We start from the raw sequence: 134,342 nt of genomic DNA, 5'->3' as shown, positions 1-134,342 counted from the left end.
TACCTTGTAAGAATAATCAAAGTCTGCAAATTAGTTCTATGCTCACTTATCTGCATAATATATCACCACCGAATAATTACTTTAGTGCCTGATATTGAGACTTAGTAAGAAATAAACCTTCCATTATTCTTAACTGACATCACCTGTGCCTGCTTGATGTGTCCTTTCACATACTAATGTAGGCCTACCTGTCATAATAAATGGCTTATGTAATCAAGTACTTTATCCTCTTAAAGAAACTCTTTAGATGTAACGAATCAGTAATTACTGCTATTTAATTTTAGGTGTCATCAATTGTCACTAAACTAAAGTACCGATTTTGAATGAAATCAGTTGAGTTTTGTACAGTGGTGTTTGAAATGTTGAGAATATAGGTTCAATACACAGGACACAGCCCGGATAGTCATGCAGCTGTGTGTGAAATAGGATAGACTACAGTATAAAACTAGTCTACATCAGTCCCGGGATTTGATCGATTTTTCTATGTTCAAGATTTTTTATAATCCCCTTTTTTAATTTTTCAGGAGTCCAAAGAGATGAAAGAAAAAAGAAAAAACACCCCCTTTTTAAAGAAATCTCCGCGTGAAAAGTCAAATACACCCCTTTTTTTTAGAATTCTTGGGGCCGGACTTTGTCGCACGAAAAGTACCCCTTTACCGGACATTTTGGTAACACGCATGGTATCCCTCCGTTCTCGGAGTGTGGGGGGGGCGCGCATTTCCCTCTTTCCTGTTCCCCAGTTTTAGACCTAAAACTAAAATATGGCACTGTGTAAAGTTATTGTTCGTTAAAAAAAACATGTTAACTTAAAGAGGCATGTTCCCCGTATTCCAGAGGGCGTTCAAAATACGTACCCGCTGGCGGACGGTGCTAGCTGCCTATTGACACCAACAGAATACGGCTCTTACGCAGATGGCATGTTCCGAATGCCCGGACAATACCGATTATCGCATACATGTGCCGAAGTAATGCCAATCGCAGTTCGGCTCTAAGATTCGGCTGCTGTTTCCGCCCACTTTCGTGACGTCGCGATCGTCAGCGATCAGCTGGCTTGGCGAAGGCAGGCCAGGCCGCGCGTACTTTGATTGACAGCTGTATGCAAATTAGAAGTCGATCTTCGGAACCAAGATGGCGATGACTAGAGCAGCGATAACTACACTGGCGGGAACGTGCCACTTTAATATTTTTTTATCTCCACGGGAGAGCTGCGGTATATAGTTTTGTGCATGATATTGATAATGGAATATGAAGGATTTTTTTCTTTCTTTTTTCATTTTAAAAAATCACTCTATGTTACACTGGAAAACTTTATCTTTCTTTGGTTGGATTATCTTTTTTTTATTAAAAGGAAAAAAAATAACAGTAATATAAATAACAGTGGGACCTCGTTATTTCAAAGCATTGTTTTATAAACTTTTACTTCAGCTAGACACTCCAAATGATTTATTCCTCAATAATATATACCGTTATGGGTTTTTTTTTGTCAGCCCTGGCACAAAGAAATTGTATTATAGCGATCAATTTTTCCATAGTCCCATGAAGTTCTTACGAAGTTACACTGTATATTTCTGAACATAAAGACCACTGATTTTTTTTTTTTTTTAATGTAAATCCATGGATATTGGTCGGACAAGTATACGATCCAGACTGTGTCATCGTTCAGGCGGCCAAAACGGCTGCAGAAGGCCGCCGAGTAGCAGGATGATTCAGATAAAACCGAATCGGGAAGAGCACCACTTTCAAGGCCGAGTGGTTGACCAGATATATTACACGGGTTCACTGTTGAAATTAAAGTCAAGAAATAATACGAACATATTACAGAGGCATAGAAGTGCAAATAAAACACGAGAGTAAAAATTATATTTCACACCATACACAAAAAACAAGAACTCCCTGTTTCGAGTAAAACCCTTAACAAACTCATATAGTCGGGTAAAGTGCAGTTCGAAAATATGATTTTTACACCTAAACTGGAGTACATGACCAAGCATCACATTTGTTACCGCCTTGATGAGTTTCATTTTACTCGATGATATATAAACAAAAATCACTTGAACGAGTATTCTCAACTGGTGTAGAAAAAAAGTGAGTAAACATTCTCAGTTCTCGATGAAGATTATGTTAAAGGTACTTAAACATTGTGATGGTTGATTTCACAAATCTGTTGAATCAGGATGCAAAACACGTAAAATTATGTTTGTATGTATGGATTATCCAACTTACGATGCCCCAAATCCGAAATTAATTCACGCAATATGAAGACTTTTAACAAAGTTCAACGGGTTTTCGAACGGGCGTCGATGTGCGGCGCTTCTGAATCTAAATTCTCCCAACCATCTTTGAATTTTCCCAACCGTTTTTCCATGAAAAAAGACATAAAAACAGGCTATAAAAAATCTGTCAACACTTAAATGTCTGGAATGGAATATAGAGCCATTTTATTGCTTTGTGAGATTTCCATTTACGTAAAATGTAATTAAATTGTAATAATATAGTTGGGAGAATTAAGGAATCGATCGAATCAGTTTTTCCCAATTTCAGATTATCTTTAATTGTACATCTAGCATTAAAGTCATTTCCTTAGCACCACTATCTCTCATCTAAAAATTTTACAAAGTCCCTTTAAATTAGTAAATCTACTGCCTAGTCAGTAAACCAAGTCATTAACGCATCACTGAGTTTTCATTAAACTGTGGGATATTTACTCATTGACTCGTTCTTCGAAAACTTCCAATTTGTGAAAATGACAGGTGGAGAGGGCTTGGGTTTACAATGTATAGTATAAAAATACACACTGTCTATATAAACAAAGGCGAGCCCCCCCCCCCCCCCCCCCCCCCCCCCCCTCTTCCCCACTCCCGCCTCGAAGCATTCAGAACACTGAAACCACACATCAGCTTAATTATTAGTGCTTTGGGGGAAATCCCGGAATCTATCTCTACTACACTTTCTCATGTGGGAAATGTGAGAAATAGAGCGAGAGAGAGAGAGAGAGAGTGGGCGCGCGTGTGTGTGTGTGTGGGTGCGTGTGTGTGATGGTGTTGATTATTACCCGTAATGTCATGTCATTTCTGTTTTAATGGGTGGAATAAACCTGAAGCTAACTTGAAACTAACAATAAATATTAACGATGGCCTTTTTATGATTGAATAACATTATAATAATGATAATAACAACAAACAAAAAATAGATCAATATAAACAGCGCAAGTATATCTTCTACTGTGCTGTGAGCGAAAAAAAACTCCTGATAGTGCTCCTTTATGGATACACAATCATTAAATACTCAAAGGCTTTTGAAAACAAGTGCGTCTCCAACAAAACATTGAAGACGGCATCAGATAATAATAATAATAATACGTATCATTAGGTAAAAAAAAGTAAATGTATTAATATTATGTGATTTGCCGCGCAGGCACGAATGAATAATCTTTACAACAACAAAAGCAAATCTACAGAAATCTGTAATAACAAACTCAGCCCCCCCCCCCCCAAAAAAAAAAAAATAATAATAATAATAATAATAATAATAAATAAATAAATAAATAAATAAAAAATAAAAAATCTGAAAAGTGACAGGAAAAAACCCAATACTTATGAAATGTACTGGAAATATCCATTGTTGTGCTGCGTTTCTCGTCGTCGTTGTTGTTGTTGTTTTTTTGTTGACGGTATTTGTTGTGGTTGTTTTACTTGTTTGTTAGTTTCTTTCTGTTTGACTGCTTGGCAGTCACTATCCCTGGGCCATTATTAGAATCATTATTAGACATTACAATGAATCGTAACTTCAGTATTCAAAAACCAATAAAAAATGCTCCTTCAGTACAAATCATTTATTAAACAAATGACATTTTACATATTAACCTTAGTTTCAAAGGTTTAGTATTTTTCTAATCAAAGTTTTAACACATTTATCTGAGGCTAGCCGAAAACTCGCAAAAACAGATTTAGCCATAAATAACAAGATACAAGATACAAAATACAAAATATTTTTATTTGATATTTGCAAACAAGTCACATAGAAATTTGGTTTCAACTGGCGTTACAGTAATATTCAAGAAAATACATAATTACAAGAAATAAATACATCACGTTTATAGAAATAGATGAAATAAGGAACAAATACATGCAAAAGATAATGAAGTGCCTTTTTAAAATAAGAGACGAATAATTCACTGTTGAATGATTATTTGATAGAAAGAAACTCCTACTTTTTCTAAATCATGAACACATTCATTTCGACATTTGCACTCAATTGGCTTTGTCATACTACAATTTTGAATTTTGTTATCCGTTGATTTTAAAAAAATTGAGAATGTATCTTTTTTGTTTAGATTATAATTTTGACTTACTGGACTTATGTGCATAGAATGGGGTGTCCCCTTGCTCCCCTACGAGAAATCATGCTCCAGTCTGATCTCTCCTGGGCTCGTTGCTCTGCCTCTTGTGTGGGTAATCCCACTTCGCATTGAACCTGGTCCTTCCATCTCTGTGGAGGGCGTCCCCGTGGTTTGCGTCCTTTAAAGTCATTCCGGAATATTTGGTATAGTAGGCGGTGATGCGGCATGCGTTAAACATGGCCAAACCATTTCAAGCGACGTTTGATTATTTCCTCGCATATGGTGCTTGGGACGTTTAGGCTCTGCCTGGACTCATCGTTCCTTATCTTGTCCACTAGTTGAACTCCAAGGATGGTCACCTCATTTCAAATACCCCAAGCTTATTTCTATCAGACTTTCGGAGAATCCAGAATTCTGCTCCATCTGTGGCAATAGGGAGGATAAATGCTCTGTAGATCCTGACTCTGAATCTCCTAGAAATGTCTTTGTTGGACCAGATGGTACTTTTCAGTCTTCCGAATGCCCAAGCAGCCAGCTCTTGTACGTCTCTTCACGTCCTCTTCTATAGAAGGAACTGTGCTGCCAAGAAAGACAAATTTTTCCACTTTCTCAATGTTGGTGTTGTTAAGTGAAATATCTTGTTGATCCTCTGTCATGACTTTGCATTTTGTTGCATTGATTTTCATACCCCATCTAATTCTACATGCCTTCTCCAGTTCATTTGTTGAGCTTTTGAGGTTTTCAAATACGAGTTCCATGAGGGTGGTGTCATCTGCATAATTATCCGATGTTGTTGATACGCATGTCACCCATCTGTATTCCACCATCTAGTTGTTGGATGTCCTTTATCACATATACACCGATTCGGTTTGGGGGTTTTATGTACCTGCCCGCCGGTGGCGGCGCTATAACTGGGGGGGGGCTTCTCCGATCCAGCTGACAGTACAGAGAGCTCGAGAGCGGTTACTAGCTAGCGGAGCAGCGACCCTGGCCGGCCTGGGCGAGGTTCGGTATAGGTATAGCATACCCGTTGCAATGTAAGCTAGCTAGCTGCAGTCAGACGCCCCCCAGTTATGGCGTCACCTTATGAGGGCGCACTTCCACCAGAAGTCGCCCGAATCGGTGTATTCCAGGAATAGGTTGAAGAGACTTGGAGAGAGGAGGCAGCCTTGTCTTACCCCAATTATGACATCAAACCATTCAGTTATCTTTCCATTCACCATCACAGAGCATTTGGTTTGTTTGTACATGCTCTCTATGAGATAAAATAAGGACTTGTTCACTCCTATGGAACGCAGACATTTCCAGAGAGATTCTCGCCATATGGTATTAAATGCTGCTTTAAAGTCAACAAAGTTCAAGTGGATTGGTATCCTTCTTTCTCTGGCCTTTTCGATGATCTGTCTAACGAAAAACACAGCATCTGTGGTGCCCCTACAACTTCTGAATCCACATTGTTCCTCAGTCAGATGATTCTCGATGGTTACCTGTATTCTCATAAGGACCATTGTACAGAAAACTTTCCCGGGTATGGAGAGTAGAGTAATAGCTCTCTGTAGTTGGATGGATCCAGCGTGTCTCCTTTCTTAAACACTGGAGTGATAAGACCCTTGCTCCAGTCTTCCGGGGTTTCACCTCCTGACCATGCTGCATTTATTATTTTGAGCAGGAGTTGTATTATTGGTTGTCCACCAGCCTTTAGAGTTTCGGCAGCTATATTGTCCCACCCGCAGGCCTTGTTGTTCTTTAATAGTTTTATTGCCGTCTCTACTTCTTCAATTGTGAAAGGTTCACTTGGGTTATCTGTAGGTTGTGGGTCAGGTATGGTCAGAAGAGCATTTTCGTCCCTTGGAAATTGGGTGTTAAGGTGAACGCTAAAATGTACTTCCCATCATTTCAACACATCTGCGAGAGCAGTTTTTAAGATGCCGTCCTTGTTCTTCACGGCAGGTTGCATTTTGTCTCTCTCACCAGATAGTTTCTTCACCTTCTCAAAGAGCTCGTGGCTGTTGTTTTTGCGTGAGCTAATTCCATCTCTTCCACCTCTGTGTCAAGAATTTTCTTCTTCCACTTCTTCACTTCATACTTAACCCCTTTATTGAGTTTTGTGTAGCTTCTCTTGTTGGGGGCCGAGGGATTATTCATCATGAGGATTCTGGCTTTCCTCCTTTGTTCACAGGCCTAACAAACCTCCTCTGGAAGACCTTAAACTTGTCTCGAACTTTTGAAGTCTACATTTTCCTCTGAGATATTATAAGTTGTATCACTGAATTTCTTCCACAGCTCATCCACATCAGTGTCCGGGAGCTGAAGTAGTGCATGGTTAAAAGGCACCTCCAATCCTGACTTTGAATGCTTCTACAGTGTTAGAGTCATTAAATTTGCCCACATCATAGCTTTTCGAGAGGCTCTTCATTCGCTTGGTCTTTGTGGGTAAGAACTTCAAATTAGCCAGTACTAGATTGTGGTTTGACCCAATGTCAGCTGAGCAGTGCGATCTGCAGTTCTGGAACGTCTTTATATTTTCTAATTTAGTAATAATGAAGTCTATCTGGTTTCTGTAATGTCCACATGGGGATGTCCATGTTGCCCTTCTACATTCTTTGTGATTATAATCAATACTATATAAATGAATTTAATTGAATTGGATCGAGCATGTTCAATCGAATGATTATGTTCTGTTGAAATATCTACAACTTATATTTGATAGAGCAAAACCCCTATCTTTTCTAAATCATGAAGACATTTTTAAGTCCGACCTGGATAAACTGAACCATAAATATGTACCAAAGTGCACGATTTTAAACATCAAAATGCAAAATTATATTTTTTTTAAATTTTGTTTTAATCAATAAAATGAACATAAATATTTATCACAAGAAGGAAAATCATGGATCTTATCACTGTGTTTAAATGATATGCGTCATAATGTAATTTTTGTAACAACTAGTAGATATTCACGAAATCTTCGTTGACCTGACATACGTATAACTATTTTGTTTACGTCCGTTAACCACTATCCTGGCAACTATACCTTCTCCAGATATTTATGGTCGAGGTGCTTTGGGAAGATCAACTAGTTCTGCTTGGTTCATTATGTCCACTTCAGCAAACACCCACCGTAATTTTTCCATGTAGTATATAAGTAAACATTTTGCCGAGGTAAGCAAAAACATGAATATTCATGACACACCATGGACTATTCGATTTTTTTACAGAGGGGTGCAATTGTGCACCACATTAAACTCCCATACTTTCAGTCAAGTATTTCATTGTATTATGTAGTTTGGTAGGTTTATTTTACTAACTGTTTAATTATCAGATATCAATGAAAGTTTAAAGATATGGAAAAGGTTCTTGTAGTTTATATTTAATAATAATAATAATAATAATAATAATAATAATAATAATAATAGCCTAATAGTCCACTCCAAATTTTATTAAACCGAAACGGAAATTCTTTTTGCCCAATTCATCGTGAGCCCGGCAGCCACTGAGCAGCGCCAGATCGACGTTGCTCGATCTATCCCTTATTGTTGAACGCCAAACAAGGTTAGCAACAACTCCCATCTTTTAACGTCTTTTGGTATGACGCGGGGCCGGGGTTCGAACCCACGACCTCCCGGTTGTGAGGCGGACGCTCTACTGACTCAGCCAACACTCCGGCAATCTCACATACAAAATCACTATCAAGTGTCGTCTGCTCCGCCGATTGCCGTCTGCTATATACGTTGAAGGCACATATTTATCTGTGGACTGTGATGTAGACAGTTTACTCGTCATTGTAGATTTATGATTAGCCATCTGACACACATACAATTACCGTATATTCTCATCCTTCATTACTCATAAATTGACTCACAGATTACATCAATATCAAACTTTATGGGAAAGCCTGCCAGACCGACCAAGCCAGCTTTTATTCGAATTGTATCTTCTTGAACAATCTTGGACAATATTATTATTTAATTTTGAACATCAAAATGATTTCAGTTTTTAAGCTCATTCTTGATTTTAAAAATATCAAATGTAAATATTCTTAACATTGCATAATTTCAATCTCAATCGTCAACATTTACACCTAGGTATATACTGACGTTGTATAGAACATTGCAAAATATTAAATTTGATCTGCTTTGATCCGTAACCTGCATGGGGCTTTGCCTTTTTGCCCCACGCCCGGACACGTATTTTTTTTTATACGGCAGCGAGGGGAATTTCAATATTAAAATTTTCAATTAAAATTTGTGTCGTGTATCTAGTGTCTGACAAAGCTAGAATGGCAACCACACCCATTTCCCTTTCTTATTATGCCTTTCTGAACATTCCTTTCCCTCTCAATACAATAACTTTCACCTGCCTAAGTTATTCAAACCATCCCGCCTTGCGGGATCGTGGCGTCTCGCCACTCCTATTACGTAATCATTAAACGGATCCGCATATTCAACATTTTCCTACTATACGTTGTACCGCAGGAAAATACAAATACACACGAACACTCTCACTTCCCCTCCCCAACACAGCATTTCCCGCACACCCGGTTCACATATACCCAATGGCACACCCTGTAAGATAGTGGAAAATTCTACGAAATTGACAATTTCCCTGCAAAATAGACCCCTTGAATCATGTAAGACGTATTTTACCCTATTCTGATGACAGGAATGCATGCCAAGATAACAATGACTGCATTTCCATACAGAAATAAAACTAGTTTGCGATTAGAAATAGTCAATTTTTCGATAATTTCACAAAATATATTTGCCGCCTCGTACAATATGACGTCATTGATAGCTGATTGGCTAGTTTGGTAGTGACGTCGAACTAGCTACCGTGCTGGCTTTGGTCCAACGAGCGATAATGTTACAACCGGAGCAATATGTTAAGTGCCCATTATAACAAATGGAGGTCCTCTGTAACTGTTTTAATTATTCAGCTAATTTTGTATCAACGTATTAAATTGGCAATAGGCAATTGACGTAAACCAAAGGTGAAGTAAAGGGAAACGAAGAGAAACAAAAAGGGTTAAAGTGAAATGAGGAGCCCGAAGAGAAGATATATATGTATCCTCTCACACATCCGTCTCCGCATGGATAGGTTCATTAATTTGCGTTCTACTCATCTAATAACTCCATTTCTTCACGCTCTGATAGCAGCGGCCCACTCAGTTATTGGAGCCTGGCTATACGCCACTGGTTACATGCACTCATTGAGTGACACGCAGGGGCGGCGATTTCTTTTCATGACCGGGGGAACGAAATGCGAGGAAAAATTTGTAGTCCGTTGGTATCACCAGTGGCGTAATGAGCAAAAACTTCTCCCTTTTTTTGGAGGGGGGGGGCACACATAAAAATCCGCGTCACCACCATTCTTACGCGTTACATGCAGGCCCCGCGGAACGTTTTTTCAAACTGCGGGGGGGGGGGCTAAAGTATTTACGATCAGGTAGAATGTAGCGTAAATTGGCGTGGGCTCTAGGGGCAAAGCCCCGGCGGAGGGGTCAAGGGCGGAGCCCCCGGAAGCTAAGGCATTTAATAACGTTCAGATGAACATTCAGGGGCCCACCCTGAGCCCCCAGAATCTGGGGGTTTCGGGCAGTTATTTACAGTCAGATGAACATATTTTGATACCTTATTTGTGACACTGGAAGGACAATAATTGGCGTGGGGTCCAGGGGATGGAGCTCCTAAAATTTCAAGGGTTTAGGAATTAAATTACGATCAGTGAGCATCCTGGGGCCCGTCATTTGGCCCTGGAGGGGTCCGGAGACATGGCCTCCGCAAGCTCAGATGTTTTAGGCCTTTAATTAAGGTCGGATGAGCATACTTTGATTCCTTATTTGTGACTGTCAAGCCACTATTCCTTCTTTATTTCTTTCTTTCTATTTATCTTTGACATACTTTTTCAAAAAAAGGGGGGCTCGAGCCCCCGAGCCATGCCGTTCCGTTGACCCTGACATGTAGGCTTCTTAATAAGCGAATAATCGAATAATCAAGTAATTTCAGCAATATTTGTACATCACGGGTATCGAATTAGAAATAAAACAAGTTTGAGTTTTATTTGGGGGAGGCACATGCCCCCCCCCCCCCCCATGAGTATGCTAGTGGGTCACGGTGATACCAACGGAATACGGATTTTTTACAATATTTACTTGTACATTCTAAAGGATATTATGCGAGGGGGCGTAGCGACCTAGCTAGAAGATTTTTGCATTTTTATTAGTCTAAACGCTGCACTCTTGGGCCCTCCATAGCCTAAAAGTGTGTTGCAGTCTTTAGTCAGTATTTGCTATACATTGTTCTTTATGCACTTTTTTCAAATTTCAGGGGGGACGTGTCCCCCCCCCCCCCCCCCGTCCTTCCGGGAACGCCGCCCATTCATATCGTCAGGTTTATCGTAGTCATGGCAACGAGTTGTTGTTTCCTAAATCCAATTCATGATATTCAACTTCAAGATACTCTTCTCTCGGAGCATAAAGTTTGGCATCACACTCGAAACGGATGCATCTCAGAGAGCATCTGAACAAATTAGGATGTGCACTTCGACTGTGCTTTGTGTGAGGGAAAGCACTTCTGATTGCTTAGTCTTGTCATACTGATGATTTCTTTACACCACACCATTGTCATTTAGATTCGATTCTATAGTCGGGCACTTCGTCTAAGATCCACACGTAGCCTTGCGGAAATTATTGAAATCGGTGGATAGCTCCAACAAACCTAACAACAACAACAAGAACAACAACGAGCTGCATTAGAGAACAAGAAGTAGTCATGTTGGAAGATAAAGAAGCATGTTATGTTGCTATGTTCATCATTTCACTAATAGAACTTGCGATTGCCTTCATACTGATCACGTCAACTTTACTTGTCATTCTCTCTCATCCACGGTTTCGTAAACAACACCATATATTTCCGTTCAACCTCGCTCTTGCTGATTTAGCAGGAGTATTTGTGTTCGCAATCTACGAGACAATTCAATTCAAGAAAGAGGTATGCTTAATTTTCAAAAAAATATATATATTAATTGGAGTAGTTTTTATGTTATTTTTCCTATGTCCTAAAATCGTACATTTATTTATCTGTTATCGTGATGTGATGACCTGTATCCAACAGACAACGTTACTGAAGAAACGAATGTATACAATAAGTACATAACACAGAAAGTATATAATTATATAGAAGTATTTTGAGGAACTTATGTGCTTCTTTTCGAAGCGTAGTACACATTCAATCTGTTTCTTTGACAATTCAAATGAATGACACTGCCATTGAAGTTATGCCTGTGCAATGTGGGTTCAATATCAAAATCATTCATAACTTCCTACTTTGCCTTTATATTTGGTTATTGTTCTAATGAGTATACCGTGTTTATGAGCTCTGTATAGCTTAAGAACTACTTTCCATTTCTTCTTGGAGTTTATGATAATACCCAAGTGACCAAGTCACACACACACATTTCAAACCAACCAATAACCGACAAAGTCGTGGCCCCTCAGGGTGACGTCATTTTGTGTTCGGTCCATTGTTGGTCTTGCCGTTTTGACTAAAGGTAAAACAAACTATACTAGATTGTTTTTGTTATACAATCAGTACAAAATTGTTTTGTTGACGATGGGGATATGACAAAGTATTATGCTCTGTAAAAGAAGATCTCAACAAAAGCTAGCCGAAAACTTTGTACTGAGTGTACAAAATATCTTTCCCCGAAATGTATTATTTATGTGTTTTTAGACAATATTCGATGACACGTATTTTTTTTTATGTTCTAATTTATATTTATAGGATCTTACGATCATATATTTCGTCGGTGTAGTAGGTGAAGTGCTCTTCACGACTCTACTCGTGTCCAACTTGAGCATCTTACAGGTAGCTATTTATCAGCTTATCACCATCACGATTGACCCTTTCGGCGTGAAGAACATCATCACTACCACTCGATGTGTCATCACCTGTATCGTAACATGGATCGTTTCGGGAGGGTGCGTAGTCATTATCAAATTTACTTTCGAGGGTTATAATTTTGTAATTATGTGCCTAATCACGATCTCCCTAGCAACAACATCAATCTGTTACCTCTTCATCTATCGCTCCGTTGCTAAGGTAGAATACAACGGTAACGGCCAGCTGGAAGAGCGCAAGAAGGAAAACCAACGTGTCCTGCGGACATTCTGCATAATATTAGGGACTACTGTCTTCTTTATGCTGTACCCCATAGGTTATGGGTGTTACTCGGATAATACAGGTGATGCTATTAGTGCTTGCCTTCATTATGCACAAGAGATGATGATAATTACCAATTACATAGTTAATAGCATCATTTACTGGTGGAGGCTCAAGGAGTTTCGATCCTTGATATCTACTTGCAGAAAGCGATGTAACACCGTTAATCCACAGGTCATTGAGTTCTGATCAGTGGTGTGTCTTAGAAGGGGGTAGGATATTTAGGGGGCCATGCCACACGGGCGGCACTTGTAGAAGCTCAACCTCCCCCCCCCCCCCCCCCCTTTTTTTTTTTTTTTTTTAGGATTTGAATTTTGAAATTATGCGAAACTTTAAAAGCTCGGTCTTTTTACTCTCGCATAATTATGAAGAGCTTGATTCCAAAAGGAGCTAAGACCATATTTTATCAAAACTGAGTTTTTTGTCTTAAAGTGATGATTTCCTACATGGGGACAAAATGCACTATATCACATTCTAAAATTTCATCAGGAAGTATGAAGATTTTTTGGTACAATATCATGTTTCATTCCAAAAGGAGCTAAATCTAAATCGGTTTCATTCCAAAACTTGAGGAGCTAAATCTATTTTGGGTACTTCTGAGTAAATCACCCTTTTTTTTATTTCTCCACTTTCCCTTTAGCCATGTACCTTCATGTCGTTATATATGTTAAAGGTGTCGCCCTGGACCAATAATATATGATAAGAAAAAAATCTACCATTTTTTTTTTATTTTTATCAAATTTTGTAATTTTGGATATCATGATGACAATAACAATAATAATATGTCTGGTTTACCCAGTGCCGCCTCATCAGTATCAATACTGTTCTCCCTGAGGGGTCTGCAATCATATCATTACCCCAATCATAGCCTATAAAAAGTATTTTTAAAGGGTTTAAAATGAAAAGAAATGGTATTTCTTGTTTCTCTGCTCTCTACTATGCAGGGTGTATAAAAAATGCAACGAGAGTTTGAAAAGTGCTTGATTATCCTGTTAGAAGACAGCGCGTTGATACCATCAGCATGCATTAAATGCATACCAGTCATTTTAAAGCCACTTTAAAGTGTTGGGAGCTCCAAAGTTGCCAAAAATTTGATGGAAAAATTTCACTTAAATTATATCGTAATGTGAAAGCGGATGTCATTTAAGATACACTTCTGCACAGATTCCACCCCCCCCCCCTCCCCCAAAATGTATTCGAAGACAAATATTAAGAAAAGAATACATACTTTGCGCTTTCTGTTATACGCATTTTGTATTCTTTCATCAATATTCGACTTCAAACACATTTGTTTTGAGTTTTGCAGAAAATTGTCTCAAATGACATCCTCTTTCACATTACGATACATTTTAAGTGAGATTTTGCTATCAATTTTGGGGCGAATTTTGAGCTCCTTTTTAAGGGGGTCTACACTTTGTTACAAGCTCTCTAACTGAATTTATTTCTTGTTACAAAGGGGAGGTTGAGAATGAAGATTAATGTAATTTACTCAGATGTTAAGATTACTCAATGTCTTTAGTATCGTATTAGAGGCATGGTGGCCAATTTCAAATAAAATCAAACTAAGTATGGACATCATAAAATCAATGCTCGGTGTTTGTTGCCTAAAGTTCTGCAAAGAGATGTTTGATGAATTTCTAAGTAACACAGTTCTTGTCTCCTTTTTTATAAAATGGTTGGATGTTTCCAATAGTACACTGCTCATGTCGAAATGATTACAAAGATATGAATGAGTTAAAGAAGGAAGTCATCGGTTAAATAAAAAGCATCTTGGAATATTTATAAATAAAAAAAACGATGATTTTATCTCTTTCTACATCTCATCAAGACAAATTGATAAAAAGTTCATTAATAAGATGATTTGTTTTCATATTATCTACTGATTATTCTACTACAACATTAGAACGATTTGTATATTCATCACTTTAAGATGCAATTGCTTATATGCATGTACATGAACATTGTATTATGAAACTTAATAGGTATTGTATATACATCAATATTTTGTTTTAGAAATCAAGAGTGGAAAAAAATATTTGTCTTATTGTGATCAACGTGAATTCATATTGTGTTACTATTGATGCTTAGTATTTGATACAAGTGCAAAATATGGCAAATTACATTGTAAAAATTGTAAAGGGGAATATCAATCAACTTATTTTGAAATAAGGTTGAGTGTTTGTGTTCAGTAGAGTAGCTTTGTGATCGTAATGAGGCTGTTGTTAAATAACACCGCACCATATTACGTTTATATACTTTTATACCAGGCTTCAACTTAATTTATTTCAATCATATTGTAAAAAGTGCATGATATTTCTGACAATATTCAAACTCTGACTTTTGAGGCATAATTTAAAATCTCATAGTAGTGGGTTTTCGTGGGGGAATTTGAAGCACCGAAAGGTATTATGTCCCATTTGCAGGCCAAAAAATGTAAAGGTTAAATTCCAATGGTATTTGAAAGAAAATATTAATTTAGAACTTCCCTAAAAAAAAGGGGGGCTTAAAAATGTCTTTAAGTGGGAAAATAACGACTATTAGTTGTCAAATCGACTAGCTGTTTAGCTCCTAAGTAATAGTCTAATTTTTCAGACCATTGTACCAAATGGTCGTAAGTTTTATGCTGTGCAAAGATTCAATCAGTTTAATTTTGGCCATTACAAGAAGTGGGTTATTGATGTAGACAAAATGCGCATGTACCCTTTACAGCTCATTTTATGTATGTTATTACCAAAGATGAAAAAAGTCAGTCAGTCACTCAATAGTGTCTGACAGTGAAGTCTAGCAAGTAAACGGGTTTCCTTGCATAATTTGAATATTAGGACACTGCTATCGTTTAAATTTCACAGATGGGACATACATGACATGTTTATAATTCCTGCAAAGTTCTACAGAATTCGATGTTGGCTGCAAAAGGGACATAGTATCTTTAAAATAAAAGGTGTTGTCAATCAGAGTGGATTTAATTTTTTGACGACTGACAGGTCTTATGTCATGCATTCTGCCCTAAACCTAACGTCATAAGGAATTCTCATCATAATACAAATTTCCCTCACCCTCGAGATATAAAGGCAAGCTGGTGTATTTTATTACAACGAGTTTCTTAATGAATCTATTTAGGAAATTAAAGAGCATAACATCATCTGGTTTATTATTTGTCAATAAATACCTTGTATGTACAGACCATACAACATTTAATAACAGCCTCACCGGGCATTTACAAACTTGTGTAAACTGTTATATAAACTATTATATGCAACCAGACCTCTATTCTTGAAACTGAATATTCTCCAAATATCATTATAACATGATTTTCAACTCTGTGTTTTTATGTATTCATATTATCATAACCTATTACCAGAATTTCGTTGTAATATATTTCAGAGCAATAACGATAATCATAGATATAATACGAGGACTTCAGCAGGCACTCGTGTAATATATGAGCATTCGTCATTTTCAAATAGTATCTTGTTATGCCAAGGACCCACTATTCGGAACAAAGTACCCCCTTAACTTAAACAGTGTGCATCTTTAAACAATTTTAAGCATAATCTAAAAAACTTCACCTGATGCAGAAAATTTGAATTTAATAAACGCAATTATGTGTGTGTGTAATTATCATTGTATTAGTGTATTTTCTTTGTCCCTTTTTGTTTTTTGTGTGTACATTTTTAGGATCATCTACCTATTAGTTTTTGTAACTTTTTAGATTATCCAACCACTCCGTAATTACCTTTAGTGTATTTTCCATTTCATTAGTGTATCTATGTTTGCAAGAAATTATTGTATTATTTGCCTTTGTTTGTTTTTATGGAAGTGGTGAATAAATTCAATTCTATTCAATTCAACTCAATTCAATGAATGACGTGTAAATAGGGCAACTTATCAAGAAATAAAATTGAATGTTCAGAATTAAGCGTGATGTTGCAGTTTTAAGGTTAATTACATGGTAGTATATATATATATATATATATATATATATATATATATACAGGGGCGTACGCAGGGGGGGGGTTTGGGGGTTCAAACCCCCCCCCCCCCCCCCCCTTTGGTTTTTCTTTTTTCTTTTTTTTTTCTTTTTTTGTATTATTAAAAAAAAAAAAAGTGTCCGCTTACATATTGGCAAATTATTATTCAATAAAATCTGAGACTGTATACTATTATCTAGATCTAGTATTTTTAAATTATTTTTAAAATGATTCCATAAATTGGGATAAAAAAAAATATTCCACCGTTATGAGCAACAGTGTATAAATCTATTCTTGGAGTGTCGTAGTCGAGTGGTTTAATGCGCTTGACTAGAGATCCCGACACGGCACTAATATCATTTGGCAAGATATTAACCTGCACTTGCTACTCTCCACCCAGGTGTTAAATGGGTACCCGGTAGGATGCCACCGTCATTGTTGGTCAAACAGTTTTTGAGCGTCCAGTAACGCCTGGCTGGAATGCTCCCAAAGGAGTGGAGATTGTGCACAGAATGTGTGCGGGCAACCACAGAATCCAATAACCGGGGTAATACTAATAGTATATTTGCAAAGCGCTTAGAGACATTCGTATTAAGCGCTTTATAAAAGCTAGATATTATTATTATTATTATCTATCTCTCTCGGCAAAAGGTCGGCAAAACGTCTACATGTGGAACCAAGGACCGTGGGTTCGAATCCAACCCGTCCAGACGTATGACTGAAGCGTGCGTTGTGTGCTAACGTGTCCCTCTCCTGATACAGTCTATGATACAGTCGAAAACACTCTGTCCCTCGGATAGCACGTTCAATGGGGACCCCGTTAAGAACCCACTACACCATTTATATAAAAGTGGGGGATCCGGAAGCCCTGTGTAGTGGTCCACTTGCATACCCCCAGGCAGATATACCCAGGGTTACACTGCTAAGACGACTACTTCTACAATGTACTTACAGTGATTCCGTTCTCATGTAAAAACTGAATATTCCAAGCAAATTAAGGTGCAGGATGCCAAGAAAGGAAACAATATCCGCGGTCGATGTGTTGTTATGTGATTGTTATACCCAGGGGTCTTAGTTAAATGTAAATACGGTAAGCATGCGTGACCAAGAAAACGCGTATAAAGGTGGGTGGTTATACTACGGACGCGGCCCGCCCGCCCGATCCCGCATTATTTTAGGGGTTCAAAAACGTCTATTTTGGGCCATTTTCAAGAAAAGGGAGTACTTTTTCAAAATGATTCAAAATCCTACTGTACGTACGCGCCGGTATACGCGTTTAAGTTGTTCTTCTAGCCCTTATGGCCAGACCGGGGAGGGGTAATAATTCATCGTGTTTGCTTCCGTCGTGTTTGTTCATAGTCGGCAGCGAGAGGTAGCTTATCTAGAGCGCGTTGGATTGAAACGATCTTAAGATCTTCAGTAGATCGAGATGGGTGCCCACGATATCGACGCACACGGCCAGACCTACCAAGTCTCACGTCGCATAGCTGGTCCCCATAAAAGCCGGAAGTGTGGGGGCAGGGGGGGTACTTGCCCCCCCCCCCCCCCTCCAACCAAAAAAGTGGGGAGGGGCAAAACACAGAAAGAACATACTATAATAAAACCCGAATTGAATAACATACACAATGTAATGTCATTATATTCCATTCAAAGAAAGGGAAAGTTAACAGGAATTAAATTTACTATACATTCCGCATGCCCTAATATCAATAAATGTTTTTATAGCGATACGCGCATATCGTAGAAATATTGTGAGAGGATAGGAAAGCGTGTGTGTGTTTTTATTATAGAGGTAAGAACAGTTCTGTTGAGCCCCTGAACGCTGGCGTACTGATGGGGGGTATTTCTAATTTGATACCAGTGATTTACGAATGTTACTGGAATGACATGATTTTTTGGTAAATTGTACATTGTGTATGCGTTTTAGGAAAATTACAAATTCCCAAATTTACAGTCGGGCGAAAAAATATGCTCATATAGAAGCCTTCATGTAAGGGCCTGCAGAACGTCGGGGCTCTGGGGCTCTACCCCCCCCCCCCCCCCCCCCCCAATCATCACGATTTTGAAAAAGTATATTAAAGAGAAAAAGAATAAAAGAGAGATGAAAAATGAGGTACCCGCCAATGTCACAAATTAGGAGGTATCAAAATGCCAATCTGGCCGTAAATTAATGCCTAAAACCCATGAGTTCATGGGGGCTCTGCCCCCTCGACCCCATCAAGGTCCCTAAGGCGGGCCCCTGGATGCTTATCTGACCGTTATTTAATACCTTAAACCTCTGAGCTTCCGAGGTCCTGCCCCCTGGACCCCCGCTAATTAGTGAAGTCACAAATAAGGTATTTAAATATGCTTATCTGATCGTAAATTAATGCCTAAAAACCCTGAGCTTCCGGAGGCAAAGGCCCTGGACCCCACACAAATTTACGCTCGCTGCACTCTACCTGATCGTACTCCATTTTGAAAAACGTTCCGCGGGGCCTGCATGTAACATGTAAGAGTTGTGGTGATGCAGTTTTTTCTTCTACCCCCCCCCCCCCCCCCCCCCAAAAAAAAAAAAAATTAAAAAAAAGTTTTTGCTCATTATTTTAATACGCCACTGGAAGGTGAGCCCGGCCTTGAATGTTTGCCCACCAATCCCAAACTGCTTCCGGCGCGCCTGCTGGTCCCTTAGTGTGTCTTGCATAATAGATTAGTACCTGTTCACTGTACATTGTGTACTTTTTGTAAACACATTGGCGCAAGTCGATTTTTGCACTTTCCCAAACAATGCCTCCCGTTCATCCAATTAGCATGAACACATACCCTATACAGAAATGATACCAAATTATTTGGGATGAAACGCTCTTTCGTAAGATGTATAATAATTTACTGTTCATAGATGATTTTTAAAATAACTGATTAGCAATTGTCAAGGTGTAAACTTTTTTTTGACTCACACGGTATAGGAGTGTGCTTTGTTGATTAATGCTATGAGTTTTCAGTGTAGTGATGTGTGGGTGTGCGGGGGGAGGGGTGAGAGAAGTTTGTTAGAAGAACGTGTATGAGAATGTGTAAGATCTCAAAGGGACTGCTTGCTCATCCTTTGACCTACTCTTGTGTCACCTCACAGGCTCACAACATATAACTCTATCTCCGTTGTCCCTTTTCTCTGTCTAATTTGTCTGTTATTGCCTTAGTCATGTTGGTCATAAATTTTGTAATATAATATACTTTGTGCAAACAGCATCTTGATCTTATCAAAGTTGATCCGTTTTTCATACCACATTTGTATGTATTATTGCCAATGTATGTTGTACATAATTCAGCCATTTGGTTGCAAAGTGCAATCATAATAAAAACCTTTTCAATTAATCAATCGATCAATCATTTAAAATATATCAAATTTGAAATGTAACTATTTTATTCCAAGAAAGGACTGATGATGACCATTTGGAAGTGTATATATGCATACAGGTTGATTTCATTGCTTCTCTATTGAAATAAATGTTTACATTGTGAATTTTACATCAGAAGCGCAATTCGATTTTTATTTTACATTGTCAACAACTTAGATGGTAATCCCTATCACACTTCAAAATGCTCAAGGGGTTACAATTTTACAACAGTTGTTTAGGAGCCAGTACACTTTTTTGAAATACCCTTTAGTATGGGAAAGTATGTTAAAGATAAATACAAAGAAATAAAGAAAGAAAAGTGACCTGCCAGTGTCACAAAATAATGAGGTATCAAAATATACTGATCTGACCGTAATTAACGGCCAAACCCCTGAGCTAGCTTCCGGGGGCTCCGCTCCTTGACCCCCACCGGGGCTTTACCCCTGGACCCCACGTCAAATGCTTCGTACATGTTTATCGAATGATATAATTGTACATGATTTTTCATTTAATTACTTTTGTAAACATTGTATTCATTGTATTTGTTATTGTTCGAAATTTTGTACTTTGACTTTGAATTTGTATATTTTTGAACGCAGAAATAAAATCAATCAAACAAACAAATAACGCTCCACTCGCAACGCTCTTCCTGATCGCAAATACTTTACCCCCTCGCCTCCCCCCCCCCCCCCCCCCCCCCAATTGAAACGCTCCGCGGCGTCTTAATTTATACATGTACTATTAATATATTTTGGTTGTATATTATGTGATAGAAATACGACTATATGCGAAATTAGTAGATCATTGATTGTGTTTTACCTTTATCAATCTCGATGTCGGGATCATCTAAATTTGGTAATCATAAAACATATGTATATTGTTTTACTGTCATGTTGTATATATGTTTATATTTTGTTTTATTCTTGTTATTTGAATAAGTATTATGAGTAATATAATTTCTTTTCATCCCTGTATTGTATTTCAGGTGAGACATATGCAGTAGTATGTTAATTTGTGTCACTCCTGGTTATTGTTATTTTTACTCAGACCTTCAGACCATCAGACCATCCAAGGTGGACATGAAAGACTGGGCGAAATATCTTCAATTTGTAAGAAGGGTATTGAATTAAGTGAAAGTTTGACAAAATCTAGTGATGATCCGAAAATTATAGTTGACGGTCGAAAATATAAGTTCCCTTGTGGGAACTGTGATAAGCCAGTCAAATGTAATCAACACGGCCTTCTGTGTTCTTATTGTAAAAAATGGTTTCACACTAATTGTCAAGCTATCAGTTTTTCAGAGTACCGCAGGTTATATTATGAATGCCCTGATGAGAAGTGGAATTGTTTAACATGTTGTCTGCCATCTTTTTGTGACTCATTATTTAACGACGATTGTTTAGAGAAAGAAAGCCAAAACGAGGATAGACTAAAAGAAAACTATTTTAAGATAACGCGCGTTACACCTGAAAAGCAAGCGATAGCAAGAGTAATTCAGCCAAACCTCAGAGATGAAAACACTTCTCTTTATCAAGAATTTGAAGAAAAGTTTAAAGTTAAAGGTCTTCATTTTTTACACCTTAATGTGAGGTCTATTCTAAACAAGATATCGGAACTTAGAATTCTTTTTAAAAGAAAAAGGCTGTCTATTATTGCTTTCACTGAAACATGGTTAAACAATTCCATAAATGATGAAGAAATTGAAATAGACGGATATAAAATCATACGCCATGATCGATCCTCTGGCTCTGGAGGTGGTGTATGTTTCTATATCAGAAATGATATTGCATTTAATATTATGGATGCTATAAGTACTGGAGATACGGAATCCCTGTGGATAAATTTGCTTATACCAAGATCAAAACCAATTGTTGTTGGTGTTCTGTATCGACCTCCGAAAAACAATTTGTTTATCGAGAAATTGTCCAATATTCTTGATACATTAAAGAAGGATGACGAAATAATTCTTTTAGGAGACATGAATATTTGTCTTCTTCGCAAATCGCCACTGGCTAAAAAATATATTGACTTGTTGAGTCTTCATGGGTTTAGTCAACTCATTAAAGAGGCAACACGCGTTACACCTACATGTTCTTCTCTATTGGATCATGTTGGTTGTACCAAAGAAAATAAAATAAGTCAAAGTGGTGTCATTGATCTAGGTATTAGCGACCATTATTTTACTTTCTGTACACGGAAAAATGTTAGACTGGCTATAGGTCATCACAGGACTAATGATATCAGATCCATGAAAAATATACAGAAGAGTCTTTCAATCTTCAACTATCTGTTGTTGATTGGTCACGAATAACTGACTGTACAGATGTAAATGAGGCATGGTCAATATTTCAACATGTTTTTATCTCAAATTTGAATATGATAGCGCCACTGAAACGGATAAGAATAAAACAAAGATCAGAAACTTGGGTGACTAAAGATATTCTTTCCCTAATTCAAGAGAGAAATATAGTATACAAAAAATGGAGGAAAAGAGCAAAAGATGAGAAGCTCTATAAAAGATACAGAGTATTAAGAAATATGGTCCAAAGAGAGGTGAAAAAGGCTAAACTCGATTACTTACAAAACAAGATAGAAGAAAATAAACAAGATTCGAAAAACTTTGGCAGAATCTAAAAAGCTTAGGATTGAAAAATAAGAAGCGAAAAGAACAAGAATCTGTCATTAAAATTGATGGGGAATTATGTCATGATAAGATGGCCATCGCTGATGAATTCAATTCTCATTTCACAAATGTGGCTGCCAAATTAGTAGACAAACTCCCCCCTTCCAAAGACTTTTTCAGCGCAGACAATGATTGTATTCGTGACTTTTACGAAAGAAAAGGTGTACGTGAAAACAGCTTCGAGTTATTACCAATCAGTGAACAATTTGTTTTCAAAGAGTTACGTAAGTTGAATGTATCAAAAAGTACTGGGTTAGACTTGATTCCAGCTAAATTTCTAAAAGATGGTGCGAAGGTTTTATTTAAGCCTCTAAGTTACTTAATGAACCTATCTATCTTGACGAGTACTTTTCCAGAAGATATGAAAATAGCAAAAGTGACTCCACTTTATAAAAAGAAAGATAAAACTGATGTTAGCAACTATAGACCTATTAGTGTTTTAAGCGTAGCATCAAAGATTCTAGAAAAATCGGTCTGTGTTCAAATTGAAAGATACTTCAAAGAAAATGATATAATTTATGAATTTCAATCTGGTTTTCGACATGATTATTCGACTGAAACATGTCTAATTCATTTGACTGATTATTTGAGGAGAGAAACTTCCCAAGGACGCTTTGTTGGTATGGTGCTCCTTGATCTGCAAAAAGCTTTTGATACAGTTAATCATTGCGTCTTATTGAAGAAGTTACAACTAATGGGTTTTGATAAGGCAAGTTTAGATTGGTTCAGATCCTACTTATCTAATCGGCACCAAGTAGTGGCCATTCATGATATTCGTTCCAAACTAATGCCTATAACATGCGGTGTTCCTCAGGGAAGTATTTTAGGCCCAATTCTATTTTCAAGTTATATAAATGATATGTGTATTTGTATAAAAGACTTCAAACTATTATTGTACGCAGATGACAGCGTACTACTCTATTCAAATCCCGATCCTAAATATATTGAGGAAAAGCTCAGTGAACAGCTGTCTACGTGTGTCGATTGGATGACTGATAATAAGCTTTCTTTACACTTGGGAAAAACAGAAAGCATTTTATTTTGTTCTAAAAGTAGTTCTAAAAAGTCATTTGAATTCAAAGTGACACACAATAATCAAGCAATCAAGAGAAAAGAGTCTGTGAAGTATTTAGGCATTGAGTTGGCTAGCGCAATTTCATTTTCATCTTTAGTAGAATCAGTTGTAAAAAAGGCAAATTCTCGTCTGAAATTTTTGTACAGATATCAAAGTTGTATGGATTTAAAAGCAAGACGTACACTCTGTTTTGCTCTTATTCAATGTTTATTTGACTATGCTAACCCTGCATGGTACAGTAACATAAACAAGTCAGATCAAAAGAAGTTGAAGATTATACAGAACAAAATGGTGAGATTTATCAACTGTTCTGGTCCAAGAACTCATGTTGGCTATAGCGAACTTTCTAAAGCTGGTTTTCTTGAAGTCGACCAAAGATCAAAACAACTCGCATTGCATCACGTGCATAAAATATATCATACTAGGGCGAATCATTATATTCGATCCAACTTCGATCTTGTTACTGACGTACATGATTATAATACAAGAAATAGACGATTCAACTTTAACTTACCAGAAAGAGTAGGTAGTATTGGAAATTCGTTTTATTACAATGCCATAAAACATTGGAATTCCCTTCCCAATGGTGTAAAAGAAATAGGAAACTATGATCATTTTAAGAGGAAATTAAAGGAATACCTAATACTTGACAGTCAGAGAAGAGAAGTGAATGACATGTTATATGATTGAAATTGTTATTCTTCTGTCGGTTCATACTTTTTCATGTTGTATATACTTATGTTTTCGTACGTTATAGAAATTCTACAAATTCATCATTATTTTCCTCTTCTTCCTTCTCCTCTTTTTCTTCTTCTCCTTCTTCTTTTTCTTCTTGTACTTAATATCATTTCTATCATCAGTTTAATGTTGTTATTATTATCTTTAATAAGTAGTTCTTTTAATTTTCTTATCTGTCTGTAAATATTACTATTTTAATTTATTAATTGTATACATGTCTGTAAGGGACCCCACTGGAAATAAGCTCTCGAGCTTTCGTGGGTTATCCTGTTCAAGCTGACTTATTTTTGATCTGTTATTATTGTATATTGTTGTATATTGGAAGCTTGTCGAATAAAATCAATCAATCAATCAATCTACTCAATTATCTACTTTATTCATTATTTGTTACAGAAACGAGCCGTGCGTATTATTACTAAATCTGATTATTTAGCCCCATCACGGCCACTTTTTGTTAAAACACAGTCCCAATTTTTGAATTGGTTCAATTTAATACTCGCATATTTTTGTTTAAATTTCAAAATCGCCTATTGCCAGAAATTCCTAATATAAACCTTGTTATTAATAGTGATATTCACTCGTATTCTACTCGTCAGAAAAATGATTTACATTTATTTAAAGTTCGTACGGCAAATGCACAAAATTCTTTCTATTTAAATGGCATTAAGGAATGGAATAATTTAAGTAATGATATTAAGGAAAATACAACTCTTTTTCGATTTAAAGTACGATGTACACAGTTATTATTTATTGATTTATGTAAACAAGTTTGAGCTAAGGAGGATATTTTGAATGTAATGTGTATGTGTGAGCGTGCATGTGTGTTTGTACCATAGAGATATATACTACTAACCTTATTAAGTATATATCTCTATGGTTTGTACGTATCATGTTATTTTAAAGTTTTTAAACTGTATAATTTATGTGAAGTTTGTTTTTCTTTTTAAGGCCCCACCAAAAGCAATTTGTTTCTAAGGGTGTCCTTTACCGTATTATGTTTACTATGTTACTCAATTGTATGTACATGTTTCATTTTTATGGTTAAAATAAACTAAACTGATATACACTAGAATACTTTGAAATTTGTTATCCAATGTACAAAAATTGAGAATGATCCTATCTGTTTGGATTGAAATCAATAAAGTTTGTATTTGAATTTGAATTTGTAACATGTAACAGTAGTGGTGATGCAGATTTTTTTCTGCCCCCCCCCCCCCCCCCCCCCGAAGAAAAAACATTACTCCACTGGTTACTGCCATTTATTATATAGAGATTTAAACATCTCCAAAAAAGAAGGGGGAGAAGTCTGTAAAGATTTGTCTTCTCTACTACACCGTACAGGTTGCATAGAAGTCCTGTGCAATCTCACGCACTAGACGCTGGAATGGTCAAATTTGACTAATAGCCATTATAATACCAAACGAACAACAAAACAACATACATGCAGCATGCTGTACGTACCAATCATAACGGTACCACTGTATGAGATTAGTGTTGTGTACATTAAACACGACTGCTACGCTTCAGCTCAGCTAGGCCAAACACGGAACATAAGGAAGTTGTAATATTGTTTCTTTGGTAAGATACTATCCAGTTATGAAATGTCTTGTGTCTATAAAGCTAAAGGAATATGCCACATGCATTATGATCAATTGTAAGGCTAATACTTAGCATGACTAGTCTAGTCTTAGACCGAAAGAAAGTTTCAGTCTCTGAGTCTGATATCGACCATGTCGACGGTGGTTCCAATTCCGCTGAGATTGCATCTGGCTCCACTGACCGCCTCTAGATCAAGCCTCTAGCCTCTATGGCTATGGGGAATGCCAATAAATGTCAGTTTTATTAAAGAAATGACCCATATCAGACGGTTATTTCTGTCTAGACTAGTCTAAGCTAAGTGTAAGACTAAAAGAAATCATCGGTGAAGTTTTCTAAATCAAAGTTCAAACTGTTGTTGTTGTTAAAGTTGATACTCTAAGACAATCCCAAATACTGAGATAATTACATAAATAGAAAGCTTTTAACCCCCATAATAACACCAAATGGTGTCCACCCGACAAAACAAGTTTAGAATAATGAATTTATTTGAGTAAACTCTACCAAAATATCTAAGTCTGAAACCCGGAAGTGCACGTAGAGTCAGGCCTCTATCCGCGACGTCACGAACGGGAGTCATGGGCTCAGTGAGAGTGAATGGCAGTGATATCCCTACGTAAATGCTATCCTGTCAGAGCTTAGATTTGTTGTTGTTAAGGAGTATATTTGATGGATTTTCTGTTTTCATTTGAATGAAGAATAACAAAGCAACATTTTCCAGTCGCTGATTTCTTTTTATATCCTCATATTCACCTATTTGGTAGAGATTTAAGACGAGTTTACTGCTTAGGAATTAAAGTTAAATCGTGCACTTATGAATAGGCGGATGCATTGTATTGTCATCAGATGTACATGAGCAGTTTTGTAAAACGAATAGGTCTAGAACTATGATAGTACTTATCATAGATGTGTGTGACTGCCTCAAAAAAGGATACAGTACCAGTTAAACATTTTATGTTGTAAAATATCAAACTTGAACGAAATCATACAAGCGCGCTTCCTCTATAATATTTTGGCGAGTGATGCGGCTCTTGCATGAACGTTCGTGGAGCGAGCAGAATCGGGAGGTAAGACCAAGCCGCTGCTCTAGGCGCTGCTTGCTTGTGATGGAACGTACGTGCGCTAGTTATATGTTTATCGGCAATTGCAAGAGAATGAAAGCGACGTTGCCAGCTAAGAAAAACAACTAACAAAGACTTGCTCCTGACTACCGGTGTCAGAATTGGTAGATGAAGGATGTTCAGGGCCAAGGAAGGCGAAAGACATGGGAAAAAGGAAGAAGAAACCATCGGGAGATTGCTGTAGTGTATGGTAATGAACTGTGCATGGGTAGACAGCTACTGTTCACTCCGTGCCTGGGCCGATTTCAACACCAAAACAAAAATTACATCGACTAATAGCACATCATTGGCATGTATATGTCATAATTTTTAAAAGGGGAATTGATATTAATACTATGAAGTACTAGGGGAAGGTAAAGAATTGTACATAGAATTATGATTTATTAGACTTTTCAGCCTTTGAAACAAAAATATGCAGAAAATCGTATCACTCTGCACATGTTTGCTATGGAACATCCGGGTACGTGAATATACTCTCTCCCGGACGTGAGGTCATAAATAGTAGACCAGCGTCGTGACTGATTTTCTATGCAAAGAGAGGCGGATATTTTAGACATTTCAATTGAGGATTTCGAGTAGACAGAATTTTTTTGTGATATACTAAGTAATTGAAAAACTTAAAAATAACATATACTTGCCGTAGGTAACAAATTAAGGGACATTTATTTGCTTAGAGTATCAACTTTAATGTTAGACAGAGTTGGACCACTCGCATACAAATCTAACTTTTACAATTACAAATACAATACCAATAATGCTATCAGTATCAGACGTGATGTAGCATCACCAGGAAAAGAAACATGGAGGCATTGTATGAAAGAATGCAATTTTGTTTTTAAAGAGCATGTGATGATGTGCTGAGCTGGGGGTAGAATCTAGAGTCTAACTTTTAGACCGAATTAAGTTTCTGTCTCTTTCGTTTGTTGCCTGTGATCTGGGTAGGGTCACTCCAGAGTCAAGCAAAGCATAGAGAGTCAATGCTAATGCGTATTGACCTCTAGCACTGCACTACGTGTTAATAGGCAGCATTTTAAATACATGAATAGTCTACTACTAGTCAATACACTCACAACACACAGATGCACACAATTATGCCGATGGGGTTGATCGGTAAGTTTGACAGTAGACTCACAATTTGGATTTTTAAATTATTCTTTCTAACATCGGAAGTTGAAAAAATTGTATTTTACTGCTATTTAGGTGTCATCAATTGTCACTAAAGTACTGATTTTAAGTGAAATCAGTTGAGTTTTTAAAACGTTGAGTAGATCTATCAATAGAAGAGGTTTTGATACACACAGCCAGGATAGTATGTGTGGGGTGTTAAAATTGAACATTCTTTTTTTTCAGACATTTCTAAAACTAGTGGATGAATCTTGAGTAAGATGGCTGCACCTCCAGACTTAGCAACATCAGCTGTCATGGTCCAGAGCTCTGAGATGCCAAAGGATTCTGTAAAGGTCAAAGGTTATGATTTCAACGAGGGTATTGATTATCACAAGCTACTCCAGTCATTCAAGACATGTGGATTCCAAGCAACAAATCTAGGACTGGCTATTGAGGAAATTCAAAAAATGGTATAATATGTAGTAATTATATATTTGATTTTGTTTTTTCTTCTTCGTAACACGTACAGTATATGTGCGTGTCACAACTTTCTCTCTCAATATGCTATGGTCTACACTATTGGGTATGGTTGAGTAGATAAAGATATGTTTGCTTAAAGCATATTTGCACTAGTTAAGCCAGGAGGGATTAGACCTCCCTGCATGGTCACTGGCAGGTGGTTATCTCATCAAATCAGCTCTCAATTAACATAAGAGGGACCATGGGCATGGGGGACCAACAGTCACCAATTAGGTATTGTTTGTTATATAGAGGGTGCAAGCAGCTATAAGTAGTGCAGTGGGGCTTTAAGCTACTGAACTTCAAATAATAACAGTAAAAGTCTAAAAATGCAATTTGAATATGAGATAAATTAACTTCTTACCTCAGCCATTTACTTGGTAAATTTCTTACTTATTCTAAGTATTGAATTGAATACTGGCCCAGAACTTCAAATAATAACTGACTAGTTTAATCAAACATTCAAGATTATCTGGTGGTTTAGGTGCTAGTAACTCTGATTTATAGGTCTCTAGCTTGATGTCTTTTCTCGTAGGTAATGACACCAAGTTCAATTCACAAATGATTCATTTCAGATATCCAAGAAAGAAGAAGGATACGATGAAGAGGAAGCTAAGAAGGGAGCTGAGCTGAATCCTTGCGGGCGACTCAAGTCAAATTGTACCATCTTCCTGGGGTACACCTCCAACCTTATCTCATCAGGTCTCCGAGAAAATTTTAGATTCCTAGCCCAACACAATTTGGTGAGAAGCTAAGGTCTAGCTGTGTATGAGTTCAAATATATGTACAGATCATAGATTTGCTCTGACTCTGAGTGCATTTTCAATTGTCCGAAGCCCAAAACGCAGTGGAAAGGGCTTTTGACCATTTCAAAGTTATCTAAAAAACTAAGAGCCATGTGATATTTTTGTATAATAATGGATGTGTGTGCCATGGTTTATGACAAAATAGCAAATACAGTCAAACCTGCTTTAGTGACCACCTGTCTACAAAGACCAAACACATTTTTTGTTTCCCTTGAAAATGGTTTCTCATTGAATCATGTACTAAAGGATCCTGTCTACAAAGACTACCTGTCTACAACAAGCACATTTTTTGTTTCCCTTGGGGGGTTGCTGTAGACAGGTTTGACTGTATTAGGAATCTAAACTGATTTAAGAACAAACTTGTTTTTAGCTGAAAGAGTTTTGGCAAGTTCATTATCTCTATCCCTTTTATTTCATTTTCATCTCTATACATCTTTATCTCCATCTCCTTTAAACTTTGTCTTCTTTTCTTTTCTTCCGTTACATGTAGGTCGATTGCATAGTTTCTAGTGCAGGAGGAATTGAAGAAGACTTCATCAAATGTTTAGGAGACACATATATTGGTGATTTCAGCCTGAGAGGTCGTGACCTGAGACCCAAAGGCATTAATCGGATTGGCAACCTGTTGGTTCCAAACGAGAATTACTGCAAGTTTGAGGACTGGCTGATGCCGATCTTGGATCAGATGTTGATAGAACAGAACACAGAGGTGGGTTTTGATGAGACACCGATGAGCCTGACACGCTTTACCAACTGAGCCAACTCGCGGAGACGGCGAGTTGGTTCAGTTAAAAGCGTCTGCCTGTCGACCAAAGATTGTGGGTTCGAATCCAACCCAGGCGGATGGCTGAAGCCTGCATTGTGTTTTTAACGAGCCGCTCCCCTGATTCATAGACGTAGGCGTTGTTACAATGGAAATCACTTTGTCCCTGGGATAGGACATTAAATGGAGACCCCGTGTAGAGGAGAGTCGCAACCTTTGCGCGTTAAGAGCCCACAGCACTATTTGTATAAGAGTAGGGGGAAACCCCAGTGTAGTGGTTCACCTGCATGCCCCTAATCAGTTATACCGGGAGGAGAGACCTTAGGGTCACAGTGAATCAGTTTGCTTTTCCCCTCCTAGGAACGGGTGATGCCAAATACGTAATAATGATAATAATTATTACACCAGTTTGACATAGATTTAACCCAAAATATGATATTGCTCCAAAGGGCATGATATATAATTATATACAACCAATTATTAGTTGTTGTTTTGTTTTTTAATCATGATAATCATATTGGCAGTTTCCATGCTCTTCAATGGATTTCATTCATCATCATAACGATTATGTGTTTATGTTACAGGGTATCAACTGGACACCATCCAAGATGATCGCTAGGTTAGGCAAAGAAATCGATGATCCAAATTCTGTCTACTACTGGGCATATAAGGTACATGTCATTCATTCTCTCTATGCCTTCTTTCATTCATTCAGTATCTCATTAGAGGTGTCGTAGTCACGTGGGTTAAAGGCATCGTTTAACAGTGTTAAATCTGAGATGCACGGCCCTACGTGTTATCAGTGTCTGTGATATGGCGTAACATTGAAGCCCTAAAAAAGTTGCGCTTCAAAATGATCATGAAGTGCCCAAAAAAGTAAAAAATCTTTGAGTGACTGGTATTACCATATTCTATTTCCCCAATAGACTGTAGTGTTATAAAAAAAAACGTTAAAGTTGATTTCGGTTTTCTAATCATAATATCTTGATTAATCAGACAGGCGATCGGCTTGCAGCATGAGCTAAATCCAGGATTTTGTTTCAGAATCTGAGACAGAGTTACCCAATCCCTTTAAGCACTTGACTTGAAATGCAAAAGTTGTGGTTTTGATCACCGACACAGCACCCACGTCCTTTGGCAAGTCGTTAATCTACATTTGCCACTCCATACCCAGGAGAGGAATGGGGATCCGGTAGGATGAAGAACGCCTTTGTGTTAGTAATTTCCATAATGCCCTCACGATGACCATATGGTAAGAATACTCCCCAGGGAGTGGAGATGGTGCACAGTGTGCGTGAATGAATCCAATGACTGGTGTAATAATATCTGTAAAGGGCTTAGAGATGGTTTATCATATTAAGTTCTAAATAAATCCAGATTAAGTATGAAGCTGAATGATTTTCTCCTTCATTTTTCAGAATAATATTCCAGTGTTTAGTCCTGCCCTAACGGACGGTTCATTGGGTGATATCCTCTACTTCCATTCCTACAAGAATCCTGGTCTAAGACTAGATATCGTAGAAGGTGAGTAAACCAGGAGGGTGTTTCACAAAACTTGTCATCAGTGACAAATGACAGCTTGTGTTGTAAGCTACTGAAATCCTTGCTTCTGATTGGTTATCAGCAGATTTGTCACTGATTTTTGCCATTTGTCATTGAAAAAAGCCTTTGTGAAATGGGTCCCAGTACCCCTATTCTCTTTATCTTGCTATCAATTCACCCTTGACATTTAAAGGGGAAGTCCACCCTTGACATTTAAAGGGGAAGTCCACCCTGATATGTAGTTGGTTTTCATAGATGCAGATAATGAGAGAAACACATCAGTGAAAATGTGATTAAAATCCGATGAAAAATAAGGAAGTTATGAATTATTGAAGTTTCAAGTAATCAAATTTAGAAACTCTGTGTTTCTTACGAGGTTCCCTTTGTACTATGCACTAATTTCCGACATAAAGTCATATTTTGATAATGATAGATAGAAAGTTGTTTGATAATTATTGTTATTATTTTTTTGTTTACACAGATGTCCGGAGAATGAACAGTCAGGCAGTGTATGCAGCACACACAGGAATGATCATCTTAGGTGGTGGGCTGGTCAAACATCATATATGCAATGCAAACCTTATGGTATGTAACTCATAAATAGCATGTACTGCAAGCAGCAACAATTATTATGATAATAATAATAATAATAATTAATGATGATGATGGTAATATTAAAAATGGGTTCTTGTATAGCACTCAATTCTGTCAGACTTGAAACTGCTGGCGCTCCACAATGCAAAACTTATGGTATGTAAGTCACTTAGCCAATACCACAGGTACACTTAATCAACTGTAATTAAAACCTGAAATAAGTATGAAACAAAAGTTTGCACAATCTACTTTTCAAGAGGGTTTTATTATTCACAAGTAAGGTATATGACACTACTCTGAGCAACATTTTTTAGTCAAGTTGTATTTCTATATTCAAAATAGATTTTTCCTTTTCGATAACTCAAAACAATAAAATTAGTTTTGTGCTTGTAATTGTTCTGAAGACATTGACCCTGCTTTCCCATGGCCCCTGCCATTCCACATCTTCTATAGAGGGCAGCATCATGATTTTGGAGTGACACTGGGTAGCAAAGTGCCGATGGTGTAATGGCAGGGGTTCCCTTAGTGTAGTTACTGTCTTGCAATTTCTCGCTACCACAACTATGGTATTTGGCCATTGAGGGCAGCATTGGCCATGGGTATATTCGGCAAAGGCACTTCCGGTCTCCATACAAATACATTGGGTCAAGAACTGGAAATTCCAATAGAAAGTATAGTTTTGGAGTCAATAAAGTATAACTAACAGATTACGGTGGTGCCTACATAGATCTCATCAAATCATCAGGGGAGTGCATTAAAAACCTGAACAATAGTTTAGTAAAGTAAGGAATTAGTTGACACCACTGTACATTCTCTATGGAAGCTGGAAGAAACCTTGTCTTATCGTCTTCCCCGGTATCTTATCTGCGCTTGTGCTGACCTGCGCAGTGTGGGAGGAAAGGGTCAATGGTTACTAGATAACGTAGGTAAATTTATTTTTTTTCTATTTTATACAGGTTGAAAAAAAATACTCATGATTTGTTGTAATAAAATAAACGAAGAAAAAAAAAACGTTTTTTTTTTTTTTTTTAATTCTTGATATTTTGTAGAGGAATGGAGCTGACTTCTGTGTATTTCTGAACACAGCTCAAGAGTTTGATGGGTGCGATGCTGGAGCCAGACCAGATGAAGCTATCTCGTGGGGTAAAATCAAAATGACCGCTTCTCCGGTCAAGGTGAGAACACAATATTCAATGTATGGGACTGAGGATAATTTTTTCAGCTCATGTGTTCTATGTACGGTAGGTAGAGAGTGTGGTCTTTTCAAAAGTGAACAATGAAAACGATACTGTTTGTGGATTTTTATTACTGAATCCCCCGAGGATGTCGCACAAGCTACATTCAAGGCTTGACGGACCACTCCAAGGTGATGTATGAAGACTACATCGAACACTTCCAGATGGACCCCTTTAGTGAGGAGACACTGGAATCTGGAGAAAATCTGACCAAGGAAATTGGTGAATCTAGAAGGAGGAAGTGGCAGGAATTCATTCAATCCACTGACATGACACATAGCAGCAGGAAGGCATGGAAAACGATCCGGATACTGGGCAATGACTATACAAAGGCCCAACCAAGATCTGAAGTCACTGCTGACCAAGTTGCCCATCAACTCCTATTGAATGGTCGGGGAAACCCTGACCATCACCCCAGAAGAGCCAGACTCCCTAAGGTCCCAGACGCTCTAAGCTCTCAAGATGACCCAGGCTTCACTAGACCGTTCACCATGGACGACCTGCTTGCTGCCATCAAAGCAATGAAAAACAACAAAGCTGCTGGACTTGATGACATCCTCTGCGAGCAGATCAAACAGCTTAGACCAGGCGCCCTCAACTGGCTTCTCAAAATGTTCAACGAATGTTTGGGCACCAACAACATCCCAAAGCTCTGGAGGAAATCCAAAGTTATTGCCCTATTGAAGCCTGGTAAAGACGCAGCCAGTCCAAAGAGCTACAGGCCTATCTCCCTACTGTGCCATACATATAAGCTGTTCGAGCGGCTTATCCTTAACCGCATCGCCCCATTCGTGGATGAACATCTCATTCCAGAACAAGCAGGGTTTAGGCCAGGAAAATCATGCACTGGCCAACTCCTAAACCTCACTCAGTTCATCGAGGACGGGTATGAGAGTAAGCTAATCACCGGAGCTGCTTTCGTTGATCTCTCTGCTGCCTACGACACCGTGAACCACAGAATCCTTACCAGGAAGATCTTTGAGCTGACAAAGGACGTGAGACTGACTGGACTCATCCAGACGTTGCTGTCCAATCGGCGATATTTTGTGGTTCTCAATGGGAATCGCAGCAGATGGCGCAGACAGAAAAATGGCCTACCACAAGGAAGTGTGCTCGCACCGTTACTCTTTAACGTGTACACGAATGACCAACCGATCCACCCAAACACCAGGAGCTTCCTCTACGCCGATGATCTCTGCATCGCCACCCAGAACCAGTCTTTTGTGAAGTTGGAGGAGTCCCTCAGTGATGCCCTGGCCGGTCTCATCCCATACTATGCGACCAACCACCTGAGAGCTAACCCTGATAAAACTCAGATAAGCGCATTCCACCTCAAGAACAGGGATGCCAACCATCAACTAAGGATCAGCTGGTATGGGAAAAGGCTGAAGCACACTCCCAACCCAGTCTACTTAGGCGTCACACTCGATCGCTCCCTTACCTACAAGAACCACATTGCCAACACAAAGGCAAAAGTTGGAGCCCGCAACAGCATCCTCAAGAAGCTAGCCAACACCAACTGGGGGACTGATGCCAGAACAATCCGGACGACAGCCCTCGCGCTTTGCTTCTCTGCTGCGGAGTATGCATCACCAGTATGGAGTAGGTCGGCCCATGCACCCAAGATTGACCCAGCTCTAAATTCATCTTGCAGAGCGATCACTGGATGCCTAAGGCCAACTAAAGTAGAAGACATCTACCTGCTCTGCGGTATTGCCCCTCCACACGTCAGAAGGTTGGTCTTGTCCCAGAAAGAAAAGGACAAACAAGAAAACAATCCACTCCACCCACTCTTCGAACAACAGCCAGTGGGCAAGCGGCTCAAATCCAGACACAGCTTTCTGCACTCGGTAGAGCCTCTTAATACTAGCCCTCACAACCAAAGGATGACTTTGTGGTCTAACCACCTTCAGACCACTCCACATAAACTCTCCCTCAGCCCGAAGGAATCCCTCGCAACCGGCTCCAGTGAGACTTGGCCTACCTGGCTTAGCCTCAACCGCCTAAGAACTGGCTACGGTCGATGCAGAGTCCTAATGCAGAGGTGGGGTCTAGGAGACGAACAAACGGCATGTGAATGCGGCCAGGAACAGACAATGGAACACCTGCTAGTCTGCCCACTCCTGCCAGAGCCATGCACCCAAGATGACCTGGAAGCCGTTAATTGCCGTGCTAAAGCCTGTGTGGACCACTGGACGGGACTTGTGTAGTGACTCGATAAGAAGAAGACTGAAACCTTATGAGGTAAAATCAAGATGACTGCTTCTCAGTCAAGATGAGAACACAATAGTTAGCATATGGGACTGAGGATAATTTTGTTCAGCTCATGTGTTTTAGCTATGAAGAGAATGTCTTTTCAAAAGTAAATGATGGAAACGATAATATTTGTGGATTTTTATTACTGAAATCTCACAAGAAACAATCAAGAAGACTGCTTCTCGTGTCAAGGTGAGAACACAATACTCAATATATGGGAATGAGGCTATTTTTTTCAGCTCATGTGTTTTAGGTAGGCAGAGAATATGGTCTATGGTATTCAAAAGTATAGATTGGAAATGATAATATTTGTAGCTTTTTTTTCCCTTGTTGTCATACAGTGCAAATAGTGCTTCATTTAATAAGTAGTTCTGATAGGGCCCTGAATTTTTTCTGTGCAATCTTGAAATCCATGTTTTAGTAAGATTTTGTTCTTAATTTTTGTTATAAAGTTGAAGTTTTGTGATAATAAATGATGATAAGTTTAATTTATATAGCGCAGCTAGAATATAAATATACTCTACTGCACTGTTTTTATACTCGGTGACTTGTTCATGTCTCTTAATGCAGGTGTACGGTGAAGCTACCATGCTGTTCCCTCTGATTGTAGCCGAGACATTCGCACGCTTTGTTCACTCGAAAGGGCACGAGAAAGAAGATCAGCCGCTGAGCAAGAAATCGAGAAACTCAGACTCTCACATTGCAACATAAAACCGAGTGCCTGGGACTGACTTACATCCCATGAAGACAGTGTGTGATAAAGACTAAGCATGCACTGGGATGGAAAACTAAAACTAATGTAACATCTTAGGAAGTGGAATGTGGTACATGGTGAGCATATGCTGTCGAAGACTTCAGACTTGTTGGAACATGGAATTCAACAAATGGGACTGAAGCCAAAAAATTGCCTTGTGGTGGCTACTTGTGCGAGCAGTATCAGACACATGGAGAGGTGTCATGGTCTAGTGCATACGTTGCTTGATTGTGGACTACATGGTACGCAGTTCGAGTCCCACTGCGGCACTAATGTCCTTTGGCAAGATATAAATCTACATTTGCCACTCTCCACCCAGGTGAGGTAAATGGGTACCTGGTAGGGAGAAATTCCTTGGATGCTTGAGCGCCTTATCATGGAACCCGGGGTAATGATATGGGAAAACTCCAATACTCATGAGGTTACCCTGGGTTAACGACATATTATTATTATCATTATTATTACATCTCAAAGACTGGGTTCGATTTATAAGAGACAGGTTGGGCGATATTATGAGGAACAAATATTCATGATGGTTTGATTAATATTTTGGGCCAATCTGAAGGCAAAAGAGGCTCTGTGTCGCGAAACCCAACCCCCATCATACAATGTGCCAAGTGATATGAAGTAATGGCCTTTGGGCGGAGTCAGGGGGTGACAGACCAACTATTTGGTCTGTTCAGAAACCCTTCATGCTATAGTCATAATGATAAAAATCATTGTGTATCCATACAGTCCAATTTCTCATGACTATTATAATTCTTTTGTATTCTGGTGGTGGTAACTAAAGTTTTCTTTAAATGCAAGAAGCTATAAATGAATAGGGTGTTCCTCAAAATGCCATGAAAAATGATGTACAAAGAACACTTGTGACACCATGACTACAATAAATTCCAGACCTGCCAACCAGTACGATTTAGTCGTATTTAGTACGATTTTTAGAAACAAATACGACAGTACGATTTTCCTTAATAAAATATGATTTTCAATTTTTTTTATTTTTTTATTTTTATTTTTTTATTTTTTTTAATATTTGTTTAATTAATATTTTGTGTGTGCGTCCGCCATTTTCAATGGCAAAATGTCCATGCTGTCCTGTAAAGTATCCTACAAGCATCTCACATTGGCAATTTGGGGATGTTTATTGGTTCATCGAACACACCAGTCATGACGAAATAATGCATATTCAACCAATGATCAATAAAAAAAAATTCTTCCTGTAGGTAGAAACTGTACGAGGCATTGATTCGCGTAACAATCCGTGTTTATTTTCAAGAATATAACTTTTGTCAGTAAAATACAACTTTGACACTAAAGAATACAGTTTTTGAACTCCAGAGGTTGGCAGGTCTGAAATTCAGTATTTGTATAACAGTGATGGTACTTTCTATCACAGGCAAATTCTCAGCTTGTTTTCATGATCAGTTAAAGGTACAATGTCCCTTTTGCAGCCATCCTCAAATGCTGTAGAACTTTGCAGGAATTATGAATATGCCATGTATGTCCTATCTGTGAAATTTAAACGTTAGCAGTGTCCTCATATTCAAATTTATGCAAGGAAACCCGTTTACTTGCTAGACTTCATTGTCAGACACTATTGAGTGACTGACTGGCTTTTTTTCTTCTTTGGTAATAACATACATGAAAATAGTTGTAAAGGGTACATGAGCATTTGTCTACATCAATAACCCACTTCTTGTGATGGCCAAGATTAAACTGATTGAATCTTTGCGCAGCATAAAACGTATGACCATTCGGTACAATTGTCTGAAAATCAAGACTATTACTTTTGGGCTCTATAGCCCTAAAGTCGATTTGACAACTAATAGTCGTTATTTTCCCACTTTTCATTTTTTTGGCCTGCAAATGATAATTTGGAAAAATGTGTTAGGTTTCATTACCTGATTTCTCTGTCACTGTATTTATGGTTTATTAAATAAATGCACAAACAAGATTCACATATTTTATCAGTGTATTTCATAAGTACACTTTTATTTTCTCTTTTAATTAGTACTACCGTATACATGCATTCCCAGTTATACAGCAAAATATCAAATCTATATAAAATATAAAGCCCTATAAAAAGAAGTACATCTTGCATTATTGTAATTTCTTTTAAGTTGTGTGACAATAGCTTTGTTTACAATACCCATAATGACACAGTTCATGAAAGACATATCTATGATAATGATAATACAAAAAACAAATATAATATGACATTAAATCTCTGATGATTCTTGCTATGATTATATCATACATGTATATTCCTTTAACCCAAGTAAATTTACTGGTAGATGATTAATATAATTGTGATTTTTTGATACAATTATGATACATAATTATAATATATTCATATTATTCTTTGTTACCTGGAAAAGTGTATAGAGTATACAGATTTGCAAACTTTGACAAATTAGGAATTGTAAACTTGTACAGTCGTAATCAATAAATGCTGGAATGTTCATTGGTCTCTCAAATGAATTATTCAAGCTGTTGTTAATGCCTGCCTGCATTACAATATTTTTCATATGAGTCGTACATTAATTGACACTTCAGAAATTATTCTCCCATAAATTGACCGTGTCATGAATCCAAATATTGACTACGGCGAGCCAGATGGGCTTGACCTCTCGACCTTCAGAATTATGAGTTAATGCCCTTCTGGCCCTCAGAGGGCAGTACAGCAATTCGAGGGTTCAGTGACACAAAGACGTAACTCCATATTTTGCCAAAATTAGTATTTGATATCAGAATGTTCAGAAAAATGTGGGCTTTCCAGGAAACGCAAAGACTTACTCCACCCAACATCCCATTGAAGTCAATGGCTAGTGAAACATAGACTTCAGGCCCAAGTGCTGAGTGACACAAACCACTTTTTCTTAAGATGGAGTTACACCTTTGTGTCACTGACCCCTCGAATTAAACATCACCTTTTTTTTTCTCAAAAGATTGGTGTGTATTTACATGCAACATACAAGACATTTTTACCCAAATACCTGCAGGCATGCTTTGGACAAACAATAATTGGTATACAAAATAACGAACATTAGAAAGCTTAAACTTAAAGGTAATACAAAGTTTTGGCATGGGGTCATGAATTTGGTTCAAATGAACATATTGGAAGCATATGCGATCCTACAATATTCAGTGATCGTTGTCGCGGTTAAAATCGAGTCTACAGTTATGAAATTGTAAATACCGTAGTTAACTCTTTATGTTGTATAGCTCCCCCTCAAGGTCAGGAAATTAATTAAGCTATAAAACAATGTTTCTTGACAAAAATCAACCTATTGGCTATTCTCGTTTGGAAATTATATATCACAACTACATATTCTGAGATTTTCATAGTTGCAGCTACCATGGTACGGTCGTAGGCGCTATTTGAAATTCATCAAAATTTACCGGGAGCACCGGGAAATGTTTTAAGGGCTAAATTTTCTAGTGCTTATAAAACATCCACAGGGGCATCTAAATATATCAAAATTGTAAAGATTCACTATCCACCCAATTTTCAAAATTTCCTTAAACTTTGTATTACTTTTAAGTACAAGTAGAAAAATTGTTTCTTCTTATCCATATCCTTCTAAAATATACTTTAAACACACACTATTGATTGTTCTTAACATAAGATAAGTTCTACTTCTAGTAAAGCATGTTTATGATGATTTTTGGAAAGTTTCAATGTCTAGTTTTACAAATAAACAATAAACCTCTTTCGGTAGTTTGAGCTTAAAGTACAGTTATTAACAGGTATTCTGGCTTGCCTTCAGAAGAAATGAATGAAATCATCACACTTTTACACGCTATCAACTATATTTGCAGTTAGTGCTTCTCAATTCCTGACATTTGATTCATGATCTACATTTATCAAACGACATGTATTCATCAATAATAATTTATCAGGCAGTTTAAATAATAATTTATCAGGCAGTTTAAATAATAATTTATCAGGCAGTTTAAATAATAATTTATCAGACAGTTTAAATAATAATTTATCTTGCAGTTTAAATAATAATTTATCAGGCAGTTTAAATAATAATTTATCAGGCAGTTTAAATAATAATTTATCAGGCAGTTTAAATAATAATTTATCAGGCAGTTTAAATAATAATTTATCAGGCAGTTTAAATGGCAGTTTAAATAGCAATTTATCATATGCTCAATGATTGTACACAGTGGTCATTTGCAAAAGAGCAACTAGTTGCTAACTTTGTATTACAGTACGCCCACCTTACTATCTTTCCCTGTTAGAATTAATCAACATTCATGTTCTTTATTGAAAAGCACATGAAAGGTTCAGAAATTGAAAAAAAATATATATATGTTATACAGTAGGCTTCCGGTTGCACCATGTGAGAGAGAGGGAGGATTGAGGAGTCCTGGAAAGGACTCTCAGTAATCTTTCTCGAGTGTGTGTAGTCCTGAAAAGGACCGTTGGTGTAGTCTTGAAAAAGACTGTTGGTTATCTTTCTTAGCTTATAGTTCTAAGGAGAACTATAGCGCCGGTTGGAGAGGATGGGTGGTAGGAGTGGCTCAACGTTTCGAACAGGTTGACTATCCGTCGTCAGGAGTCTGTATACCCTGTATATGTTTTAATGAGGTATATTTACTGGTCATAATGTAAAATGAGGTCAACAGACTGCAAAATTGCGTAACAAACAAAAAAGAAAAAGTACTCGTTGGAATGTGTGTCTCCACACCCATTCCGAAGACGGTACAAAGCATTGATCAGGGTTACAACCTAGTCACACCGACCACACCGAAAAAAACAGACCAAGCAACAAAAATAAATTACCCTGAAATTCCTGAATGGACTGTTCTTCAAATCATCATGACATTCATTATTTTCATTGCATTGCTACATTGTTAAAGCTTATCTGCCATAGTTTACAGGAGGGATTAGAGCGCCCTGCAAGGTCACTGGACCGGTGGTTATCTCATCAACTCAGCTCTCAGTTAACATAAGAAAAAGAGGATGATGGGGGACCAATGGTCACCAATTATGCGCAAGTAGCTACAAGTAGTGCAGTGGGCCTTTAAGATAAAAATGTAATGTCTCTGACAGCAATAATGATAGGGGAACATGTTGTCAGGAACTTGAAAAACTTACCAAATTTAATTGAAAAACAATGATTTTGAATCTCTCAACATGTTGCCAAATTAAACATTTTAGAGCTTATTTTCAGTTTTTCAATTCCTGTTTCTCTTCGCAAGCATCTGCCATATTTTGTAGGACTATGAATCAAAAGTTATTGAGCCGAACCACAAAATGTGGAATGATTGTTGCGAGAGGGTTATTCACTGGTGCCACAAAGTAGCCGACTCTGAATAATCAATCAAAGGGAACCCTGATTTCTAGTGGCGATGGATAATGATTCTCACAGAATCAAATAAAACATGCATGTAGGTTCAAGACTACAAATATATATTGTCTGTAAAATAATTTCTAAAGAAAATGTGGAATACCACGATAAAGAGAAAAGATAGGTAATTTAGCTAGTAGTACTGTACTCAAGCATACACGAAGCCTGCAGTCTAATAACAGTTGTGCTTTTCAGTAAATGTGATTTTTCACTCAGTTTTACTTACTTTTTATATATTTTTGCTGATCAAACAGCACATCTACATGTAGTACATATAACACAGCTTAAGAATTACATTAAGTCACTACCTCTCCAAATACAATGCATTACCACAACCAATCATTGTCTTTTAACCCATACTGCCCCAATGAGGCATTTTTTTCACAGACAGTACACATAAATTCCATAGAACAGTATTTTGTCTGGCATACAAGGAGTTAATAACTCCCTAAACCATTCTAATCCACCAAACGGGCAAGCTTCATCTGATTGGTGATGAAAAAGTGGGATATTGTTCTGTTTTAACAATCAGTACCCCCCCCCCCCCCTAAAAAAAATAAAAATAATAATAATAATTTTTAAAGATTTCAAAAAAATTGGTTTGGTAAGCTATCACTTGCCATGCTGCAAGCTTCTTGAGACCTATGTCCTAGCTGGCGCCATTGCTGAATCCGTTGCTGATGACTATATGGTAGAGACCGAAGAAGAGACAACATCAAGCACCATGTTCATCAGGGAGTCGTTTCAAGAAACCGTCATAAGTACAAGTTCACCGACATTGTTTAAAACGCTGGTCAATTGTAATACGAACTGGAACTAATGACCGTTTCGTGAAACGATGCCCAGATGGATAAGGTAGGCTGAACATGAACGCTCGGAATGCGGTACATCCATGAACAGAGATTAATGCCAATATACTCTTTCTCCAATGTACAATCTCTTTCTACCATATCAGCGTTCTGCATAAGCAACAGCCCCAGCTACGACAGAGATCTTAAAGGCCATCTGTACTAATTTACAAGACGGATAAGACCATCCTGCAAGGTCACTGACAGGTGGTTATTAAATCAGCTCTCACTTAACATAAGAAAAAGAGGATCATGGGGGACCAATGGTCACCAAATAGGCATTGTTTTCTATATAGTAGTACAGTGGGCTTTAAGATGGTTGCAGGGTAGCAGGAAAAAGCTTACCAAAACAGGTAATATTTGACCGATTGTGAAAAAAAACATGATTTCGGAACATTTTGTTTTAATCCACCTTGGAATCTTCTTGTCTCACATCATCAGCTAGAAGAGGACTGGAATCGGGAACGTCCAGCGCTTCCTTGCGACGGATATCTCTCTTCACAACAAGTATACAGATAGCAAATATGGCAGCTCTGAAAAGTCAAAACATCAATTAACAACAAGATATATTTAAATTTGTTTAAACATACTTGTGGCTTACACCCAGTAAATAAAGATCGATTGATTGATCTGTAATTGAAAACAAGTCAGAAAAAATCTTGGAAACTGTGGGATTTGAACTGCATCTACTGCTTGCCTGGCAGTGACCCTACCACCAGGCTATCATTAGTCCATGGCACAGTCATGATGAGCTACAAACAAATACCTAAGCTCTCCTGATTCATTCTTTTATTTACGTTTTAAAATCAAAGGCAAGAAATTAAGCAGCTCTGCTCAGAGAGATCTTTCACAAGAAAATCATCTTCACCACAAACTTTGAGATTGCTAATATGGCAGCTCAGAAGAAGAGGAAAAAACAAGATCGATATTCACATTACAAACTCGCAGTGTCTGTAAATACCATCATGTAAGTAACTTACCAACATCAGTGTAATTAACATCATGAAGCAATTTTTAAATCAAATTCTTCAATTTAAAGTTTGATTATGATTTATGAGTGTATGAAAAAAGAAAGATTGAAAGAACTAATCAAATCAGCTCTCCCTCATTAAATTTATTTCACCCAATAAAATAATCTTTTATATTTTCATTCATTTTGTACTGCCATTCGATTCCAGTCTGTCCGTGTTTTGTTGTGAGTGTTATAGGTAAGAGTCCAACCCTCTCTCGTTCCTTATCTCCCTTCTTTCCCTGTCCCTTTCACTCCTTTTATGTTATGTCTACCCGGTTATGTGTTTGTGCGTTCCCTTATTATTGATATACTCTTTTTGCAACTATAAGTTATAGGGGGCTGCAATCTACAAGCCCAGCTTTTCAGCAGTCCCCTCCATGACCAACCTGTTTTATATGCCTGTTGTACACTGTGGACTAATAATTACAAATATATTGCTAAGTTTCATTGTTTTACTTTGTACAATGCAATCCCATGTAATTTATTTTATTTTATTTTGTTGGAAATGGAAATAAACGAAATGAAATGAAATAAAAATGCTTCCATATACTTATAATTATGAATATATTGTTAAGTTTCATTTTTTTACTATGTACAATGCAATCCCATGTACTTTATTTTATTTTATTGGAAATGGAAGTAAACGAAATGAAATGAAATGAAAATGCTTCCATATACTTACCCCAATAAGTAGCATCCGGGATAGAGAATGTAAAGAGCACCACGGAGGCCGAGAGCTTGCTCGATAGGGGGTACAAGAAGAGGCATGTTGCCCCCAATGTTGCTGATGATGAAGAAGTAGTAAGCGATGGCCGTTGTTCTGATGTTCGACGGGACCAGCTCTATCACCACAGCTAAGGTTACACTGACCCACATTTCCCCTGCACAGAGGTAAAAGACGGTCATCATCATTTCACACATGAAAAACATTTTGAAGGACTTTCATATCACATAAAACTTACAGAATAAAACATTTTGAAGTTAAGAATAATAAAATATCTAACAGATGTCATTAAAGATTGATAATAAATACAAATTATCCATTGCAAAATTTCATCTTAAGTATCCAATATGTCCACTGGTTAATTTTATCTCATAAAGTTTTCTTTATTTTGACAAAAAAGTAATTGATACATTGCCTTTTCTATAAAACTATAACAACTTGTGGAAGTCTCAAAATTTTGAAAGCCCAGAAATACTACTTTATGTGATAAACTTGAGATGCTTCTGACACAGCCAGGCATGGACCGACAGAGCTAGACTTTTTTATGGAATTGTGTTTAAGTGTTAAATTAGAGTCTGTACATGCAGACTATGTGGGAGCTGAAACACACAGAGCATACTTGCCTATGATATAGGTAGGGATCTGGAACACAAAAGCCCACGGTGGCTTGAAGAACAGAGTCCCAGCAGCGAAAGGAGCTGCTAATGTCTGGTCACATGATTAAAACAAGACAAAAGAAGGCTAATTAAATTCAAATCTAAGCTTAGCCTACATTGATAATGAGCATTTATATAAAGGATACACCAACCATTATTATGAAACCATAATTTTAAATGCTTATGTTAAAGCCCCTCTAAAGTGTTGGGAGCCCCAAATTCCCCTCAAATTTGATGGCGAAATTTCTCTTAGATTGTATCATAATGTGAAAGAAGATGTAATTTAAGACACACTTCTGCAAAGATTCCCTTCCCCCCTCCCCCCCCCCCCCAAAAAAAAAAATGTGTTTGAAGACAAATATTGATAAAAGAATACATAATTTAGGTTTTCGGTTGTACACAGAAAACCTAAATTTTGTATAACTTCATCAATATTCAACTTCAAACATTTGTTTTGGAAATCCTTTCAGAAATGTGTCTTAAATGACATCCTCTTTCACATTATGATTAAATTTAAGTGAAATTTTTCCATCAAAATTTTGGCCGGGGGCTCCCAACACTTTAGAGGGGCTTTAAGAACATGGGTTTTGAAGAAGAACAAATGAAATAACAACTTTTCAAGATTTATAATTATAAGGAGAAATATTTATGCAATATAATATCTGAACTGTGTTTAGTTTTTCTTGACAGATCAACTGCATCACCAAAATGACTAATTATGTTACCTAAAGATTTGGAATGAAACAGTTCCCTTCCATAACTACCTAGCCATCCAAATTTAAATGTAATCCAATCAATGACGCTAAAATCACTTTGCTTCATGCAAGTAAACTTACCAGACTTGCAATCAGCACCCATATCCTGGCGTACGGTCCCCATTTGACCAATCTATCGGAGATAAATCCTCCGAATACTACTGCAATGCTGCCCCCTACCAATGGAATCCAGGACAGCCACTGTCCAGTGCTGACCTCCGGGTAGTATGTTGTGAAGTACAGCTGGGTGTTATAACCCCACACATAGCCAGCTGAAAGAAATAACAAAAGTAACAGTTTCTTAGGAAACATAAGATCTACCAAATAGGGAGGCTCTTGCCCCTTCCTAGAAAATATATAAAAGCTCTGGGCCCCGTCTTATAAGCCGTTGGGATTAATCACATCTTATTTGCAATTTAAATCATTTGCATCTATGTACTTAAAGGAATAGACCAGTTTTGGAAACGCCCTCCTCTCAAAAAATGACATGGAAGCTCTTATTACCAATCATGTGAAAGAATATGTTTTGACTAATAGGTGATGATACAAATTTTGCTGGGAAATCACCTACTAATTGATATATTTGGTAAAATATTATATCTATCCGGACCGGTTAGATATCGTGCACGTGTCGCGTAGTCCCATATACATCTTTCTGTGTACAGTGCTTGTAACTTTACCATGACTGGGCCAAATTTCTTATCATTTTGATGATACCAGAACCTTGCAGTACACACCAATACTTAATATGCTAGATGATCAACCTTTTCTGACCGATTCCACAACGTTTCTTTCACAATGCAATCGGATGAACAGAACTGGTCTTTACCTTTAAGAGATAGGAGACTGTAAACTTGCCATTGATTTGAGGACTTGCAATTTGTTTGGCTCAATCGCAACATAGAGGGCCCTGATCTTATAACAAGCTAATTTTGCTGATGTACAAACTCTTAGACTCTTTTGTTTTTTGTATCGATGCACAACATGATTGTTGATATATCAAGGTAATTCTCATGGTCCTAGGGTCCTTGTTATGACTGCCCATTATATATCAGATGATAAGGTAAATCCTATATCAACAAAATATACAGACATCAAAGGTCAGAAAGCTAATGTTAATCTAATTGTATATCATTTTAAACTTCTTCTAATATATTTGTTTAGTTTTATCGAAAAGTTATCTCTTAATGTCATTATGTTTTAAAGAGAAGTTTCAGTTCTGGGAAGAGGTGAAAAATAATTTGTGAGTTATATCATCAATATTATGCAAGTGTGGAAGAACATCAGATAAAAAATGTTCCCTGAAAAGCATGGCTCTTCAAATGCCTTAATATTCTAAATTTGACATGTACGTAAAAGCATAAAAATTGGCACAGATTTTTATGCCACATGTTAATGAATTTCTGTAAAAAAACATTTCTGTATACAGACAGTACAGTGCTTGTAACTTTACCAAGCGAAGTTCACAATATTCATTTTAATACTTATAGTAATTTTAGTAAGCCATAAATTTATAGACACTGCACTACTGACCTCCATTTCTGATAGATCCAGCAAGACACAGAATCAGTAGGGAGGGACTACAGAAGCAAGCCATCACCATCTTTAGCTTCTGCAGACCGCTGGTCTCGTAGGACTCGGATCTCTCCTGTAGCGATGCGTTCCTTGTTCTTACCGGCTCTTTCACAGTGAAGGCTATGAGGGCAGCGACTAGGAAACCTGGTACACCTGCAATCCAGAAGACCCAACGCCATCCCTGAACATTAAAAAAGAGAGACCATTGTAATATTACAAGTTTACAACACTCAATGTCAGCCTTGCAGATCATAAAGAGAGAATTTATTAACCCTTTAGCAACTAAACTGCCCCTTCTTTTACTCACTAACCCACTCGAAACTGCTTATTTGTTTTTGTCCATTTTCAATGCGCTGCAGTATCCGTTCTATGATCTACCGTTATAATGTTGTACATGCGTAATCCGATGTCTACAGTAGGATTCTGCATAGAAAAATAGCGCATGTTTCATATTGTTCAGAACAATGTCAAATGAGAGCAATATTGCAACAACTTCCAGTGAGTAATAGGCTATTTTACAAAATCTCTCGTTGCTAATGGGTTAATGCAAAGACTCTGAGGAGTTCATACAGACCTCGCTTGGTTTCAGAATTTTAAAAAATATTAAAAAGATATTGAAGGACAATATTGTGATGGCAAACATCTTTGATTTTGAAGATTTACCTACAATAGCAACCTGTGATCAGACACTAATTATCCTAAAGTCTGATCGTTTCATCTCCCTAGCATAGATTACGATGTAGATGTACCAAGTTTGGATTTCAAATTTCAAATGACTCTTGAGACTTTCATGCACCAACATTAGAGGGGAGGCCAATGGGCGTAGACATGTACATTGGTATTGATAAGGAGGAGGGGATTGGTCATTCACGCTTCCCCCATTAAAAGAGAAGGTCGAGTTCTTGGAAGAGCTGAAAAATACTTTGTGAGCGTTGTCATTGTTATTATGCAAGTCTGGAAGAACATCAGATTAAAAATGTTCCCTGAAAAGCATGGCTCTTCAAATGCCTTAATATTCTAAATATGGCATGTAACAGCATGAAAATCGGGACAGATTTTTATGCCACATGTTTGTGTAGTCCCATATACATATTTCTGTGTACAGTGATTGTAACTAGCTTCACCAAGACTGGGCCAAATTTCTTATCAGTGACACACCAATACTTCTATGCTAGATGATCAACCTTTTCTGATCGATCCCACACCGTTTCTTTCACAACGCAATCGCATGACCAGAACTCAACTTTATCTTTAACAATAGATAATTATGCATGTAAATGCAACTAGCACAGGTACTGAAACACCAAGTTACATGTATATCATCGTATGGTCCATACCTGGCCATTAATGTTAGCTGCTGTTATAAAATCCCCCAGAGCATAGGACAAGCTGTAGCCTGCATAGATGCCAATGTTATAGCCTCCCAGGGCTATCCCACGAACATTCGCAGCAAAATAATCAGCGATGAGACTAGAAGCAAACGGTGTGCAACCTGCCTCTCTGGATAAAAGAAATAAAAAAGAAAATGGTGACAGATTTCTAATGACCTGTATGACATAGCATACTGCTGCAGTTTAAGAATGCATTATTCAATAGTTCTATACAGTGAGGCCATAATGTTAGGGGGCGCTGTGATCTGAATCAAACATAAATTCTGTTTTCTTTTTTTCACACATTATAGGAAGGCATTTTAGATGAGTTAACAAAATGACTTTTCTTTTCCTGTATTTTTATTCTGATAAACAATGGTCAAAACTTCCTTAAAACCAATTTCATATTTCCTTCTATTGTTTTATCACTTAATGGCTATTTGCCATTGTACACTTCTTTGTAATGAAAAAGAAAAAGGGAGAATTTCTGTTATATAATGACCAATAAATTCAAATTCAAATTCAGATTATTGCAAAGGTTTACAGGCATTTATTCAAAAACCCATTCAGGACAGGATTTATTTTAAAAGCTAAATTGGTCACATGTTGTTCATTAAATTGGCAACAATAACATACAATGTAATATCTCTAATAGCAATATCTATGTATAAGAACTTAGTTCCCCCCCCCCCCCCAAAAAAAAAAAAAAGATTGCCAATTTTGATCGAAAATAATTATTTTGAATCTCTAAACATGTTGCTGATTGAAGCATTTTAAGGCATATATTCCTTTTTAAAGTTCCTGGCATTAAACGCAATGTTATGTGGCCATACGAAAGGATTGCCAATTTTTGTAGGAAATTATAATTTGAATCTCTAAACATGTTGCTGATTGAAGCATTTAAGGCATATATATTCCTTTTCAAAGTTCCTGTCATCAACATGGCCATAAAAGAAAGATGGATGCAGTATATGCACAAAAAAAGCTCTTTCTATACCCATGCATTTGGTATATTTCTAGGGCTCTGAATATCAGGCTGGACTTCCCCTTAAAAAAACTATCTGCATGCTTACCCGAAACCCAATCCGAATCTGAGAATGACGAGATGCCAGTATTCTGAAGCAAACCCAGTAAGAAAGGTCATCAGACTCCAGAAGGCTAAGCACCCTGCAAGCAGGAGTTTGCGATTGGTGATGTCAGCTAGATATCCGAGTCCAATGCCTGACATTTAAATAGAAGATGGGTGGGGAAACCAGTAATGTATTATACAGCCCACAGTTTTGTGACAAAGGAGTGCATAAAGTAAAATATTTTAACTCATCCTTGTCTACAAGATGGAGTGTTTTCCTAGTCCAGAATCTAGCCAGTTCTTTATATTCCCTACACACTTGATTCAAGCTGCCGAAGATGGCGTTATCAACAAACTCTCACCAGCCCAGCCTGAGAACCTCTTTGCCGGGCGTCCTAATTTATTTATCACGCCATCTTAGGCTGGTAGCAAGTTAGTAGGGGGAGGTAGCGTTGGTGTGGTGGAGATCAAAATCCGTAGTATGGTCCGTGTTAATACGAAAATAGGTCCAGCTAGGATCTAACACTGATTTTTTTTCCTTTTTTTTTAAATACAGCAGGGGAAAAGAAATTAACACGGAAGACAGTCTACAATGTGTAGATCATTGTAGGACATTGCATAAGTTTGTCACTGACATTATAAACCAACAAATCCATAAAGCTATATATATGACAGATTCACTGGTTCATAATAACGCAGACGGGTCATACCATGGAGCTATTAGTTTTACCAACCTGCGAATGTGTAAATGACTATGAAGATCGGTCCAGCTAGGATCTGGTACTGAAAACCTCCTCCGGTTCTGTCGTAGTAACAGACTTCCGTCTTGTTAGGCCCAAGGTATGTGTCACACCTGTCAATCAAAAAATTAAAAATTAAAAAGTACAATGACAGTCATGCATGTACATCAAGAGATATGTATTAAAAAAATCTCAATGCATCTCTATGGTATACATGCACAACTAACCTTCGGTTTTTATCATACTGTATTTCACCACAGAAAGTCTTTACTTGAATTGAGGCACACTACATTAAATCAAGTAAAGATATACAAAAAAGACGATATCTATAATATCAGACTCTTTTGCCATGACTATAAATTCTTAATTGCATTTTCTATTTCCTTCATTTAATATCTTATTCACAAAGCTTTTCTAAATGCTTGGTGCAACAAAATATAATTACATAGAATATACAAATTCTACATGTACATGTATGCACTATATAAGTGTTAGCATATAGTATTTCTTTCATGCAGTGTCTGCTTAAAATCCAAATAGCAATCATCTTCACTCTCAACTTACTGTACTTCAGTAGCATTCTTCGGACAACCAGCCTTGCCTATCTCTGCCTTGGAGACATTCTTTAGTTCCAGGCATCCATAATCACCATAGCCAATCTCCTGGGCCATGGGCTGTGTACAGATGGCCAGAGCATAGCGGTCAAGCTGATTCAATAGGTAGGTGACCAACAACAGCAGAAGGACATAGAGGGCGTAGGCACCTGTACGATTCCAGCGGAATTCAGTAGGTGTTGCCATTCTGATTGAAACTTGGTGGTCTGTTTCAGCTTATCTGGAATAAAGAATGAGACACATAAAATAATTTACTGGTATATTAATTATTATCATAATCATTTGCAATGAAACCTGCGAGTCCAACCTGATTAATTTAAAACAAGCTTATACATTTCTGGAGCCTTTAATTCTTGGATAAGCAGATCTAGATCTAGATCAAATATCTAGTAAAATCATCATTTATGATCTAGAATCTATCCATCTGAAGAAACCATGTGCCTTAATTTAATTAAGACCTACACAAATCTCACCATTCTTTTATTTAGATATCAAATCAATTTCCTTCTGCTATTTTAAACAAGTAGAATAACTCCTCAAAACGTTCTCAGACACGCCCTTCTCATTATCATACAGGCCTAGATCTACACGCTACTTAGAAGCAAGGAAGCGCACAGAAGGTAGTTTTAACGCCAGGACCGCCGGGGCGCGAGTTCGAGGCGCTCCGGTCAAAGTAAGTTACAGGAGCTAGAGTCGAATTCGGCAAAGTTTCCCATTGCCTGACTGCTACAGTTCTAACTGACACGATTAACCATTTATCTTGACAAAGCTTTATCAAGTTTTATATAACATTAACATCAACTAGAAAAACCAAAACTTTAAGCCTTCAACTCACATTTAGTTTCAATTTACAACTTCCATCAGTGGTCGCGATCGTTTGCCCAGGCAAGCTTGCTCAATCACCGTGTCTGTGTGTTGTACTGATCAGCAGACCGGACCTTGCACGTGATTAATATGTGATGTAAACAATAACTCTTATAAAATACGTAATAGATTTTATTTCAGCCGTTTTTAGGTATTCCGTATTCACGATACATTTACATAAGGAGCATGAATAAGTATATTTGCGTCATTAACATTTTTACATAAAACTAATAAAATTGAAAGTTTTATAGAGATACAGATTTACCTTATACTTGTTAGTATTTTGTATTTTGTAAGCAAGAACCGTTGTCCAACAACTAGTCCCAACAATAACATTTGTCCAACGCGCGAGCAAGCCGTGCTGAAGAATTGTGTACTTTTCCATAAAAGCATGACATTTTTATGCTAAATAATTCTGGATATGGATACATTATGTTCTTGACAAAATAGTAATAGGGCAAAATATTGATTTACGTTTGGTTATGGCTTGTTTCGTTGCCTTAAGAATAGTTATATGAAATTGAACTGTCTTGATATATATATCTACATGATTGTATTAATATTTTTTTAAAACATTATTCATGATTAGACCATATGCTTTGAAGTAATAAATCTAATTGACGAGGTAAAAGGGATACTGAATAATGAGGGCACATGATAAGCGTGTTATATGTCTTTTATGATGAAATTCTCTCATCATACATTTTTTTTTTAATTATTATAATTCCTCTTGTTCATGGTTCTAGGACGATTAACCCCTGGGCAATCACCCCCCACGCCCAGGAAAATATCCCCCTGGAAAATTACCCAAAAAAATTACCCCCGAAAAAAATTGCTTTTATTAAAAATTTTAAAACCAACTTATTATCAGGCTGGACTTCGCCTTTAACGAAGAGATGGGTGATTTGCAGGGGGGGGGGGAGGTAATTGTCCTCGGGGTAATAATCCTCGGGGGAATTGTCCTCGGGGGGGGGATTTACCGGATGATAATTTTATGGGGGTTATTTTCCGGGGGGTTGATTGCCCAGGGGGTAATTGTCCTGATACGATTGTTCATCTAAATTAGGGTCTAACGTTAGTAGATATAATGTAGATGCAGGCGTGGATCCAGCGGGGGTGAGCGGGCCTCCTTTCCGCAAGAGAGAGAGAGAGAGAGAGAGAGAGAAGGAAAACAAGGGAAAGGGAAAGAGCAGAGAAAGGGAAAGAAAGAAGAGGAAGAAGAAAAGAAAAGGGGGAAGAAGGAGATCGGGGGGGGGTGCGAAAGGGCCTTGCTTCCCAGGCTGTTGCCTCCCCCCGCCCCCGCTAAAAAAAGAGAGAGAAGGAAGGAAAAGGAAAAAGGGAGAGCTAAAAGGGACCAAAAAAAAGGAAGAAGAAAAAAAAGGGTGAAAAGAATTTCGATGCGATGTTCAAGTATAATTCTGTGAGATGATGATATACTTTCTCGTAGCTTGATGTGACGAGATGTCTCTATCCAGATATCTGTTGATAGTATTATAGAATATAGAAGCCTGAAATGACCTTCAGCTCGTAACCGACAAGTCACCGCATTAAAATTAAATTGCAAATAGTGTTCAACAACACGATGGTGGATGAAACTTTCTAATATTCGAAGATATATGACCTTCAGACCATATTGTTTCATTATTTTTCATTCAATCAATCAACGTCAAAGAATTGATTTATCATCGCTCTTCAATTTATTATTTCACCTTTTAATGTACTTTCATTCTTATGAATCACGAAAGAACACTGAATTGGATTCTTCAATGTTTGTTTTGATTAATTTCCTCCCTTTTCCTTCTCCCTGTTTAATACTGATAAAATTTGAATTTTTCTTAATCGAGGCAAAATATTATTTTCATATTTTCTTTATGCAAGACAGGAAGAGAGAGAAAGAGAGAATATGTTAAGTGAGAATTATCGAGTACAACTATGAATTGCATCCTTTTCAATATTATTCAATTCGCTGAAAATATTCAGAATATGAATATGATAAATCCTCATAATACACCAACGCTGTTCAACGCATCCAACGCTCCAACCATAGCCCATACGCCAATGCACCATATTTCTCAACATGAAAAGATTTTTAAATGAAATTTGAAGAAAAATCAAATTTACAATGCACTGACAGGCATCAGTTGAAATCATGAATTCTCTGTGACTGGCTTAGCACTAGTTTCTGAGGGACCAGTCACTAATTTCCTCTTTAAAAGAGGAAATAAAGGGAAGGAAAACTGAGAAAGAAGTAAATAAAAGAAGGGGGATATCAGTTGCAATTTTCCTGCCAACAAGTTGCGGATCGGGATGGGGGTGGGGCAAAAGGCCTTTGCCTCCCCCCGCCCCCGCTAAAAAAAAAATAGAGAAGGAAGGAAAATGAAAAAATGAGAGCTAAAAGGGACCAAAAGAGAGGAAGAAGAAAAAAAAGGGTGAAAAGAAGGGGAGATAGAAAACCTAAAAGAGAGAGAGAAGGAAGGGAAAGGAAAGGGAAAGAGGAGAGAAAGGGAAAGAGAAAAAAAAGAGAGAGTTGCCAACAAAGTGTGAATCAGGGGGGGGGGGGGCACTGGCGTACTGATTGGGGAGGGGGCTCGGGGGAAATAAAATTCAAACGTGGTTTATTTCTAATTCCATAACGGTGGTTTACACATAATGCTGAAATGACATAATTTTCCGAGATTTTTTAGTAAATTATACTTTTTTATGCGTTTGTTGTAAAATGACACATTCCTAAATTTACAGCCAGGCAAGAAATATGCTTCTTGAGATGCCTAGGGGCCTACACGTCAGGGCCCGCGGAACGGCGGGGATCGGGAGCCTTGAGGTCCCTCCCCCCCCCCCCCCTCCACCTTTTTTTTGAAATAGTATATAAAGAGAAATGGAAAGAAAGAGAGCAAGTACGAAAAAATAGTTAACTGCCAGTGTCACAACAAAATAAGGTATTAACCGTTATTAAACGCCTAAAATCCCTGAGCTACCGGGGCTCTGGCCCTGGACCCAACCGAGGGCCCTAAGTCGGGCCCCTTGATACTCAGCTGACCGTAATTTAGTGCCTAAAACCCTTGAGCCGAGTCGAGAACGGTACAACGAATCGTCTTCTTACTTTAATGAAACGTCAAAGCTTCCGCGCTTCGTGCAAGAGGGGGGCTGGGGCTGGCTTCAGACAAGGATTAAGAGTCGAGAACGGTACAACGAATCGTCTTCTTTCTCTAATGATTTAATGAAACGTCAAAGCTTCCGCGCTTCGCGCGGACGGGGGGTAAAATGAATTCAGACGAGTATTATATTCGAGAACGGTACAACGAAACGTCTTATTTCTCTAATAATTCAAGGGAACGTCAAAGCTTCCGCGCGTCGCGCGGGAGGGGGGAACTGAATTCAGACAAGGGCACGATACAACGAATCGTCATCTTTCTCTAATGATTTAATAAAACGTTAAAGCTTCCGCGCTTCGCGCGGGATGGGGGGAAACTGAATTCAGACAAGGGCACGATACAACGAATCGTCATCTTTCTCTAATAATTTAATGAAACGTGAAAGCTTCCGCCCTTCTCGCGGGATGAGCGAAATTGAATTCAGACAAGGATTAAGAGTAATAATTTATTGAAACGTCAAAGCTTCCACGCTTCGCGCGGGAGGGGGGGGCACTGAATTCAGGCAAGGATTAAGAGTCGAGAACGGTACAATGAATCGTCTTCTTTCACTAATATTGAAATGAAACGTCATAGCTTCTGCGCTTCGCGCGGGAGGGGTGAAACAAGAAGAGTCGAGAACGGTATAACCGATCGTCTCCTTTCTCTAATAATCTAATGAAGTGTCACTGCTTCCGCGCTTCGCGCGGGAGGGGAAAAACTGAAAAATAACTTAATTCCTGGCCCCGGGTTTATAGGCTTAAATTAGTAGACATTGGGACATTGGCGTTAATATATTTGTCGGTAATTGGTGGCTAGTTTTGTCAGTTAGCGGTGGCCTCTACACCCCCCCCCCCCCCCCCCTCCTCTGAACGTCTAACCAATCAGAAGGCCTCTTTTTTCCAGGAAGTGCCGGTGGACATTAATGCGCCAAATATGGTTCTCAAATTGCAAAAGATCTCTTGAAGGGGGTAGGAGAAAGCAATTTTACGTCATATTACTCCAGGAAGTGCCTAAAAATGCGTCTAATGTGGTTCTAAAATTGCAAGTGCTTCCTACTTAGGGAGGGGGTCAGAACCCCCTCCCAGACCCACCCCCGCTTGGTCGCCCCGCTCCCTCGCCGCTAAAGCCTCGCTCTGTCGCTTTATCGTTTTACATATATTTAACCCCATGCCATTTTGTGCCCCCCCCCCCCGGTAAGAAATTCCTGGAACCGCCACTGTTTGCCCATACCCCTTGAGCTTCGGGGCTCCGCCCCTTGACCCCCGCCGGGGCTTTACCCCTAGACCTCACTTTGACAAACGTTCAGCCCCCCCCCCCCCCCCCCAAAAAAAAAAAATAAATAAATAAAAAAAAAATAAACGTTTTTGCTTATGGTGGTGGTGCATGGTTGTGGTGGTGGCTATGGACTTGGTGGTGGTGGTGGTGATAGTGGTGGTGATGATCGTGGTGGTGGTGGTGGTGGTGCATGGTTGTGGTGGTAGTGTTGGGATATCGGTGCGTTGAGGTAGTGCATGGTGTTGGAAGCAGCAGCAGCAGTAAAATACATCACTAGCTGACTGTGAAAGAGAGTGTTCAGTCAAGGTAAAATCGTCTCGTTCGTCCTTGGGAATCATAAATTGTTAGAGAGCAACAATTTTTGATTAATCATATGTCGACACAAATTCAATGACCCATTTCAAGCATTATTATAGTCTGGTTTACCACAAGCGTCTGATCCTTTTAACTGTAACTCTCCACGGTGTTTGCGCACGATGAATAGTGGCAAATGGATAAATAGTATCCACATCCGTGAATATAATGCCATTAAAGTGTGATTACGTTGTTGGTCTTGTTCGACCTCTGACGGATTTCTTCTAGGTTATGGTTTATTTTTATTATGTACCTTGTTGTGTCACACAAGGATATAATTCCGATGAATGGAAATTACTTGTCAATTCAATTCAATGATATGCCTGGAAAAAATATGAATTATATAAATGATTATGAATTATTATGAGGTCTTCTCGATATAACTATTATCACTCATTGTTATTATTATTAGTAGTAGTATAATTATTACTAGTGTTAGTAGTAGTAATAGTATCATTATTATTACTAGTATTATTATTAATTGGCCTATTATTATTATCACCATAGTCATCATCATCATCAGTAGTATAGTAGTGGTAGTAGTAGTAGTAGTAGGAGTAGTAGTAGTAGTAGTAGTAGTAGTAGTAGTAGTAGTAGTAGAAGTAGTAGTAAGTATTTGGTGTCACCTGGGCATGGGTGGGGGATAACGAACTGCATCACCGTAATGGTGTAATCCTCGGCTCTCTCTTCCCGATATAACTGATTGGGATGTGCATATGGCATGTAGGGACCACTTCACATATGTGTTTTCCCCGACACATACACGCAGTGGGTTCATATTTCCCTCTGCATCATATATAGCATGTGTTTACGAAACAGGAGAGGGGCACGTTAAAGGTAAAGATCAGTTTTTAAAACACCCCGGCCCTCTAAAAAAATGAAATGGAAGCTCTTATTATAATCATGTGAATGAATATGTTTTGACTAATACGTGATAATACAAATTTGCCGAGAAACCGCCTACTAATTGATATATTTGGTAAATTATTATATCTATTTGGACCTGATAGATATCGCGCACGTGTCGCGTAGTCCCATATACATCTTTCTGTGTTCAGTGCTTGTAACTTTACCAAGACTGGGCCAAATTTATTATCATTTAGATGATTCCAGAACCTTGCAGTACACACCAATACTTATATGCTAGATGATCAACCTTTTCTGATCGATTCCACAACGTTTCTTTCACAATGCAATCGCATGACCATAACTGGTCTTTATCTTTAACAAGGCTTTGGTCATCCGCCTGGGCTAGATTCGAATCCAATATTTTTGGTTTGACAGACTGAGCCACCTCGCCTCCTTCTTTACATATAATAGGTTGTCAAATTCAGGATTAGAAGATTGATCAGAAATAAATCAAAAATATTTATATGAGATAACATAATGAATGATAGCAGAGGTAAAATATAAATAATCATGTATACAGAATATATATCAAGTTTCATCTTTACTTTCATTATTCATAATCTAGAAATCCCACGAAAAAAACTATCAAAAGCCATAAATTTGATGATAACAAAGAGATGAAATAGCATCCTGATTATTAGTTGCTTCTTTCTTTCATGAAACTATATTCAATTGACATGACGACGATGACGCAAATAAATGGAGGAAGCTACCATATTATTGTAAATCATTGGAGAATGTATTTGCCTGACTTTTTTTAAAGAAGGAACAATGCAATTTTAGCATGGTCATTTATTTTTTATTTAGAATACCGTGATTGTCATCAATTTGTCACGTGTTCATATTATTTATTTTGTTATTTACCAGGTCCCGGATATTCCTTGGCGGGTGAAAAGACAGTGATTACATCACTGCACGTTTCCAACCTGCTTCCAACCAATCAAGGACATTCGAGTTTATGCAAATCAATGATATACAGTGTAAAAAAAAGAGTAAATCATTTTTTTTTTTTTTCATTCAGCTTGCCATTTCAGCTGTAAGAAATGTTTTTTTTTTTTTTTTTTTTTTTTTTTTTTTTTTTTTTTTTTTAAAATAAATAAAACTGTTGGAATCTCTAGTCGATAAAATCAAGGAAATAAGAATAAATTCATTTTGTTGGTGCTAAAGAATACTGATCATGTGCTTTCATAATTATCTAATAACTTTCTAGGCCACCATCTTTCTTTTAAAAGAATAACGTAAATCCCTGACTTTATCTGAATAATAGATATTGAATATATTGGAGACCGTGGTGACGAAAATTACATCATATACTAAATATTGAAAACCGGATTTGCGAATACGCCTCTATTTCGTAGAGATTACCTCGAAATTATACAGCATGAATGCTTCCAACCAATCAACGGCTAGCGAAAAGCAAGGACACACCCCTTAATGCAGTCCTACCAATCATGAAGCAGATTTCTAACTACGTTTCATTAACGTAGTTTGTTGGTTGAATAACTTTTATTTTGTATAATATCTGATCTTCCATGAAACCCCGTGAAGAATTGCCACTTCCGAGTTGAAAAAGGTCTATAAAAACTGCTGAAACTGCTCTCAAAATTCAGAATCCTTATTCAAAGCGAGACATCCTACTAGCTGACTTTTCTGGTTCAACCTTAGACATCGCAAGTTCATATACCGCTAATCCATTGAAGAAACCTCGTATCTACTAAAACCGTTGTACGCGATCAAGTTGCAGTTTACTACCAGCATGGAAAAGGGACTCAAAGTAAGTGTCAGTGGGGGAGCCGTATGCTTGCATTCGATATCTAATTCATATTTTCCATACCATTTGAATCGTCACTCGTGCATTTATAGTTCAATTTTTTCTTCCAACTCAACTATTGAATGTTAAAGATATTTTCTGCTGCTCCTCAGTTTACCCGGGGGGGGGGCATTTTTTAAATGCTTGTTGATGCGGCAGATTGGGGACAGTTGAACCGAATAATAAGTGGAGTATCCAATTGATAATGTAATGTGTTTCGGATAAAGCCCTGCTTGCAGTAAAAAAAATTATATACAGAACAATTAACGCTCATACTATATCATCATCAATAGTGATCTGTCAGTTTATGACAGGTTCAGTGACCCAATCAGAGTTCTACTTGACGTGTCTCTCCAAGTACTTCGGTCTTTAGCCATCCGTTTCAGCATTTCATATCCCGTTGCTCCACATTCCGCAATCAAATCATCTAGAAAGCCTGTACGAGGTCTTCCCCTCAACTTCTTTCCATGTAACTATATAACTGATTCTCCCCCCCCCCCCTCCTTTTCCTTTTCCATTTCCCCCCTAGGAAGTATATCAGGTATCCCCTCAGGAGGGCCAATCGGACTCGGTTCGTCTGACGACCATTCGATCTGTGACCATCTTCTCAACCGTCGTCTTGACTAGCTTGGTGCTGGGAGGGTGTATTCTTGGAGCCGTTTGGATCGCTCAAGATGGTGGCAATCAGTGTACGGGGGAAGACTTCATTCCGGGAGAAAAAGCAGGAATTTTCGACCGTGATATGGTAAGCATATGGTCCTATAGATTTATTATTATTTATTTATTTTATTCAAGTTTTATTTAAAATAGAGGGTAGGTACATTCAGTTTAACAAAACTGCTTTCCATGTACGCCCTCTAGAACGCCATAACAAGTTTGTGATATACAAAAATACAAGGAATATATCAAAATATAACATTCATCAAAACTAAACATTGACATATTTGACATAATATAGAGTACAAACATAATTATATAACATAAGAAAAATAATAATACCGGTAGAGGGAAATAAGAACGGAGATTCTACTATAATAAATGCTTTGTCAGAATATGTGTTTATTGCTCCCCTTCCCCCAGGAAAATAATAATAAAAGGGGGGAGAAACTAAATATGCTAGATCAGGCCTTCTCAACTGGCGGCGCGCGCGCCACTCGTGGCGCTTGCGGTCAGTCAGAGTGGCGCGCGGCTGTTCCAAAAAATTAATACAAATTAAAAATTAAAGAAAGAACAACATTAACAAATTATATTTTAAAATAAAAAAACTCAGAAAAATCAAAAAGTCGCAGTCGAAGTTGAGCCCAAAGTGTAAGCAAGCCATTTTGTTTGTTTGATTTTCACTTCATTTTGACATTTTCCGTGTTTATTGCACCAAAATAACTACATATAGATACATACAGTGTAGATTTTAGCCAGGAATTGTACTAATTATTTTACATCAATTTGAAATTATGATTGATGATTTATGGAACAAAAAGGTGTTAAAAATGCCACATCTGGGCCTCAAAAAAGCCCTCAAATCCACGAGCTTCCGGGGGCTTCGCCCCCTGGACCCCATCCGGTATCGGCCCGGTCGCTACGCTCCCTCGTAACACAGTCACCAAACATACAGGTTGGCACTTCAACCTCAATTCATTTTTGTTTTGGCGCTTCTAATAAACTAGTTGAGAAGGCCTGTGCTAGATCATTTTGCATTTAGATCGAAATTGTAATTATGGTGCAGAAGTTTAAGGTTTGGGTTCATGGTCTGTTTTACCCGACTGCTAAGAAAGCATATGTATTCTTGTAAGTAAGCAACCAGAGGACCGACGGTTTAAGTCCTCTCCGAAGGACTTGATAATGAGGATTAATACCTTACCAAAGAGCACTATAGTGAATCGGCTTGGTTTCGGACCCGGGACCTCCCGGTTACGAGACCACTGCTCTACCACTGAGCCATCGCTGTTCTGTAACCTATAACCTGGAATACATTGATAATTGTGCAGTAACAATGGTCACATATTCTCTAACTTATGTCGTGTGTTATTTCGCTTGTTCATGTATATATATTCAAAGCTGTCTCTGCCAATGTGCTGTGATCACCAGTTATTAAGACCCCGCTAGGGAGCAGTATGTGTTGTGCAAACAGTTTTGAAATGTCACCTGTCTAGAGTGGCTACTCCTCCGGTTCCCTTGGATGGCCTCGATGAACAGGTTAGACTATCCCTGTCAGTCACAGGGACAATCTGTTCAATCTTTATAGATAGTGCATTATTTCAAGTTTGTAGACTTTGAGAAGTAAGTAGACCCAACATTATGAACAAGAACGTGCCATATCGTTTGACTTTGGCGACCATGCTGTTCCACAACCCTCGGCTCCTAGACTTCTGTAGTAGTACTAGTACCAGTTCTTTCACTCCTCTCTCTTCCAACAATTTCTGCAGACTGTCCATCCAAAGTATTCTCCTTCTTCCCACAATTTTCCCTGTCAAAGGAAGATTCACTAGGCCTTCTTTACGTGGCCTAGACTGTCATGAAAGACTGTCATGATAGTTTAAAAACTGTGCGAATTATATTTTGTGCAAACGAAAATTAATAATTATATTTTATTTTAAAACGTTTTATTTTTTGTTTAGATAAAGGAGACAAGGTTGGTGATGGGAGACGGTCGTATAATGACAGAACAGTTCGAGTACATTCAAGCCAGCAATACCCTTCTTATCCACACTCCACCCAGTAACTTCAGTGGCTACTCTCGGGCTACCGTAGCATTGGACTACGATCGGGTATGTACATGTATTAAAGCCTATCTGCACTAGTTTGGCCGGGAGGGATTAGACCTCCCTGCATGGTCACTGACAGGTGGTTATCTCATCAACTCAGCTCTCAATTAACATAAGAACCGTGGAGGACCAATGGTCACCGATTAGACATTGTTTTCTATATAGAGGCCGCAAATAGCTATAGGTAGTGCAGTGGGGCTTTAAACTCGACTGTCTCACAATCAATATTCCACACGAGGGCAACGGGAGGGATCACATTCCCCTTCTAGTCAAATTTGGCGAACTTTAAATATGTTTGTATTTAATGATGATTATGTCAAGATTTTATTTCAATAGATTATTTTAATTTGTATAGGAAGAGGGAGGGGAGGGAGGGATTGTCATTGTGAGAGAGAGAGAGAGAGAGAGAGAGAGAGAGAGAGAGAGAGAGAGAGAGACTAGAGGGAGAGAGAGGGGAGGGGGAGGGTGTGTGTAAGAGAGAGAGAGGGGGAGGGAGAGGGGAGGGGGAGAGCGGAGGCAGCTTGAAAGGATATTATGTTCTCTCACATCCTCCCGTCAGTCCTATAACCTGTTTGCTTAAACTCCTTGTCTTAAATTTTGTAAACAAACTACAGTAAAGAATAAATCATTTAATATTAGAGATTTCAATTAAAAATTCCATTTCTTTTTTACTGATATATTTTTCCATGATGTTTTGTATCTCTTACCCACAGTCCCTGGTCTTTGTCAACATACACGATGAAAACATCTGCATTGCATTCCCATGGCCTGCAGAAATGGCTAACAACCTGCAAAAGTTCATGTCGGAAGAGGGCGAGCAAAATGAGGTAGGTGGCATTTATCATGTTTATATAATAGGGACTTTTAGATTTGCACGACGGAGAACATAGACTGCTCTTTTAAGGCAATGTGACGTCACTGCCAGTGCCTTAAAAGGACGTCAGTCACGTCACATTGCCTTAAAAGGGCAGTCCATGTTCTCCGTTGTGCAAATCTAAAAGTCCCTGATATCGATATATTAAAGACCCTGTCGGAAGCGAACAATGAAATAGATGATTAATATATTAATGGAAAACTTATGAGTTATAGATTACAATAATATCAATTATATATGCCCTTAGCTCTCTGAGAACTTTAAGCTGTTGGTTAAGTATTCTTCATTATTCACCCTGGGTTTAAAATGGGTTCCTGGTAGGATGCAGCGTCTTTTAAAAGGCGCCCGGCTGGAATGCTCCACAAGAAGTGGGGAAGACTGCACACAATGCAGGCCAGCATGAATCTAATGAGCAGGGTAATGATATCTGTAAAGCGCTTAAATATATCGTATATGTTTAAAGCGCTATATAAATCCATCATATTAATAGTATTAATACTAATGTTATCTTTAATAACATTCCCTCTCTCTATCTCTCTCTCTCTCTCTCTCTCTCTCTCTCTCTCTCTCTAACCCAGGGTGAAGTGCTTGACATCGTTGCCCGAGAGTTGACCGACATGAACTTTGTGAACGTTGGCGAGATCCCCGCCGGTTTCCTACAAGGGTCCAGCGGTACAACCGTCGGGGCCCTTTGCGCTGGGAGAGCCAGTTACTGGTTAGAGGACAACACCGTTGCATCCAGACAACGAAGATTAGCTAGAGCTACAGTAACTGATATTATTATCATCTGTTGGCCTGAGTGTTGTATTGTCATCGAACTTGAGCCGTTAGGGCCGGTGGGACCTGGACCTCTTTAACGCAGTCTTTTAATTCGGAGGAGTGGAAATCTATTTCATTTATTTAGGGATCACATTAGGGATCACCTCGCTAGCTCGATCGTTTTGGAGTTGATTTCCATATAATAATAGATATAATAATATAATAATAATCCACTTCAAAGTAGTGATTTTAATTTCTCTTTGAGAGTGGATTCCACTCTTTTGAGCGTGGATTTTCACTCTTAAATGAAATCATCCCTAAAAGACTCCTTAAAGAGTGAATTTCTTCACTGTACATTTTAGAAAGTATATTGCCAGTTTACCTCAATGCATTTTGTATGTGCCTACTGAAAACAGAACTGGAGAAATGAAAGTTCACAGTTTTACCTTATTTTTTACTATAGCTACAATTATGTGGGTGAAAAAACAGGTGGCTCTTGCGATCATGTGAAACTCAATGTCGAGTAAAAAAAAAAAAAAAAGTAACTATTGCATTAGTCTTGTATTCAAAATTTATTTTTCATTTGCTATTTACAGTTTAATACAGTAAATCAATGGAGTTACACTTACTTTTATAGCATATTCATTCATTCTTTACGCAATCACAATAAATTGATAAAAACCTTATTTCTATTTGCGTCATCTGAATTCCAAACAAAAATAGATTAGTCAAATCTAAAGAAAATAGTAGTTTTTTGTACATGTATTCGATGGGAAGTCCGACACCAAAAATGTAATAGAGAGCTTGGAACTTGTATTTATAATATCGTAATATTTCAACTCTTATTTCAGTTCGATCGTTGTAACTTCGAAGTGGATTATTTTGGTGTTGATATAATCATGTATGATACTTGTTGAAAGTTTCGTTAATAGAAATAATAGTTTAATAATTGTAATTTTTAAATAAATAAATGGTCCAATGAATTCACATTTAATAATTTAGTCATTATTTCTCATTTAGAATCAATAAAATGCGATATGATCTAATATGAAATATGAATAATATGACATGCAAGATATTTAAAAAGACAGAGAGAGGCAGAAAGTGGGAGAGAGAGAGAGAGAAGAAAACAAATCTACCACAACAAAGTGTGACCATGTAGTGCGTTGCTCCATCATTTTTCTAATCATAGACCATTTTCGTAATGTAATCAAATTTATTGCATACATTTTTGATAAGTGCCATGTTACAAATTATTTCACTCACCTGTTACAATAGTGAGAACAGTGGCGGATCCAGTAAAAACAGGTAAAAACACATTAATTTTACCCTTTTTGGGGGGAGATGGGCTCTCTCCCCTGGCGCTCCGCAGGGGGGGGCTGAGATTTGTCAAAAATTGTCGAGAGCCAACAAAAATGTGCTCCCCCCCCCCCCCCCCCCCCCGCTTATTCACCGGCTGGCTGTTTCGCCGCTAAATATTTTCTCACGAATTGGGCCCGGGCCCTCCCCTGCCGCCGGCTGGATCCGCCCATGAGTAAGAATGTGATATATATATAGTTGGTGATTTAAAGGGGTGGTTGACATATGTCAGGCATGTTAGAAATAGGGACGGGACACATAGGAAATAAGGATTGAATAGGAACGGGGCGCTTAGGGACAGGCAACAGCGGCATGTTTACACTTTGGAGTATTTTCTTTATCACAGGAGTGACACTTCGATTGCTTCTCCGACTGTTGTATATAAAAGTATCCCTACATTTATTTGATGGGCGATCTGTTGGATATTGAAATGGTCCCTCAGTCAATTTCTTGAAAGTCTTTGATATTAGTATTATGTTTAGGTCAAATAACTAAAATAATGTGTTTCTCGTCCGGACTTTTTAAAGACAGGAGGAGGCAGGACATTACTATTTACTATTTTGCAATTTTTTCCCAAGATGGCTGCCCCCGCCCCCCACCCCAACTCCGGGGTCGGAATGACCCCATGCGTGTTACCAAAATGTCCGGTAAAGGGGTACTTTTCGTGCGACAAAGTCCGGCCCGATAATTGTAAAAAAAGGGGGTGTATTAACTTTTCACCCGGAGATTTCTTTAAAAAGATTTTTTTTTTTCTCTCTCTCTCTCATTTCTTGGACTCCTGAGAAATTATTCCGAATTTAGGGGGTACATTGAGCATTTTTCATGATTTAGGGGGGTCTCCAAGGCAGGAAAAGCCTGCGAAAAGCCCACGACAGGGGGTTTCGAAAATGTTGGCAGTCCTCAGATAGGGGGCGCTTTCAAAAAGAGGGAACAAGCATAATTATGCGTACCCTAAATAACACTGAGTGGGGGGGGGGGCGGGCAAGAAACACTTCATTTTTGTTATTTAGCCTTTTATAGAACGATCTCATTCACTTCTTTAAAAAAAAAAAAAAAAAAATATTGTCTTGGCTGAAGCCTGATTATGTTTGTATAAAAAATTATATGATTTATTTTTTGAAACATAACATTTTATAACAAAGGATGTGATGTTTCAGCGACTCGAGAATCAAGATCGTCTTTTCTGGTACCGAATTGTTTAGAGCAGGATACCGAAATATAGCGAAGTCGAGTTGAAAGTGCGCGCCATCGACATCGTCGAGACAATTCTCATCTCACATGAACAATTGCCGATTCTGAACAACAACAAACGTTGAACCATGGCAGAAAGTGGTAAATTTAAACGTCTATTTTGTATCTGTTCAACTAGATCTCTTATTTTCTTGTTCTTTTATTGCACAACCACTTTATAAAAAGGTGTTTCCGACCTATGCTTTGCCTTGGCTAGGACTAGGTCTCCTTTTTCTTCACCCAAGGCCCATACATAGATCTTCATGTATGTTGTGTGCTAAAATACTTCCCATAGAGATTGCACGCATCCCTATGCAGTCTACGTGCTTTTGCGCGATGATGCAAAATTGGTCAATGTTTTTATTACCAAATTGAGATTCAAACCTTTATCGCTCGTGATCCTGAAGGTGATACTCAATAAATGAGATGTCATATGAAAGAACAGGTTTTTCTCCATGTTCCCCAAAGCCAAGGAGCTCATTTTGGAACTCTAAAAATATCTTGATCAAAACAGCGATTTAAAGTCATTTCCATCGTAGCTCCGATCTCCGAACTCCCGAGGCTTATGTAGGGCTAGATGTAAGGATAATATACATGCGCTTATTTTTTTGCTAGTCCCAAGGGATTTCAAGCAATAACAGTTTGAAAATATCCTTCCCCCTATTTTGGGGATCAGCTAAATAGGGAGGCGTGAGCTCCGCTCTGCCCGAACCTAGGCACGAAGAGATCTAGCTTAGTCTACAATGAATTAGCGCGTGCGCAGATCGCTCATCCGATCTCAGCCTCATCTTAATAAGTTGGCCCCTAGCCCGGCTGACATGGGTATGATTGGCTATCCCTGGTCTCTGTTCACTCAATGCTATGTAGTAGTTTATGATATAGACTACAAGCACGAAGCAGACTGCATTAGCAGACTACGAGTGTAGCAGAGCATAGCAGTCTACAATAGCCACCCTCACCACTAGAGGGCGCTATTCCTATTGGAAGCTTCCCTGGAATAGAGTCAACATGAACTCTCTCTCTCATGCAACCGACACCTCAACCGAACAGACGTACCTTTACTGGAAGTTAAGGATGTCAAGCCTGATTGCCTGATACATTTCCAGTGAGTATTTCATGTCTGGTTATGGTGTCTATAAAGTAGCTCCCAAGTCTACTTCATTGGCGTCACGGACTTTTAGGACCTCGAAATGCACCGTTTTGGGGTAACTTGTTGTGTTGTTTTGTCAATTTATTTTGTCAAAACGGGGCGTGGACCTAAATTTGCCGAGTTGCGCTTTGGAGCTGTGCGGGGTAATGCCTGCTAGTTTCCTAGTGGAAACAAATTTTCCGGTTGGGGGTGGTGGGCGTTGCCTGCCCGTAGTTCCGGCCGACCATTTGTTTTAAAATGGTGAATTTTAAACTTTATGTGCCTTTACGGGAGCGAGCGCCGTGAAGGGCTGACAGGTTCGGTGGGGGCTGGGTAGGCCCATGGCCGGATGGCTGCAGTGAAATACGGTGTTTTATATCCCGGGAGTGGATGTGTTATGTTATTTGTGGCTAGTTTTAATATAAGTGTGGTGAATGTCCTGTTTTATGTATTTTTAATGTTGGGTGTGATGGAATGATGGTACATGTATATCATTATCAACCTGTTGGCTTAAACAGGATGAGATGGTCAGCGCCATGTTGAATGTTTATGGAAGCATTGTTATTGAATGGCGTGAATTAATGTGATGTGTAGAACAATGGATAATGGATGTGGGAAACATTCCAGGAATAACCGAGGGGGGATGGTTGTATATATATCCCCAGGCTGGGTTATGTTTTTCCATTCATATCCCCCCGAGCGTGAATCTTGAGGAGAATGGAATTCAAGATTCGCACACGTTCGCTGGAGGGGATAGACCAATCAGGGCGGCGGAAATTCGCCCACCCAGGTCCTCCGGAGTACGTCCCCATTTGCTCACGTGTTGAGAAGTTTCAATTTCTGAACACGTGCGAGAGTTTGAGATTTCTCGGAAACAGCGGAGGATATCTGGGTGCGTGAGCGTTGCGATCTATTTTATTGACTCGACTGTCAACAACAAACAAAAGTCTTGCTCCTGCAAAATCGTAAACTCCTTCAACTTACAAGTACTTTTGGAGTTGTGAGAGGTGGGATTCTCGTGGATCGTAAGGTAGGAAATCCGTTGCTTTTGCCTTTTAATCATTGCTTTTTCTCCTTTATCCCGATTTTGTCGGGCTTTTCCTTCGTTTATTTTTTGATACGTGGACTGGCTGTATACGTGTGTGAGTGCTCGTGTTACCAGCAGTTCCGTCTAGGCCCACCTACCCGCTTGGTGGTAGGGGCCAGGGGCTGTGTTTTAGCCAATTATTAAATAATTAAAAATAAAGGGGGAATAGGAGACAAATAAAGCTAGTGATTATTTGTGGAACATAAGCTTTTTGGATTTGTTTAATTTGTTTTCAGAGGCGTGAAGCTTATTGAGAATAAATATAGATTGAGTGGATATCGTGGGGGTTCTGCTAGCTAGCTGCTCCCAGGAGTCCTGCTCTTGTGAAGGGGATTCTAGTCTCCTTCGCAGGATTGGTTAAGTTGATTCTATTAATTATTATATAAAATAACTTAATCAAATTGTAGGGTGTAAACAATTTCCAATTATTAAATAGTTCTTAGCAATCCTTACTCCTTAGGTTAGTTTAGGGCAAATATTTCAGATTTGTTGGTCTGTTTGTTTAGTTGGTGGAGGGAGTTGTATTTATAATTCCCTTCGCGAATTGAATAGAACCTAGAGGCTAGACTCTAGACCTCTACTAACTAGGTTAGGTTACTTGTACTTTATTACATAACTCGCTTTGGTTGGAATCTGTATTAATTGTGATGTTGTTCTGGTGAATCTATAACTGGAATTGCTTTTGATTGTTTGTTTATCTTGGTTGACTGTTCGGTTTTAACTCCGTTGTAGGGGTGTTTTCCGGGAAACAGAAGATACCAGATAAATAGATAGCACTTTTGTGACCGTGGGTGAGGACTTGGCTCTGGGAGTTTTATCCCAGGGTAGTCGTGAGTCTTGGCGGTGCGGAGGTGGGGCAGTTGTAGTGTTGGAGGATTAGGGCATCTAATGCATTATACAGATACAATTATAGTATTTGTTATTTCTGATATTTAGGAACTGTTTTAGAATATAAGAATAATTATAGACTTAGAGTTTAATACTAGTATTAGGGATTAAATTTAGTAGGACATTGGGTTTATTACAGTCAGTGCCGGGGTGGGTATATCTTACCCCGTCTCTGGTGTATTGCATTGGTTAGGGCGCAAGGAGGGGTGTAGCTCCTTCTTTTTATTTCATCGAACCTCTCAGGCGGGGGAGTAATAGCTCATTCTTGAGTGAAGTAGGCTCCTTGTCGATATTTTATATCGGTTCGGTGAATTGATCTAGGGCAGTAGGGGTCTGTGTTTCCTTTGTTTTGATTGTGATTGTGATTGCAATTGTGCTAAAATATCCTAGTGTATTCTATCCAATTATTTACCTGTGCTTGTATGGGTATTAATAATTGTTGGGTAGTTTAATTACTATTTTGGGATTTATTCTATTGATGGTTATATATCCTGGTATATTGTTCTGTTCAATAACTTCAAATTATTCACCTGCGGTTGTAGGGTGTTTATAATTGCTGAATAGATCAATTAATATTCTGGGATTTATTTTATTGTTGTAGGTTTTGTCCTATTGTTGAAGGATTTAACCTAGCACTGTGGGGATATGGAGAAGGTCCCTATTAATAGTTGTACGTTTGAGGAGTTGCTGGCCATGCCCGGGGTAAGTCCTGTTCGAGCGGGGCGTATTTTAGAACTCCGGGAAAAGCATGGGGGGATTACTCCTGAGCTGTTGGAGTCCTCTGCTATGTTTGCGGATGTAGGCAATCTGCAAGGCTGGTTTGACTTCCGATCGCGTTTGGATTATGGGGGAGAGTCCCCCAGGATGCCATCTAGGGCAATATTCCAAACGGGCGATTTTTGGAGTAGCACGCTCCGGGGGAGAGGATCCGGAGAATCCGGAGGAAGAAGTCTTGGGGCACAGGTTTATCCCCATGACAGTTATCCTCCCCCGGTGAGAGAGTCGGGCGGGTTTTCCCGCGCGAATTCGTGGAGATATGAAGGTGGGGAAGATACTTCCCTACCAGGGCCGGCCCGGACTTTTCCAACCCTGCCCCCGGAAATGGGCGATGCGTTCCCCCGACCGTCTTTGTCTAGAGGGGAGGGAGATTGGGGACGCAACCGAGGGAGGGCTTCTTATCAGCCACTCCCCAAATCGATCGGATTCGACGGGCGTGGGAATTGGCGCGCGTTCTTCCGAAAATTCTCCGCATTTGCGGATGCCTGCGAGTGGGATTATCCACAACGCCTAAACCAGTTGTGCTGGTGTCTGGACGGTCAGGCAAGCGAGTTTTTCGATAGGATTCAGGAGCGGGATCCCGATATGGGTTATTTCGGGGTAGTACGCCAGCTGGAGGGCCGGTTTGGATACCGGGAGCCTCCGGAGGCAACCCTGCTTGAATTTAACACTGCTAAGCAGGGTCTTACGGAATCCTTGCCTGAATGGGCAGACAAATTGCATCGGCTTGCATCCCGGGCATTTCCCGGGGTCCCAGATACTTACGTGCAGTGGCAACTGGTATTGCGTTTATGTCAGGGCTGTATCGACAGCGATGCTGGGTGTCATGCCCTTAATCAGCGCCTCTCTAACGTTGGGGAAGCAGTGGAGGCAATCCGCTGGTTCCAGCACGCGCATACGGTCATGTACGGCCGTACCTGGCAGGCCAAAGTGATGGCGACCGAATCGGGCGAGGTCAGAGGGCCCGAGGTGCGAAGGGTGGACATTGCCCCGCGACCGGCGCAGGGCACTCCTTCCACCCCTTCCCCTTCCAGACTTGAGACCCGGATGTCAGAGTTGGAGGGACGATCGGATAAGCGAATATCCGATTTAGCGAAGAGCTTTGATAACCGGATGTCTGGTTTGGTGAAAAGTTTGGATAGCCAGATATCTGGTTTGTCTACCAGTTTGGATATCCGGATATCCGGTTTGGAGAAAAACCTGGAGAAGATTGCCAAGGCTCTAGGTGGGGCGCGAGGGATTTCACAGACCCTGCCGCCCAAGACCCAGTGGGTCGGACGAGGGTCGGACGAGAGGTACCTGGTCGAGGAGCAGATGTAGTAAAGTCTGACGAGTTAGGGATGGATGAGGTCCTCCCTGCTATTTCAGGGAAAGGCTAATGACGACAAGTTTCTCAATATTAATTCTGTAGTTGCTTTTTCCTGTTCCGTAATTCCCTCTCACCGTGTAAACTTCTTCTTGGATACTGGATTACCTTATGGGTGATTTCATCTTCGAGCTGATAAAGTAATTTATCGTTCTTGGTACCATCTGTTATACATGGTGGGGGTATGGTATGGATTTTTCCATGATTTCCAGGATAGTTGGGAATCCTGTGATATTTATGTGATCTAGTAAGAGGATTAAGACAAAAATATCTTCTTATGGCTACCATGTCCACTTCTAAGTTATCTACATGAAAGCACATAAACATTCCCTTAGTCCATGCATACTGGAGATATGATCTTCATGTACTTCAGAATGTATGGATGTATATTAGTTTAATCCTAGTTTTGTGGAATTAGTACAATTTGTCATGTACTTCAGAATGTATGGATGTATATTAGTTTAATCCTAGTTTTGTGGAATTAATACAATTTGTCAAAATGCTTACATGTATGTGGATCTCTCCGTTGGAGTGAAACCTGTCCTACATGCTAATCATGTCGGGTCATATTCATTAATCATCTTGACAAAGGGGTGAATGAGTTTATTTGGAGTATGCGTTTTATTCTATGTTTAATATACATCCTTTTGGCAGGCATCCAATGGCATTTTTGTAATTAGGGTAGTTTTCTGTGGAGAGTTTCTCATGCAGCTTTCTTGTAGTAGTCTTTTCCTTGGGATAGCAAAGTAAGGACTTTGCCATAGACATGTCAAAGTTGGCTGTAAGTTAGCCTCCTGCTCCATGTCCTTATCCCTGTATACATGTAGCACTGCTGCTTGTAGAAATCTAGCACGGTCCATATTTATGCCTGTGTTCATGGTTTCCTCGTTCTTCAAGTGACTTAAGGGGGATGACGATAAGTATCCCTGCAATGTTTTGAGTGGGGTGTCAATGTGATGGACCCCTGCAAGTATTTGAGAGGGGTGTCGATGTGACTGACCCATGTAATGTTTTAAGTGGGGTGTTGATGTATACTCCACATTTTCTAGCTATCAAGGTATTCCTTGACCAGCTCCCTTTGGGAAGTAGGGGTAAGCGACCTCTCTTTCGGGTTTCAGGGTATTCCTTGAACAATTCCCTCTGGGATGTCGGGGTTAGTGACCCCGGTTTGTGATTATTGGGATATTTTGATGATTTGTTTAAATTTAGCAAACTGGGTATGGTTTCATCGAGGCTATTTGATTTAAACTACATCGGTTTAAATTAATTGCGCATTGCTGGTACTCGATTCGCCCTTTGATTTCGTTTGCTTCTGATTTTCCTTTTTTAGAAACAAAAACTATACTGTTTGGATCACCCTTGTTTGTTTTTTTCAGTACAAAGAAAGGGGATCGGCATGATGTTTTCTATTATATTGTGTTTATAATGAAATTGCCCTTTGAGGGCGTGATGTTTTTATAATGGGATGTATAATGGGGTTGCCCTTTGTAGTTGGCAAAGGGAGGAGGGTTTTGTTCAAGGAAAGGAAAGGAAAACAGTTTTTTTCCGGAGGACAACATTGTTTTGTTTAAATTTTGTATGTTGTGATTGATGGACCTGGCTGTTACAAAAGCCGGTCTTAGCGGGTTTCAGCCACTGATTGTGGCACCCAAGTTTTTTTTGTGGGGTTTAGGTTCTCCCTGGGATGAGTTCTTTAAAACGGGGGGGAATGTAGTAGTTTATGATATAGACTACAAGCACGAAGCAGACTGCATTAGCAGACTACGAGTGTAGCAGAGCATAGCAGTCTACAATAGCCACCCTCACCACTAGAGGGCGCTATTCCTATTGGAAGCTTCCCTGGAATAGAGTCAACATGAACTCTCTCTCTCATGCAACCGACACCTCAACCGAACAGACGTACCTTTACTGGAAGTTAAGGATGTCAAGCCTGATTGCCTGATACATTTCCAGTGAGTATTTCATGTCTGGTTATGGTGTCTATAAAGTAGCTCCCAAGTCTACTTCAGCTATAAGATATTTGTGCGAGGAACAAGCTTGCGATTTTCTGGGTTTTTTTCGATACAAAAGTTATGATATTTCAGTCAAACGCTCTATTTGTTAAGTTTAAGTTTCACTTAACTATTTTTTAAGTTGGAGCAATTCTCATTTTCGTCATATTTACGGTATAAACTGGAAATTTATACTGAAATGTTCATTGATTTTTCTATTTTATGTGTGTGCGTCACCTGTTTAAAACAGGACGTGTCAAAATCTCTGTCGTGTGACGTAATATTACGTATTGACTTTGCCATTGAACTTAAGTTGCGCTAAGTTGTGCCTAAGTAAAGTAGTTCCTCTCGCACTTAAACTGGAGCGGACCGGCCAATGAGAGCGCATAAATTCGTTGTACAGCGCTAGATGCACAAAGTTCTTCATGCTAGGTTAGGGCTCGGTGATAATATTTTATGATATGCATGTGCAGATTTTACGTGGTGTCACCATGGGTTTGGGCTTAGTGGAGCTCATGCCTCCCTACTTAGCTGATCCGGAAAATTGGGGGAAGGGTATTTTCAAACTGTAATTGTTTGTGATCCCTGGGGGGTAGCAAAAAAATAAGCGCATGGATATATTCCTTATGACTCAAAAGTGGCAAATCTCAGAGCTAGCAAGGAAACAATGCTTAAATCGCTGTTTTGACCAAGATGTTTTTAGAATTCCAAAATGACGCCCCTTTTGAAATATGGAGATAAACCTGCTCTTTCATATGACACCTCATTTATTGAGTATCACCTTCGGGATCACGAGCAATAAAGGTTTGAATCTCAATTTGGTAATAAAAACATTGACCAATTTTGCATGATCGCGCAATGCACATAGACTGCATACGGATGCGTGAAATCTCTATGGGAAGGATTTTAGCACACAACATCGAGTGCGCGATCAGACACCCTATTACTATCCTGGCTGTGTATAAATGCTGTGCTATTGTCTGTATTAATTCTCAACATTTCAAACACCATTACAAAACTCAACTGATTTCACTCAAAATCAGTCCTTTAGTGACAATTGATGACACCTAAATAGCAGTAAAATACAATTTTTTGCAACTTACTAATGTTAGAAAGAATAATTTAAAAAATAAAATTGTAAGTCTACTGTCAAACTTGCCGATCAGCCACATCGTATTTAGTGTGTGCATTTGTGTGTATTGTGTGAATTGACTATTCATGTGTGCAATTGCAGCCTCTTGGCACGTAGTGCAGTGCTAGAGGTCAATACGCATTAGCATTGACTCTCTATGCTTTGCTGGAGTGTTACTAGTCAGAATCCTTCAGAGGTCTGAACTTCCTGAACCTGAAGCAGAAAATGGATAAAAGAAATATAATGAAGAAGTTTATCTACCAGTTATTTAGTATGTAAATGTATTCTTTTCCCCCATTTTATAGGTCAAAGTCCAAGTGCCCCTTTGATTCCAAGCGACTTTGTGACTCCAGTGAAAGAGGTCAAAGTACCAGAGCATATGAAGAAATGGCTAGAATCACAGGTGATTATCCAACTCTACATCAGTACATGTTTCATAGAGCTCGTTTTTTTACTCTTACACACATCACTCCAATTTACATCAAACAGTTGCAGGTGCCGTCTAGAGGATACCTCGCTAGACCGTGAATCACCTGGTTTGAGGCTCGAGTCCCACCAATTTCTTTTTTTCAAGACATTAATCTCCATTTGCGACTCTCCACCCAGGTGTAGTAAATGTGTACCCGGTAGGAATAAATTCCTTGAATTCTTGAATACTGGAATTCTTCTAAATCGCATTATGACATTAAAAATACAAGAATTAAAAGATGAAAAGTAGAAGACACTTACCAGCACCTTTTCTAGGAATATCTGTCTCATTTGGTAACCAGCAAAACCCAGTTAAGTCAGAAAATTTGGCATTTAGAGCTTTAAAGTTGCCTGTGGTTATTTTTTCTTTCTTTCTGGTAGGCCTTGGAAAAGAATCTTAATACTGAGGAGGCTGCCCTGGGTTATTATCATTATACCACCAGAGGTGTTGTGGTCTAGGGGTTGGGTCACCAGACTGGTCCACAAGGTACAGGGTTTGAATGCCTACCGGATTACTGTTATCCTCTAACAAGACAATAATCTACATATGTACATACTTTCTTAATTCTCTTGTAACAGAAAACTCCAAATGCAATTGACACTGAATAGAATCATCCTCTAGGGACTAATATGTAATTTTTAATTATTTTTATGCCTCCGCCACCGAAGGTGGTGCCGGAGGCATCATGTTTTCGGGTTGTCCGTCCGTACGTCCGTACGTCCGTCCCGTTTGACCGTTATCACAATATCTCAAGAACCATTTAAGATTTAAACTTAAGACTCGGGAATAGTATTTATCACCATAGGAAGACGATCTGATTAGATTTTGGAGCACGTAGGTCAAAGGTCAAGGGTCACAGAGGTCAACTTATGAAATTCCATACATTGAGATTGTTATCATAATATCTCAAGAACCACTGGAGATTTAAACTTCAAACTTAATGATAGTGTGTATCACCATAGGAAGACAATCTGATTAGATTTTGGAACACGTAGGTCAAAGGTCAAGGGTCACAGAGGTCAACTTATGAAATTCCATACATTGCGATTGTTATCATGATATCTCAAGAACCACTGGAGATTTAAACTCCAAACTTGTTTAAATTGCTCTATGGCGGAGGCATCATTTTCGACTGCGCGCAGTCAAAATTCCATCTAGTTAATTATATTCTGCCCACCTTTCTCTCTCTCTCTCTCTCCCTTCTCTCTCTCTCTCTTTCTCTCTATCTCTCGTAGGCATATGCAGACTACATGTTCTTTGTGTCAGCGCTGAATGATGTGGCCAAAGGAACCAAACTTACTGATGAATGCACAATGTCAACGGTTAGTATAAACCATGTTGTTGTACACTTAAATTAAGATAGGAACTACGAGGTCTTGTTAAAATCCAAATATCCAAACCAATCTGGGAATATGTAGTTGCCTAAATAAATCAAATCAGGGTGTGGAAACTCCTTGTATGTCCTTTTGTCCTTTAATGTCTTCCTGTATGTTTTCGCTAAGCAGTTCTGAGTTCTTTAAATTCATATTTATTTATTTTTTTACTTACCGTCTAGGCATGTGAGAAGGTGTTGGCACCCCTGGAAAAGTTGATGTCTTTGATATCTGAGATTCCCTCTATAGAACAACCACAGAGGTTTCTGAGTTCTTGAAATTTATTGTATTTTTGTTTTACTTACTGTCTAGGCATGTGAGAAGGTGTTGGCACTCCTGGAAAAGTTGATGTCTTCGATAGCTGAGATCCTCCCTTGATTTCTTGAAATTCATTTTTTTTTTTTTGTACTTACTGTCTAGGCATGTGAGAAGGTGTTGGCACTCCTGGAGGAGTTGTTGTCTTGGATCGCTGAGATTCCCCCCATAGACCAACCGCAGAGGTTTGGAAACAAGGCCTACAGAACGTGGCACCAGAAACTTCAAGATGTAAGTATGTACTCTAAAATCACTCCCTCCCAAGTGAAGTCCTCAACATATTTTTTAAATGTCTTCTACCACCTTAAAATTCAACAAACAATCTTCTTCTCATTCATGAAACTATCTTAAAGCCCCACTGTCCTACTTGTAGCTACTTGCTCCCTCTATATAGAAAACTTCCCCAATTGGTGCCTGTTGGTCCCACATGATCCTCTATTTCTTATGTTAAATGAGAGCTGAGTTAATGAGATAGCCACCTGTCACAGTGACCTCGCTGGCTCGCTTGGGGGTCTAATCCCTTCTGGCTGAAGTTGTAAAGCCTGCCTTTAAGTTATTGATTTTTAGTGCGGTCTGCTCCCTTGAATTAACTGGAGTGCAGACAAGTGAAAGTGTGTGGCCAGTATCCCAATTCAGAAAGGGATTATTCTTTTAAATTCAGGTGTACTCTTTCACCTTTCTTGTCCAGAAGCAGGGTGAAAGACTTGTAGGGAAACATTAGCTGAATGCCATTGAAGAAAGGAAAGTCAGTGTGGCCAGTCAATGACTTAGAATTTTATATGTTGTACAAATTCCACTCTCCTTTGTATACAAAATGTTATTCATCATCGCCATTATCATCATTTATTAAAGTCAGCATGTTTCCTCTTACGAGGTGTTACTGACTATCGCGCCATGATGACACTCTCTCCACTTCTTCTTGTCTCGAGCATCTTCCTCATTTAGAAGCTGCTCTTTTATGTCATTTGTACACAGAATAACACTGACCTGATATCGAAGATCTTGCCAGAAAGCCTGAAAGGTGCAGTGATTGAACTCAAACCATACCTGACGGACGGCTTCGGCAATCAAACCAGGATAGACTATGGAACGGGGCACGAGATGGCCTTTGCTGCGTTTCTCTGCTGCCTCTGCAAACTCAATGTTCTAGTTCCAAGCGACTCCTTAGCATTGGTCAATAAAGTCTTTGTCAGGTAAAGTCTAAATTAACTACCCAGTGACTCTCTAGACTCTAGCATTAATCAATAAAATCTATGTCAGGTCATGCCCCTTTGGTCTTTGCTTTGTCGATTCATGGCCTAAATAACTTCTATATACTTGAAGCAGGTTGGCCAAGTCTTAAAGCCCATCTGTACTAGTTTACAGGAAGGATTAGACCACCATGCAAGGTCACTGACAGGTGGCTATCTCATCAACTCAGCTCTCAATTAACATAAGAAAAAGAGGATTATGGGGGACCAACAGTCACCGATTAGGCATTTTTTTCTATATAAAGGGAGCAAGTAACTACAAGTAGTACAGTGGGGCTTTAATATGCAGGTGCTTTCGAGGAAGATCTGTTTATAAAGAGCCAAAACCTGATGTCTAATATGTCGAGTCAGGTTCGATAGAGAGATTTAAGTGTAGGGTTCATATCATTTTGAATTGAATGACCTCTTGACTTGTATGCTAATATCCAGTTAGATACTATTAATGAATTTATTACAACGTAACTGGAACAAGCATATTATGTAAACTATTGCCAAATGATATAGGATTAAACCTTTTTATTCAGATTGATTCATTTATTCATCTTTCTTGACCAGATCAAGAAAGGTGAAACAAATGTTTGGATATAAAAATGATGTAGCATCTAATACACAATTGTGAGGCGCTTACCAACATTAATACATGGGCTTTAAGAAGTTCCAAGCTACAGGCTGGAAACTCATAAAGAATGACATTTCTTGAAACAGGCAAAACAGAGAGCTAATTGCAGAGCTCACCAGTCCTTTCAGGCCCCTACTCCTTTGAAAGAATTTCATGGTGTATAAACTCTGAAATCTTTACCTTCAATAACCGATACGGAGCATGTCATGAAGCCCAATTTGTCATCCTTTATGCCCCTTTCTCCTGTGTATTCTTCCAGGTACGTAGATTTAACCAGGAAGCTTCAGACCACATACAACATGGAGCCGGCCGGGAGCCAAGGGGTCTGGGGTCTAGATGACTATCAGTTTCTTCCGTTTATATGGGGTAGTTCACAACTCGTTGGTGAGTAGTTAGAGGGCAATCCAACCCTTGTAAGATCATTTGTATGAAAGCAGAAAAATGAGATAAACAGAATGCCAAAAGTTTGAAAGAAGTCGGACCAATAATAAGAAAGTTATGAATGTTTGAAAGATGAGATCAAAAAGTCTATGTGTCTCTTAAAGCAGGGTTGTTTGATTTAAATCATGTCGATTTAAATCATGATTTAAATCGCGATTTAAATCACTTGATTTTTTTCAAAAAAATCACTGATTTAAATCAACTTTTATGAAAAAAATTAGTTTTCTCTATTTTCTCTTCTTCTTAACAGATACTTTCAATGTAATCATTTTCATTTCTGTTCCACATGCTTTAGAGATACTTTAAAAGAATGATACACCCTCATGGAGTCTGATTTAACACCACTGTTTTATTTTCAAATTGTAAAACAAGCAAAACTGATGAAAACAACAAGTTTCTAACGAAGTAATGATAAATAACTCTCTGTATGTACACCAAACTGTTAAATCTTCAATAAAATAATATATAAAATCTACAAAGGTGCTCAAAGTCCACAACTTGGATACTTTTACAAAAACAGCTGAACTACTTGTATGTACCTCCTTCTTGTTACTATTAATACCCATTCTTTCAATTACTTAAGTTGAAGGCATATGTGTACATTTGATAAGAATTACATGTATATTTGCATGCTTGTGTATTTTCTTATCAATACCCATACATTCAATTACACAATTTCAAAGTACACATGTATACTTAATAAGTAAGAATTTAAAAATGGGAAAGTTGCTGGGCAAGTGTTACTGTATGCAGCAATACAACTGCTGTGCTTGCTTGTTCATGTAATAGTTTGAAAAAACAGCACATCAATGATGTGGAGGACAGTGGTGCTTATCCTGCATCTTGCAACGAAATTTATTGAAGTTTTATTTGGAACTGAGGTTACACTGTAATGAAAACATAAAATGTGTATTTTGTTACAAGCATATCAGGAAGTGCCTATTGCAAATCTGGTTAAATATTACATTCAAATTAGATGTTAACGTACAGTTGTGACTTGCGAATGCTTTGTATACCAGATGTAGCTCTAGAGTTGCAAACCCTATTTCTGTGGAAACAAGTCTTAATATGATAAAGCTTTACAATGGCTTAAAGGCATTGGTTAACATTGTGTTCAGTTTTAAAAATCTGAGTTGCATGTTCTCACGTGTATGCTAACATGTCTATGGGAATATAGAAATGAAACAGAGCAAAAAATGCTTTAAAGTGTTATCATTTAGAGAAGCACTCCAAAAAAGTAAAAAAAACAACAAAAAAAACTTATCACCCCATGACTACTTTGTAGGAATTATTTTCTTAGGCTAAAATGAACATGATTGTCATAGATGTCTTGATAGTGAATATATGTGACTTTCATTTTTTTTTTTTTTTTTGCATTTTTGGTTGTACATGTATTTTCATTCATATAAACATAATCAGACAGATTAGTCCTTTCAGTGTTAGATTTCTTTTTTAAATTGGTCTTAAACCACAATGTTAACCAGTGGCTTTAAAATCAATGAATACTGTTAAGCAACATTGCTTTTTATAACAATTTAAAAGAAAACCAAATATTACATGTATGTGCAAGCATTTTTATCAATTCAAAGTACAAGATAATGACCAATTGTGGATAGAGTTTAATGAATACATATGAATGAACCTATTTTATATGAAACCTAAAACTAAGTTCTGCTTTTCCTGTAGTCCCCAAGCCCCCTCGGAGCCCCATGCTTGATATAAAAAAAACCTCTGATCCCTATTCTCTAAGGAAAGAAAATGTAAAAAGTTTACTCCAGCCTTCAACTCAGATGAGCTAACAAACCAAGAGAAAGAATTTACCTTGTGTATGCTGAAGATGCTGATGGTCATCTTGGGCAACATCCGGTCGATCATTGTTGCACTTTTCATGGTGTGTTTTCATCCGCTTCACAAACCCCATCAACTCAAAACCACATAGTTTGCACTTTGCTCTGCATCCAGTTGCAGATTTTGATGGCAGTTTCTCAAAAAAGTACCAAATGGGGTCTGATTTTCTTCCAGACATGATGCTTATTCATGCATCACAAAAGCTGCAAAACCCTTATTAGCTATTACCAGCTGTTAGTTGGGAAGTCCCCCATGTGATAGTTCTAGGAAATATTCCTAGCTAAAATCCCCCATGTGATAATTCTAGGAAATATTCCCAGCTAGAATTCCCAAGGGCAGTATAGGAACCCTAACAGGCCTTTAATAATGTCAATTTTGTTGGAAATTCTCAAGTTCTTTGAGTACTTCATGCATTGGAGTAACACTTCGAATGTTTTGAACTGACTGATATGAAAATTTCAAGAGTTTAAATGTATACATAATACATAACATTACTTGGGCTTCCATAAAATGTCCCTCTCTATAATGCAAATAAATTAAAAAAAAAAAAAAAAAAATTACCTGTATATAAGTGGATTATTGTGTCAAATAGTACAATACACAATGTTCAAAAGACTACTTGACCACTATTATTGGTGTAAAACAGTTTAAATATAGTCTAAAACTTGTTAAGTGTGACCATTATTTTTCGTTGGAAAAAAATCAAAAAAAATCTGATTTAAATCATAAAAATCCGATTTAAATAAAAAAAAATCTGATTTTTTTGATTTTTTTTAAAAAATCAAAAAAAATCAACAACCCTGTCTTAAAGCATGACTTAAGAAAAGGAAAAAAACAATAGTCTCTAACAGCATGACATAAGAAAAGGGAAAAAAAGATTATTATGTTGCTAATCTTTGTAGATCATGTCGATTCCATAGAAAAGTTTACCTTTTCCTAATATCATAACAATTTTAGTAGGCCAGTAGCTGCGTAGAAAATGCAAATGAATAAAACTGTTGGAAAACATTGGTTTGTACAAATGTTAGATTTCACTTAATTTACACCTTTCTTCTCAGTGTTTTAATTTAATTTAAAAAAACCTATCTTGTTGTGAAACACTGTTCTTGAAATTTGAACAAGATGAATTTAAGCTTGCAAACCAAAGAACATTAGTGACTTATCCACTAGGCCATGACACCTCTATGTTCCATCCTGCTATCATCAACAGTATATTTCGTGCTATCGTTACAGGTCACCCAAGGCTCACACCAAAGAGCATTCCACAGAGCGAGACAGCAAGTGGCTTTGCCGATCAGTACATGTTCTTTGGATGTGTAGACTTCATCAATAGGGTAAGCAGGGGGGTGTTTCACAAAGATCCTAAGTTGGACTTAATAATTATGGAAAGCCGTTAGCATCTTTGAAAATATTTTGTAAAAGTTATTTTAAAAAGCATAAAATGTGGATTCAAATCATTCATATTTTCTATTATTATTAGGAGATTTCATGTTTTTGCTTTGGAATATATTCAATTTCAAGGCTACAAATGACTGTCCATAATTTTTAAGTCCAACTTAGAGTAAAGTTCGACTTAAGATCTTTGTGAAACACCCCCCAGGTCTTCCTAATCACAAAGTGGAACAAGCATGTAGATTACAAATGAAATCATGTGCATTTCCTTCTGAAAAAAAAGAAAAATTTTCAACAAATTTTGCATTAACAGTTTCTTTATGAAACGCAATCAAATTTCAAGGAAACATTAACAAATATCTTTTAAAGCCAGGGCCCCGTCTTACAAAGAGTTGATATCAATCGCAACTATTATGTATCTTTCTAGATCATCTTCATGCCTTTTGGCTCTAAGAGTAATCTTTGCAAATTTTTTTCTCACATATAGTTAGGATAAAAAATTGAATTTATAATACTATATTATAGAAATATTAAGTTCATTATTATATTTATATGTAAATCACATTTGACCTGAAGTTATATTGTTTGTATATTTGTATAGTACCTTACATCTACATGTTCTTTGTTATGCAGTTATTGTATTTAGAAAATAGCAGAAATAAAATAAAATATCAAAATTTTGTTTTCTATTCTTGATGGCAGATGAAGACGGGTCCCTTTGCGGAGCATTCTAACGTATTATGGGGTATCAGTGGAGTACCGCACTGGCAGAAAGTTAACCAAGGACTCATAAAGATGTACAAAGCTGAGGTATGTTTGATTCGCATTTAGAAAAAGTAGATACATGTACATTCAAACCTGCTTTAGCGACCTCCTGTATAGAAGGACCACCTATATAGAAAGACCACCTGTATAGAGAGACCCCCTGTGTAGAAAGACCCCCTATGTAGAAAGACCACCTGTATAGGAAGACCACCTGTATAGAAAGACCCCCTGTGTAGAAAGACCACCTGTATAGAAAGACCCCCTGTGTAGAAAGACCCCCTGTGTAGAAAGACCACCTGTATAGGAAGACCACCTGTATAGAAAGACCACCTGTATAGAAAGACCACCTGTATAGGAAGACCACCTGTATAGAAAGACCACCTGTAAAGAAAGAGCACCTGATTAGAAAGACCACCTGTATAGAAAGACCACCTGTATAGAAAGACCACCTGTATAGAAAGACCATCTGAATAGAAAGACCACCTGTATAGAAAGACCACCTGTATAGGAAGACCACCTGTATAGAAAGACCACCTGTAAAGAAAGAGCACCTGATTAGAAAGACCACCTGTATAGAAAGACCACCTGTAAAGAAAGAGCACCTGATTAGAAAGACCACCTGTATAGAAAGACCACCTGTATAGAAAGACCACCTGTATAGGAAGACCCCCTGTGTAGAAAGACCCCCTGTATAGGAAGACCACCTGTCAATAAAGACCACACTTTTTTTCTCTTGATCATGGCTTCTCATTGAAACCTGTACTAAAGAAACCTGTACATACAGACCACCTGCCTATAAAGACCACTTAGTGACTTTTCATGTTTCCCTCGAGCGGTCTTTATGTACAGGTCTCACTAAGCATGATAATTAGTTTTACAGATCTATCTCTGACTTTCTTTTTTTATGCTTTTCATGTTTCTATTTCCCTGTCTTCCTGTTCATGTTTCTCTTTTGGGGAGATGACATAAATCAGGTTTTTATTCATTAAACTTCTTGATGAATCCTACATTTGGAAAGTGAATTATTTTAATATTGACTTATTAGGGAAGTATAATATGGTGCAGAATTTGGGATACTGGGAATGTTTGAATTTACAGTAAGGTCTACCAACTTTTTAATATACCGGTACAGCATTCACTTGGATTTCTGATTTCTGATTCATGTACTGATTTTTTTTCTTCTCAGCAACCTTCATACCCTGAAAGGATACCCATTGATATAATATTGCTCACAAGCATAGTTGTCTTCCAATATGTGAAAGTAATTTTCTTCTGGTTTCTAAAACAGTTGATGAACTTATTTTATGTTATAATTAACCTGTTGATGTAAAGAAATGTTTGGCTTGCACCCAGTAAATAAAAGATTGCGTGCTTGATCTTGTAATTGAAAACAAGTCTGAAAAAATCTTGGAAACCAGCAGGGTTTGAACCTGCCATCTACTGAGCAGCATCTCTTCCACCAGTCCATGGTTCAGTCATGATTAACTGGATAAAATACCTTGGCTCTCCTGACTCATAAAATTCATAAAATTCATAAAATTCATCAGTCCACAATAGCTTTAAATGTTAGGCTTCCTGGGAGAATAATATAACCTGTTATTCATCGTTTTTATCTTTTTCAGGTTTTATCGAAGTGTCCTGTAATTCAGCATTTTCCATTTGGAAGCATCCTGTCCATTTCTCCTCCTAGCTGAGGTTGCCCAACATAGCAGTGGTAGATATCTTATGATTAACAGCAGCATTCCAAGGTGAGAGCAATGAGCACTCGTACATACATGTATTAGGGGCTACACCATTTTGCCGGTTGCTAACTTCAATTTTAGACCGCTTGGGTCTGTATAACCATTTTGATCGCAAGCCTACTGTACATTTGATCATTATTTTTAAGTGTGTGGGTTTGAGTTTGGGTCTAGGTTAAGGAGAGGGCTAGCATTGAAGTTAGATACCTAAAAACTAATTAAGCCTCCTAAAGTACATTCTGTCGAGTAGTGTGTGTAATAATTTTATATGTTTTTTCCCCCCATTTAATTAACTATTTCTCTGTGTGCTGTACTGAACCGTTAATGTAAAATCAAATTTTTTGGTTTCATTTCATTTTCCCTTTTATATGTCTGTCTATCTCTGTGGTGCATGTATGAATGTGTTGGGTTGTCTGTGTGGTTTTTTTTTTGATGAACATGTTGCATGTTTTATCTGTTCGTCCCAACAAAACACTGTGTACCTGTTAAGAATGCGAGGTCAGCACGTATAGTTGCATTGGCTGTCTATCTGCTTGCATACACCATATCTGTCTGCATACCGGATTATATCCATGTAAGATATTTGTGTCTGTGTTTCTTGGGTGTCTAGCAAGTGAACAAGCCGTCTGTATGCCTGTGTTTGATCGCCATCAAATAGCCATCAGTATATCTTGTGTGGCTCAACTTTATAGAAACTATGCTCACAAACCTTATCCAGAAGACACCAAGTTTTTACTTCCTTATTTTTTCCTTTCCCACCCTAAGACTAAGAATGACTTGAAGTTGGACCTAACTATGGCAGGCCGTTCATGCCACTGTTTGCTCTCACCATTTACTGGCATCGGTTTCTCAAGGGGCGTACAAATCATGGTCACAAATCTACAAAATTTTACCTATTTTGAAAATTCATTATTGAAGGAAATTTTTTATCTAAAGATCATAATGGGGAGAGCAATAGTGGCTTGAACAGCCTGCCATAGTTAAGTCAAAGTCAAAGTCAATCTTAGTCTTCGTGAAACACTCCCCTGGTGTCTGTAATTGTAGGTGCATGCTTTTTGCACATTATTTCTGAGCTTTATACATACAGGGTTTTAGCAATTTAGTTTTAGGTTCGCTAAGGGTTAGGTTCACTTATACTGTTTTCACACTGGCAATATTTTGCTTAACCCCGTACTATAGGTGGGGTTAAGGGGGGGGGGGGTTTTAGCCCCACCTATAGTACGGGGTTAAGCCTATTCCACTTTCTGTTCAGACTGGTTTGTACCAAAGTCGGCTAAAGTTGGCTAACCCCACCTATAGTACGGGGTTAACTAACCCTGCAAAATAGCAGGGCTAACTCCGCAATTGTGGTGCTAACTCCTGCTAACCCTGCAATTGCGGTGCTAAGCAAATGAATGAGAACAGAAACGAAAAATAGTCCAGTACTACGCAATGGAGCGTATCGCAGCTGGCCAGATGCGAAGTATGTCCAATCATAACATTAACGATATCCGGGGTTAACGAAATGCAGTGAGAACAGCAGGAATTTTCTTATTCTGGAATAGGCGCTAGTACGGGACTAAAAGCATCGTGTGTGAAAAGCCAAAACAAGTAGTCCGGGGTTAAGGATAGTACGGGGCTAAGCAAAGTACGGGGTTAAGCAAAACCAGTGTGAAAAGAGTATTAGGGTTAGGTTTACATAATACTCTGTAGCCTAGGTCTGGTGTAAGTCCAGGGCCTTGTTGCACAAAACTAAATATTGATGGTAACTTTGCCATCAACTTACCATTGATGGTAACTTTGCCATCAATGGTAACTACCATGGAAACCTTGATTTTGATTGGCTGTTTAGCCCTGTTACCATGGTAGTTGCCATTGCTGACAAAGTTACCATCAATGGTAATTTTTATGAAACGGGCCCTGGATGGAAGTTTGGATTTCAACTACTGTAGGAAATTGAAGAAGACCTATCGTCAGAGCATGTGTCATAGGACTGACCAAAATATCTCATATTGAATTTCATAGATGCTAACTGATTGTTCCAAGTTGTCCCAGATTCCTCATACTGTGACGTCATCTAGAATCCCACCGAGCCCAAGACCTCACATGATTGCCTGTGAATCAGACCCTTTATCACCGGGACATTTAAGCTTCAAGTCATCAAATTCGGGATTAAAATCATATCCCAAAAATATATGAAGAGGGGTTTCTAGACGGTTTATAAGAAGACTTGGCCGATTCATGAATTTGATTTTTAATCGTGATTAACAGCTGGAAGTAGGATTTCCTTATATATACGACTTTCTTCCTTTTACTCACTGTTGTGTCATGTAAAGCATGGAACTAGTCTAGATCCCTCGGGGAGTGACTGTCAACATTTCTAAAAATAAATAGCTTGCCCAGACGTTGGCAAAACACTGATCGCTTCAAATCCATGTCTGTGACAAGGTCTCCCCAGAGAGGTGACAATTGTGACTTTCCTGTCCAAGAAGGTCCTTAATTTGTTTGGAAATATGTTTTTTAGGATGTTCCTAATGTTGACTTCCTTTTTAGTTTGTTTTTTCTACTTTCATTTTGTCTCCGATTTTTTTTGGGGGGATGTATTTGTTATTTGTGTTTCCACACCAGGGAATGCCCTTGACCTTATCTTTAGATCATTTTATTGTAGCTCTTGGTGATGATCACTGTTTGTTTGTATTGCAAGTTTTCTCTTGCTTTGCCGGAATTCAAGCTAGATATCTCTCTGTCATCTGTAGATTACATTATTTGTTTCCTGAAAACTATTCACATCTCTACTGTACTTTTAGGAGGCCATACTGCTAAAACGAGATTTCATTGATACGATGTTGTTCCCTTAATGTGTTATGGCTAGGACACATCCTAACTACACTATGAAAAGTTATTACTATGTGTAACTTCTTCCTATTTTCTGCCAAAACCATTTGATTCAGAAATTTGTCCTTGAGAAGAGTTCACAAAATCTTATCTCCTTAAGAATCTCTCTTCCCTTCAAAACTAATTTCATTTCCATAAATTGATTACAATCATTTCCACACTTTTTAAAATTAAAAAAAGCAAGACAAGAGGGGTGTTTCACAAAGATCCTAAGTCAAAGTAAACACTAAGTTGGACTTAAACATTATGGAGAGCTATTTGCAGCCTTAAGATCAAATATATTCAAAAGCAAAAATTCAAGTATTTTAGACTTTTCATAGATTCCGCATCAAGAACATGAAATCTCCTTGAAAATACAAAATATGAATGATTTGAATCAACATTTTATGCCTTTTTATATATTTTACAAAATATTTTCAAAGATGCTTCAGCTTTCCATATTTGTTAAGTCCAACTTAGAGATAATTTCAACTTAGGATCTTTGTGAAACACCCCCTGTTAAAGGTCTTTTGCCTTCAAGTGATATGCTTGTCTAAAATGGAAGATGAAAGGGTCTTATCAAAACTCTATGAAAGCCTGCATCACCCTTACAGTCACCGTAGTGACAGTCTAAACAACGTAAGGCATATTTAATAAGTAAGTAAAGTTCACTCAATGAAGTAACCTTGGTTTTAAATTTATTCCAGAATTCCCTGTGTTTTTTTTCAAATCTTCTCCCAGGATCTGTCCTATCTGCATTCATCAAGGAAATCTTTCCCAAACATATCTTGATTTCCTTGGTCCATTGCCCTCATGTCCGGTGATTCATAAGCCTTGTTCAGACATGGTGCTGTAACCTGCCTCAAGAAAACTACCATGGAAAATAAATCAATTAAATTAAATATTAAGTGTGAATGTATGGAAAAGGGAGGTTAAAACCGGCTTTTGCCGTACTAAATAGGGCCCCTAAAATACCCTGTGATGTACAGTATGTACAGTCAAACCTGGTTTAGTGACCACCTGTCTACAAAGACCACATTTTTGTTTCCTTGAAAATGGTTTCTCATTGAAACATTTGGTAAAGGAACCTTTTACATAAAGACCACTTGCCTCTAAAGACCATTTTTCTTGTCTCCCTTAGGTGGTCTTTATAGACAGGCTTCACTGTATTATGATACACAGATATGTGACCAACAATATGCTTAAACTAGAGGAGGCACGATGGCTCAGTGGTAGAGCGCTGGTCTCTTAACCGGGAGGTCCCTGATTCTAAACCAAGTCAATGCGCTTGTGCTCTTTGGTAAGGCATTAATCCTCATAACCAAGTCCCTTGGAGAGGATTTAAAAGCTGTCGGTCCCCTGGCTGCTTATTTAAAAGCATATACTGTACATAGCAGTCAGGTTAAACAATCATCAAACATCAAAAACATTAAACTACCAGTATGTCATTTTGCGGGACAATTTTTTTGTTAGGTGGTTTACTGCAACAAGTCTGAACAAGGTTTGACTTGAAGAGCTGTCCAAGGACGCATGGTCACCCAGATGTCTCCTATTCATGATGCTTGCTATAGACCGGGGGGGGGGGGGGGATTCACAAAGACTAAGATCGACTTTAAGTTGGACTTAACTATGGCAGGCCGTTCATGCCACTAGTTGTTTTCACCATTGGTCTCTCAAGGGACGTCACAAATCTACAGAATTCACATTTTTTTATAGTTCATTGTTGAAGAAAAAAAATGACTTACATTGTAAACTTCAGTCATATTTAAGATACTTGTTCAACAATAGTGAGAGCAAACAGTGGCAAGAACAGCTTGCCATAGTTAACTCCAACTTAAAGTCGATCTTAGTCTTTGTGAAACACTCCCCAAGGCTCAGTCAGTAGAGTCAGGGCAAAAATCAGAAATGTCTATTTTCCCTAAAGAAAATGTTCAATCATAAACCCTAAATATAATTATTTCAAATATATTTTGACACAACCTTTGTATGAAATTATTTTTTTCCGTCATCAATAACTAAGAAAATGAAAGTTGATACAATTTTCTGTAGAACGTGAGATGGAGAGGACCTTGCAGTGTTGCCGATTTTGTGTTTCACTGATGGCAACTTCAACAAATTCACAACTTTCCTACTTTTAATCAGATATCGCTCAAACTTTCACTAATTTGTTTCTCTCTTTTGTTGTGCTTGTATTAATACCAGTTGATTATAAGGGTGGACTTCCCCTTTAATGATTATACAAATAGAGCAGGAAAACATTTGTTGAGGGACAACTGTTCCATAAATAGAAACAGGGTTGGTAAAGACCTTTGCTTCTGTGGCAGGAAAGAGGGATGAAATCCAACAAGATTTGGTGAAGCCGTTTTAAGATAAAATGGCAATCTCCTCCTTCATCCATCCACTTGGATATAAAGGTAGTCCCATTAAAGGAAACCAAAACCTTCATACTAAGTTACTTTTATTGTAAAGTTTAAGATATTTGAAAAATATCAGTGACAATTTGAACAAAATCGGGCAAGGAATAAGGAAGTAAGAGCTTTTTGAAATGACTAGTCACTAGAGGGTGGTATTCAATTTGATGACATCATCTGTGACATCATCCATGCCTTTTGTACATCAAATTTCATGTTTTTCCTTCTTTCTTGTGATTGAGATAATGTACTCCCCCGAAAGCAAGATATAGAATGCAAAATGATATTCTACTTCACATGTTATGAAGTCGGATCAAGAACACAAATAAATACGAAGAAAACAAAAAAATTGTGAAATTTTATGTACAAAAGGCATGGAGAGTTGTTCACAGATGATGTCATCAAATTGAATACCGCCCTCTAGTGACTAATCATTTCAAAAAGCTCTTACTTCCTTATTCCTTGCCCGATTTTGTTCAAATTTTTACTGATTTTATTCAAATTTTTAAAACTTTACAATAAAAGTAACTTAGTATGAAGGTTTTGGTTTCCTTTAACTTCAACATTTAGGTTTTAGGATTGCAATGAATTTGTGAGTTAAATGTCAAATTGACATTTTACATACTTCTCTCATCTTCTGTCCTATAGTTAAAGGGATCTGGTAACTTTGTCTCAGATTCTGAAACAAAATCCTGCAGCTCATGCTGCAATGATAATTATAGGAACCCCATGACTTTTACAAGCCGATCGCTTGTCTGATTAACAAGATATTTATGATTGGAAATCAAAACCAAACTTTGCGTTTTCCTAACGGTTTTCATAACACTACAGTCTATTAGGGAAAACGAGTATGGTAAAAACCTGTCACTCAAAGATTTTTACTTTTTTGAAGCACTTCTTGATCATTTTGAAGCGTGATTTTTTTTAGGGCTTCAATTTTACACCATATCACAGACACTGATAACACTTAGGGCCATGCATCTCAGATTTAACATTGTTAAACAATGCCTTTAAGAAGCCATGTATGATCATTTTCTCGAAATATCCTTTGTATTAGAACAGTCGATCTATTTCCTGTCATGGCAAAACATGTTCTTACATTATTTCTTGTAAACAAAAGGGAAATTGGAGTGAAACTGGTGCTTTATCTCTCTCTTGTAGGGTCTCTGGGCCATAGGTGTCAGCTTCTCTGACGCACATCTATGTACAGTATTCGCAGAAACGATACTTGAGAAGACAATAAGATTGCCTCGGATTCTGAAAACAAAATCCCAGATTTAGCTCATGCTGCAATCTTTTTTATAAACCTTTAGGTCAGTCAGGAACCCCATGACTTTTACAAGCCGACCGTCTGTCTGATTATCAAGATATTTATGATTGGAAATCAAAATTTCATTTTTCGTTTTCCTAACGTTTTTTATAACACTACAGTCTATTGGGGGAAAATGAGTATGGTCACTCAAAGTTTTTTATTATTTTTTTGAGGCACTTCTTGGTCATTTTGAAGAGCCATTTTTGTAGGGCTTCAAAATTACACCATTTCACAGACACTGATAACATGTAGAGCTTAGTATCTCAGATTTGATATTGTTACACGATCCCTTTAAGAACCTGAATGAACTTAATGATGCTCTTACTGTAGTCTAACTTGGAGACATCCAGGGACCTACCCAAGGAGTCTTTAGCACAGGTGATACTCGATAGTACTATGAGGTCACATCCTTATCTCACCCTACAATACACACCATGGGATGTGTGCAACTGTGCATCATCCTCACTACCTGCTTGTCTCTCTCTCTCTCTCTCTCTCTCTCTCTCTCTCTATCTGTCTGTCTTCTCTCTGTGTTTTTTCTTGCCCTCACTATCTGTCTTCTCTATCTCTCTTCTCTATCTCTCTCTCTCTGTCTTCTCTCTGCCTTCTCTCTCTCTCTCCCCTCTCTCTCTCTCTCCCTCTCTCTGAGTCTCTCTCTCTCTCTCTCTCTCTGAGTCTCTCTCTCTCCCTTCTTCCCTCCTCTCTCTCTCTCTTCCTCTCTCCTTCCCACCCCCTCCTTTCCCCCTCTCTATTTCTCTCTCTCTCTCTCTCTCCCACTCCCACTCGTGGTGTATAGGAAACGTGACATCCATCCATCCAAGGCTGAGGGCACTGTGGGACATCCAGGTTACCATGATCTAGCATAAAGTGATAATTAACTCATATAGCTCGTAATCTGGCCTGAGTACCAGATGAATTACCATTCTTTCTGAATGGCAATATTATAAACTGTGTCTTCAGTATGTAAGTAGTCTAACAATCCTCACCTTACCTTACATCTCAAAGGAGATGGATAGTGGGATGCCCTCATCTGTATTTATTTTACACTTGGCTTTAATTTTGTTGTTGTTGTTCACCCTTTCTGTCTGAAAGATAGACTACAAGGATATAGGAATAAAACGGTTAGATGACTTGCATGAATCAATGTTTATCCTCTGCTTGTTGTTGGTGCATCATTTTGACTACTCTTGTTTTAGGCAATTAAGAAATGTCCAACTCCACCTCCCTGATCTTGAATCTTTGACAGTTTTGGGGTGAATAGGTGTGGCAGATTGTGTCATAGTGGTGGTTTAAACGGCGGAAGGGAGTGTCTGCAATCTTGAACTCTAGATGAAACTCTCTTGGGATATCGTGTCATCTTTCCTGGGATCCTGTAGTTTACTTAAAGGTTTAGATTGTGATGCTTCCAAATATACGATGGTGCTGCTCTGAGGAAGTAACTCGTCTTTTTAAACAGAAAGTGCCCTTTCTCATTCCTAAAACGATACTGATGGGAGAGTTTATAATTGTATTGTGATACAAGGAGCTTGGGGACAGGGTAGTGGTCTCCTGACCAAGAGTTGACAGGTTCAAATTTCATGTCGATGCTTCAGGACTGTTTAGACATTAATCTCCATTTCAACCTTAGATAGGACTTAGTCATAAGGTTTGGCTTCATCGGCTCGAGATTACCAAATAGCCCGCTATTTCTGATCTGGGAAATAAGCCAGAAGTTACAAATCGCGTCTTCATCAGCTCAAGAAAGTAGCTCGAGATATTTTGCTCAGCGTTCACGCATAGTGCGAGTCTTCGGGCTGGTGAAAACGCACCGGACAAATAGCGGGATATTTTGCAAACTAGCCCAAGATATCTTGGGATGATTATCTCGACCAAATATCCCGCTAATTGCAAGTGCACGCTGATGAAAACGCAAATAAGCTGGATAATTTGGGATCAGGATAGTTAAAATCGCAGGTTATTTGGCCATCTCGAGCTGATGAGGACAGGCCTATTGGTCTTCTGGTTATCTACAAGCACATGCCTTCTTAGGAGTTGGGGGGGATAGTAAAGTATTGTCGTTTGAGAGGGATATTTGATTTGATTTGATTTTATGTTTATTTATTCCATATACTTCAACATATATACATTTACAATCTTATAACATCAATATGATAATGACATGGTATGTACAGAAAAGGGGTCGTCTTAAGCTCAAAGCGACATCCTCCACGGCTCCACCTCAGGATCATACATAAGAAAAGTGTGTACCAGCCGATATGCATTTTTTGCCATCTCTAGCAATGAAAGTGTAACCTTTGTCACTGGTGCGAGTAAAATGATGAACAAAAGTAATAATAATATTAATAATAATAATAATATTTAGTTTTTATATAATTAAACGAGGGAGTGGTAAATAAACGAACGTGTGATCCAGGCTGAGTTTTAGAGTGGTTGTTCATTAATGAAGAGAAATAGTGAAAAGGGAACTTTTAAGTCAGATCAGAAGGAGACGGTGATGTTCGAGACAGAAGGAGAAGAGGGAGGGGGCCGAGTGACAAAGGGAAATTGGGATTGTGACATAATAAGGAAGTTAGAACCCAATTGTTAGGGTTCACTAGGAATTAACAATAATCACTGTGTTAAAAAATCAGTCAAGATCTTGAAGGGATCATCATAACAAGACTTCCAGGGGGGGTGTTTCACAAAAACGATAAGTCAAACTTATCTCTAAGTTGGACTTAAAAGTTATGGAGAGCCATTTGTAGCCTTTAAAAAAGTTATATTAAAAAGCGAAAGTTCCAGTATTTATAGACTTTTTATTAATTCCACATAAAAGAAATGAAATCTATTTGATAATAGAACATATTAATGATTTGAATCATTATTTTATGCCTTTAAAAATAACTTTTACAAAATATTTTCATAGATGCTAACAGCTTTCCATAATCGTTAAGTCCAACTTAGAGATAAGTTCAACTTAGGATCTTTGTGAAACACCCCCAGGTCCCAGTCTCGATAGAATCAGAGACTTCCTCCCCGGATATTTCTTTCTTTGAAAACATGTTTGTGACATCATGCCATGTGGTGATATGGTAATCATGTGGAGTAATTAACAGTCTCCGGCACTGTACCGGAGTGATAGGCGCTTTACAAAGCATGCAATGTGTAGGAATATGTAGAGTTCGGTGGTGAATAGAGTTGGATAATTATGCACATTTCTGTCATAAATTATGCATATTTCTTTCATAAATTTTGAGATAAATGTTAAAGATTTACAGCAGCTGATCACAGATTTCAAGTGTATATGGGATCAATTCTCAGATAAGGTTAAAATCGAATTTCTATTGTGTATTATAAATAGCGAATGGACTAGTACTGGCATGTTTTTATATTGCTATACATAGATTTTTACAATATAAACACAAATCTTTAAATGATGCAATGGTTTAATAAACAAAGTCTAACAGTTTGTGCAGTTGTAGAGGATGCGTTTTGTTGAGGGCTGGATAAGTGAGTTAGGAAAGCATCTTGATGTAAAAACACAAATAAAAAGTACATAACTATGTGTCTAAATAGAGAGGAGGTGGAAAACGTTCTGCAATATTTTACAATTTGTGTTTGCTGAATGTTTAAGTATGACACACTTGAATTGAATAATAATAATAATATACAACATTTATTAGGCGCTTATACTGGTGTTTCTAAGCGCACCATTGTCTGATTAAAAATTACCAATCAAAACTTATAATAAACAAACAAAATATAAATCTGTTCTTTATTCAATAAATCATGCATATATAATAATAAAAATAAAAATAATGAGTTTCATTTTTAGTTTAAACTTGAGGGTAGGGTTGTCTTTCTGCCTCTTGTTTGCGGACATGTCATGATTAGTGCTTCCTCTTGATCAGGGTTTTCTTGTACATGGTTTGTTGGGAGATTAAGTGACCTCTGTTTAAAGCTTATTACTCATCTAATGCAGATCCCTATATAGGCCTGTCTTCATCAGCTAGAGATTGCCAAATGTAACGCTATTTGAAATATCCTGATCGCAAATTATCCAGTTACTTTGCGTCTTCATCAGCCTGAAGTTGCAATTAGCGGGATATTTTGTCGAGATAATCATCCCAAAATATATTGGGCTAGTTAGCAAAATATCCCGCTATTTATCCGATGCGTCTTCGCCAGCGCGAAGACTCGCACTATGCACGAACGCTGAGCAAAATATCTCGAGCTAATTTCTTGAGCTCGAGTTTCAAGTTTCGAGGTCAAATCTCGAGCTGATGAAGACAGGCCTTATGAGTAGCATTCAAATATGAACTTGGTGGTTTGTAAGCCGGGATTATCCCGGCATGGACAGTTCATGTTAAAGACCACTCTCACAAAGCGGGAGAGGTTCAGTGTTAGGTGTGATCAAGTTTCAAGTTTCAAGTTTATTTGTTTCAAATTTCACAAAACAAAATTCACATAAATGACAAAATATAAAAAATACCAAAGTATGACATTATATAATCAAGTCTTTGTGAATACATCAAAAGTTGATTGTTTTAAATGGTAGGTAATAAAGGGTGAAATGTGAGGAGCATATTAAAAAGCTTAGCTTGTAGATTATAGGTTTCCCTATGATGTTGAGGTTGTGGTTTGAAAAGTTTAAGTGGTTTAATATGAACTTAATTGATCACGGTTTCATTTCATGGGTTCAGGGTGTTCATTTGCTGTGTAAATTGTTTGATTGATATAATGTACTTTACATGTATCGCAATGTCATACTTAGGTTTATATATTATGCCATGATCATTCCTCTTCCCACCTCCATTGTAGGAAGAATATTCAATTTTTGGCGATTTGTATTGGAACCAAGAGGTCAGTTGTAATCAATGTCGATAATGAGATTTTTTTAATTTTTTTTTATTTGTGTGGATAATGAGATTATTAACTGATTCTTTACAGATTGTATCATTACATTTCAAATAATAATAATAGTGTAAGGAACATTTGTGAAGTATACTTTAAACAAACAGCCGTCATAGACCGTTTGCAATCAACAATCGTTCTAATGACTTCTTTAAAACTGAATGATTTGATGATGAATATAGCATGGTCAAAAGGATTTGTTCAATACTCAGGGCTCTTTAAGAATGAAAGGGTTACCAGTACTTATTGATCGCTTCCAATGTTCTCTATTTAAAGCACTGATTTATGATTCACTGTGCTGTGTTTCCTGTTCCAAGGGGTTTCCAGAACTTTGTCTTTCCAGAAGTTGTTCAGGAAAGGGCTTATGTTAAACCCTTCAAACATGGCCACAGGATGTCAAATTAAATCCTACAAAGCTCGAATATTTTATTTCTCAGAAATCTTTAAGTTCATTCTGTCTGCCTGTCACAGTTACTGCCATTGCAAGTGACCTATATGATGCACTTTTTTGTATGTGTAAAAGAAAAATCTAACAATATATTTGATTGCATGATATGTCCCTATATGGGGAGGGAGACTATCAAAAACCTTTCAATGTGCTTTTTATAAACCATCTCTATATTCGAAAATATTTAGAAATGCAAATTTATGAAGGGCTACATTATAATTAGATAAGACTTTACTATTTATTTTTAATTTTATAACAAATGAAAACCTTTTGATGATTCATTGATTGATTGGTTGCTTTTATTCATATTCAATGCGAAAAATAACAAAGCATAATACATTTTACAAGATATTGACATTCCTTAATATTATTCATGTATTGATTATAAATAATTCTGAATCATAGTAATTCATGACATGAAAGAATGTTCTATAAATCATGAAATATGGAACGGAAAAGTGAGCCTACTTAAAAACTATATAAGTGATATACCGGTACTGTAGAAGTTATCCATATCTGTTAATGTGAAACAGTCAAATTTGTATAAATACCCAAGGTGCCATGTTTTAAAATGGTGTTTCCTTCCAAGTTGCAAAAGAGGTGTCTAAACTAAATTCTTGATAATTAAATTTATTTCAAGGGGGATGCGCTAGGCAATGTTCTATCATAATTGATTGGTTTTTTGTTCTATCATAGTTAATTGTCTTTTCTGGTGGCAAAATTGACACAGAGACAGACAGCTAGATTTAATTGGCATGTCCTCATAATATAATTATGAAATGAAATGGAAAAATAGACATCAAAGGTGCCTTATTTTAAAAAGGTGATAACTTCCTAAGAAGGTGTCTCAACTAAATTCTTGATACTTAAAGTGATTTTAAGGGGATGAGCAAGACAGTATTCTATCATAGTTAATTGTCTTTTCTGGTGGCAAAATTGACACAGAGACAGACAGCTAGATTTAATTGGCATGTCATCATAATATAATTATGACCTACAAAGAAAGACCTGTTTGGTCTTTTTATGAATATCAAAGGTGCCTTATTTTAAAAAGGTGATTCCTTCTAAAGGAGGTGTCTTAACTAAATTCTTGATAATTTTAAATGGTTGTAAGGGGATGAGCAACGCAATGTTCTATCATAGTTAATTGTCTTTTCTGGTGGCAAAATTGACACAGAGACAGACAGCTAGATTTAATTGGCATGTCCTCATAATATAATTATGACCAACAACAAAAAAAACCTGTTTGGTCCTCCTGGTACATTCTTGGAGGGTGTGAATCACTTAGGGCTGAGGCACCCTGTCATACATGCAGGAAACACTTAGGGATTCCTTGATCAATGTCTAGGCTTGCCTGAACCCCTGGGTAGAGGATGCATGACGGCACCCTTCCCTTATTACTCACTGGTCAAAGGCCGCCTGCCTGACTCAGTACCTACCCGCCCTGCTCGTCTGACTGAAATTTGATTTTATTTTAATTCTGCATTTTTCCAAATATAATATAACTGAATGACAAAGAACATATGAATGTAAGGTATAATACAACATATTATATACAACAATAATTTTTTCATGTCAACATGTTTTTTTACATAATATACATATAATAACGTAACTTAATATTTCTATAACATATTATCATAAATTTAAAGTATTATCCGAACTATTCTGTTGGAAAAGTGCAGGAAGACGCAATCATAAGCAATGCTTGACAAGGATGGCGGCCTCAAATATTAAAAAAATCTTAAGGTAAAACTTGAAATGAAAAAGTGTTGGAAGGCTCTCATCGTAACTTGAACATGCTTGAGTAAGATATGAATATGTTATACTTCAATAGACAAACATATATTCAAATTTTATGCATACTTTTTAAACAAAGGTTATTTTTGACAACCTGAAAGCTTTCCCAAGGCTTGTCTGATGTTGCAACAAGTAATATATGCAGACTGGATTCTGAGTATTGTAGTTCATTCATTGATATCAGGATAATAGAATAACTCGTCACTAGGTCCACAGGAAAGAAAAATCCATCAATTTGAATATGTTAGTGAACCTGTCTTATTACATTGCCAAACTGACTCCGAACAAAAAAAAATGAATGACAAAATCATGGGCTAGTCACAATAATTTCATTTTGTGCCTCATACCTTGCTGGTCTGGCGTTGGTTTATCATTGGTCTGGGGTTGGTCTTGTCATTGTGACAAGTGCGTTTACCAGCAGATTTATCAGTGACTGATAACTGCTTCAAGTGGTATAACTGTGACACTTTCACAATGGCTTCGGCATTTTGTGTTATCATCCATCAAATTCTTGCAGTATATGCATTTGCCTTTGTGCCTGCGACCACTGAACACTGAAGTTCCCTTCCCATTTCTAACTGAGAATAAATTAAAAATAATCATCCTGGATTCTGAACCTTAATCTGAGAATGAAATACAGGAAAATGATTTAAAGAAATGCTGCGTACCTTAAAGTACATTTCAATCATTTTCATGTGAAATTGTTAATAGTATTTCAAAGACATTGTTTGACTTGAATCCATCTGATTGTCATGTAATATGTAGTTCATTTCAACATTTTGTTTCTCTGTTTCATTTTAAACAGAATGTTTGGAGCTTTCATGAAAGGTGTTGCTGACGAGACTCAAGAGGTTGAACATGGTGAACATTCTAACAGATTTTCGCTGTCTATGATTTCCTCTCTTGCAAGGTACATCTGAATGAAAATGCACAAAAATCCTATTTATTTAGACCATGCTAAAACCAACTAATAGGCCATTTTTGTACTGTGGCCAAATCTATGCATACATACCCATATGCCTTTGTGAAGCATCTTGATGTGAATTATTTCACTCACCTGCAATTCGCATTCAGACTGTTGAAATACAATTATTTGTAACAGATGAATTAATTAATTTGCATTGAAGCACTAAAGTATAAATTTGGTTACATTACGAAAATTGCCTATTGTTGCTGGATCATAATGGATTGGTTAGACCTCAACAATAATGATAATGATCAGCTATATGCAAATATGAAGATGATGGTAATGATAATGAACTTTTAAATCGTTGAGTTTTTTGTATCAAGCTAGTTGGACATTGTCCACACGAAATGGCTCACAGATATTATCATTGAGGTCCATCACTTTGTGAGTGATTTTAGGGAGACGATAACATCGTCGAACGAAGCTTATCAGTATAAATTCTCACCTACAATGATTTCCAAAGCATTTATGCTAGGCCAGGGGAGCAATTTAGGTATAGTTTATTGTTATCATTATTCTTTTAGTTGAGGTCTAACCAGCTATTAATTCCTAATGTCTTATCAACAAGGAAGAGGCTGTGTTTTTAATCAAGTCAAAATCCATCTATAACCTTCAAGAGGCAGATATATGTAATACCTCATTCACCTCTTGATTGTGCAAAATAAAGTCGCATTGTGCTTGAAAACTGTTATACTGGATTAAATTATTTAGCCATGATAATATCATCAATGGAATTCAAGGAACAATCTTTTACCAAGGCCATGTTTTATGCAAACTTATTTTCACTAGCAAATTACAATAACTGATACAAGCTACTGAAATTATTGAATTTGGCTTTGTTTGAAAGACCATCTTTTGAATTATGAAACATGTTTTATGAAAGTGAGCCATCAGATACCTATACAACACAAGTATCAAAGTGTATTGAAGTCATCCAGCTAATGTCACAGTAAAAACATATATATTCTGTATTAATACAGGATTTAAAAGTCACTTTTCTGGGTCATTTTCAGTGAAAGAGGTTCTGTGTGCTGAACAGGAACTCCATCTGTAACCAAAACTGGATTTAAAAAGAATACTTTGTAGAAAGTATAGATCTAACAAAAGAAATATGCAATATTTATTGTGGAATAGTCATTACAGAAGTTAGTTAAGACTTCATCATTTATTAACTGTATACTTGTACATTGAATATACAAGTCAGTTGCATTTGATTTTGTTAATGAAATATTTAAGTTAGACAGGGAGCTATCTCACAAGGGCCAAGGGCTGCACAAATGTCTTGTATTTTATGAAACATCATTGATACATATCATATCTTTGTTGCTGTTGTATTCATGTATTCATGGGCAAATAAAACACAAACATGTGTACTCACTCAGTTTATCAAGCAAAGGTTCTCAAATGAGATTTTTAGTCAATTCAAATTAGAGGTAATTGCTACTATGATCGTGGCCAGACAAGCAAATTGAGAATATATATTTAGCACCCTGATGATAATACCAACCATGGTGGTTGATTGATGATTCATTTCATGCACAGTTTAAATTGTTGGAATAATAAACATTCGTTGTATTTGACTTTTATATCCGTTTTGTGCACCTTTTTGTTTTTCCTTGTGGTTTGGGTTAACGTTCAACAAAGTGCATTGATGAGCCACTTCATTACACAGTAAGGGGGAGAGAGAATAAACAGGAAGAGTGAATATGATAGACAGATAGTAAGACTAATAAGGTACTGATCCATCACATATAATAAAATTCAGTGTTTTATTGGCAGATCATCCCAGTCACATCAATCATTTCAGTAAACATGTTGAGAAGTTGGACACATCTTTTTTCCTCTTTTTTATTTTCTGTGTGGTTTTGGGTACTCTATTAGTACCATAGATAGTATGAGAGATTTATGATAGACCGACAGCAATATAGTATGATAGATATAGGCAATGAGTATGATAGATATAGTCTAGCCTGTCTTATTGGCCACCTCTCTATAAAGACCACCTGTCTATTTTGTCACCCTTGTCTCCCTTGGGAAAGAAATATGTGTTGTAGACTTGTAGAACCTGTCTAGAAAGGTCACATCTCTACAGTGGCCACTTTTTCTGTTTTCCTTGAGTGGCCCTTATAGACAGGTTTGACTGTAGTGTAGTACCGGGTAAGTCAGTATAATAGATAAGTGGGACAGTGTGATAGATAGCAAGGGAAATTACTGAAAGATAGACAGAATGAGAGTGTTCAATAGATAAAGATGGAAAGATATAATACATACTTATGTTAGATAGAGAGCAAGAGATAGTATGATAGACAGATAGTAAGAGAAAGTGTAATTAAAAAATAGCAAGAAAGAGTGTAACAGACAGCAATAATATATGATAAATAAGATTCTAATTAAAATAGACAGCAAGAAAGAGTATTCGGATGGCAACATAGTGAAAGAGGCAGACACAGAGTGAGCTGAAATAGTAATGAGGGTCATAAATAACAGTTTACCATGGCAACCATCAGATGTTCGTCAGTGGAACATAATGAAGCAGAGAAAACTGTTTATGAAAAGGCTTTGTGTTCTGATGGTCATTCCTCCCACACATTAACCATGGCTTCAGAGTATTAAAGAGAAGGTTGAGTTCTAGGAAGAGGTGAAAAATAATTTGTGAGCGTTATCATTGCTATTATGCAAGTGTGGAAGAACATCAGATAAAACATGTGCCTTAAAAAGCATGGCTCTTCAAATGCCTTCATATTCTAAATATGGCATGTAACATTATGAAAATCGGGACGGATTTTTATACCACATGTTCGTGTAGTCCCATATACATCTTTCTGTGTACAGTGCTTGTAACTTTACCAAGACTGGGCCAAATTTCTTATCATTTTGATTTTGATGATTCCAGAATCTTGCAGTACACATCAATACTTATATGCTAGATGATCAACCTTTTCTGATCAATTCTACAACGCTTCTTTCACAATGCAATCGCATGACCAGAACTGAACTTTATCTTTAAGTACCTGTATCTGTAATTTGTGTGTTGAGAGCAAAGTGGCCTTAAGTGGGTGTTATAGTTAACTTATTGGTAAAGTGTAGGGGTAAACTCTCTTCTGGCTCTCAAAAGACCATAAATTGCCTGTTGTGGGAACCAGAAGGGCGTTAACTCGATGTTATTGGTTAACTCATTGACTTCTGAGCTCTCCAATTCCCATTGGCTTAATGCAGGGACCACCAGGTTCCTGGATGCTATGGGTTAATGCCTTTTTGGCTCTCAACCTCAACGCCCATATGATACAGTGTATGTGCAGGGATATACCTCGCGTACTGGTCAACACGTTAGCTCGTCGTGATGGCTCTTTAAGAGGCCTTGGGAACATCCGCTGATCATTGTCAGACACATGGACAATGCCCATCATTTCCTGTCCGTCGCGACTCCTACTTACTGACCGGACATTAATAACTGGACATGATTAACCAGACATTATTAACCTTCGGCTTCCCTCGCATGATGAATACTATTAACTTTGGGATTAAGTCTGTCCAGAAATAGCCCAGATGATAACATGGCTCATTAGCCACCAGCCGATCATCGTTTTTTCCTACTTCAGTAAAATTATGGTTGTGCTGAGGCACCTTTGCAAATGCTATGGTGCATCATCCCTAGTTGTGGCTTTTGAAGAAAAAAAAAGGAACACATCTGGGCCCTGTCTTATAAACAGTTGCGATTAGTCGCATCTCATTTGCGATCGATACCAATCGCAATTAATGTTGGTACATAAGAGATAGGAGACTGTGATTGATTGGAGGACTTACAATTGATTCTGACCAATCAAAACTTTGTATAATACAGGGGCCCTGGCCTATAGACTTTCCATGCGTTCTGTCTTCTTCTTACTGGAGCAGGCATGCAGCAGAGTCTGAAAAACTACTGCAAAAAAGTGCCATGGTGGATGATAATTTGGACAAAAAAACCATGGTTACCATGGTACTTTTTTAATTAATTAGCTCCATACCCTGAACATGTGACAGACGATTATCAATTTTCCAGACACATTCCATATATTGCTAAAAAGCCATAGAAAAAAAAACATGTCACATGTTTCGTCCTGATGCCTTTAATATATTCAAGCATGAAGGCCATATCTCACTATGAACATGGCTGACAAAGAAAAGGGACAAAATATACAGTTCCTCAGGTAGACAAAAGAACATCCGTTCACTGCTATTATGTAAAAAGGTGAATATGCATGTGACACCTGTTCTACACATTTCTACATAATAGCAGTGAAGGGATGTTCCTTTGTCTACCTGAGGAACTGTTTATTTTGTCCGCTTTCTTTGTCAGTCATATTCATAGTGTCTATTGGCACTCGGGTAGAAAAGCAGGTTAATATGGAAGAACTGAATTGACTAAAATTTAGAATTCTCCATGGCCTGGACTGCTTTACTGCCCTCTTGTGTTAAAAAATATCTATTCACTTTGCCAAATAATCTTCAAGCGTACAATCTACGTCTTTACCTACGTAAGCGGTCAAATAGGTGTTGATCTCTTATTAATCTCAAGAAACCCTTGGGTCTATTCTCGGGCGTTAGGAAGGAAATCTTCTATACTTTGGTGAGAATTACTTAATAAAATATATGTTGCCGACTCTTGAAGTGTTGATGATTTAAGTCACTTACACTCAAACACCTGTCAAAGGCCAAGTTATGTTGCCTTTGTTTGTTTGTTTATCAAGGTCATTATTGATTTAAGTTCTCTAATTTGAAGCTGAAATTAGTTTAGTTGGTAATCAAATTAACCTATGTTTCCATATTTTCATACAATCTTTCCCTTTAAAATATCCATCCATTTGGGAATACATCTTGATTGTTCTGCCCTTAATCTCATCAGTGACTTTATGCTTTCTAACATTACCTCACAAGTAAATTGAAACAAAATGTAAATTGTTATTTATATCTGCTCATATGTAGAAAAGGTAACCGTAACAATTTTTATTCAGGAGCTTAGAAGAAGAAAAAAATTGGTAAAAAGGCTGAGTTTTGGGATAATTAACTGTCAACTGAAAAAGTTATACCATAATAATTATTGTTCTGTAAGTAATGCACTACAGACGGAAGAAAGCCTAAATGATAGAAACCATACTCATTAAGTATATGTTCTTGAAACACCTTATTAAGTAGGATCTGTATGTCCGTGAATGCCGGTGCTAATTGCCTTCCACGCCCGTTTCCTTTCAAATGACACCTACAGTCACGTATGTCACAGAAACCTTGACTATCTGTTGATTTTGATTTGTATAGTCATTAAAGAATGCACGCAGTATTATTCCCCTTAAAAAATGTATACATGTATATTTAACAAAACAATTCACTTTTTTATTTTTTTATTAAAAGGTCAACAAACTTTGAACCAGAAGGACATTCAATGGAGACCTTCTTTTGTCTTTTTCCACTCAAAACAGAAGATTCAAATTATTCACAATTGTCCACATAATAAACAATTTATAAACACTATAGTCATTACAAATACAATCCAAAAAAATATGAAAACACTTTGCCATTTCTTTGCAAAGACTTAACCAGTCTGCCGATTCGTGTCTGAGAAAGATGTCTAAACTCAAGACATCGGAACTGTTACAGGTAAATTTTCCTTTTATATGTGATAAAAGAATTACAAAACATGAAAACACCAAATTAATACAATCATGTTTGAAAAAATCCATTATAATCTGGTTGCGAGCAGACGATCGGTCTCTCCTGAAAGTGGTGCACGGTCGGGAGGTTCATTGACATTCCATCTGGCCTATCGGAAGACTGTCATCTCTCCTAGCTGCAACTCCATTTTCTTAGAAGATGAAAGCCCTAATCCCTCTATTGGGAAGCTAGCGTGCTATAATTAGATTTTGTCTCTTACCGGTTTTACCTCTCCGTCTTTCTCTCTTTACCTCATATCGGTCTCCCTGATTTTAGGATGTGAGGTGGGTAGGTGTACAATATCTTCCATGAACCATGTTTCCCCCTGAAGCGTCGTGCTGCTGAGTAATAAGGCCTGTCCTCATCAGCTCGAGTTTGCAAAATACTGTGACCCGCTATTTTAATTATCCCAATCGTCAAATAACCCGCTATTTTAACTATCCCAATCATAAATCGACCAGTTAGTTGCGTCTTCGTCAGCCCGCAGTTGCAATTAGCGGGATGTTTGGTCGAGAAAATATCCCGAGAAATCTTGGTCTTTGTTTCCAAAGTATCGCGCAAGTTGGGAAATGGCAGGCTAATTTGCGCTGATCCAAGCTAGTTTGTGGTGAACGGATCGGTATGGTGAGGCCGCAATTTCGAGCCTCGGATAATATCCCGTGTCTGAAAATAGCGGGTTATTTGGCAAACTCGAGCTGATGAATACGGGACTATACAGCTACCTAGCTTTTGCCTGCTAGCGAAGGTAATATTTTAGGCTATCAGCCAGGAGACTGAGAGGCCTCGGGGCACATTGTGACGTCGTCGTCGAATGCTAAGTATCATGTTCTAATGTTTCGCAATAGAGAGACGTCTATTAAAGGCAGGCTTTACTACTTCAGCTAGAAGATATTAGACCACCCAGCGAGCCAGCGAGGTCACTGTGACAGGTGGCTATCTCATTAACTCAGCTCCCATTTAACATAAGAAAAAGAGGATCATGGGGGACCAACAGGCACCGATTGGGGAAGTTTTCTATATAGAGGGAGCAAGTAGCTACAAGTAGGACAGTGTGCCTTTAAAGATATGCTTCTCGGCGATTAGATAAAAGTTTGTGCACGTGCTTGATCGCTCTCTCTCTCTCTCTCTCTCTCTCTCTCACTCTCTCTCTTTCTCCTCCTTCCCTCTCTACTCCTGTCCTCTCATTTTAAATATCCTCTCTCATTCGTTAATGGGGTATCTCACTGAGCGGCGAATGCTTGCGAACGTAGCGAATTTGGGGTTTCGCCAGAGTTTGTAAAATGTTGTAAAAGGTTGCAAGAAAGATCGCAAACAGTTTTCTTTATTGTAAACAGTTTTTCTTTGCGAATTTATTTTTCCGCAAACAGTTGCAGGCGTTTGCTAAACAGTCGTTAGCGTTTGCAAAACAGTCGTAAGCCTTTGCAAACGGTTGTTAAACGGTTTTGCTCTTTGTTTTCGTGAGTTCTCTGTGTTTCGCCAAAGCTAGCGACCACGTTACCATATGGTTCCTTTATAAACTCGACCCATTGAGTACCAGTAGTTAGCAAAAGGTCTCAAACTTTCACAAATAGTGGCAAAGGATTGGCAAATAGTTGCTAATCTTCGCAAAAGTTGTCGCTAACATTTGTTTACAGTCGCTAATAGTCGCCAACTGCCTTTCGCAAACACTTTCGGAGACATTCGCTAAAATGTTGCTAATTGTCGCTAAACGTCACTTAATGTCGCTGATTTTCGCCAACATTCGTCAGAAAAGTTGGCGAATCCAAATCGCAACGTTCGCAAGCATTCGCTGCTCAGTGAGATAGGCCCTTTAAACAGTAAGGTCGCACAAGGTTTGTAAAAGGTTGCAAGAAAGTTCGCAAACAGTGTTCATTGTCGCAAACAATTGTTCTTGTCTCAACCACTTTCGCAAATTGTCGCTCAAATGTTGCTAATTGTCGCTTAACATCACTAAAAGTCACTAAATGGCGCAGAGGTGAACCCTGATTTTCGCCAACATTCGTCAGAAAAGTTGGCGAACCCAAATTCGATAACTTCAATCTTTGCCCCCTTATGAAATCTATCTGAACTATAAGCCTACTGTCTTAGTTTCTCATCACTTTATCTTTCTTTTCATTTTGTAACACTTTTTTCTTCAGTATGCTAAAAACTGTATCACCTTTTACATTAATGGCCTATGACATTTTGGATAACATAAGAAAACATATTTTAAAGATCAATGTTTCCTGGGGGTATTTCACAAAGATTCTAAGTCGAACTTAACACTAAGTTGGACTTAAAAATTATGGGAAGCCATTTGTAGCCTTAAAATAAAATATATTCAATAGTGAAAATTCAAATATTTGTGACTTTTTATAAATTCCACATCAAGACCCTGAAATCTCATTGATAATAGAACACATGAAGTAACACATAAAATAACTTTTACAAAACATTTTCATAGCTGTTAAGTCCAACTTAGAGATATGTTCAACTTAGGATCTTTGTGAAACACCCCCTGGAATTGTGTTGCACATCTTTTAGTAAGGTTATTACCTGTAGCCAAGAAGTTCATAAAATTATGAGTTTTCAAGAGAAACTATTTGAAAGCAAAAACAACAACAAACAAATAGATAAATCAGACAAGCTAATACAAATAGGAAAATACACATAGGCCTACAGTTGTATATAATGCACTGAATCAGACAGACTTGTGATCAGTTGTTTTGACTTTGAATGCCAATGATTTGATTCACCTCTCGCAGCCTGGCCTGAATATCACTGTACTTTAGGTTCAAGGCCATTACCTCACACAGTGAGTGGCATAAGGTTTTCATTTACCTATTGGAGTTAAGTCCTTATAATACAGATGTCAAAGTGTATGTTGAGTGCAAAAAGGGAATGACTCTCTCCTAAAGTATGTAAGTTAACACCCTTTGGGCTTTCAGTGATGATGAAATTATCAGTTTATAGCTATAAAGGCATAAAATGTGTGGTAAAACATGAGTCAATGCAATTCTGGGGCTTAATAAATAAAATGACCCATTTCTAGCTTTCCCATTTATGCAGTGCATACAAAATACGATTATGTCTTTGTGATGAGAATGAAATAACATTTCGCAAAGCTGACAGGTGTCTACGACATCACTGGAATAGAAATGCTATCGACTTTTTAGTGCTTTAAGTTAACACTTTAGAACACTACTTTCAATTAGGGTTGTAATTATAAATTTTTTCAAGCTGTTGCTGAAAATACTGTATTTTCTTGAGTCATGACCTGAGTGGAAATGTTCATAGTCTTCTTTCCCCGAATACATGATAAGTATTATTTTCATTAATTTTCTCTGTTAAATCATTTATTTAAAATAAGCCATTTAGATAATGATTGTTTGTCTTACTAAAAGACTGCCAGTTGAGGCCTTACCAAGAATGACCATTGAATAAGAAGTTAATTGTCTGCAAGACGTAAATTGTCAAGATAAGATCTCGTATAAGATTCAATTATAAAAATCAATTCAACTTTATTTCGTAAGAATTGTGATTGATTGGGGAATGCATTGTGATGTCACCTTCGTCTTCCCGCGTCTCCACAGGAACTAGGTCACCTTCATAACCTCTGTCAGCTTGACGATGACGATTGTTTAATTGTTAACAGATGTCAAAATAATAGTGGGTAAAGTCAGTTGAGATTTGATTCAATATTTCGGACAAGGCCATGACTGAGTGTGAATCAACAAAAAAAGTTGGCTTTACATCGCAAAATCGGCTTACTCACTTATTGAAGGACATTACTGACTGATTCAGAAGAATATTTGAGTTATTGGGGTCTATTTTATGAACTTATATGTTGCTTGTTTGTTTGTTTGTTTGTTTATTTATTTTACCTGACCGGTTACGAAGAATATTAAGTTGTTGTGGTCTACTTTATGAACTTCCGTGTGTTGATCTAAACCTTTCTATGATACAGTAACAGGATTAAGCTGGGCCTTGATTTTGATCCGACAAATGTTTCTAAATAATTATTCCTTTGAAATGTATTGTGTTATTAGTTAGAAGATGTTATAGACTTGTCCTTAACTTTATCATGAACAACAAGAAACCTTAACGAAGACTTTAAACAGAAATGTTGTAAAGTCAGTAATTAATCTTCAATTCATATATAGATATTACGAAAGTTGGCAGTGTTGAAACTCATTTAAAATATGCATTGTATTAAACTATTGTTGTCTGTTATTTAATAACGTATTACTATTATGTCGTTACATTACCATTAATAGTCATCATATGGCTATTATATTATGTTTAAAGCACAGGAACATCATTATCTGAGGTCAAATTTTAATCACAACTAATTTACACTCAAACCATCGCAAGGACACGTACATTTCAATCAAGGCCTATATCTTGGCTGTAATCCTAACCTAGCAAGGGAAATTGTATCATAGCCAAGTACATCCCCCATTGAAGAAGGAGATAGAGCCTCGTCATTGTGTCACATGCACAGTTAATGAGGATACAGATAATTATTATCTAAGACAAGAAGAAACACTCGGAAAGAAGGGGGAAAGCCTTGCCAAAATGGTTGCCATGTGCAATTCGGAGATGCTATGGTGATAATTCATACTTAAGAATAACATGAGGCCAGTATAGTGGACTTGAATTGGATAAGCCTGCCCCAACAGCTTTCTGACAAGTTAGTTTTATTTTTAGAGGAAATCCAAGGGGCTATGTTAACTATCAGGGTTACATGTTTTAAATTTTCTGTTTTATTTGTGAACATTCTGATGTATTTTTGATAACATTTTTTTCTGAACATTCCATTCTTTTCATGAGATCAACTGGAATGCTATACACTGGCTATTTGAAAGGAAACAATAACTTCTTTTTTTATTTATTTTTTTATTTAAGGATATGCAGCCCGGCCGGGGGAGGGGGGCAGTGTACAATATTTTTACAAATAACTTTATAAGATACAAAAATACACTAATAAAGTTTAAATAGAATCATAATAATACAACCCTTGTTATGCAATATTATTGTTAATTACTCATGAGCAAAATACACAAATCTTCATATTAGTTTGTTTAATTATGTCTTACATTGTACTACCCTCTAACTTTTATTATTGTAATATGTTAAACTTTAACTTATGTGCATTTTACTTTCTTTCTTAAACTACTTTATGGTCGTATGCCCACAATTATACAATTTCCACACAACTGCGCCAGGAGTTTCATTTTTGACAGACATGGCGCATTATAAATGTTCATTATTATTATTATTATTATTATTATCATTATTATTATTATTCAGTTGATGATAAATGTACTTGATTTAATTATTCAAAAATATCCCTATTTTAAAAGACAGTTTAAGTTTGCAATTATTTGTAAAATCATGAAAGAGTAGGCCTATTTCCTTCCACTATTTCTTGGCTATGTAGTTACTTCACTTGTTTGTTTGTTTTTGTTTTTGTTTTGTTAAGCCTTTTCCCCCTTTTTTAATCTGACTCTTCTCTCTTTTGTGAAACTAGTCTGATGGAAAACTTTAAAGAATGATATCTTTAATCCAGTGTTTGCTTCGATGATGTGTACAGTATGTTGATGGCTATGTACTCAGGAATTGCATACCACCAATATATATAAATCAATCATTGCTTTTTATAACTGTTTAATTCTTTGATGAAACAATGCTAAGAGGTAAACATGGAAATTAGTGTATCGTGTCACTTCCAGCTATCCTGTGTCATTGTGTCAATGTTTCCTGTAGGAAGTCTTTGGTCAATCACAAAGTAAACAGCTCTGGCAAGAGTCACAATAATATGTTATTATAATGAGTGGTTCAACTTCTAAATTTGTCACAACGAGTATTGCTCATTAATTTTCTTCACTTGTTGAAAAGGCATAATTTTGTTGCATGAGAAGGATTATTCCTGTTTATATACTGTTTATGAATTTGAATCTTTGAATTTTCAGTATAGCAGCAGTGTAATGAGTGGGTTTTCTACACACAGTCATACTAACTGACACACTTCAAGTATTGTAGTTTAATTTAATTTGATTTGATTAGTGTTTTATTTGTGCAGTCAAGGATAGGAACTAACCGTGTTGTCAAATATAGGTTTCAAAAGAAAGCTAAATAATTGTATAATAATGTGCAAAATTTAGAATTCTATTAATATAAGATTTCTGTTGTGGTTGCAATAACGGAATGCAGTGATAATTATGAGACACAATATGCTGGCTGGTGAAGGAAACATATTGTAATAAAAGCATAAGCCTACCAGGTTAGTTCCATATTCAGGATTTTATTTTATTTTTAGCATGAAACGAATGAACTGTGTGCTATACAGTGACAAATAAGGCATGATAGAGAATGGTAGAACCAACGAGGACACGATATACCCACAATATGCCTACACGATTAAGAGAGACGAAAAGGGAAGGTAAAGGAAAAGAATAAAGAAACAGGTAAAAGCTAATTGCTGATGAATACTTTATGAGTGACGTAATTGAAGGATAACACGCTCATTTAATCATGTCATGACTTTGGCGCGTGCTATATTCATGTATGCATACATTTGAATAATCTTAAAGCAAGGCGACGGATACCTCGGTCACACCGCCAAACCGACTTCAGACCGACCCCAAACCGACCGTTTCTCGGCCATAGACGTAATGTAATATTGTCGTGCGGTGTCGGTGTGACGGTCTTAAGTGTAACAGTTTATCTAAGATGGTGGAGTGAAAGAAAATGAGAAGGCAATAATGTGAAACATTGAGGGGTGACTTCACAGTTTTACCCCAGGTTAGAGGAAATAACTGTAATGATTGAGCTGTGATGGACATCCTGTCGAAACGTCAGGTACACCTAAGTTAACATCCTGGAGACAAAATGTCAGGTAGTACGTGTAGTAAATTAACATCCTGTGAGGGGAAAAAAAACGTCAGGTGTGGTGAGTTACTTCCCGTAAATAAAGGTGAAAAACAGGTAGCAGTACCTCAGCGAAGGTGATTTTCTTCTTCCTCCGGGGCCCTTCCAGAATGGGATATTTCCTGATGATTGTGGAACAAGTGACACTGACATCATCTTTGTGATGTCATAATGGAATCAACTTAATTGGTTTTTGTTAAAACAATTAACCCCTCACTTTACTTTAGATGCGTGAGAAAAACATACCACAAAGAAGATAATGAACGTTCAAAAAAGTTGTTTTCACAAATTGACACAATTATGAATACACTTTAGCTTGTAAAGCGTAGCGCATATAATTATTTAGGTTTGTTAAACCATCATTGGAATGTAAACATTGAAAAAGCTTTATTTAAAAAATAATCATTAACTCAAGCCTGGACTTTCTTTTTCCACTTTCAAGTGAAAAGAACAGGTCCCTATCACCTATGTCCAAGTTTAAAGGGTTAATGCTATTATAGGTTTTCACTTTCAATCAAAGTGTGCCCCGTTATTTTAAACTGCAAATCCGGAGTTCACCTTGACCATACCTATCCCGAACCCTCTGTCTATATATTACCCATTAATTACCATATCCTTGCACTCCACTTAACTTTACATTACCCTAAAAATATTACTTAGAAAGAAACGATCGCCTTCAGCGTCTAGCCTAGATAATGAGCATAATATGTCCAACCCTGTCCCCTCCCCGTCTCCCTTTATTCTAAATTTCCCTTTCTCGTTATCTATCCTACTCGTAGTTTGTCTTATAGTTCTATTTATATTCCCGCCCAATATACTGTGCATCCTCTTGCTAATTATTATTTTTGTTAAATTGTTAATTTTTTGTTGTTTCGTTCACCCTTCCCTTTATTTTCACTTTGCTATCTACCGTTTTGAAGTGTACTGATTCATAATCATCAGAAAGTAATATTCGTTCTCAAGAAAGCAAGCACAAAGCAGTAACATATTTCTTCAGAAAAATAAAAAAAGATTTACATAGATTATCAAATCTTGTTCATAATTAAACTTGAAACTATCATTGCAAAGTGAAAAGTGAGATTCCCCTGGAGACTTTCTGGTGGGATCAGCCTGATTTTAACTAGGGCCGACAATTTACAAGGATTTGCTATTTCGTAGATGTAGATTTGTAACATGAAAACAAAATACTAAATGTCTGCAAATATAATCACTGGTGTTCTGTATTCAAAATACACCCATATCAGTTTCATGACTTGTCTTTTATTCTCATAGTCGACTTGTGTAACAGTATTTTTCCTGTTATGTTGTAAATCATTTCATGTCTAGGTTCATGAATGAGTCTCACTCCCTGGGAAGTGGTTGATTTCCCGCCATCTTAGCTATTCATAACAACTGCTTCGTTACGTCCAACATGAGACCCGGACATGAGAATATCTTTCTTTAAAGCATTGCATTATGGGGGAAAGTGTATCGTTCAAAATCTAAATGTATGTAATCTTAAAAGATCTAAGTTGTTGTTTAGTTTAAGATGGGGGACTAGCTTGATACTTAAAGGGGTATTTTGAAAAAACGATTATACAATTAAACCTTTGTCAGAATCATGCCGTTTTTGTCTTAAATTGAGAAGTACATCAAATAAACACTGACATTTGTATTATATATACTTTCTTGGGAACATTATGGGGGAAGTGGATCATCCAAAATCTAAATTTATGTAATCTTAAAAGATCTTAATCATTCTTTAGTTTAAGATAGGGCCTAGTTGACGGGGGTATCTTGAACGTGATTGGACAGGCCTCTGTCAGAATCATGCCATTTTTGTCATAAATTGAGAGGTACATCAAAGGAACGCTGAAATGTGCAATGTAACCTCTTTGCATTATTGTGTAAGAGTGTTACTTCTGACTCGTGGTTGTTTAACTCTTCTTTAAAATGCTTTTATTTTCTCCTTTGTCCATAAGCTATGAAATTATGAAATTTGATAAAGAAGGCCACCACTCTTGCTTCTCTCTTTTGAATAATTACATCAGAAATGGGAGTTCACTTCATGTCTACCGTTTTCACCAGAATCCCACAATACATTTTGAAATTGTTACTATTATTTTGGGTGACGGAAGAGAGGTTTTGCCAACATTGCAATATTTGATGTTGAGCAATAATTTTCTATTTAAAAATCATGTCCTTAGATGATTGCTAGCAGTGGAATTTGGTTGAAGAATGACTCCAGAATTTTCCATCAAGATTTACATAATTTTTGTCTTTAACTTTGAAGACCGTTTTTGTGATGGAAGAAAGGTTTTGGTAATATTGCAATATCTGATGTTGAGCAATAATTGTCTATTTCAGAATCATGTCTTCAGAAGGTTGCAAGCAGTATAATTCTGTTGAAGAATGACTCTAGAATTTTCCATCACGATTTTCATGATTTTTTTTCTTCAACTTTGCTGACGAGCAAAAATAATAAATCATTTACGAAAATAGACTTCAGGTGTTAATGCTATGGCGCCATCTATGTTGAAAGCATGACAGCACGGCATTTGACAGAAGTCAAAACGCACTATTCATTGTGTGTACGCAAATATGAATCTATTAGTCTTTTGTGGAAATGGAAAATTGTGTGGCCATGACCCGCTTCAGTTAAAGCCTTTGTATCGAAAATTAGAAATTAATACCCATCATTTCTGTTTTCTCTGCTGAAATCAGAGAGAGGAAGGTCGAAAAGATTATGACCGGATCTTAATGGATTCTTCTGTTCTATTTTCTGCATTCGTGTATGGTTTTAATTATATATCTGCAATTTCTTTTCTACTATTTGTGTTATGGCTTTTGCCAATACCATAAATATATCAGTGGATCATCACAAATATTGAAGCGGATGAATTAATACTGATGAAATGACCAAACATATTGTGGTATCCTATATTTTGACTGAAGCTAGAACTCAAATTTTGACTCAAATTTCACCTCTTTTTTTGTGATGTAAAGACACAGAAGCAATACAATGTATATCAGAGAAATTACCAAGTCTGACCAAGGAGTTATACACTTTTGTAGTTCCTCTGTTTTTAGGCATCCTCATTCTCACTTTTAAAATCAAATATTTCAGTCGCTGCTCGCTTTCTCAGCCTCTTTTAGTCAAAGTAGGTCAAAATGAGCCAAAATAATGCCCCGACTTATGAAACGTGAACTTCACTGACCTGTGGCCTTTGAAAAAAGGGATGGTTGTGTGAAAGAACAGGGTCACTCACTGTACCCTTGGCCTGGCCTGCCTTGGGGTATGGCAAGCCCAGGTCAAATAGTTTCCCTCTTATTATACCGGACAAGAGCAACTCTAGGTCAATGGTTGATATGATAGGCGAACAGGTGCCGGTGTTTCATCCTGGTGATGCTAGTATTGGTTTTGGGGGTGGAGACGGTAGTGGTGGTGGTGGTGGTAGTGGTGGTGATGATGATGATGATGACGATGATGATGATGATGATGTTGGTGGTGGTGGTGATGATGGTGATGGATATGGTGATGATGATGATATTAACGATGATGACAATGATGGTGATGGTCAGGATGATGGTGGTGGTGATGATAGATATGATAACGATGATTATGTTTATTGGTTGTGTTGGTAGTGATGGTAGTGATGGAGATGGCGATCATTATGATGATGATGATGACGGTGGCAGTGGTGGTGGTGATGATGATAATGACGATGATGATGATGGCGATGATGGTGATGATAACGACGATGATGGTGATGATTATGGCAGTGGTGGTGATGGATATGGTGATTGTTATGATGATGATTATAATGATGATGATGATGGCGACGATGATGATGGTCATGATGATGTTGGTGATGATGATTATGTTGTTGTAGGTGGTGGTGGTGATGGTTATGGTGATGATGATGATGATGATAACGATGATGATGATAACAATGATGATGATGGTGATAATGATGAATATGTTGTTGTTGGTCGTGGTGGTAGTGATGGAGATAGCGATCATGATGATCATTATAATGACGACGGCGATGATTCTGCAAAAATCCCAAAATACCTTGATGGCATTTCATCAAACGTGGAAAACATGTAAACCAACTCGTATGAATCACAAAAATAGTTGATGATGAAGTCAAATTTGAGTCATTGTTGTCTAGTGGGTGAGTAACAAAGGCTTTGTCCACTTTGTCTCCATTCCTCTCTGTGTGTCTGGAATCATGGCCATGGCTTTGAGGAGTCACGCTGAGAACAAAGTTCATGTACATCTGGGATAGAGAGAGAGAGGGGGAGAGGGGGTGCGTAGTCTACTATACCAAGCCCCTATCAATATCACTATTGTTGCATTGTTTTACTAGTTTGACTGCTAAAACAAATAGTGGTATTTGTTGTTAGTATGATTGTTGATAATTATTTTCCAGGACTAGTATCATCATCATCATCATCATCATCATCATCATCATCATCTTCATCACAATAATCCAGCTTCTGCTGCTTTTCATGTAAAATGACAATTATGATGCATGTATTTTGAAATTACATAATAAACCATTATTGAATTTGAATTGATTGAAAATCAATCATTATCTTAACACTATCTTCTCACCATCATCACCACCACCACCATCATCATCATCATCATCATCATCATCATCATCATTATCATCATCATCTTATCACTATCTTCTCACCATCATCACCACCACCACCACCATCATCATCATCATCATCATCATCATCCTCACTACCATCGCCATTTCTTATTACATTGTCCAACAACAAAAACAATACTAACTTGAATTTCTTGTCTACCTACATTTCTCATCTGAATCTTTAGTTTTCAAATAATCAAATTTCATTTTTTTTTCTCTTTAAAATGATCCAATTTGTTTCCAAAGAGCTTTCCCAGTTGACCCTAAAATCCGCCAGACTTATAGGGATTTACTTCACCAAACTAGACTAAGAAACTGCAAGTATTATTTTTGGTCTTGTGGGTCTTTGGTTGCAATCAAAACCTCTGGTCATCTGCTAACCCCCCCCCCCCCCCCCTCCCTTCGGGGTATAGGGGTGAGGATGTGAGGACTGTATACTGTCTGAGAGATGAGACTAGTACTTAGTGATGCGGTCTTGTTAGGAAACTGAGATGCTAGCTACAGAACGGATGTCTGGTCGAGCAATCCTGAGCCTTTGTTCACCCAGATGATGAAGGCTTTGTTGTGTCCTACGCACCCAGACGGACCCATTCTCCTCCCTTTTCTTCCTTTCATCATTTTTCTTCTTGCTCAATCTCTTTGTGACAGGCATCCTCATCTCATCTGTAGATTTGTGATTTCCGTGTGTCTCTCCCTCTTAATGATAGAATCTCTTGTTGTCCATGCCATTCTACGTTTCTCTCTTTAAGCCCCTTCTCTTTGTATCCCCTTTCTGCCCAAAACATATTTCCGTTTGTTTGTTTCTTCTCTTTATATGCTTCTCGTATTTCATTGTCTTTCGTTGTCTAATTCCTTGTAATATAAGTTCTTAAATTATATTAATGTTCCTACGTATATAAGTGGTATTGTTTGAACAGATGTCAAATATGTTGTCAAATTGAATGGAAGAAAATAAAAGTTAATTATGAATTGAATATATTTGCCTCCCCTTCTCTCTTTCTTATATTCCCCCCCCCCCCCCTCTCTCTCTCTCTCTCTCTCCCTCTCTCTCTCTCTCTCCTCTTTCCCCCATCTCCCTTACTTTGATGATCTATAGCAAATTGATATATTTTTTCATTTTAAAAACTATCCAAAAAGGCATATGATTGACTACAAAACACTGAATCATGCATACCATAACCAATTTCATTGATCATCAATGATATCGCTCTGACTTGAGCAACACAATAATCATCATAAAGAAAGGGTACTACCCCAGCCCAGGAAGCTATTATATAGCATCATATCATGCTCTCTCGTCGGACTTGTAATTTCAAGGTCCATTTCCATATCGAGATGCATGAGAGATACTCTCTGTATATATATACCAACCCGGTGAATGCACTCAAGACATCCAGCAGGTTCATTGACAAAGACTTGATTATGACTCATCAATGGACTGAGATGGATGGATGCCCCGGATGGCATCCTCGTCATCTCATCTTGGACATGATGTCACAATGCACTGTTCCCATCATCATCATAGCCGTACCACCATGACCGTCCGTCTGTTGAGAGAGCCAGAAGGGCGTTAAGTCCGCGCAGAAGATATGAGTTAGAGTCCATTCGTACTAGTTTGGCTAGGAGGGATTAGACCACCCTGCAAGGTCACTGACAGGTGGCTATCTCATCAACTCAGCTCTCAATTAACATAAGAAAAAGAGGATCATGGGGGACCAATGGTCACCGCTTAGGCATTGTTTTCTATATAGAGGGAACAAGTAGCTAAAAGTAGTACAGTGGGGCTTTGATTTCCTTCTGGCTTTCAGCACAATATTTAATCTTCTGACAGTGCAGTAAAGATATAAAGGCACCTTGAACATGGTGATGCCAAGTGCAGTGTTTCTATCAGACCGTGTGAAGATATTTAGCTAATGGTAAATGTACAATACCATGATATTCTTATAACTATTGACAGCTTTCATATTTCATTTCAATTTATTAATTCCATAAAATGCAAAGATATATATCAGGTAATACAATTGTGTCTGGGAAATAATAAAAAATACAGCGATTTCCCTTACAATCATAATAATAATGAGCTAAAACAGAATACAGACAAAGCACAAAACGAAACGATATCTTGATGAATACTGTTCCGTTCGCTTGACATAAAAGAACATCATCATCTGCTTAGCGCCAGGAGGACTTAACTCACGTACTTTTACAGTATATGCTTTTCTTGCTCACAGCGGATGATACATCATGAAGTCATTTATGTTTGTTTGTATTATCTTGTGTCTGAATGACTCCTTCATATCTGGATTGTCAGAGGGGTTATAATGAGCCATGGAATACTATGAATAGCACATGCATGGGATGGTTTGGATTCCTGGGATGACTGTGGGTGTACAAAGGGGCATCCATTACTACTCTACCAGCTGATGAGAAGGAGAGAGAGAAAAAGAGAGAGACGGAGGAAAAACCAAGAGAAATATAGAGGAAAAACGGAAAAAGAGAGAGAGAGAGAGAGAGAAATTAGAGCAAAAGAAATAGAGAGATGCGAGAGACAGAGAGAGAAAAAAAGAGGAGAAAGAGAGATAGATTAGGGAGAAAGTATTGAGAGTTTACTGAGAAAAAGAGAAGAAGAAGAAAAGGATGATGGATAAAACGCAACTTACATTACTTTTGCTACAGGGTCTGTTCAAGAATAGCACCCTTATTAAACCAAAAATGATTGAATAAAGTAATGTTTTAGAGAGGGGGAGAGGGAGATGGAGAGAGATTGAGAGATAGAGAGAGAGAAAGATAGAGGGAGAGATATAGAGAGAGAGAGAGAGAGAGAAAGAGAGAGAGAGGAGAGAGAGAGAAAGAGAGATTAGAGAGAGAGAGAGTGAGACTGGTTGGCGATACTACCTCAATATGACCTTGTAATATCAATAATCTGAATGGATGCCTGTGGGGTGAGATAGGGTGACAGTCCCATCAGTCTATCTGAGAGTAGGCCAAAAGGTTTGTGATCTCAACGCGGAGTATAACGCCAGGGGGAATGATTGGCAAGATCCAGGGTTGTAATGAGAATAGTGATCATCAGGGGAGAAATATTGGCAACAATTACATAAAATGCATTATGATTGCTTCATGCAGGGGCAGGATGCCTTGGATTTGTTTGATTACAATCCCTTCAAACAGTGTTCCAGTGTCAGTGTTGTGACCCAGGCATCCATCTCATGTAACTGGGACCTGGGATCTTGGTGCGTTTTTCTGCTGATCCTGTGATATGCTAGGCATCCACCCAAACATGGAGCGCAATCCATGATGATGTCATGTTACTGTAATTGCATACAATAGGAACTTTGTTGCCTGGGGCTTGACAGACGATGATGATGAAACATCAGTCGTCCCCCTTCTATCCCTCCTCCCCTTGCCCCCCCCCCCCCTCTCTCTCTCTCTCTGTCTCTCTCTCTCTCTCTTTCTCTCTCTCGCTCTCTCTCTCTCTCTTGGTTTCTTTCTCTCCCTCTCTGCCTCTCTAGCTGGCTATCTACATCCCTCTGCCTCTCTTTTGTCCTCCCCTTCTGCCTGTCCCTGTCTCTCTCCCTCCCTCTCTCACTCTCTCCCTCCCCCCCCCCCCCTCTCCTCTCTCTCTCTCTCTCTCTCCCTCTATCTCTCTCTCCGTCTCTCCTTTTTTCCTTCTCCCCTTCTGTCTGTCTCTGTCACTCTCTATCCATCCCTCCCTCACTCACTCTCTCCCCCTCCCTCTCTCTCGATCTTCGTCTCTCACTCTATCCCCCTCCCCCTCCCCCTCCCCCTCCCCCTCCCCCATCCCCTCACCCTCCCCTTGTTTGCATAGCATACCAATGACTCACACACAACACTCTGACTCATCACCCCCAAATGACTCAAACAGAAATATGATTGCACCCTTCTCAAGCAATAATACCCTTATTTTCAATCCATGATGATTTCTCCCAAACCATTAAGGCAAAACAGGGGATCACATGAAACATATTACGCCAATTTTATTTTAGTATATTCCCTTCTATTTTCTTTATTTCGTCTTCCCTTATCTCTTTTCAAAATATTCCGTTTTGATATTTAGATTTTTCTTTCTTTCTTTGTACAGATGGGAATTAAACGCAAATTGCAAATTGGTTCATTGCGTCTGCCTGTGTAACTTTGTGAAGGTGACTTTCTCAGTTTCTTTTTGTGTGTGACGTAACGAATATGTATTACATCAGCTAGATCGTCTACCGGCACACTGAATAGAGTTTCGGTCCTACCTACCATTAGTGGTATATGAACACAAGCCATGTGTACATTATATCTGAGACATACCAAAAAAGCAGAGTGATATTATTCATAGATTTTGACACTTTTTAATAGTGATTGGATAATGATGTGAATCGAAGCCATCTCATTAAAGTCACGACAACTTTGGGGAAATGATGTAAAGAATAATTTAATCACTAATCCTGGTTTGGACACTTTCTTAGAACAAACTTAATTTAGAGAAACTGAGGATGGTATAAAGAAACATTGTACTATGGAATTGCGTTCCACTGTCTCATCGAAACCATTCCCTTGCATTACTCTGTGGTTTGAATGTCTAACCGCCACGTCGCTCATTTTTTTTCTAAGAATGGGCTCAAAAAGCGGGAAATAATTTCAATTTTTAAAGAATTTAGGCTGCACCGTTGTTTGCATTCATTTCTTTACTGTTGAGTAGTCACAATGAAAGATAGGAATGTAGGTACCTCTGTAACGTGAGCCTCGACCGCTTGATGACCCGGCCCACAGTGTTGTACATGTATAACTGTGGCTACTGAAGAAAAAAAAGTTGAAAGAAAATGAACAAAAAAAGGCTCAGTCATGCCAAAAGAATTATAAGGGATTGTATATGACTTGATTTATATTTAGTGAAATGTACTGTTCTATTTATAGCCCGGCCCCCCCACTCAGTGTTATTTAGGGTACGCATATGCGTGTTCTAACCGACCCCCCCCCCCCCCCTTTTCAGCAAAAGTCCGGTGTGTAAAGTCAATACGGCTCGACCTTTTTCTTTTGTATACGAGCCTTTTTCCGCACCCCCCCCCCCCCCCCTTTTCAGCAAAAGTCCGGTGTGTAAAGTCAATACGGCTCGACCTTTTTCTTTTGTTACGAAAAGGACATTTTGGCAACACGCATGCGGTCATTTTGAAACCTGAGTGGGGGGGCCGGGATTTATAGCAATCATTGATAATAATAGAAGGATATCATCAAAATATGTCAAATGTAATATCGTAAAACTTACATAATTTGATCGTATAGAATGAATGTTCATAAGCAAGTATGCATGTCGTAGCTGTATTAAAAACTGAATTTTGCCAAAGGCCTGATATGTATATGAATATACTTTAAATTACGTAAAATGTAATGATTTATATTGCTGACATCAAGAGAAGTTTCTGCGAAATGTATGTGTGTGTGTGTGTGTGTGTTTGTGTGTATGTTTGTGTGATAGTCGACAAGAAATTGTTGCCACCTATTAAAAAATTTAAAATTGGAGCGATACATAGTACACATCTTGAATATCATTTACAGTTCTGGTACACCCTACCCCCCCCCCCCCCCCTTCATTAAAAACAAATTAGGGGTCTTTCTTTTCCCTTTGAGTCGCTTAAAGATAAAGTTGAGTATTGGTCATGCGATTGCATTGTGAAAGAAACGGTGTGGAATTGATCAGAAAAGGTTGATCATCTAGCATATAAGTATTGGTGTGTACTGCAAGGTTCTGGAATCATCAAAATGATAACAAATGTGACCCAGTCTTGGTAAAGTTACAAACCCTATACACAGAAAGATGTATATGGGACTACAGAAATGGTGTCGGGGTTAGTACACCTTGATTTCCTTATCTTTCTATTCTCATTACTCAGCCAATTTTCTACCAAAATTGTTCGGCAAATGACATTTATTTGTAATCTTGAACATTCAGTGTAAGTTTCGTTTGATTCTGTGAGAATTCATTTTCTTTTAGTTACCAGAACTCAAGTTTATCTTTAACCTCTCTCTTTAACTGAAATATCAATCAAACGAGAGGTCAAACAAACGCTTTTAATTTGTGTAGTTACTATCTAAATTACCTTATGTTTCCCTTATTTCTTGTCTCTTGCATCTCCTGTCAAAATATGTTTAAACGGAACTTAAGTAAAAAGAAAAAAGAAGGGGAAAAAAAAGAAAACGTTGTAGGAAGTTGTGTCTATAAAGATAAACACGATAACACATCACGATCTCTACATTTTGTTGTAACTGTTGGCATTAATGGGCTTTTGTTGAAATGTTCGAACATATCTTTTTACTGATAAATTGCAAACTTCCACAACTTCCTCTTGTCTGTAGACCCTAATAATTAAGGCAATTGAGATTTCTACTCGCATTGTCGAGATAGAAAGATATTTAGCCTATCTGTTCTGAATGAATGATATTGATGGACTATCGTCATATCAGGGACGATCTTATGTCTTTGGTCATAGTGCACATTTCTATGTGTTTGATTTGTAGATTTGTCATTTTCTGAGAGAGAAAACAAGATTTGTGACTACGATACATGGTAAATGGAATAGGCTTACATTGTAATAAGGGGTGTATTCATGTTAATAGATGTGGCCTTCGGAATGTCTGGTAATAAGAGACTAGATAATAGTCCTCGGTGAGGGAGGAAACATAATATTCTTCCAGGTCAACAGAAACATACTACTAGGTCACATTCCACAGAAGGTCGTGACGAGGTCAGACGCCAAGGGGTCGGGGTTGTCTGCGAGAGCTAGAATCAAGAAGAGGGTACTTCTTATGAAAGTTTTCCACCTCCAGGGGGGCGTTTCACAAAGCCTTTTTTTCAAATACAATTGACAAAAATCAGTGACAAATTTGCGGGTAACCAATCAGAAGCAAGGATTTCAGTAGCTTATAACAAAAACTGTCATTTGTCACTGATGACAAGTTTTGTGAAATGCCTCCCCCTGTTCTGTTTGGGGGGGGGGGGGTATCATCCTGATCAAACAAACCATCTTATCACATATCAACATTCTATGAGGACATCCTCAATGGCAGCCTCATCGTAACCTTGGAAAACATCTTTCAATCAGTGACAAGCAGCCAGAAGTAGACTCGGTATATTAATTAGTTCAATAACTGACATTTATTTTCTTTTTAACCTTTTCAGGGAACTTATTTCACATAATATTATCTACAATGTTCACAGTAACACTATAATACACATACAATTACAATACCATCTTAGCATATCAGTCAAAGCTTTTACCTGTTTTTTCATTTATAACCGTTGCTTTTGTTTTAGAATTTAAATGTCACATCAATTCATACCTTTATTCAAGTTCAAAGCAGTTAAAAGAGTTTTACCATTCATTTTGCTTTTTGTTTTTTCAAATTTGTAACGTAGTTCTTACAAATAACACTGTTAGTTCAATAGCAAATCCCTTTGGTATACAAGAGAGATATGATTCAGTGACAAAAGCTGAAGAAAAATGTCAACTGTTTGTCTCATATTCTAATATATATCAAATAAAGTTAATATGTTTTCCCTTAGTATCATGTCCACTATTGCAGTGCTGCTGTTCCAATACAAAGCCAAGCTGCCATGGTGATAAGCATGATGTGACCCCCCCCCCCCCCCCCTCCCACCCCCTCATCTAAATAGAAATATACCGGTATATTTGGAATTTGTGTGTAGAAATCACCAAAACTGATGGCTCCCCCCATTTCCTATGGTACTACATGTACGTTGGGGAAAAATAGGTCCCTCTCTGCAAATTTGGCAATCTTAAACACATTTTATTTTTACCTTTTAGTCAAACAAAGTAGGTCGAACCTCTCCACTTCAGCAATTGATATCCTCCCATTTATTTATTTGGATGAATTTGTATCGAGAATCCATAACATCTGTTAAATCGCTTACAGTGTCTAGCTTCTGTCCTCATAAGGTCAATCTAGGAGCAATATGGTGACCCGAACTGACCTCATTAGCATATCTGTCAGGGAGGAATGTCGGGGTGAGGAGGTCCACCGGAACTAGTCTTTCAAAGCAGACTGGAGTTTGAAGAAAGGGAGTGGCATTGTGTGTACCGTCATTCAAATAACTGTTTAGCAAAATGAGTTGTTGTGGAACAGAAAGAATGTGCCCCGCGCAGAATGTAGCAATGGTACATCTCACAGTGATGAATAATTATAAACAGTATGATGATTGTGTTGATTTCTGAATAAAGACCAAATTTTCGTTGGCATCAATACAAATTCATGCACAAAGGGGCCATTATTTGAGATGAGATACAAAAGGAACAACAGAGAGAGAGAGAAAGAGAGAGAAAGAGTGGAGAGAGGGGGGGGGGGGGCAAAAAAAAGAATAGTTTTTAGAATATGATGAGGTGTTGTGTATGTTGATAGAACTTTACTTGAGGAGAACAAAATATGTAACTTTTTACCCACAGCTGCAGTGCTAAATTTCATACAAAGAAATCTGACGGTCTGATTTCGTGGTTCACTAATATAACTGAGCCTACGATTTTGTGGTCAAGGCCATGGCTTCGGAGGAGTCGGTTTATTGCTTGACCATCTGGACCGCTGACTGGTCAAGCAAGCTAACCGTATTGATCATAAATTATTCATACTTTCATAATAACAGGATTTAGAGCATAATCTATGTAGAGTAGATTTCCCTCTAGCAATTATATATAAAGCAATTATTGGCATACTAATTTGGCTTTCATTGGGGAAGATCGGTTTCAACTCATAGTAATAATGATAATTACTGAGGACGTTAATCATTCAAACAGACTCACCTTTTTGTCAGACTAATTAAGGAGTCTAAAGAGATTTTGGTCAGAGCATGGACCTACTACGTAGTAGGTTCATGGTCACTGGTCAGAATCACCGAATTGTTCGGCAATGCCTAACTTCTAAAGCTATTCATCGTGGAGATGCAGTCAGTTCTGCTAAAATCACAACTATGTATAGCCTATATAATTAAAGGCGTATATGATTACAACTTTTCCACTGAGGAATAACATGAATGTGTGCTATAACGATTTAAAACCAGGAAGTTTCAGATAGAAGAGCAATACCCTCCCTTTGAATTACCTTGCTCTCTCCCTTCTCTCCTATTTTAACCAATATGCATGAAAACACACGAAATAAATAATCAGCATAATTATATGTTATAATCGAAATAGCCAGTGGTACAAATAGATCATAGTTGTACAGAGATATATCACGAGATAGCATACTTGGCCCAAAGACTGAGGCCTATACAATCATGTAAATCATCGTAAAAACCCAGAACAATGCCATTCCAATCTTACGTCAGTCTAGAGCAGAAACTCTGTTCCTTAGGGGTACCATTTCCTTTAATAATTTTATCCATTTATCAATCAAATGAAAAACAGACTAAATCTTGTGTTATTTTTCACAAAGAATACCCTCTTTTCCCTCTCTCTTTCAAAGGTGAAGGCCTAGGTCTATTTTTACTATTTGGTCCCCTACTTTCAAGTTTCAGACAGTCAGGATATGCGACAACGGTGATTTATGAAAAAGGAAGTAAAGTATTGCCACAGACACTGGCTGAATCTTCTTGGTAATTATAACTTTCTTGAAATAGATTAGTTTTGCAGAAAAATAATGTTGGCAGGAAATTCTTTAATATTCAGAGGAAATCACTGCAGGTTCCATGATGGTTCAGAAGTTGACCTTTTCGCAGGCGGGATTGATAAGGTGAAAACCGTCTCGAAATAAAGTAGGTCAAATCGTTAAAGATCTGGTTTTCCCCCAAGACACATGCATGTAGTGCAATGAAACAAGTAATTCGGGGGAAGTTGTGGACGGTAAATTATTGGGAAACAAGTCGTGGATGATTCCAGAAACCACTCACTTTAAGTTCTTGTTAAATTTGTTAGCTGTCCAATCGCAATTTTAATATTTTATTATATCAGAGAACTGATTTGGCTTTGAACACTGGTTATTTCTTTTTACATTGAAATAGCATTCTTTGAATTCACGTTTTAGGTAATATCATGCATGGATTGGATTGAAAAGCAGTATACTTAGATAAACATATATCTTTGTGGCGATAATGTACGAAGCAATAGATACATATTGTGATAGATATGTGTCTAGATATATATGTTTGTGTTTGTGTGTAGATATTAATATATTGTGATAGATGAACATATATCTATGTGAAGATAATTTATATAAGACACAGTATACAATAGATGTATATTGTGATAGATAAACATATATCTTTATGGATACATATAAGAAAAAGTATCCAATAGATAGATAGTGTGACAGGCCTAGATAATAGTGAAGAGGAAGATGGACTGTTGTTCGAGTTGAGATGGATAAGACATGTGTTTCGGAGGAGCTATATTCGATTGAAATCGTCGAGATGATAGTGAAAGGAGATATTGGAGCAGATGAAGTTCCTAGGAGATCAATAAAAATCTATGTTTCCATGCCACTCTCCTCCCAGATAGAATGTAGGGCTGACTGCCTGGAGGTGGATGAACCCTAGAAATAGGAGAACTCATTTGCATAATTTTCATTTCCAATATCTCATCGTGTGAGTCATAAGCGTGTCAGGTCATGGTCTACCTCCAAGGCTTTATGTTATTTTAAATGTGTTTTTTTTAAATATCTCATTCACTATCAAAATCAAGTAATTATCATAATGATTTCTCGTTTTCATTTCATGATACCTTTTCTGATTCATATATAAATTTAAAAAAAAAAGAAAATCTTCCTCCGCTGGCATGGCAAAAACAAATGAATAACATCGGGGTAACAATGAATTATTTCACTTCTTGACGAGAATATTGTCATTATTATCGGCAGTTCGTCTTATCTCGTATCCGCTCGTTAGTTTTTCTTGTCCATAACAAACTAACGTATATTATTCATAACCAAATAACACATGCAGCAACATGTGTTTTGGCAAGATGCCAGCTCCATTGTGTAGGAAACTCGGCTGAGCATCAACAATGACATAATTTCTAAATAAAGGTTGAAACTACGGGGGACTTCGTACAGATTTTTTTTTTAAATGCTGGTAATCGCTGTATTCACCGGAAGTTAAACAAAACATTCAACCCCCATGCAGAAGTTCAGCAACACAACTTTGTTTAGATGATAACATCCTTGATTTTAGAACCACATCCCCCTGTTTTTTTTTTAATTGTATTTAATGGGACTGTGTTGAAGGGTGTGCTCGAAAGTGTGTTTGGGTAAAAGCTGTTACCTTGGATATCCTTACAGCGGTTTTAAAAATTTGGTTAAATTGCCAAGGTTCATTAAATAGATTTACCATAAATCTATTCGTCTTATTCTATTTCCCATTTATCTGTTACGATTTCATTTAGGCTTTGGGTTGTTGAAAAAAAAAAGGATATAAAAGTAGTCGTTCCTACCATGAAACCAGCGTCCCCTGGACCTATACATTATTATGCTGGAGTGCCAAGGGGTAGTCCTACATGGTATCTGGTACACCTATCTCAAAGCATTACTGACCGAAGCCATAGAACACAAAAGAAGTCTTGAAGAATTGTTGATGTTTGTTAGCGAGGCTATATGCTTTCTCGCAAATCCACCTTCCTTGAATCTTGGACTCTATCTTCATTATTTACTCAAGAAAAGGCTTCTCCTGTGGTCAGCGAAGTATTCCACCCATAAATGGCGTATAGAGTATAGTCTAAAAAATATTAGGGATACCGGGATGACTTGGGACACCGGTCGTCTATGGTCGTACTCGGTGAATAAAACGCAAATTAACAAGACTATTGATTATTGGGGTGTGGGAGAAGTCGTAAATCTTCTTTCACGTTCTCTTTCCTATTCCCCTTATACCCCTCTCTCCGACTCTTACTCTTTCTTTCTCTTTAGTCGATTTTTTTTTTTTTTTTTTGGGGGGGGGGGGGCACATATCCTCGTGTCCTGTCCTGGAGCTCTGCCACTGCCATCCACCTGTCCTCTCCTAAAAATGAAGGGCTTACTTCGAATCATCGGTCATCGCGTCCGGTCGGGTGGTCGCGTTACAAATTTCATAAAACGAAAGCGGAAGGTGGCGCGACCTTTCGTGGATTGGCCGTCCGGTTTTTGAGTGCTGGGTAAATTGCCCAGGCCATTTATAGATGAGACGGGTTTATTTTTCACACATTCCCCCCGACATCTAGTGAATAAAGTGGCATGTTTTTCACAAAAAGGTTGCGTAACCGTAACGCGACCACCCGATCCAACGCGATGACCCGGTAATTCGAATTAAGCCGAAATGAAGACATGAGAAAACGATCCTGTTTCAAGGAATCACCTTGTATTCGACGTAACACAATGGCTTGGCTAACTGCCCATCGCTACAACCTATCTAGTCTACGCATTCAAACCCTTGATGGATTATAATCCAGGTGTTGCGACAAAAGAAATGAGCTCAACGTCTCAAAATCACATAATTTGTCGCATTTTGTTCTAACGAGCCATAGGATTGCATCATGTTCATGGGCTATTGTCTTTCCAAATAGTGGAGAATGAAAGCTAAATAGCCAATATTGATTTGTTTTTCTCTCTTAAGACAAATGCCCAAGTGTGACTGTTTTCACAAACTACTCGAACACCTGAAGGTTTTCCACTTGAGTGTTTACATAGTACGATGAACGTGATCATCACTACCAGGAAAATATTACAAATTACGATGATATTAATTTTGTTTGTCTCATCAACGAGACAGTATTCTTCATATTATGAAAGCCTCACCGTGAAGTTATGTCGACGTGGAATGGGCAGCGGGCCATTGTTACGTCATATACCAGGCATTTAAAGTCTCACCTCCCTGCATAATTATACGTGACACGAAACTTTCATTTTGATATACAAGTCATGTATAGATATGGAGCTACGCAACTGGGGATCCACAGAATGATCACAATATTATTACAGGGTTATGGCACAGCTTATGTTAGTCGCAAGTGTGATATAAAACATTCGCTTTGACTGTCTCATAAAATTTAGTCATAATAATAGGAGTAGGGTCAGAAGTGATTAAAATTCGAGTCATGCGTTAGTCCGAAAAACGTTATGATTTTTGTTTCCAATGGCATTAGATGATAACTCTGCACTGATCATTCGTCGTTGCTTTTTCTTTACTTTACTTTAAAATAAATGTTATTTCTCAAAAGAAGAACATAATGGAATTTAAAAATGCAAAGAACCAGATTCAATTAAGACACTAAACCGTCGGTCATTTATTTGCATTTGCCGACTCCCTGCCCATGTGTACTACTGGTAAACGAGGAAATGAGGAAACCTGGTATAGGAAGGGATCCCTTGAGTAATATCACCAGGAAGCTGTAATGAATGGAGATACCGTCTCGAAAGAATTTTCTGAGGGAAAATTATTCAAGATTAACCTGGCTTAACAAAAAGAAATGTAACCCTCTCCAGCCATCATTTCCATCAACAGCTGTCCATATCAATGCACAGTCCCTCTCTGGCATTCCAAATAGTACGAAATGTTACGCAACGCCATCTGTTTCCCTAAGTTCTCTATTCACTCGTTTGCAAAAATATGCAAGCATCGGGCTTTGAAGCCATGCGTGGCACCGACAAATTAAGTCATGTTCATGGAAGATGTATTTAGCTATAACATATAAAATGCAGAATTCACAACATTATGACCAATGCAACTTTCTATTAGTCATCAAATGCGTCTTCCGTTCTCGGATAGCTCTACTGAAGACATGGCCATTTTAACCAGCGAAATCGACCAAGGAAATCATGAGTTAGAGCGAATGAAAGATTTTCATAATCATGATTTTCTCATCTAATTATTGACATTTTCCGAAAATTTCCGAAATTTGTACATAGCTAGGAAGGTAGTCCAAAGGTTTATCTTCCTAAAGAACTAAATGAAATTGTGTTGTATGTTTGCGCATTTATTGATTTAGGGCTAGAAGTTGTCAAGTTAGCACCACTATTCACCCAAAGTACGGGCCGGCAAAGCAAAAGCCGCCGTGCTCGCTGGGCTGGGCTGTGTGTGGAAAGGGAGGACTTAGTGCTACTAGGGAGCTGTAAGGTTTTGGAGGGGGATTAAGGGGATTACGGTAGGGGAAACAAAAGACGCGCGGTGCCACGGATGACTTCAAAGGGGCCTCTTGGACGGGATCTCCATTCATTACAGCTTCCTGATATCACAACGCCCTAAATACCTTGCATGATGGATATAAGGGTTATATAGGAGCAGATAATTATCATTAGTATTTGCTTTCGAAGTTTCGAGTACACAGTCAAACAATTTAAAACGGTATAGATGTATAGAAAAATATATGGATGCTTTCACTTTCACCTGTAAGATCGAGAACCACATTGTTCAGTGGTCATCCATACATTATTTTCATTCACGCAATTCGGACTAATTACTTTTAAATAGGAGTGACAAGAAAAATTCCACTCCAGACAGTCACCCGTTTCTCTCAAGGATTTCTCCGAAGTTAAACTATTTGTATGCAAATTATAATAGCCTTCACAGTACTGTCACTACTCACTGGCATGTTAATGCATGTCGTTAATTCGTTTCAATGAAACGTTTGCATTGTGCGGCTAACCTTCGTTTTATTTAATCTTTCTAAAAGGACACATTTCCTAATAAGGTCATCCCCAGGTATCTTATCAACATACAAAAGAATAAGGTCGCGCATTGTGCAAGACGGGGAGGCGATAAGTACTGGACCTTGCACCAAGGAGGTGCTACATATGTATTTATAATACTAATTGTTTGCATTCGAGGCAGTTTTTTAGGGAGAGTATGTCAAGTGGATTTCAGGGAACAAGGTAAAACCCGATTGCGCAAAAACGGTGCAATCGATGTGTCACAAAAAGGTGACTTAATTAGATGATAAGCTGTCGGTATTGAAATATTGATTAATGTTCTGAAGAAAGTACGCACACGTTCTCCTTTATGGGGAATTCGTTAAATCATAAGAAACGGTCCGACAGCGAAACGTTTTATTATTCAGTATGCCTAGAAGGCGGCTGCCTGATCATTTACTAAATTGTTAACGTTTTTCTGACTCCCGCCGTTATTATATTATAAAGGACATTACACAAGACGGAAGGCACATGCCTAGATATTAACATGTTTCTACCTAGCCAGAGCAGTAAAAAGAGGTGGGGGCACAGATAGAGTAGCAGAGGACGTTGACAGGAATATAACAAATGAAGGCTGAGAAGAAATGAAACTAATATGCAAAAGTAAAAAAGAAAAGCGAGACAATCAAACACACTGAGAAAGAGTACAGGGGGGAAGTAGAATAGAGAATTAAAAGGATTACAGAGAGAAGGAGGGAGAGGGAGAGAGAGAGAGAGAGAGAGAGAGAGAGAGAGAGAGAAGTGTGTGTGTGAGAGAGAGAGAGAGAGAGGGAGAGAGAGAGAGAGAGTGAGAGAGTGATAGAGCGAACAATGACATGATTTTATTGATCAGAGTTGATCTATAGGGTGTGGGTAAACGAGAGATTACTTTGACTCAAAAGGTGAACATTTTCTGTGTCATGTTTAATGTCCTGCTTTCAACAAAAGATATAAACATTCGTACCCTGGAAAATATATTTGCTGCAGCCTAGAAATATTATTCAATAGAAAGATATTGTGATAGGCCTGGATATGTATGAAAAGCAAGATGGACTGTTGTTTTGAGTTGAGATGGATAAGACATGTGAAGCTGCAACATTGAGGATATTTGATAAATACCTTATTAAAGGGATCGTTTAGCAATGTTAAATCTGAGATACACGGCCCTACGGGTTATCAGTGTCTGTGATATGGTGTAATATTGAAGCCCTAAAAAAATCGCGCTTCAAAATGATCAAGAAGTGCCTAAAAAAAGTAAAAATCTTTGAGTGACCGGTTTTACCATACTCGTTTTCCCCAATAGACTGTAGTGTTATGAAAACCGTCAGGCGAACGGTTTTCAAAATTTGTAATTCCAATCATAAATATCTTGATAATCAGACAGGCGATCGGCTTGTAAAAGTCATGGGGTTCCTGATTGACATAAAGGTTTATAATTATCATTGCATCACGAGCTAAATCCAGAATTTTGTTTCAGAATCTGAGACAAAGTTACCGGATCCCTTTAAACATGGGATGTGCTTATTTTTACTAAGAGCCAGAAAGGAGTTAGCTGATATACGTTACAGTGCCATTCTTGCTCTCAGCAGATGCGTTTATCTCTATGTAAATATCTTGATATTTATTCCACTTCAAATACAAAGTCATTGTATTTTCAGTCACACTTCATTTGTTAATAGAAGTAACTCTCGCTCTCTCTCTCTATTTAAACAAAATAAATTAATGTATCATTAGTTCCAAAATAACAATGCAAATAAATAATCACGCGATGACAAACATTAACGTCATTTCTTTATTTGCATTGTTATGCCTGAATTATTGTCCAGAACCATTTTGAATAATAACATTTACTCTCTCTATATTTTTGTTAAACCATTTAATGTATCATTAGTTCCAAAATAGCGATGCAAATAAATAATTACGTAAATTAAAAAAATTAACGTAATGATTTATTTGCATTGTTATGCCTAAAATCTTGGTCGGAACCATTTTGAATAATAACATTTACTCTATCGATATTTTTTGGTTAACCATTTAATACATCATAACAATAGTTCCAAAATAACAATGCAAATAAATAATTATATAAATGAAAAACATTAACGTAATGATTTGTTTGCATTGTTATGCCTGAATTCTTGGTCGGAACCATTTGAATATTTTGAATTATTTCTAGATAACAATGCAAATAAATAATTACGTGAATGAAAAACATTAACGTCATTTTTTATTTGCAATGTTATGCCTGAATTCTTGTCCTCAACCATTTTCGATAATAGCTTCCTATCTAAAAAAATTTTTTTATCAGAAGTGAGTAAAATATAATACAACCAAGAGACAAATATAGACATCCTTCATTATTATAGACATAATGCAGATGTAGCGTGAACATAAACTGTTCAAAAAGCAGCGAAGCAAAATAATGATGTTTGAGAAAAATATATCACTC

At 37.7% G+C, this 134,342-nt stretch overlaps 4 protein-coding genes across 4 annotated transcripts; 3 read left to right on the top strand and 1 right to left on the bottom strand.

Annotated features, from left to right (window-relative positions):
• Window positions 1–25,844: 25,844 nt before the first annotated feature.
• LOC579530 (deoxyhypusine synthase) lies at window positions 25,845–37,681 on the top strand. The gene is made up of 9 exons (XM_030997765.1): window positions 25,845–25,977; window positions 28,467–28,693; window positions 29,318–29,485; window positions 30,039–30,257; window positions 30,896–30,982; window positions 31,730–31,835; window positions 32,335–32,438; window positions 33,497–33,622; window positions 36,509–37,681. The coding sequence occupies exons 2-9, from the start codon at window positions 28,502–28,504 to the stop codon at window positions 36,647–36,649; spliced, it is 1,143 nt and encodes a 380-aa protein (XP_030853625.1). The 5' UTR covers window positions 25,845–25,977; window positions 28,467–28,501; the 3' UTR covers window positions 36,650–37,681.
• A 4,197-nt stretch (window positions 37,682–41,878) lies between these two features.
• Window positions 41,879–52,348, bottom strand: LOC115929254 (MFS-type efflux pump MSMEG_3705-like). Its single transcript, XM_030997917.1, has 10 exons — window positions 52,254–52,348; window positions 51,369–51,638; window positions 50,799–50,917; window positions 50,069–50,216; window positions 48,963–49,125; window positions 47,584–47,806; window positions 46,132–46,322; window positions 45,263–45,347; window positions 44,598–44,796; window positions 41,879–43,436 (listed from the first exon to the last, which is right to left on the bottom strand). The coding sequence occupies exons 2-10, from the start codon at window positions 51,602–51,604 to the stop codon at window positions 43,307–43,309; spliced, it is 1,494 nt and encodes a 497-aa protein (XP_030853777.1). The 5' UTR covers window positions 51,605–51,638; window positions 52,254–52,348; the 3' UTR covers window positions 41,879–43,306.
• A 10,037-nt stretch (window positions 52,349–62,385) lies between these two features.
• LOC115929293 lies at window positions 62,386–65,126 on the top strand. Its single transcript, XM_030998007.1, has 3 exons — window positions 62,386–62,526; window positions 63,237–63,350; window positions 63,976–65,126. The coding sequence occupies exons 1-3, from the start codon at window positions 62,398–62,400 to the stop codon at window positions 64,252–64,254; spliced, it is 522 nt and encodes a 173-aa protein (XP_030853867.1). The 5' UTR covers window positions 62,386–62,397; the 3' UTR covers window positions 64,255–65,126.
• Window positions 65,127–66,764: 1,638 nt separating this feature from the next.
• LOC115919034 (serine/threonine-protein phosphatase 2A activator-like) lies at window positions 66,765–101,596 on the top strand. Its single transcript, XM_030997523.1, has 10 exons — window positions 66,765–66,847; window positions 75,421–75,518; window positions 76,820–76,906; window positions 77,378–77,503; window positions 78,248–78,465; window positions 79,401–79,525; window positions 82,664–82,764; window positions 83,525–83,632; window positions 85,210–85,335; window positions 99,849–101,596. The coding sequence occupies exons 1-9, from the start codon at window positions 66,835–66,837 to the stop codon at window positions 85,279–85,281; spliced, it is 948 nt and encodes a 315-aa protein (XP_030853383.1). The 5' UTR covers window positions 66,765–66,834; the 3' UTR covers window positions 85,282–85,335; window positions 99,849–101,596.
• Window positions 101,597–134,342: the final 32,746 nt, after the last annotated feature.

Source organism: Strongylocentrotus purpuratus, unplaced genomic scaffold (assembly GCF_000002235.5).
Source record: "Strongylocentrotus purpuratus isolate Spur 01 unplaced genomic scaffold, Spur_5.0 spur5_scaffold_4, whole genome shotgun sequence".
Classification (NCBI taxonomy): Eukaryota; Metazoa; Echinodermata; class Echinoidea; order Camarodonta; family Strongylocentrotidae; genus Strongylocentrotus; species Strongylocentrotus purpuratus.
This window is presented reverse-complemented; position numbering and strand designations above follow the sequence as displayed.

Coding starts and splice junctions, on each gene's coding strand:
- LOC115929293 (XM_030998007.1), top strand. CDS start 62,398: ATGGGAGACGGTCGTATAATGACAGAACAGTTCGAGTACATTCAAGCC. Junction 62,527..63,236: donor TAGCATTGGACTACGATCGG/GTATGTACATGT, acceptor TCTTACCCACAG/TCCCTGGTCTTTGTCAACAT. Junction 63,351..63,975: donor AAGAGGGCGAGCAAAATGAG/GTAGGTGGCATT, acceptor TCTCTAACCCAG/GGTGAAGTGCTTGACATCGT.
- LOC115929254 (XM_030997917.1), bottom strand. CDS start 51,604: ATGGCAACACCTACTGAATTCCGCTGGAATCGTACAGGTGCCTACGCC. Junction 50,217..50,798: donor AGTCATTTACACATTCGCAG/GTTGGTAAAACT, acceptor TTTAAATGTCAG/GCATTGGACTCGGATATCTA. Junction 49,126..50,068: donor AGATTCGGATTGGGTTTCGG/GTAAGCATGCAG, acceptor TCTTTTATCCAG/AGAGGCAGGTTGCACACCGT.
- LOC579530 (XM_030997765.1), top strand. CDS start 28,502: ATGGCTGCACCTCCAGACTTAGCAACATCAGCTGTCATGGTCCAGAGC. Junction 29,486..30,038: donor TCCTAGCCCAACACAATTTG/GTGAGAAGCTAA, acceptor CGTTACATGTAG/GTCGATTGCATAGTTTCTAG. Junction 30,258..30,895: donor TGATAGAACAGAACACAGAG/GTGGGTTTTGAT, acceptor TTTATGTTACAG/GGTATCAACTGGACACCATC.
- LOC115919034 (XM_030997523.1), top strand. Junction 75,519..76,819: donor AGAAATGGCTAGAATCACAG/GTGATTATCCAA, acceptor TATCTCTCGTAG/GCATATGCAGACTACATGTT. Junction 79,526..82,663: donor GGGTAGTTCACAACTCGTTG/GTGAGTAGTTAG, acceptor CTATCGTTACAG/GTCACCCAAGGCTCACACCA.